The 111,546-nt window shown below is 38.7% G+C and overlaps 2 protein-coding genes across 2 annotated transcripts; both read right to left on the reverse strand.

Moving 5' to 3' along the window:
• Positions 1-1,465: 1,465 nt before the first annotated feature.
• On the reverse strand, positions 1,466-58,931 carry LOC124164153 (twist-related protein 2-like). Its single transcript, XM_046541346.1, has 2 exons — positions 56,747-58,931; positions 1,466-2,151 (listed from the first exon to the last, which is right to left on the reverse strand). The coding sequence occupies exon 1, from the start codon at positions 57,488-57,490 to the stop codon at positions 56,777-56,779; it is 714 nt and encodes a 237-aa protein (XP_046397302.1). The 5' UTR covers positions 57,491-58,931; the 3' UTR covers positions 1,466-2,151; positions 56,747-56,776.
• Positions 58,932-90,635: 31,704 nt separating this feature from the next.
• On the reverse strand, positions 90,636-107,396 carry LOC124164169 (pancreatic lipase-related protein 2-like). The gene is made up of 10 exons (XM_046541369.1): positions 107,192-107,396; positions 105,452-105,683; positions 102,863-103,028; positions 101,923-102,017; positions 101,277-101,404; positions 100,212-100,352; positions 100,008-100,094; positions 99,153-99,261; positions 98,950-99,074; positions 90,636-90,861 (listed from the first exon to the last, which is right to left on the reverse strand). Exons 1-10 carry the CDS (start codon positions 107,265-107,267, stop codon positions 90,776-90,778), a joined length of 1,245 nt encoding a protein of 414 aa, XP_046397325.1. The 5' UTR covers positions 107,268-107,396; the 3' UTR covers positions 90,636-90,775.
• Between the last annotated feature and the right edge of the window lie 4,150 nt (positions 107,397-111,546).

A 111,546-nucleotide genomic window follows, 5' to 3' on the forward strand; every position in this document is an offset into this window, starting at 1 on the left:
AACGGAATCCTTTGACCCATTCGCTCGACTGTCAACCGCAGAAAGAGGCGTCCAAGTTCGAAATCCTAGAGTCTCATTACCTCCTTTGGATCTATTTTCGGTGTCATTTCCTATTTTCGACCGATACAAACTCGAATGAATGAACGAAGTGTTCATTCGTGTTCCCGGCCTGGATTTAACTTTAAGGGAAGCGAGAAGATTTTCTCGTGAAAAGCAGGTAAAGTATCTCGACCGGGATTACGCTCAGCAAAGTGAAGATCCTTCGCGGGGTGCAGGAATTTCTTGAACCCTGGGGGATCTATAGTTGATTCATAGAACTACCCACTTGGATAGCGGATGACGCAACACCCAAACACCCAGCTAGGCAAAACCGATGCTAGGTGGAGAAGAATAGCCGAGAAGCGTTGACCCTCTTATCACGAGCTCGTGACGTCACCAACTTATATGCGAAAGGATTAATGTCCGCTGACTTTACGTCGCGCCTAGCTCGAGTAGTTGACGGAGGATCGAAAAACGGAAAAATACGTGTCTCTTGACAATTCAATCTCTACCACAATGCACAAAAGAAATTGAAGAACGCACCTGGGCTTTGCTAATTTTTTTTCATTCCCAAAGCAATGAACTAGTGCTGGGAGAATAGTTCAACTATTTGGGCAACACATTATAGGAAACAGAAGACAGCAGTAAAGACATCAGGTAGAGAATTGCGTTAGCGAAGAAGGCATTCATGGGCAGGAAGGAACTTATAAGAGAACGGTTATGTAAGAGTTTAAAGTAAGATAAAAGGCTAGTGAAGGGTCTGATGTGGAGCGTAGTTCTTTACGGTGCGGAAACGTAGACACTTAGGGAAGAGGACGAGAGAACACTGGAGGCATTCGAGATGTAGGTGTGGCGAAAAATGCATACGGTGAAGTGGACGGAGAGGAAGAGGAACGACGAAGTGCTGCACATGGTGGGTGAGGAGAGGCAGCTTCTAGATGTTATTCGGAGGAGAAAGAAAGTATGTTTGGAGGAAGTACTTAGCGGGAAGCGGATATTGAAAACAATGTTAGAGGGTAGAATATTAGGCAAAGAAGGGAGAGGAAGGGAAAGAATGGGATTTTTAGATAAAATGATAGGGAGTAGGCCTTATTATGAATGGAAGAGGTAAGTTGCTTGAAGGAAAGAGATTCTCCCATAATGCTTTCTTAGTACTCCATGGAAACCTACCTTAATCGGTATAATACTTTAATAATCCCCTTGCAGGAAACCACAATATATGCATATAATTTATCACCACATGCTGACTTACCGTGTTTCTTCTTACCATTATTAGGATATCATTTTTCCTTGGACCATTCAGTGAACTAAGGTGTAATAGTTTCTTCAATACTCTTTTCGTTGGACAGCTAGGGATTCAGTAAGAAGTAAGTCATAGAAATGGCGATGATACGTCAAAGGAAAAAATGACGATTCTCAAAACCAATAGGCTTCGGCAAAGTCCTTTTATTAAATAAATATTCACATAATTCATAGATATCGCAAAATCATGCTCAAAAATACATGTGAGGTAATCGTTTACAATAAAAAATAGTTTCGTATAGCACCACAGTTCATTTCAGCATCTACAATGGACATTCAATTGTATCACTCACTATAGGCAACCTCGGAAGGAATAGTGTATCACCCATGGCCATACGAAAATATGCAATCTCTAAGTTTCCATTGGGCAATATTATGGATTTATGCTCCGTGGAGGAGGCAGAAGGTTGGAGAGAAAGTTGATGGGCAAAAATAATGACTGTTTTCGCTGGTGTTTTCGACCTTAGAGTCACATCCAACAAGGTGCATGGAAATGGGAAAAGAATTGACGGAGTTCTTCAACACTTGCAAGAATAATCAACAATCTATGCTGATTCGACAGTACACAGAAACTGTATTTGTCAAGTCTTGATGAGTTCCTTTCACATTTTACTCATAATTGTGGAATACACATGAGCTGGTATAAGGATGAGTTTGCTGTCCCTTGTATCACTCAGATTTTTGACCTGTAAAACTTATCCTCCGCGACGCAGTTGTGGCCAAAGAATTCCTTGCAGAGAGAATATCATGATTAACCACAATCCAGGAACACAGAGGCACTGATGAGTGGGAAGATACTCTAGCGCCAACCTATAAAAAACAGAGAAGAAACAAGGGGATAAGTACCAAAAATAGAGACATTAATAGCATATCACCTTTAATCAAATATATTATTAACATGATTTCTTAATAGGATAACACCCCCTGCCACACGCCTGTTTAAGTGGCTTGCGGGGTAGTAAGTACATGTAGATGAAATTAAAAAAGTTATAAAAGGATTAAGTGTATTATATGTCATGCACGATTGCGTCTCATTTGAAATTAAAAGTTAGGTATGCCGAGAAATTATCAATTATTACTGCAAATTATAGATATTATAAAAGTGCAGGATTATGACAAGGATTTATTGAACTAATTACAGTGGAAATACTACGAAATGAGTTTTTTCTTTTCCTGACCACTATATTTAATACTAATTTTGAATCTTGGAGTGTATTTCTTTCAATTGAAATGCAATTTTTTCCCGATGTTTCGGTTAATTTATAAATCATCATCATGGCTCGTGCTCATATCATCAATTATACACGTGTTACCATTGCCTTGCAATCATTATAATTACGTGGACGGTACGATATCTTTTTTATCATTTAATATGCTGTTCCACGATGTGTCTCCGGTAAAAGTTGACTTCACAACCTTTGAGTTCTTGAAAATAAGTAAAAGCGATCAATACGATTGTCGATTTGTACAATATTCATGTGGTTCCTTACGAAGTTTAATATTAATTCGTATTCAGCATGTCAACTTTTATTCCATCACCGATGACTGGACTTCGAAACTTCCTCCCTTCGTGGATCCGGAAGGGAACTCTGAAGAAAAGACTCACGAATATTACATTAGAGGAGGAAAAAATCTGGGGATCGGGTTGGTGTGGTGGCTCGAGTGTTGGCTTCCGACCCGGCGGGCTCGGGCTCAAATCCCGGCAGTGGCAGAGAATTTTCAGAGACTGCCCGATCTCTGCTTGAATGTTGTGTGGAGGACATTACAAGCGCAACACTCTGTCCGTCGGATGGGACGTTAAGCCGTGGTCCCCTTGGCGCCTTTCGTTAAGAGCAGGCTAACGCCGACGCCGGGTTTCTCTCCACCCTTCCTTCCACACCCTTCCCTCATGGCGCAAATGACCTCAGCGGTCGGTTGCCTCCTCCAAATACCATACCATACGAGGAGAAAAATCCCGCCTCTAGAATCGTTATCGAAAAATCAGATTTCAAAATCGCCACTCGCGGCGCTACCAGTCATCTATATCCACTTTTCACGAAGAAATACACGGAATCAATAGGGAACTGAGCCAATAAATCATACAAAACACAAATTTAACGCATTAGAGACAGTTGTCAATTAAAAATTTCCACTTCCACTGCGGTTAGTAGCGAATGTCACACTTAACGAGATGCAGCTGCCTGGTGGCGCCGCCGAATAAAATGCGCGCGAAACGGCCACACATATAACGCTTAACCGCCATGTTTTTGGGCGTACTATAATGTATTCCTCTCGAACATTACAAAACAGGATCCTTAACTCCGCCTCTAAATGTGTAGTCAACCTCCGCATATTTAAATGCATTTACAAAAGTCTCCACACGCGTCGCTGACGAACAAATTCATTCAAGTGTCACTGGGAAATAAGCTATAGTCAGCTGTTTTTAGCGAAGTTTACATTCATGATGATGTGATATATCAAATGCATACAAGCTCAATGCTATTCCTCGCAATTACCAGCACTGTACTGCAAAATGTTGAAAAAAAAGTGGATCGCATTGCACTCATCACCGCGCCGAGGACATTTTTGGAAACCGATTACAATGTGACCGAAGGAGCAACATATACTACCCTTCTATGGGATGATATTGAGCTTCCTCTACGCAGTCCCTTTGGGAGTCCTCTTGAAAAGGATTAAAAAAAGACACTTCACCAGTGGCGGATACATATGGGGGTGCAGGCCCCCCTCTTGGGGGTCCACCTTCATTGCCGAACATTGCAGAACCACAATTGTAACATTTTAATATCATAACATAGCATGGTCTTGTATAATTGTAAAATCAGCTTAAATGAAACTTTCTCAAACTTTCCATGCGCCTTATTTTTTATTCCGATAAAATTATAGTTAGCTCGAGAAATACTTTGCGCCCCCCCCCCCCCCCCCGCTAGTGCACTTCACGTGCGTTTTGATGCGAGTGCACCTCCGGCGGGTCCAATTATGGCGACTGATAAGACGCTGTCACTACTCGGCAAGGCCCTTCGCTTTCCCACTCTTGGCATCCGCGGAGGGATCTAGCGTTACAACCGAAGGCGACTGCCTGACTGCCTATCTTTCCCCAACCACGGGAAGTTTCCAAACCCCTCTGTCGACTACAGATCCTCCGCCCTTTCCCATCAACGATGCGGGAACGGGAGGAGGATGTGTGACAAAAAAATAAAGGGTTGAATGTTACGAGCCACAGTTCCGAGCCAAAAAAAACGCGATTCCTGGGAACTTGACTGGGAGAGAGAGAAAGAGAGGATCGCGGCTGCAAGGAGTGGGTTACACGCACGATCTGCAGCTGCCGCCTTCAATAACGAAAACACGTAATGCCGCTCTCCCTTACGGAGTAAGTACGCTGAGGATAAATGAATCATTCCCAGGGTTGGTTCGGATGCTATACTGGGTGGGTTAAGCCCTCGTCTGCCAAACCGGAGGCCTCGGGTTCGATTCATGACTGGATAGGTCGCCTATAGGTTGCTTATAAATCGTTAGTTGTTGAGTATCCCAATGTAAGGACTTATTCCAAGTACACTGAAAACAACATGTTTAACCCTTAGTTACACGCTAAACGGGGATTTTGCCGCATTTTTCGAAAATTCGAAATAGCGCACTTACTGCGTATAGATCACTGGTGGCACTCTTTGGTATTCTATTTCTGTACTTTTTCCTCGACCATGAACATTATCGTCTGCAATTCCTTTAGAAAAATTATTCAAAGTATTTATACAGAAATTTGAATATTAATGTGCTTAATTTTTGTTTATAAATGAAAGAGAAAAGTATTTTAAGTGCTTTTAATATTAGAAGTAATCTAAATGCGTTAAAATACCCAAACATTTTAATGCATATTTAGGATAACCAAAAAAGTGCGGCAAAAAAAGCCGCAAGCGTGCACTGGCGCTAACCTCGCGGGCGCGTGATCACAAGGGTTTATGATGCTATCGGGGTATTTGAAAAAAAATTAATAACTTGCTCTAGGTTGCTCAGAGAATAAGAGAGACAACTGCGTGGCAGTGACGGCAAGCCTTGTTTGTCCATTGAGTTTTATTTATGTTGAAAAGAACTTATAACGAGAACAAATGAGAACCTAGTAAACCCAAATTTTTGGAAAGATAAGTACTTCAAAGAGTGGATAACTAGCATTGGATGTAGCTGCCGCTTCAATAAAGTATATACGTATTGAAGCCCCCTTAAAGCGGGCTTACTATGTCAGGATAATGGATGGCGTTTGAGAAATAACGACTGATTTCCCATTTTTATACCCAAAAATCCATGTAAAATGGTACTGATGACATGAAAATATCATTTAGAATATAAAAATTTATGTTTTGAGTTCAATATCTGATAACATTGTTGAAACATCAGTATAAAATGAATTAAATAAAATTTTTCGTACTGTCGACTTTTCTAATAGCAAAAATTTGTTTATGACAACGCGTTTTGACGTATTATGTCGTATTTTGTATTCTGTCATTTACGGGAGTACAGAAAGCGTTTCACAGAAGTTAAACGAATTAAGCTGGGAGCCACTAGAGATTCGGAGGCTACGTGCTAGGCTAAAATTGCTTGAACAATTGAGAATATATATCTTTAAGAGCGACTCGGAGAACATTCCACAATATTTCCAGGCCCGACAGAAGCGACATCTGAAGAGAATTATTTTTCCGAGCGGATAGGCGTGGGAATTCGTTTTCCCCCGAACAATAAAGGACTTTATTAAAGATAGGACTTTATTTTGCAACACAACTTCCAAAATTCAGTAACTCTTAATTAACTTTGTGGTAGTCCATTATATGTTGTCCTGAATATCACACAATTACTTATACCACTTCTTTTTACCCGGGTTTACCCTAGAAATTTCAACATACTGCAAAATTATTAAGCGAGGGATAGGTCACCAAGCGTAAGGAAGGTTTGGATCCTCTTTAGGTACAAGAGTGAATCACCCCTTACTCCCTGGGTATTGTTGGGAAGCTATTTTCTCACTTCCTCTCGGGCAGTTCACTGAGAAAAAGAATGGACGAGTGTGTGAAAACGATCCCTTGCCCTTTTCAACGACACTCATTGAGCAAAGTTGCTTCCTTTATCTCTTGGTGGGAATATTTTCGTCGAAATCGCCGTGATTCACAAATCCACTCCCGGATGTGTCAACTGCTACGTCATTCAGTCGTACGCAGTCCTCGCGAAAGCCTGCAGTCTACATCTACAATGCACGTATGTTATTTTTTTCTTTTTTCTGGTGTCGATTTTGTGGTTCGTATTTCCCTTTTCTACCACTTAATAGTTTTATGCGTTTTATGGAGCGGCATGGATATCTATCCACTTAATTTTTTAGCTTCATAGGCAGATTGTCATTATAAGTAGTGGGGAAGATTCGCCTTTGCATAAATGTTGAAGTATTATTTGCTAGTATGCGTAACATCCTCTTGCATGCTGGTGATTGTTCACCCTCTGCCAAATACCCTAGAGATGGCTCGCAGGATATCAGGTAAATGTAAATGTTAATAAATTGTATTTTTTGCATGGTTGGTGTCAACTTACATGGAGTAATGCGTGATCGGCGAGAGCTCATGCTTGCTGGCATGTGCATGTGTCACGCTTCTTTTCGAAGACTACGAAAACGTAGCGTATTGTATGCTGGTGTCAACTCATCGCGTGCCAAGCTTCCCTTAAGGTGGCTTGCAGGGTATTATATAGATGTGGATAAATTCTAAATGCACAGAAAATGAAAGATGAATAAAATGTGTGGGAAGGATATGCGCGCAGTTCAGGAAATCAATCGCTGATAGCAATAGGGTGGTTTCCTATTTTTTTATTGCCTAGGTACCCATGGGAATCTACTGTACAGATTTAGATCGAGGGGAATGTAAGTGAGTGGTACTCGCTTCATGGATAATAGTTTGTGTATCTAACGTGAGATAATTAACCAGAAGCTACAAACTAGGTTTAATTAAAATCGCAAGCGTATTAAGATCCCCTTTTCGGAGGAGTACGGTACCCCTCTCTAAAGTGACTATCATAAGCAACTCTAAAAATTTGTTTGTACCCAATGCAGAGCATAACCTCAATGATGAGAAGTCATCGAGCCATGGCACTTCGAGAGTATTCGTGAAATTCAGTTAGACGATTTCGGCCCATCAGATTTGGCCTCTTCAAATCTCTCGTTTAGAATAGTGCTTAAATTTCGGATCGATAATAGCAGATGGGAAAAGATCGATGTAAGATCAGTTTAAATCATTTTATATAAGGAAATTCCACAATATTATACATTTAAATATTTACGAATAAATATAAAAGAGCGCGGAGTATCACAACATCCCTGCCTTCGCCATGTCTTCGTGTATGATTCGTTTAACTATTTCAGGCAACAGTTCTTAATTTTTCCTCATATTCTCATTACGGTGGAAGGGGTTAGGTGGCTTCATGACCCTCCGTGTACACCCCCTAAATTGTATTATGTTGGTCAAACACTATTTTTTACTTCCTAATGACGACTGGAAGTATTCAAAATGTGGTTCTACCGAAAAATGATAGAGAATAAATAGATCGACCGAGTAAGCAAATAGGAACTGCTAAGAAGAGTGGGAGAAAAGGAGAATTCTAAGAACCTTAAGGAAAAGACGAGACAACATAGTTGGCCACATTATGAGGCACGACGGCCTCATAATAGCAATCGTAGACGGACAATTGGAAGGGAAGAAGGCAAGGGAAGGCCCCTAATGAGTTACATTAGAAATGTTATAAAGGTAGTAAAAGAGATGAAATACACCGGTATGGAAAGGCTAGCGGATAGGAGAGAGGAATGGAGAGCTGCGCCAAACCAAACTTCGGATTTTAAAATATATACTTGCAATTTTCCACGATTACAACAATTATAATGACATAGGTTTTTAATGTCATTACATCATCTTTAAGGTGATATAGTAACCTTGATGATGATGTGGTAAAATTGCAACTTTGGTCGTAATAAATCTTATAATCGTTGAAAATTGCAAATATTTACTAGAGTATGGAAAAAATTCTACTCCATCAAGTATAAATATTCAGATTTTATTCATTCTTAGGATTGTTGACTAATGATAATGATGAATCAAGGTTACTCTAAGAACCTTGATGATGAATTAAGACTATGACCTCAACAACTCCGAGCGAAATAGTAGCTTCGAGGAACCGTAATTTACGGATTAGCGACTAGTTCCCGCAACTCCACCCACGCACATTCATTTTTAAAATAGAAACGATCAACTCCCGCGCACTTACAAAGCGAACATCCTCAAAAATACAGGAAGGCACAACGGAACGCGTATTTGAACACCTGCAGTCGAGATTTCGGTTGAACGAAACCGTTTTTCGGGATCAACGAAGAAGCGAGGTGGTCTTGAAATGGGAATAAAAAGCGCCCATTAACTCTCGAGGAGATTTTATTTACTCTACCCATAAAAAAAAGAGAGGATATTAGAGAGACGTTTGACGAGAGGGGAGAATGGCAAACTTCAACTCAACGGCTGCGTGGGTTGGAACGCGTCAAAGGAACAACCTCACGACTTGCCGGATGGCGGAAGCTGTATGAGAATCATGTATGCCACACGCTTCCTGTGACTACTCAGCTGTAGGAAAAGCAGAGTAAATATTTAAAAGAGCGCTCAAGGTCGTTGTGCTGTTGAATGGGATGAAAAAAATTCTAAATTATACTTCAAAGCTGCCAGAGAACGAGTGGTAAGTTACTAGTAAAATTTGCGATTCGAAAATACAATATCGTCAACTGGGGTAACTTTGGCCCAAATTTTCATGATTTCTTAGAGACAAAAAAAATTATCTAACTTTAAAATTAATAAAATATGCTTGTATTGTGGTTAAAATTATTAAGAGATTATGAACCTTCAAGTTTAGGCTGCTTTTGAACATCTTACTATTTAAACAGCAAGGATTTTTTAATGGGGCCATAATTACCTTCAATTGTGGTAACTTTGGCCCAATATAGTAAAAAAAAACGTATCTAGTTCTAAACCATGAGTTGGAGCAAAGAAACCCCACACAAAATATCTCTCAGCACACTGTTTCGTTTGATTATAACCTACAAATTTCATTTATTCGTGTCCCTTTATTGGTTTTGAAGTCAGTAATGACACCTGTTTACTGATAAAAGAATTAAGGCGATAACTCAATGCAAATATTAAAATACAGAATTATGAACCTTTTTACACTTCTGGGCCAAATTTACCAGGAAAGCCAACCAAAGCTACACCAGTTGACGGTATTTATTAGTTTATTTCCAATTTCCCCGGGATTCCAACATTAACAAAGGACAACAGAAACATGCAAGCCCAGAAAGGGATATCACCTACGCAGGCGGGTTAAGAACCCACGACCTACGGTTTGGCAGGCAAGGACTTTACCCCACCTCCACCGAGGCCGGCGAAAAATTAATACAGAGAAAAGATTTGTCAAATCGAATAATGTCTCCCGATTGCAATAAGTGTTCGAAAATTCAGATTATATCGTATTTCACGGATTTTTCGGCAATTTTTATAAGTTTTTACCACGCAATTTTTTCCGGGGCTTTATTTTTTTTAAATCGTCTCATTCTGATCAGTAAAATCAAAATAATACCACTCTAATTCAAGTGTGTCCTCCGATGGTGCTAATCCCCCGAAATTTGCGAAAAAGGCAACATTTCAAAATGTTCGTGCATTTATAAAAACAAGTACCATAGTAGAGCATCATACGCCACAGAAGGCCTGCTGAATAGGCCATTTCAGGATACCAGTAATTGTATTTTCAGGCACAATATGAGCCAATAATCTGCAACGAAAAAAGTCTCAACGCTCAAGACGCAAACGAAAATCGAGTTATGAGGACAGGATATGAAATACGTGTGGGCGAGAATGGTGAGCAAAAATTATTTCACGGAGTGACTTGGAGGCATGCTAAATTTTTTACTCTTAAACGTCAACGCTCGGGCTTAGCGTCATTCCATGACGTAATATTCTCAAAAACAGTGATTCAGGCACAAAATACCGCGCATTTATTCCCAATCTCCCTCCAGGCGCTTCTATGATATCACTTCTGGGATACGCGTGCGTTACCCTGGAGGTTGCAGGGCTAACATCGGGGGTGGTAAACGCGATAAGAAATACTAAAAATTGAATAACAAATAAAATAGCGCAATATGTGTGTAAAATGGTTTAAAATCGCTATTGTTGAGCACGTCTTGAGGTGATATCGATTGAGAGCAATTTTTATTCATAATGGCGAACATGTACGACGGAATAACTTGAGTGTTACAGCTTTTTTTCACCGATTGAGTAGTCAAGATTGATTCCACTGATTGAGTAGATCTAGTAAAAATAGGTGATGACATGTGAGGCAATATCCTCACTCTTCCTTCATGTACAATAGTTGGATCTCTAACTGCATAAAAATATCAATTTTTCAGGGCCATTAAAAATATTACGGTGTGAAAGTAAGATGACTTTTTAAGATTCACGTTCTAACTAAAGACTTGAAAGCTTACGTCATAACCGGGAGAAATTGCTTGCCTGCAAAACGTTTAATACGTCCTTATCCTTATTTTAAACCTTTTAATAAATATGAAAATGTATGGACTAAGAAAATTGATGTCTTCTGCCATAACCTAATTGCATATCCCTAATGGCGATGCAGGTTATTATTCGACCTCTTGATTGAAAATGATAAATTTGCACTGCACTTCGGAGCGAGAGATACGATATAATGAAAACGAAGAATCGTAACTTCTACGTTAGTAAAATGCATCATCAAATTGTCGAATCGAGTCTTCTTAAAATCATAGGAATTTGATTGTTTGAGGCGTAACTTTGTGATTCATTATTAAAATTAAAAAGAATTATTCATGTGAAAGCACAAAGTTATTCTTTTTAATTTTAATCATAGGAATTTTTTCTGCTTTTTCCGGAAAAGAGAACACTATTGTATAATAAGTTATCTTATTTAATATTGGCTCCAAAATAACTCTCCCCGCAGGGGCAAAAAGAGAAAGACCTTTACAGGAGTGTGCGAAACTCGCGGACCCGCTAAGGCAGCGAAATCTGCCCAAAATGGTCATTTCTATTCGGCTGACAAATTCCCGGGTAACAAGCGTATTTATCGTGTAAACGATATGAATCCCTCGTATTTTAAGCGGCGTCTCCTTCAACGGCCAGCGGTCCTGTGTTTTATGCCAACTCGACCACTCTTAAAGCAGCCAGCCCCCGAACATTAACTTCCTCAAAATATTTTAAAATATTGTTTGGGAACCGATCTCTTCTAATCCAGAAACTTGAAAATTACGAAGAGGTAGTGGTACACCCGTAACTTTTTCTGTTTCCTTGAGAGCTTGACGGAAAAAAGACATCCCCTACATGACATACCGACAGTATTATTTCATTTAATAATTATTTTCGACGATAACTTTTGGCAGTAAAGTTTTTATAGGGATATGTAGTGGGGTTAAAGCCTGGAATATTTTTTCGAATTTCAATTTGAAAACAAATATAATTTCTTTTACCTAGACCAAAATCCACTTGACTTCTCACCTGAGATAATTTTAGTTTGCAATTAGAATCCTCAGGGAAGTATCTTCTCTTAATATAACTTTTCTCGTGTCCTTAAAAGCTTGAATAGAAAAAAAGACCTCCTTTATACGACCTGCCGCCAGTATTATTTCATTCATACACCTGGAAATGTTATTTACGCAATATATTAAAATTTTGGCACTCTATGTAGATATTCATGCCAGTTTTCGGTAGGAAAGTAATAAGTTGTATTATTTATTTTTACTCACTTTTGAAAACCCGTTCGGTAGCGGCACAAGACAGGTTTCGGAGCTTGAGTTTAATTTTTTTATTCCCATTTCACCGAAAACAGCACATAATGGCCTTTTAAATTGTGGTTTTCGATAACTTAACAATTCGGCGCGGCGATTAATTCGGCATGGCATTAATTAAATTTTCATTTATCATAACCAAATTTTCGTATCAAAATCTCAAGTGCGTATAATTAAATAGCAAAATAAAGCATCATTTACATCTGATGCAACAATTCTATTTTTGTATTTCAAAGCAATAATAATCATCGGTTCGAAGTCTCAAGACTTTACGAGCGAAGTGCCAAGGAAAATAAACGACCGGTTTCACTTTGACAGACCCATTTGCAGGGGCTGAAACGTACTCAGTTTTCAGTCACGGCGAAGGTGCTTCTCGCTCCTCGCACTCGACATAGGCAGTTACTAATAGCCACGAACTATCGCGCGAAAGAGTGCTCGACCGTTCAGTCAAGAAGACAAGATGCACGGTGAGGCCGGGACTGAAAAATATTTCCGCCTCGCGCGGGATGATGCATTAGTGCTTTTCGAGTGACTAAACCACGTCCCGATTCTGGGTACGCGGGCGCGAGACCGGAAAAGGCTGACTTACAGAATCTTCGAGGAACGACGTGGTAGTTGGGGGGAGAAAACAAAAATAGTGTTGGAAAAATGTTGGTCGAAATCGATTTTTCTAGCAATATATTTTTAATCGAGAAGATGAATATCAAAGCGAGGGATAGAAAATCCCTCGTTATGCCCATGAAGATAGGAAGTAGACAAGTTGTAAATAAAAAACAACACTACGCTTTATACTCTATCTCAGTGGCGTAACTAGGAATATGCCTTGGGGGGGGGGGGGGAGGAAGGGATGGACTGGGGTGGCGACCTCCCTCCCAAGCAACGGGAAAATTTTTTATAAATGACGTGCCTGGAAATATATTCTGCTACATTTCAGCAAAAAAAAATTAACTTTAAGCAGATGCAGTTATTAAATGTCAAAACTAAACAATAATTTTAAATACTTTTTTTTTAATTTCTTCGAGGCTTTGGGGGGACCTATCCCTTCATCCCCCAGAGTTACGCCACTGCTCTTTCCTATGCCCTGTTTCTCCAAAATTAACAGCCTTAGGATCGATCATATTATAATTTGAATCGCGTAGTAGAATGAAAACTTCGAACGTAATTTATTTAGGGAATTAATTTATGAAGGGCATATATTAGATAGATTTCAAAACTATAACATTTTGCCCCCTAGACACTCAAATACCTATGACAGGAAGGATAGTTTCCTAAGGAAACAAATATTATTTTTTTGTGAAGAGCTTCTTATCTGTACGATAAAATAACGGAGCTATAAAATTTTGCTGAGAGGCCCCATAGACACTCAAATACCCTGGGATACGAACGATAGTTTCCTAAGGAAACTATAATAATACTATCCTTCCGCGAAAAGCTTCTTAGCCGGCAAAAAGACTAAAAAGTGGCATAAATACATCGAAAAAAATAAGCCAAAAGGGACAAAAAAATGAGATGGAAAAATATTTATAACTCTGACATCGACAGATTTACCCCCACCTACCACCGTGACCTTAGTCTCCACTTTTATTGCATTGCGGTCCGAACGGACACTTTAGTGAGGAAGCGGGTGCCACTCTAACATTAAGTCAACAAAAACACGTAAAGGAAGAGAGGCATAGAGTCACATCTACAAAAAAATGACTCCAGCGGAGACAAAAAATAATGAGGCTAGAAACGAAAAAAAAAACATTGAAATCTGAGAGGCATTTTTAAAATCGACACTCATTTGGCAACACCGCTTTAGTTTCAGGGGGAAGGCTAGTAGCGGTCCATTTTTTTTAATCTGGGGAATCCTCCTGGGTTCGCCACTTCTTTCCCACGGGAGGGAGGCGGTCTCATCTCCACACGGGGGAACAGTCAAAGCGGTGAAGGAGGGGGAGAATCGAAGGAGGGAACTCCGTGGAAGGAACGTTAAGGAGGCGTGACGGATGTTCCCTCTCTCTCCGCGCCGTGGCGCAACTATCGCTTCCCACCGTACAACGCTTTCCGACGGGTCACTCCTCTTCCTCCGTGGGAGTGACGAGTCAGTCCTCATTGGCGCCACTCTCAGGAGACATCAATTCACTTCCCACCCTATCTCAGACACCGTGGCTTGTGAGTTGTGATGGGATGATAGGGAGGGCTACGACTGTGAGAAAAGATGATAAGGATGCTGTGGGCTGGATAAACGATTTCACGGTGCTCCTAGATGACGCGCAGTTTCGCGGTAATTTGCAGAGGCGGTGATTGGAAGTTACCGGTTTTCTCCGAAAATAATCTACTCGGAGATAATAACAATATTAGTTACATTGTATATTTTCCTGTTTCAAAGGGCTTCAAAATTGGGGTGCGGCTTAAATTTTAGAATTTAGGTCTAGGAACTTAGGGTTAAGAAATCGTAAAAATGACGGACTCTCGCGGACGCCGGCTACACTCTTGTAATTCGCGAAAAAGGTAAAAAAAATAACGCCGATAAAATAACGCCAAATTGGTACATAGTTTAATGATATATTTAAAGGATAATACAGAAACTCCCTGTCAAATTTGCATGCATAATATGTAAACAGGTATAAAACTTTAATGCTTACTATTTCAGGAAGTTATGTTCACAATGAAAATTTAGATGTTATCTTTTAAACTATAATAGGTTACACTGAAAAGGGAAGCGGTCTCATTACCGCACAGGGGAACAGCCTAAGTGGTCAAGGAGGTGGAGAATTGGAGGATACTCCGTGGAGCGAACGTTAAGGCGGCGTGACGGAAGTTCCCTCTCCCTCCGCGCCGTGTCACAACTATCGCTTCCCTACGTACAAAGCTTTCGGATGGGTCACTCCTCTTCCTCTGTGGAAGAGACTGTGTCCTCCTCATTGGCGCCACTCTTAGGAGACATCAATTCAATTCCCACGCCATTCCCACCCTATCTCAGACACCGTGGCTTGTGAGTTGTGATGGGATGATAGGGAGGGCTACGACTGTGAGAAAGGATGATAAGGATGCTGTGTGCGGGATAAATGATTTCACGGCAAGGGCGTACCCAGGATCAAAATTAGAGGGGGGCAAGCCGAGGTCGTTCTAGTTGTAACACAGAAAAGGTCATGGAAACCAAAAGTTCAAGAAAATTATAACAACGCTTTATCATTTTTTGAAATTATTTGCTAGGAAAAAATATTTCCATTTTAATCACATGTTTTATACGAATATCACTTTTCTTGTATTTAAAGAAAATTCGTTGTAAACTTTCGTTTTTAACTAAATTTACTTTCGCTTTAAGGGGGTGGGGGTTTCTGCCCCCTCCTTCCCCTCGCTGGTTACGCCCATGTTTCCCGGTGCTCCTAGATGACGCGCAGTTTCCCGGTAATTTGCAGAGGCGGTGTTGGAGAGTTACCATTTTTCTCCGAATATAATCTACTTGAAGATAATAATATAAGCTAAACTGTATATTTTCCTGATTAAATGGCTTCTTAATCGGGTGCGGCTTAAATTTTAGAACTTAGGTTAAGAAGTCGTTAAAATAACGGATTTTCGTGGACGTCAGCTACACTCGTTAAATCCACGAAAATAGGAAAAAATAACTCTGATAAAGGTAAAATTTGTACAGAGTTTAAGGATAACATAGAAACAGTTAGTCAACTTTGCATGCGTAATATGAAAACAGGTATAAAACTGTAATGCTAACTATTGCAGGAAGTAATGTTTACAACGAAAATTTAGTTGTTGTCTTTTAAACTATAATAGGTTGCACTGAAAAGGGAGGTGGTCTCATTACCGCACAGAGGAACAGCCAAAGCGGTTAAGAAGGAGGAGAAGTGGAGGATACTCCGTGGAGCGAACGTTAAGGCGGCGCGGCGTGAGAGAAGTTCTCTCTCTCTCTCTCCGCGCCGTGTCACACCTATCGCTTCCCTACGTACAACGCTTTCGGATGGGTCACTCCTCTTCCTCTATGGAAGAGACTGTCCTCCACATTGGCGCCACTCTTAGGAGACATCAATTCACTTTCCACGCTATTCCCACCCTATCTCAGACACCGTGGCTTGTGAGTTGTGATGAGGTGATAGGAAGGACTGTGTGAAAGGATGATAAGGAGGCTGTGGGCGGTATTAACGATGTCACGGTGCTCCTAGATAACGCGCAGTGTCGCGGTAATTTGCGGAGGCGGTGATTGGGAGTTACCCTTTTCCCTCCGTATATAAGCTACACTGTAATTTTTTCCCTCATTTTTGGGCCTCAAAATTGGAGTGCGACTTAAATTTGAGAACTTTAGATTTGAAAATCGTAAAAATGATGGATTTTCGCAAGCCAGCCATTCGGATTCTTGAGGATGCCAGATAAGTCATGCGATGCACGAAAAAGTAAAAAAAAATGACGCCTGGGTTAGAGCCCTTAAATTAGAGCACGTAGGGTGAAAAGTCGGAAATTTCCATGAAGTGAATACCAAATGAGGTGAAGTGAGTGGGTTTCCTGACCTATCCCTCATATCTGAAATGTATTTTCTATAAAATAAAAGTCTATGAAATAGATTTGGGGAAAATACTAGCGTAAATGGTAAAAACAAGGGAGGTAAACGGAAAAAGAGGATAAAAGAAGGGAGAATACCTCGGGATACGTTAAACCTTATGGCGCCACCGGCGCTTAATTAGTAACTAAATTCATTAGAACGTTGCTGTATTTTTTACCGCTAAAGTTATACGGGGGTATGCCAAGGGTAGCCGCATGACGAGGGGTAGAACGTCCTCGTTGTCGTCACTTAAGGGATACATCAATTTTTCCTCTTCCCGCGCAGGATGGCAGTAGTAACAACGCCCCCCCGACACGGGAAATGGCAGCGGCGATGCCGAGGTGACGGCTAATGGCTGGAGGGAAGACTCCGCGGGAGGTGGGCTATAAGCAACCCGAGTCATTTCCTGTACTATTTTTTTCGAGGTTTCGCCAATGGTTGCGTAGTAATGAGGTGGCATCAGATACCTTCGATGGGAAAAGGGAACCATAATGGGAAACACCTCCTGGACCGAAAGCCTTACGGCCTAAAAGTAATAGAATACATTGGTCCTCCATTTTGGTATGAAAACTCAATACAATACTGCATTTATAATGTATCGTTTATCGTTTTATGCATAATTTATATCGTATTCAGATTATAATAATGAATAATTTGAGTTTTTCTGCTACGCTCTGCATGCATCAGTGAAAAATGCATGTATCTTGAAATGACCATTTTTACGCCATTTCCTAAAGCAACATAATCATTTTGGTGTATTCCTAATTCTTCCGGAAACTTCCTTCGGTTATATTCAAGTCTTTCTTAGCCTTCAAAATGTTTTCATCTATTTCAATATTGTAGCTTTAAATTCATAACAGAATCAATGCATTCTGTTCATATTCGACTATAAAGTATCAGTAGTTGCAGCTATTAGGATGTATTTACTTTTAATGCGGAAATTTCACGAATTTATTTTGGGAAACTTGGGAAAATGTTACATTTTAGTCTATTGTCTATTTTAACCCAATTCTAACACAAAAATGAACATTGTCACGCAATGCTACACAAACTCATCCTTGCCTTTGATTGAAAAGAAACATTTAAATGCAAAGTGGCCAAGATTAAGTGATGAAATTAATCCTGATTATCAACAGCAAAGCTTTTCTCTGAAGTAGTGAGCCCCCTTAATGAGGCTGGATTTCCAACCAATTACATGTTATTTTCATGAAAATTACTTTAAAAAACTCTTATAATAGACCGACGGGGACAACAAATAGCTTTTCCGACCATATTTTTAGGAAATCACACTAGAAAATCCTAATTGTTACATAGTCTTCGAAGGTGATACTGGTTATAGGCAATACTTGTAATGGTAACGGAACACACTGATTAATGCTTACCCCCTGCTTTGTTACGATTTACCAATTTTCAAAAGCATTTCCGTTGACGGCGAGAAAAAAAGCAATCGGGAAAGATAGCGAGTAATTAACGTCCTATTAGAGTCATTTTTCTTCATGAATGTATTTCACATGTGGAAAGATGAAACTCGTCTTATGTTTTCGTTAATCCCTCCATTCACTAATGGAAACCTTTTTTTTTCACCGTCTCAAAGTCGAGACGATTTTTTTCATTGGTTTGTAGGAGAGGGGGCGCCACTCTTCCAGGCCTCCCCTGAGAGCCGACGCGCTCCACTGCTGTCCTAGGGGCGGTGACAAAGTCGTATCCGCACTGAGCAAATGTTACTACAGGTTCCTGATGAACGAATAGATGAAAGTCAAGGGAACGCATCACTTCTGATCGACCAGTCTTTTTTTCCTGACGTACTTCTAGCTTAAAATGATAAGGATGGGAATTTTATGCATCTCAAACATGAAAATTTTACATCTATATTTCTCGGGATTTAATGTTTATTTTTTTAATTTTTTTCTTTATTTTATTCTCAAACCACCGGATACAGCTCTAATTGGCCATTTTACACCGGGGTGTTCAACAAATGTAACAAGTAAACGTACACAAACGACCATGCCCTGGACCGGGGAAACCTACCCAGGCGGGACTCGAACCCGCGACCTCTTGTTTGGCAGGCGGGAACGTTACCCCGCCGCCACCGAGGCCGACATATTACATGCTTTGAAGCAGAAATGGCAAGTGAAACAAAACGAAAGTCAAAACCAGTAAAATTTCAATAGTTTCGTTCCCGGGAGTGAAATGTGGAAACAAAACGGATTTAAACCCGGGGAGGTAAACTCAGGGTCGAAACAAAATCGGAGTCAAAACTACTTCGGGTTGAAACTAAACTAAAACTCTCAGACGAAACGAAACACAGATAATGTTTCGCACCGGAGGGACCACGTGCTTCACCTACAAACACTTCAGTTTCGACCCAGACACCGAGTTCGAAGTATGGTTGAATGAAGTAGAGGTTCGGCCTACCGCCATTAGACACCTGGGGCACTCATATTTTTACTAAGTACTTACATGAGAAAGGTGAACGTAAACTGGCCATTAGATTTTTAAGCTCGATATTTTAACCTCTATACACGCATGTCAAACGCAATGGGTCGAAACTATTCCCTCTTATCCCCCTCCACTCAACTTCCGGTATCGAAACTTAACTATGAGCAGCGGAGTTTCGATAAATTTAGTTTCGTTCCCGGGAATAAAGTTTCGTCCCAAGTCGAAACTAAACTAAACTCCTTGGTGTTTTAATTTCGTGCGGGAACGAAACTAAACCCAGGCCTCGTATTTTCGTTTCGCTCCGGGTCGAAAAGAAACATTTTGGTTTCGTTTCACTTGCCATTCCTGCTTTGAATTCCGAGGTATTTTCATGTTCGGATTGCGCGAAACCCAGTGATTTAGTTTTTCTATGAAATAAATTCCTAATCCGAAAAAGTACATTAAGGAGTCGCTAAATGACAGTCCCTTCCATACGAGTAGACCAGATAGCAAAAGAAAGAGCCCTTAATGGGGTTGGGATTACAACCAACTACTTGTCATTTTCATGAAAATTTCACACATTCTCTTGCAATGTACTGACGGCCACAACAAACAGCTTTACATGCCTTAGATTAAAAAACACATTAGAAAATTTCAAATTTTACTCAGTGTCCGAAGGCGGCACTGGTTAAAGTATACGGAAAATATTATCAGCGCTCTCTCTTTGCTTTGTCACAATTTTCTCGGGCTCGAAAAAAGTTCGCGGTATATTTTTCCATAGATTGGAGTACGACTTCCCGAGCTCTACTCGGGCTTGGCCCCCTGCAAGGAAATATTCATCCTGAGGTATATTCAGGCGTGGGCACCAAAGTGTTAATAAGCAGGTAAACTTACAGAAGAAAAATTCCAAATTAACGGACAAATGTTTTAAATGAGTAACCACCATCATCCCAGAAAACCCATAGATAGTGGGAAGCCGAAGCATTAGCCACTACACCGACTCGATACCCCTGAGAAGTTAAATATACCAAATTTCAGTAACAGTATCTGCTGACGTGAAGTAACCACTTCATTTTCCTCAGAGAAAAGAAGCATATTGTAACAATACCTATATATGACATGCAATGCTAGCTTCAAGAGTTTCTCCTTTGCTACCAGTAATTTGGAGTTTCAACTTTATTTATGAATTTGAGATGAATCCAAAAACAGCCGAGAAAACCTTAACCTAGGATTTTTGAAACAATGAAAATATTTTGAAAAAATAAAAAACTTTGAAATTTTTTTTTTTATTTCGGAAGCCCATTTCACGCTAGATACGTGTTTTAGAATTTGATATCACTATTTACGGGGATAAGGGGGCTGTATATCAGTAAACATCCGATTTGGAAGTTAATTTTACGGTACATCACTTGCAGAGGCGATACCAAAAGAGAGGACTTCAAACCCTTAATGGCTGATCAAGTGATAAAGAATAGACTAATTGTAAGTCTAAAGATTTTATCTAGTATGAAGTAAAAATAGCATTACATTTTAGAGCTGCCAACCTTAAAAATAACTTTATCATGCAATCTCACGATTAACGCAATGGAAGCAGGAAACTCCAAAATGGAATTCTTCCCTTAATTAAGATTACCACCATATCGTCATTCCGTTATTACGCGGGTAAAAATGGATGTAATGGTTCAGTCAGCCGTTTGGAGGTAATATTTAACCTTTGATCTTTGTATATACTCAAAGTTAAAAGAACAAATCCTAATTAAAAAGTCCATTTTAATTATTCTTCTGTACTAGTTCTTATTTTTGTGAATTTTATTGCCATCCTATAGCTCCTATGGCTACTAGCAGGTGTTTAATTTATAATTAATGAAACAGATGGAGACAAGAAGATGTACTTTCCATAGGTATTTAAACAGTTATTTCGCTACACAGCGCCGGATTTATCAAAACAATTGGAACACGGAACGGTCACAAGAAATATGGGGATATATACGTAATTCCCACCTCTCTACATTCTCCACCTTCATTGAACTAATCCTGAGAATATGTCATCTTTCTTTATCTTACCGTTCCTTAAGCGATGAGCATTCATTCCCATTCGTGGAGGCTGAGGGAACTGTCTTTAATGTTTAATCTGCTCTCAGGATTTCAGAAAGTGTTTTACGTTTCAGAATTTTTTCATAACTATTGTGTCACTCAAAGATAACATACCAATAATGCATTTTAATTCTAAAATTGTCTTCTTTGTTTCATTTCAACTCCCGTGGATGCATTTTTACGATTAAGTTTTGGAAAATTGGTGCAGCCCCTTAGTTGTGGCAAAGTACCGGTCACGAAGTTTTCCAAAATGCACTGCTTGAACACACACATTTTACAAATATTCCATTAAAATTATTAATGAGAAGTCGAAACATAGTATTTAAGTACGGAAAATGGTAAATTAAATTTTAGCCATTTTTGGGAGACGTGGTAAAGCATTCAGTTCGAGGAGTGGACTGTATCCCAGAAACTGCCTGTAATCCGCAGAAAGGACTTTTTAAAACGGTCCTAAGAAACAAAAGGGCAATAATTCAAGAGAGGAAGGGAAGCCTTTTCTGTCAAGGATCGAGGACCGGCTGAGGAAACAGCAGCGGGGTATGTTTCGGATGACAATATTAACGATAGCTTTCTCCCCGTATAGTAAGGGGTCTTCCGACACCCCAGGCCGTGTGTGCCGAAAAGCCCTTTGGGATCCCGTGCGAAGGTTTTGACGGTGACCCACCACGTGGGGGAGCTGGGCACGGAGGGAAGCACACGAGATAGTCCTCTTCCGTTCATGGAATGCTCGGGATGAGGGACATCTTCGAGGGACGGACCCTTTCCTCAAGAACCATCTGTCAACTGGGGTTCTGAAAAGGGAATGGGGAGAGACAAGGCCTGAGCCACTTAATGAGGATCTTGAGAATGTAGGTAAGGGAAAACCTAGTCGTCAGAAGGGATATTCTCGCCTAGTTCGGCTGTGTTGGAGAAAAATATCCTGGAGAAGGAGGAATATTTCATGAAAATATTCGTTTGAGGAGGCTGATCCGAGAAATAAAATACATTTCATTTATATAAAAATTGCGCATTATGTTCTCCTAATTGTATTTTATTAATCACTTACGGCCAAAGAATTGCTTTCATAACTACATTATCTATGAATTCCATTTAAAAGTATGGATTTTTATTCAGGTTCTAATGACAAAACTTCTCTAAAAATGCGCAAAATGTTCACTTTACGTAAAATAACGAGATTTTTCAGGAGGAATCTGGAATACTTAAGAAGAAGGTGGGGGATGCAATTTTCAGCATTGTTGTCCTTAGAAATGGGGTCGAAATTCCTTGGTTACTGAGCTATGGCAACGCAAACATTTATTTGGATGCACTTTGCAGGGATACCTAAGAAAAACCGTTTTCATACAAACTCCAAAGTGCATCCAAAAAATGTACATCTAACTAGCAAATATTCAACCAAATTACCATGTTTATGCCTCGATTAGAAGCGGTGGGGAAGAAATTGTGTAAGTTGGGTTGCATATCCACAGGAGAGGGTTAGTCACCCGTTGAAGTCTCCGACAAGCATCATGAATGTACCGAGTCTCAAATTCGCTAAATGTTTGCTGAGGCGTCACAAGACTCAGCGAAAAATCACACCTTATTTGAAGTATATTATTTGAAATTTTTAATAATTAATCAAATGTTCAAAATCCTAGATAGTCTTTGAGCTGTCGCCCAGCAAGTGTCGGTATTTACCCAAATAAAGCATCGAAACTCTTGAGCATAGAATCGAAATCAACGATTTTTGCGACCACGTCGTGGGACGGAGAGGAATTACAAACCCGGTGATAAATATTCCATCTATTGATAATCTAAACACATAATATAATTTACCCCTACCGCAATGCTCTACGAGGAATTAGTCACTTAGCGTTGGCGTGTAAGGAAAACTTGCAAAATTCATCCCAACTTTCAAATGTGGCGGGTTTTTGAGGAGGCATCATGGGAGGCCCGAAAATATAAACACACCCAATTCATAAAATAGTTTTTGGCTATTAACATAATTCAAAACTAGTACTGACTGAATCGAATACTTCTCATAAGCTAAGCGACTGTATCATACAGCAGTAATAATTTAGTCCAGCCTTAATACCATGACTTAGTCTCAACATCGGGTCATCCCTCCCTCCCAATCCTCTCTACGCCAAACTCCTTCGATTCTCAGCAAATCACATTCCATTTTTATTCTCCTTCATCTTATCTCCTCACATTCCTCCGAAGTTCATTGGCGCCTGAGGAATCCCAATCCCGGAGAAGATGAAACGGGAGTGTGTGGCGAAAGAAAGGAATGTATGGGGCCATTCTTCCGTCCTGGATAGAAGCGAGATAATAACCGAAATAAAGGCACGCACTGATAGTGTGGCGAAAGAGAGGCACAGATCTGCTTATTTTCAAAACAAAGGGGTGAATTATATAAAGGTAGAACGTAAAAACAGCCGAACAGAAGGGTACGTCACTCAACAATTGACGGGAATAAGGAACATACTTTGATACCTTAAATGTTATCAAAGTTGGGCATAAATTTCAAATGAAGTGGTAGAATATTGAACGTCATTTCCATAGACAACCGGTGGACAACCAGTTGGGAAAAGATATGTAACGCTTGAAAATTATATGGAACATATCGTAATGCCATATTTTTTCCTGAGCCCACAAGTTTCAGAAAAGGAACCTGATCTAGATCTGTTTTCCAATCTGTGTATATCTGTTTCAGATCTGACCTAACTACTTTCACATCTGATTTAATCGGAATATTGTATGAAATTTTTGATAACGTTAGGAACGTGTTCAGGCAAATTAAAGAAATCTCTGAGACTTGCATGTAGCGTCGATCATTAAAAAGTTATTAACTATTTCATCTCTATGCATCTCTATCTCAACTATTTCAGCAATGGTGCTTTATCGTCCTTGTGGAAAACAATTGTAGCCTCAGACAAATCGTAAAATTTTCGCAATGAAAAACTAACAACACGCATGATAAGGACATGGAAAAGAACTGTTGGCCACTGAAAATCAGCTATCTTATGAAATTAATTAACAAATAGGTTCCAATGGTATCAACGAGATCATTTTAGTTTGATAACATCAAGAGGTTATAGCTCTTTGATAAATCCCTCCGATTTTTGACATTAGGTCTCGGTTAACAAAATAAAAATGCGATTTTATTCTTTAATCGAACATCAGCTGAGAGCTAAGTATCCATCGCACAGGATTTCAAGCTTGAAACTACTGCAGTTGCCGTTCAGCTGACATCCGAATTATGTCTTCTCTCCCAGCCACTCCTTGTTTTTATTAGCCCTAGGCCTTAAAACCTCGAATGACCACAGCTGTTGTACTCCTTCCGGCAGTTACTCTGATTTGATTACCACAGTTTAAAAACTCTGGTATAGCGAGAACTAACTTGAATTCCTAACAAAATGGGTGCCTACAGCTCCAAAATATCGCCAAAATGGGTGCACAGCCTGCACAGTGGCTCGATGGTAGAGCTATGGGGAGGTTATATTGTAGCTTTTTTGCAATTTAGGGTACAAGGTGCCTATTAGTAATCGCAATTTAAGTTCCCAATTTAATTTAAGTTTAAACTCTCTTGGTCCAAACTTCTCGTAGCTAACTTGTTTACCAACACATTTCCAGGAGATAAAAACCGCCCAATACTTTCATATTTCTTTTTAACACTAGCCACTAGGTGCAAAACACAAATGTTACCTTAAAATCTAAAAATATCTCTTCATTCATATTCATACGCTTCATGAGACAGCTCACAGATATTTAAATTAGGAGCTAATCAATAAATGTGGATGGAATATAGCCTCGATATTTAGATTCTTCTACGGTCACACGATCGAAATACATCGCTAATGAACGCTCAATGAAAGAGAGGAAAGTATTTAATTAGCATTAATGAGAAGTGTGGGTGTGGGATGAGAAATATTTAATATAATTCCTTCAAACTCCCTTCATCCAAACTTCTCTCAGCTTATTTATAAACACATTTCCAGAAGATAAAAATCACAAATTAATTTCATATTTCTTTTCCATAAAAACCACTAAAAATACGTAACATTAAAAGCTATATATCTCTTTTCTATTATTATTACTATCTTTCATGAGACAGCTAACAGATATTAAAAAAAGAGACTAATAACTGATGTCGTGCTGACCTAAGTGCTGTACCCCAGTACTGGCTATTTTTAACTCTTTGGTATTTCTCAACCAACCTTAGATGCAAGGAATAGGTGTTTGGTATCATTTTGAAGAATTAATTTTGCTTTTGTTTTTTGTTTTCATGTGTTTATTTAGAGCTTAGTACCTTAGAACTTAGAGTTAAAAAATAAAAAACTACGAATTTTCAAAAATCGAACGCCCGTATAAAAAATCGAAGAATTGCACGTAGCGAAATCATATTACGCCCATAGCACGCCAAGTGATAATTGAGGATAGAATATAACTTTACTTCGATTTATAGATTCTTCTACGGAAATGTCACTCGATCGAAAGCCATCGCCAACATATTTACACTATTCACTGACGTTCATTAATTACGTGAGGTGATTTTGGCGATTTTTGAGCCCCCTTCCCTCCTTTGTGAGATATCGTGAGATTTGGCTCGGCCCTCTAATTTCACGTGATATTGTTCAAATGCGTATTTTCAGTGTAAATACGTTAATATATGCTTCATTGCATTGTATTCATAAAAATAATTTGCTTAATTAATTTTATTTCAGATTAGTTAAGACTAGTATTTAAAATTACTAAGATAGTGTAAAGTGTGATTCTAGGCAACTGTTTCTTGAGGAAAAATATTACGCGATACTTGCCAGGACTTGCCCCAGCCCCCCGTTCCCCGCTAGAGATTTGGCGAGAATCGGCTTGACCCCATCACCCTCCCCTAAACGCCTCACGTAATTAATGGATGCCCCCTATATATTTTCACTTCAATTTCTAGATTCATTCTTCTACGTAAAGATCACACGGTCGAAAGACATCGCTAATGAACGTTCGATGAGAGAGAGAGAGAGAGAAGCATTTACGGCAAGACTTCAAGGAAAGTGTGGGAGGGGAGAGGAGTGAACGGTACGACGGAGGAAGAAGAAGGAGATGAGAAGGAAATGCTGGGAATGGGCGTTGGAGCCCAAGTAGGTGGGAAATGGGATGAGATGGCTTTCCAGGCGGAGAGTGGGAACTGCCGGCACCGCTGAGCCCATTCCCGCCGCGGAGCAAAAACAAGTGACGCAAGATAATTTACGCATTCGGAAAGGGATGGGGAGGACTAGTAAGGGGGGGAGGTAGGAAGAAGGGTCTACGTCCTGTGGGGGAAAAAATAAAAGGGAGGGGGATAGAGGGAAAATAATGTCCCGTTCACACTACGCGTTGACGCGGCGTGTGCTAAACGTGTATATATGTCAATTGAACGTCCACCCTTAGCCCTTGCAATTTCAATAAGCACTATATATTGTGTTAAAAAATGCATCAAAAGTTAAGCTTTTTGATTACTATCCCGTCATTGCCTTTTGAGGCCGTAATGCGCTCTTCTAGGTAATGCATGAGATAAAGTGCAGTTGAAAAAATAGAAGCATACTAAATACACCGCCACTCAGTGCTCTCGTCATTTTTCACGCATCTCATCTCTTCCACCTGCGTACTTTTTTTCATTTCACATTTATCGTAAACATAACACATCATTGCAAATTTAAAAGCACTTTACTTAAGGTAATATTAAGCTTGCTGTCCCCTCTCCGTCGAAATAATCCACTTGAATGCGTCAGGTCATGCTTAGGAACATAAAAATAAAAGCGAAACTTTTCCTAAGTCTACATTTCTTGAAAAAACTTGTTTCTCATGTCATGCGAAAGAACTTTATCGCTTATAGTCTGAAAATACGTACGTTGTGCATGTAATAGGATGAAGGGATGGAGACATTTTTTTAGCGTTTAAGCTTACTAACGACCGCCGCTAGAAACTGACGCCTCGCATCCATCTACTACTACTCACGCACTATTGTCAATTTACATTTATCAAAAACAAAATTCGCAATTCCTTATTTAAGAAAACTTAAATTAATCCTTAATTAAACTTACTCTCCCCCCTCCAAAAATAAAATTCATAAAACCAACTGTTTTAGATATTAATTACGTCTTCATGACTTTTTTTTTCTTATTCCCCCGAGAACTCATTGGCATTTTACCCCTTGTCGCTCATTAACTTTTTTTAAGATATTCCTCGGTTTTAATTCATGGTTTCAGAATTATTTTAAATATTTTCTCGCTCTTCACGTGGCTATATTGCTAACTCACTCGTTCAATGTATCCTGATTCAATGACCTTATAATGGATCCAAATCCAGCCAAATCACGATATAAAAGCCCATTAATGACGCTCAAACATGAAAAGACATTGGGAATAACAATTACGGTAATATCCCAATAAGAATTTATAAGGCATTAAGCCGATCAGAAATAAAAATAAAATAGGAAATGAAATAAAAATAACATAAATAGTTAAAGAAAGAAACAATGAAGTTTTGTATGAATTTTAAACAGCCCATACGTAAATTAAATATGAATAAAGCAATTAAATTAACACTAAATCAGTGCAGATATAGTTTTGTCTGAAGAAGGCGCATCATTTTCGCTCATTCGGTATTTTTAATCAACGAATTTATCATTTAAAATTCACCCCATCATCTTTTGATCTTCAGCGTGCATAATATAGACACTTTTCAACATTTACTTCTTCCTCCAATGAAATTTCCCCTCAGTATTATATCAGATGCGCATCCTCAATTTTTTCATTTATAATATACAAGACAATATTCACGTTCATGCTTTTTCTACCTTTCAAATTTCAAAACGATAAAGAAAGTCTTTAACGAGTAATTTGTCGCCAGATGAGATTTAATATACCCGTTTGAGATTGCATGACACGCCCTCTTTGAGAAGAAGGTGAAAAAATAGTGGTTGTATTAAGTTATGTTAAATGCTGCGTTAAGGGTTGTCGCACGTTGTATTAAGAGACCAGTATTGCTGTTATTCAGCATCGATGACTCCAGGCCACAAAAGGAGATTTATGACTTAAATGTTTTCATAAAATAAATGACCAGGTGATTTATCACTATGTATCCTCATTATAACTGGAACAAAGAACCTGGATTCAATATAGAATTATTATTATTGAAGCAAACAAGTTGACCATTCTGTCGGGTTATTGGACGGGTTGTGGGACTGAGGGTTTTTGAGAAAACGTTGGTATATGTGATTCGAATACATAAAGAACAGGTTGAATGGATGGATGAGGCAGATACTTTGTGGAGATCCATTATGAGATATGAAGTGAAACACTTTGCACTTTCCACATAAACATTTATTACACCAGAGTCGCCATGTTTCGCTGCACTGCAGCTGAGTCTTGATAATGCTGCAGTGCAGCGAAACATGTAAACTCTAGTGTAATAAATTTTTATGTGGAAAGTGCAAAGTGTTTCACCTCATATCTCAACAGGTTGAATGGTTTCTTCGCATTTCTGGTCATCCGGAAAATTGAGTATAACACAGCGTAGCCATTAAAAGAGGCGAAAATATAAAACATAGGAAAATAAATTGAAACAGTTAAAGGAGGGAATAATTAGGTTCTCATTTATACGAAGTAGTCCATACAGAATAAAATATAAACTAATTAAAGTAATTAAAAAGAACTTAATTAATTAAAGCAAAGGTAAAGTAATTAAAATAACACTAAATTAGCGCTGATATTCATTCAAACATCAGCCCAACGCTCTACCCAGCAACTATAAGTCGACCCATGAAGGGAAAATAAAGGAGAGAGGACTTGTAGGAGAAATTGAGTTGGGTAGGGGATCGTGGTGAAATATGCGAGAGATGCCGTCGTTATAGCTTCCCTTCCCCCTTCTCCAAACTCCTCATCCCCCGCACGTCTAACTACGAGAAGGAGGAGGAGGAGATGGGCCCGTTGCAAAAATAATGCCGCAGTCGTCTCTCTTTCCTCCTGCTCCTATCTCTCCCGAGATAATGGTCGCGCGACGGACGGAAAAGCGATCATGAGCGGTTGAGTGAAAAAATTGGTGCCTTGCCGAACTTCTTTCGGTCACCCGCTGAGATGGAACGGGCCGTGAGACAGCCGAGGTTGATGCACACATTTTCCCACTGTGCTCTCACAAACATTGGTTTGCAAACAAAGGAAGAGACATTTCGTGTTATATACTATGAAATTCCCAATTTCACTTTGAAGCGCAGTTTTTTCCCATGTCTTAAAGCGCCAGCAGTGGTCATTTTGACCGGTAAATATTTTCTCTCGTTGTGACGTGTGTCAATAATTTCTTTCGCATATTATATCGATGGCTGAGTTTTGACAACACGTGTCTCAAAAATAGCAATTTTTCAGGAGAGCAAAAAAACGACCTATTTTTTGAATTGTAGATATTTAATTTTAATTTAAATTGAAAAACCAAAAATACATTATACTGAAAAAGAAGCATAGGTACATTTGCAAACAAAGAGTTGTTATTTTTCTTGAATTTCATTGCTTATTAACGGTATTAGCAGTATTAACTCAGACCGGCCAAATTTCGAGATACGCATTGTTAGAACTTACCCATCGATATTGTGAAGTACGATTATTTTCTTAATCTCTAATTTACAATAATTTCAAATAATAAATAGCAATTTTAAACAATTAATTTTTCAACTTGAACACAAACTTTGAAAGGTAAGCTCCGAGGTAGTTTATGCAATAAGTCTGTAATATAACTGCATAGCGTAAACAAACAAATAGAATGGAAACATGCAGACAATTAGTTGGGTATTAAATCTGCTAACGCGAGTGCTGCTCATGATACTAGAAGAAATTTGATTTTAAAGGACTCATGTAATAAGTAGAGCTTTAATTATTCCGGTCAAAATGACCACTCTGGCGCTTTAAGGTATATCAATAAATATCGAAAATTTGAAACTAACGTGTGAGTTCTCTTTTATTTGTGTCTATGTTTTTGTGGCCTATCATGGCATTTATTTATATAAATATGCCATAGTTCATGCAATCGATTATACACATTTTTGGCGTGTCGAAGGACAAAACATCATTAAAAGTCACGAGATATCAACAATTTTTTAAAATCGTAAAAGAAAAGAAGACTAATGGGAGGAATGGGTCCATAAGTTGTCACGCATTTTAATCGTTGGATTTATGAACATGAATTGTTTGACTCGATCATCGAACCTGATCGTGCATATTTTTTCCTCCACGAAGTTTCTTGAATTAACACGGCAGCTGCTTGTGAAGATAACCCCCACGACGGGGTTGCTAAAAGATATTTATATTGCGCGGATGTCCGCGTCCATCAATTCAGCATGACAAAACATGTCAGAAGAAAAGTAAAACATGCAATAAATGAGAAAAACAGGTCGAGCGTCACTGTACCGGAAGACAAGCGAGGAAAAAAATTCGGACGAGTAGAGACATGTGCAAATTTTTCTATCTACATCATGTTGGTACCGCTATTATGGGGGTGATAATTGTCGAAGGACAGTTAAAGAATAAAAAAGCAAGAAACGTGAGATTTATTATCAGAAACTCAGTTTCTGAAGACTAGGATAAAGTTACCAGGAAAGCAACTGCTGATGGATTACCGATAACGATTGGTACTTTTCTGGATGCACTTAAATTGTGCTTATTCAAAAAATGCAAATATTGCTTGTTTTTTAGTAGAAGCAATTTTTAAATTTATTTCTTGCCTGATAAATGCATACTCAACGATGGATAATACTCTTCCACCTCTTCTGTGAGTTGCATATATCCCTCTGGGGATATCAATCGGTAGACGATGGTTAAGCTTGAGAAGCTTAAATGAAGTTAACTTTCTTTTGACAATATAATGGTCACTCTGAAGTTATTTAATATACTGGGAAAACCGGGAAAACCAAAGTATGGGAACATCGTTGGAAAACTGAAGTATGTTGACCAAATAAACCTAACAGTTATTGCTTAAAAATAAAGCCATAATTTGGAGAGACTTCACCATACCATTGGCCTTAGGACATTGGTGACCAATGTGAAGATATGGAATTATTTTTTTTTTAATTCATTGTAACAAAAAGAAGATTGCCAATAATTCCTTTTACGTACTCGCATCGATTTCTTTCCATAGATCACAAAAGAGTAATTTTTACCTGGTACCTGGCAATATATGGAATAATAATTTTGCATAAGTTATAGTTTATTTTTTTTGCTCACATACAAATATCGCCGCCGTTATTCGTTAACGTAAAAATGCTGACTTAATATGAAATTGAGATAATATAGAAATAGAAAGGTGGCATAATTTTTACCATGATCAAGAAAGGATAATGACAAGGACATACAGCTAAAGTACACATTGATTAAAATGAGAGAAAATTCCCCTCGATCGGGAATCGAACCACGGCCTTTCTGGACCTAGTGTAGTAGCCTGCGCGGCGGCCCGAAAAAATAAATGTCCCTGGTTCCATGCTAGCATGTCCTGGCTAGAGGTAAGAGAAACTATAAGTAAATCGTGCATGATATATATTCTTTAAAACCGGATTGCTTTTGGCATGTGAATAAATCGAAATTAGCAAAAGTGGATCCGTTTCGTGGTAAAAAGTACATTTAATTTTAGTGCAAAGTGAATTACATCTATAAATAAAATATATAGGTACCTTTTATTCTGGCGTCTCCCCTGACGATATTCAAATTTATATTAGTTTAAAGATTTTCTCCGCTTAGTATAATACCTTATTTAGTCATTATGTAATGATTATACTTGAAAAGAAAGTGTTACTATCTGGTTTCAAACCAAATACTGAATTTAGCTCTTAAATAAATTTCGCCAGTTGCATGAGAGCAAAATACAAAGATCAACTATTTTCGGCTTTGATATTTTATCATATTATGTATAGATATCATTCCAACCTTTGAGTGCTAACATTAGTGTGTAGTGATATTCTCATAGACATACGGCATTCTCACCTTTCAGAATGGCATAGTGTCGAAACCTGAGTGAGACAATTAAAAATTTTTGGAATATCAATGTATCTGTGCCTATGTTTCCTACTACACAAATATCGCCATCCATCTATAAGTTGATCAGTAAGGTGCAGTTCACATAACTTACTCCTGATCCGCCAATACGAAGGAAACGATTTGGATAAGAGAAAGCAACCGCTCAGCCCTGAAGTAGAGGGATGAGTTTTAGGGAGGCAATAGCTTTTGGGGGGCGACAAAAACGGGAGTCTATACTTCTCCTAAACGCGAAAACATCTGTGCCGAGTCCAAACAGTCACTCAACCCCCACCGACGCCCATCCATGCCATGAGATACTGAGTTTTTTCCCCTCACACATCCCCCCCGTATGCCAAGGCTTTTTCGGGATTTATTTTGATGTTTATGGTGTAATAAGCGAGCGGAGAGGCTTCGGGACCTTATATCTCAGCGATGCATGGCACTGCGACGCGGCAAGCGACAGAAAACACCGCCCCCGAAGAGAGGGAAGGAGAAGACCTTTCCTCATCGCGTCCAACACAGAAACTCCGTCTCAGAGAGTGGCTTTAACTCGGTGTAGGGATTGGAAGGGCTTCATTTTGGCTTCAGTGTATTTGGTTTAATTTAAAAACTGAATGAAAAATTTTATCTACCGTAAGTATATACGTATAAAAGAACGATTTTCGCCCTTAGAGCATGGGACCAAGATTGAAATGGCAACATCCATGATCACGTGATAGATATGATTAAATGATTACGACGATAGAATTTGTTTTCATACTGTTTACTTCGATTTGACATTTTATTTCCATTAAAGTTAGTAGTTATTCAATAAGAGGGAAAATATTCAGGATCTTAATTGAATAAGGGTGTAGCCGGTTAAGATGGTGAAGAGTGCCCCCAGATGTTTTGAAAAATAAAAAAAAACACTTAAAGTGTATAAAAAATTATGTTTGCCCAAAGTTTCAGGCCCTAACAATGGAAATTAACCCCCAAAATAATTGAAACACGATTTTTTCGTTATTTAACCATATCTCCAGTTTTTATTTTTGTAAAATCTTTTTCTTAATTTTAATATGTATAAATTATTGCGTTCTACCATCCTGATTTTTTCCAAAAAAATTTTGACTGGAAACTAAACTTTTGCATAATTTTGAAATTTTCAAAATTAAATTAAAAATTTTATGAAACAATAGACACGCCGAAAAAAAATAAGTTGTAACCTCTACATCAAAGTATAATCCTATTTTTTCAGATTTTTAAAATAGGTGGAACACTGTCAAAAACACGAATAACTGCTTTGCGCCATTTGCATCTATGTATTCGAGGAGGATATTTCATTTGATTGTTGAGAGCAACGATTTTTGATCAGTTTGTAATAGTATTGATAAAGAATAAATATTAACATAAACAATGCGTATCACACTTAGATTAATCGTAATTATTGGTTAAAACCGTACTGTAAAGCTTTAAGTTCGTCTTCAAGCTTAGAGAAATATGTCTGCCGAAAATGATTTTCATCATTTCTCAGATTAGCATTGAAAACATTTGTTGAAATTGCGAGAATCCGAGCCTGCAATTAGAGCAGGGGCTATTTTTCCATCTCACAATAGTGCATTTTTTCGTGCGTTCTAGCAATTCATCGCTTTACAAGACGCAATGTTGACTGCGCATTCGTACATACGTAAGATTGCGCAATGATGCGACCCGAGTAAAACGGCCTTAAGTTACACTAGTACAGTAATTTTTAACGAATGTGCCTCTGGGCCACTAATTTAATATTATCGCTTATAGATTATTTTTAGGTTTAATGAATTCAATTATTTACTTCTTTGCCAAATTTTCGACTTTGATTGCTTTATTGTAATCGTCACCTCTTATATGGATTTATTTAGATTGCTTAAATATTTTTGATTTATAACCACCCTAAGGATATCGAATATATTGGTCGGAACGGTGAAAAACTACTAGATGCTTTCATTAACCAAATCTCATGATGATCTGAAAATAATTCTAAAGCACTAATGTTCGTCATTACTTCGCGTCTAAGGAGTGAAGTTACAGTCTAAAACTTTGAACTGAGGAAGATGACGAAGAAAGGGCCTGAAGATTACTTCGTTGAGTATTTTATAAAAGCTTCGAAAGATTTTGTGTAGCCAATAACTTGAGACTTTTAGCAGTCTCTGACATATTTTAAATGAAAACGCGCGAGTGAGTGCACCAACTCAATAGTTCAGGGGCCGACTTCTAAAACGATTTTTTTACTCCCAAAGTCGTAGCGGTTATTAGCGGTTGCGCGCATTACTCCTGCATAGCTCACTTCTTGAAATACTCCGATAATTTGGCCCAAGATAGCCCATCACCGTCGTCCACGGGCGACCAACCGCAATTTGATGGGCTTAATTTCGCCTACGCGCTCACGAAGCTGCGAAAAGAGTTTTTTTCGAAGTAACTTACGTGACTCCAATTTATAAATAATTGACGGCAAAAGAGTTTTTCTGGGAAAACATGCAGCAAGCTAAAAGTAACCAAAGATACGCTGAGCACACATAATTCAAACCAATTGCCAACTTTTACGAGGTACTCTTTTGGATTAATTTTTATTGATTAATTTCACATTCCGTACTTGTTTTTCTGATTTCAGCTTTTTTGCCTGGTAAAAAAATTCCAACTTGAAAAAATAATGTGATTTTTACACAGTTTTATATTTAAAAGTACGCTTTCAATTCAACTTTATAAATAAATTTCTTAATAATTAGTGAAATTCATGTTAAATCAATTCAAAATGAAGAAATTTTCAACGTTTTCATGTGAGTGTTAGGAGAGGCAGCTTCTAGATGAGATACGGAGGAGACAGACGGTATGGATGGGGCGAGCACTGAGCGGGGAGGGGATGTTGAAACAGTTTTAAGTCCTGGTTACACGGTACATTAACACGTAAAAGTTTGCGTGAATGATTTTGGTGGACCGGAACGGAACATTTACGAATGCGTGAACCAAATTAGAAAAGGTTCTTTTTTCTGTGCATGCATTCGCACAAGTTGGGTGGTTACACGGTGCATTTTGGCGTTCATTCTCGCGTTCATACACTGAGACATTAACCCGTACGTGTTAATCTATCGTGTAACCAGACCTATAGAGGTAAGAATTTTAGGCAAGCGATGGAGCGGAAATAGAAGAATAGGATTTTTAGAGGAAAAGGAGTGGGCCTTACTGTGAACTGAAGACGGAAGTACATAAAGTAAGGGGAGGCGGCCAGAATGCTTCTAAACTACTCCATGAAAACCTACCTTAATCCGTAGAATACTTTAATAATACTAATTATAGCTCTATATCCAAAATAGATACTACCATTCCATTTGTTTGAGTGCAGTGACTTCGAGAGAAACCCCCTTCCTCACTCATGACCCTCAGTAATGAGAAGAATGAGATAAGACGAGTGTAATAGGGTTGTTAACGACTGGTGAATAGCTCACGCAGAGTCACCACTAAACAAGTAACCATGCGGTGACTGTTAGCTAAAGATGAACAAATGTAGATAATGTCCACCGAACGTAACTCAGAACAAATATCTGAAAATATTTACAATCAATGAAGCCCTGTTTAGAGATATTAACTACAACCGTCAATCGTCTACGAAAAGGAAAAAGCCTACTACTGAAATAATTACCAAAAAGCGTCCTTATATGACGGCTTAGCCATGATGAAGTGGTGATAAAAAGGATCTAAAATCTGTGCGGAAAGCTTGTGGATGTAACACGTAGAACATAAAGTAGCCGAGCAAGGAGATGACTAAACGTTAACAGCCGTTACCCTTGAACCACCGCCTGAGAAAATAAAGAGTTGCATACATTTCAAATCTACCGAAAGTCAGTCTAAGATTTCATGGTACGTGGTTCGTCAAAATTTCGATATTAAAAAGGCAATATTCAAACATGACGTGCGTGACTTCACTGAATTCCTCTACGCTGTGGGATTAGTTGCCGAGGAGTCGAGAAACAAGTTCGTCGAAATCCAAGACATATTAGACAAATCCTTGAAATACTGACGTTACCAGAAGTATGGGTGTCCCCCACAAATTAAATTTTAGTCCAGCGTTTAGGACAAATTACAATGAAGTTCTAAGCGCCTTCTATTTCCGAAACTCAAAGCATTTGATGATATTTAGATGCTGAAATAACATTTTAAACCTTAAATTGCCTAGTGTTCGATACAGCATGGCTCAATATCAAGAGAATGGCATAACACCTTTGATTTATTTGTGCAATTCCAATATTTTTGTATGGTGTTAGGCGAAAAAATAAATGCCCACAGCTATTCATGCGTATGTTTAGGGCTTTAATCTTTTATTCCGCGTTTAAAAACTTTTTTCAAATTCCTTCAGCTTAGAACACCATACTACATTTTGTGGAGAGCATCTGAATGCAGCCATCGGATATATTGATTTCTTCTTCGAAAATAGAAATTTTTGACAAAATATTCCTATCAAAGTAGTAATGTCACCATAGAAGACAAGATGCAAGTGAAAAGTTACGATCTGCAGGGCTATTCTACTAAACGGGGCCATACGTATGGCCGGCCGTAACTTTCTTATGGTCTGACCCGAAATTACGGCCTAAACCGATTCCACTCTCGAGGGGCCATATCGTATGGCCCGGCCAAAAGTCTTAACGCCCTTTCTGCAGGCGAGTATGAGAATTATAATTGGTACTATAAGTTTGGTTCACTTTTTTATATACTAGTCATTTTTTTGAGAAGGAAGTTTGTTCCAACGTGAATAAAATATTAATTATATGTTACTTAACCGAAATGGACTCTTATTAAAGGATAAATTTGGATTTTCTTTAAACACTAATCTAGTGGCAGACGCTGAAGATCTTTAAAACAAGTGAAGAACGCAAATCACGGGCGAGAAGAAGCACAAGAAATTTGTACCGTGCAGTATTATAATATTCGTGAATTGTGCATGTAATGGATATAGTTAGAACATGACATCCTATTGTAGTTCTAACCCCCTTCCTCTCCTTCCAATGGTGTAACTATTGTCTCATGGCTGCAATCATTTGCCCCCAAAAGCCTTATAAATCCAGCCAATGCACGAAATCTAAAGATGAAATTGAAACTTTAAGTTTCATTACTTTTATTATCAGAGGCTTATGTTTCGGTAGCTATATAAAGTTAAAACATCAATATGAGACTGTCATTCTTTCCTTGATTTGTGGACGACATTTGTCCTTTACGCATCGACTTACTGAAGATTGCCTTACAGCCAAAAAACATTTCTTGCCCTATGTTTCTTAGATATCCTCCCTCATGAACCGTTATGCTACGAGAATCTTAAAATAGCGGATATTTCAAACTACCTACAGCTTTTCGAAACAAGTAAGGAATCTGCTAGCAAATGTAGCACAGAAAGCAAATAAAAGCCGGCTCCGGGAAGAGGAACGGGCCCGTTCCTCTGTTCACTTTAGCAGAGCATCCGTTAAAAGTATTCCTAACTTTTTAACTACAAGCGAACTTTTAGCTCATCCGCTATATCTCTTAAAAATTAAGTAACAACTTTTGACGCACGGAAATAGTTAATGAAAATATCGTCATCGTATGCGAACGGATTACCTACACGTATCCCGTATCCTCCTTATGAAATCGACGTCTTTTTTAAATATATCTAGCCAATGCCCGTTGAATCCGTATGTGCTCACCCACAATATTAATATATTTCTTGAAACAATCGCTATGTAATCGATGACACTTCGTAAGTTTCTTTTATAACACCTTAGGCGAGCAATGTTATTTCGTATGGCCCGTGTTATGACCGCCTCCTAGGCAGGCCATAATATTACGGCCTTTAGGCCATAGCTACCGCCCGACTTATGGCCTTTCGCTCAGAGTAGAATCGCTCGAAGCCATACGTATGTCTCGAGGCCGTAGTTATGGTCGATTTCGACTTATGGCCCGGCCATACGATTAGTGGAATAACCCTGCTGGAGTACTAAAGGAAGAGTATAATTTTTAAGATTTTTGAGACATAATTTTTCACACTTGATGAAAATCATATCCACAAACGGTGGTCACTTCTTCAAGGGAATGATGGTGGTCTTTGGTGTTGTTGACTTAAAATTTCAAGTCAACTCTGATTGTGATGTTTAAGAGTGAGAGTGATGTTTAAGTACATTTAATTTAATTACAATTAATAATAGAAGTACAATTTAAGTACATTTAATAATAGAAGGCAAAGAAATGGAATATATTCGAGAGTACTTCATGGAAATAATATAAAGTTAGATAATTGCCGAACTGTTACTCTATGATTGCAACGAATTATTTTTCATTGTGATTGTTTTCATTCATCTGTATAAAAAAGGCAACACTACACTGCAACTCACTAGCTGCTAACTCGCACTCACTGGAAATTTGAAATAAAAAGTCAGCAGTGCCAAACAACACCACCATTCCTTTGAAGAAATGACCAGTAGTCAGTCACGAAAAGTCGAGGAAAAATCCGATTTACCACACTGTATACACCCATGTATCTAGCGATTTGATCATTGTATTATTCTTCCTCATAGAATAATCCTCTAAAATCGCTGGCACAGTAATGGTTTTCCTAGTTTCGCTAGTGATAGGACCCACCCGCCTTTGTGGCGGTGCAGGATTCCTCGTTCCATCCATTCCTTCCCTATTCCCTATCCCCAGGAGGCGTCGTCGGGCTCCTATCGCGACGGCGCCTCCTTCCTTTTTCCTTTCTGTCCTCCCCCTTCTGTGGTGCAGAGGTGATAAGCTTATAGCTTCAGACTTCAGCCCAGGAGAGTATCCCCGCGAGCCCGCCCTAGGGTTTCGAATCCACTGTATACACCCAGGCGTCATTTTTATAATCGTCACGAGCCGCGAAAGCTTTGATGAAGAAATTTCCAACAGAATTCCACTGCAAGGCATTTTGTTTACATGCCTCAGCGATATCGTGTGTGGTATGCGGAAGCCTGATTTATCTGCATACATGGCGTAACCAGAATCAAAACTAAGGATGGCGGGGGGGGGGGGGGGGCAAAACTAGTCGTGGTCGTTCAAGTTTTAACTTTTTTGCAAAAAAAGGCTAATGAAGCCAAAATTTTAAAGAGATTATGACAGCAATTTATTAGTTGTTATAATTATTTGCTTAAAAAAATAATGATTTTTATTTTAGTTCCATATCTTATACTAATATCATTTTTCTTCAAAAGGAAAATTTGTTCATAACTTTCGTTTTAAACTAAATTTATTTTCGCTTCTAGGCACTGGGGGGGGGGGGGACAGTTGCCCTCCCTAACCCCCGCTGGGTACGCCCGTGTCTGTGGTGGATAAAAATTTGGCTTACTTTAAACCTACCCAAAATGTACATATCGCCATTAATTTGTATTATGTTTTTGGGTTTTCACGAAAATATTGCTAGAGTCTATGGCACCGCTTTTATGTTTCCACTTATTCAAAACGAAAAAACCGCCAAACACCGCCGCCATTCCCTTAAAGGGGTAATCAGTAATCGGTCAAACGTCGTGGCCAAATCCGATATACCACGCGGCATACATTCTCATGTCACTTTTTTAATCGTGTTAGCAATTCTTCCTCAAATTGTCAGATTTTCGAAGTAGCATATCGGAGAGAACGGAACTTTCAAAATACCGCAGGGGACTGGTTGCGTCGAGAGATTTCGTATTGGCACGGCCACCGCGTCCGTAGGAGTAACCGGAGGGGGTTCCTTAGTTTCGGAAGTAGTGGGGGAAGATAAAGGGGAAAAGTGAATGGGAATAGGGAAGAGGAAGGAGAGGAGGAACTACAGGGGAAGGGGAGAATTATGACTCGAGAGAGGTCTTTTTTTTTACTAATAGGACGGGAGCGGGGACAGAAATGGTGGAAGAAGGGTCTGATTGAGAGCCCCGGGAAAAGAGCGGAAATCAGATTCGGAATAGTATGAGGAGTTGAAAACAGCGTTGCCACACAAAACCGAAAATAACCGAAGAGTAGAAAATCCCAATGCCAATTTAAGTTAGAAAAATAACTTTCTTTAAAGGATGACGTCAACATTTTCGGACGGCGCGCGCTTATATTATTAAATAATCGACTAAGGGGCGGTCAGGTCGGCAGGTCGGCAATTGCTGAGGGCCTTGAGCTAAGGGGCCCCTGGCGTACCCGGGGCCATCTTTCATGGAGCGTGCATAAAAGTTGGCGAAAGTCGATCGATCATATCTAGTGTAACAGAAATGTGGCGTAGTCGGTAGAGCATTTGGCTTGCTAATGGAAAGGGGTTTGCGTTCAAATCTGGGTGAAGCTTTTGTAAAACTCAAAGAATCCCAAAATGTGTGGAATCTAAACGCCTGGGGATTTTTTCAAGGCAGGGTATCCGCATCGTCCGGCTATCTAGCCAAAAATACTAAGACTGCAGCATAAAATAAAAAAGATTAGAATAAAAAATACTGCAATCATTTACTCTAAAGCTACCCCTGAAATAAATACAATAGTCTTCGAGCATTTTTAGCTATTTAATAACGATAATTTAAGTCTGATTAAATAGTTTTAGCCAAAAAAAGTGGAGAATTTCATTTTATTCACAAGTAGCGAATGCAACAGTTTCATTACATCGGCTTAAGAACGTTCACTTAAATCTGTTCAAAATTTTATTTTGGATTTAGAATTTTGCGGGAAATTATTTCAGTAACTGTTCTATTGCATGGAACGAAGAAGTGACTAAGAGTTTCATCATGATGTCCACGTTGATGACTGACCAAATATCATGGAAAGTCTAAATGTGAAGTATATTTTAATTTTCTCGACATCCATCACTCTTTTTGAAACGGGGTTTGACAGTTTTCACGAAAAGAAAGTCTAGTTACTTACTGTCAGCACCTGACAACCAAATTCCTCCGGGGAAAAAAATAAATTCCACCATCGTAAATATTAATGCGTTTGATGACCTTCTTAGTACTTCCTCATAGCTTTATGGAGACGCTCAATCGTAATTCATGCATGTTTTGACATGCAGTGAAAGGTTTACCGCTTTCTCCTAAAATATTGCCTTACTTAGGCCGTCCTATGGTATCCACTACCGTTTCTCCCTTGGGGGAAAACTCTTCAGCCTACAATAGACTGTAAATGCGCAATTAGAATAGGGTGGTTTCCTATTATTTTTTTATTGCCTAAATCGAAAGATTATTACTCCTGGAGAACGTATTTCACGCTTTTAGATTTTTAAATGACAATATCTATTTTTCGCGATTAAATGAAAAGTGAAAATTTTCAAGCGCGCGAAAACGCGACGCTCAAGTATGAATGCCGGGAAATATCTCCGTACGTCGTATTTCTGGTTCCCCCTCCCGCCCGGTGAGCTGACCTTGAGGCGAGGCTTAGCGCTGATACGTCGCAGGCTGCCAGCGGGTAGCTGAGTACCTTGCTGAAAGGTAGCGCTTGGCTTAAAAAAGGTTTATTAATACCTTATCAAACGAAGAAAACTTTCCGACCTTAGCCAGTTTTAGTAGGTGATTATTAAGACATTTTTCCCTGAGCTCTGTGCCTCATGCATGCATTGGTAACCTCAGACGATTTATAACTCCTATCTTCTCCTATAGAAACTAGGTCCTGTGACGTCACGTGGAGTGGCATCGCATGGGCGCCAATCTGGCCCTTTTTCAAATGAGGATAAAATTTGACCCTTGCCATTCGTCTAAACCGGTATTTCAAAAACCAAATAATTTGTGTATTATGAATACACTAATGGTGGGTAACGAATCGCAATCAATGACTTTCGTTTTCTTTGATGAAGGAAACTACCCTATTGAATCTAGTTCAGGATATGTAATTTATGCTCGTCCATCAGTCACTGGGCTAGTTAATTGACAAACCTCGTCGTCGTATGCCTTATAAGTGAAGGTTAATTAGTGAAGGCAGACGTAAGGTAGATGTTCCTATTAACGATTCTAGTTCCCTAGTGTTTCTATTCCTAGTGTTTCATTACTCCAGTTACTAAATAGTTGTAGCTATTTTTGCTTTCTGAAATTATTGTATTGCTTTCATAGTAATAAAAAACTTTGTAGTTCAGAAAATTAAGCGCATAGGTATACTAAACCATATTGTTGCATTGGGTTTTCTACTTGGATTTAAGTTTTAAATAATTAGTTTAATTTGGATAATTTTGTTCATATTTAGTGCTTTACTTTATTTAAAAATGATAAAACTAGTTGCTAGTTCAGTTATCTACTGATTCAAAGAGTGATGTTTAAGAAAGTTATAATTAGCGTTGATGAATAGGAGGCGTAGAAATGAAACTTCTTCGAGAGTACTTCTTGGAAATAATACAAAATAGATTTCTTAGAAGTATTACAAAACAGTTTATTGCCGGATTTTCTCTATGTTGTAACGAACAATTTTACAACAGTAATTGTTTTCATTTAACTGTACAAAAAAGGGCAACTATACTCTGCTTTCATTATTTTACTTTCCTATTTTTCTCGACCACTTTCGTACTAAACTGCAAATACATAGTTGCTTTGATTTTTGAAACTGAGATTAATAGAAATTGTGGTAGTAGATTTATGAGAAGGTTCAAGAACAGCGTATCATGGACTTGCTAAAAAAAACGCAAGAAATAATTGTGTAGAAAAGTTTCTCGGGTTTTCCACCGGTTGATGTCGTCCATGTCTCCCGACGTTTCGATCTGCGACTTGCTGATCATCCTCAGGGGATCTTCCACTGATTTCGGAAGATCCCCTGAGGATGATCAGCGAGTCGCGGATCGAAACGTCGGGAGACATGGACGACATCAACCGGTGGAAAACCCGAGAAACCTTTCTGCAACTGATACGCCGGGAAAACCTAAGATCATAAATAATTGTGTACTTAAAAACTTGGGTTGTTTTCCTTATGAATTGAAAAATTGAAACCCTTCAGTAGGTTCATCGTATAATAAAGGGATACGTAAAAGTTTTCTTGTACTGGATAGCAATTAATGTAAGAAATATAATAGTATTCTGGTAGTGGAATCTAACTAATGGACTATATAAATGTAATCAGTGGATTACTACCCTAAAGAGTTATATTTTCTCTATAATGAAGTGTTAATTTGGCGAAAATTTTAATTGTAAAACGGCTCCAAAAATTGATTCCTATGGGAAATCATCGCGTCGTATTTCACTATCAGTTGTTTTTCTCTTGACCTTTTCTGCCGTGATGGCATAGATCATTAGAATTTTCTTTTTTTCAAAGTATGATTGAAACGCAACTGACCCTCGACTTTTAAAAGCTGGGATCGAATAGCTGTCAAGACTGAGAACTGACACTCGCCATGATAGAGTTCACCAAGATTCCATTTTTTATAGCACTTCTATGTTAAAAATAGACGCTTAGCAACCTTCATATCTTTGGAACAAGCTTTCACTCATTCCGTTACAAATTGCGACAAAAAATCTATTATTATTAGTCACAGTTTCTCTTTTCACATATCCTTGTTTTTCATTTAATTTTATCAATATGTTTTCAATCAATGTAACTAATGTTCCAAAAGTGCTATTAAGTAATTTTATATTAAATGTGTCTGGATGACTAGCTACTAATGATCTCAATAGCATTTCAGATTTTGTTTTGCAGAATCGGTGGACAGAAATGAATAGATAATCCTTGCTTTGATAGTAATAAATAAGATGCAATTTGGAAAAGTTAAACACTTAGACATACTCCATCAAATTGTTGAATTGACTTTTCCAAACTACAACGATATTTATTACTTTTAAAGCAGTACAATAATTTAAGAAAGCAAAAATAGATAGAAATATTTAGTAACTAGAGTAATAAAACACTGGGAATATAAACACTCGGGAACTAGAATCGTAAATAGGAAAATTTATTAGTTATTTAAATTTACGTTTTGAAAAATGGCGGTTAAAAATAAAAACTTTTCTTAAAATTTTATGATAGACTACTAGTCAGAACTGATGGCCTCCTGCTATTCAAACTAATAAAATTCTTGATTTTCGATCTATATTCTTTGGAGCTTAGAAAATCCAACTCTGAATTATGACAAATTCTACTTAGGAAAAGTCAGCCGACCTGTTTGGTTAAATGGATGACTTTTACTGAGGAGAAGGTGCAAAGGTAAACCTACGAATATTTTTCCTACAACTTGCAAATGCTTCAATTTTATCATAAATATATGCTGAGTAATTAAAACCAACGCAAAAAACGAAAACGTATCGCCAAGATTATTGACGAAATTTTCATGATTAAAATTTTCGTAAATTAATTTACTAATGGTATTCCAAAACAAATTAAACGGCAAGAGAAGCGAGAAACGTGCAGATAAGGTTTAGCGAAAGTCTCAGGACTGACTCACACGCCCCTCGTAAATGTGTTCTCGTATGGTTGCGCCACCTTATTTAATAAGGAGATAAATGCGTCACCGATGAAATAAACTCTCGCAAACTCGCGTCATAATTAAGGATAAAGACGTTATTTCAACAAGACGGAGCCAGACTTGACGCTCAAGGGGGGAAGGACAATTAATTTTAACGGCTCTGGGGATTCAATTTTAAATGAAAAACGACTGAATTCTCTGAGCTAGCATTTGGACGAGTGCCCGGGACACCTCCCATAAAGTGCATAGGCAAGAACTCTCTCACAAGCACATCCTTATCCAAGGTGGGAAAGCATGATGAAGATAAATAGTGAACAGTGGCAGCTCGCCATCCGAAAAAGAGGGGCTGAATAATATTTTAAAGAAGCGGAGGGGGGAGTCTCTGGATTATCCCATAAGTGATACCGAAATGAATTGCTTCATACGAATAAAACCAACACGCTGCATGTGATTTTGCAAATATACAGGGTGAAGAAAAAATGTGTAACGAAACTTTAACCTTGGATAGCTAATGCCAGCAGGAAACTAAATTACTATTATTTTTAGGTCGAAAACGCACCATTTAAAAACTACTGAAACTGTGAGCCAAGCGCTCCGATTGGCCGCGAGTTTTCCCTCTTGCCAAATGCTCTGAACAACTCGCAAATTCGAATCCTTTGCCTGCCAAGAATCGCGATGTATCCAAGGTATTCGGCAACAGGGCCAACGCGCTGCCAATCGGAGCGCTTGGCTCTAAGTTTCTGTCGTTTAAAAATCGTGCGTTTTCCATCTAAAAATCTTCAGTAATTTTACTCCCAACTGGTATCAGATCATCGATCTACGGAAAATCGTAGTATATTTCTTCTCCATGGGAAAATATTCCCGTTGAAATATTAAATTATGGTTCCGCTAGCAGTGGCCCACGCCGCTCCAATGACGGCGTTGGGATTTCCCTATCCTGCTCCTTCCATCCCTATCCTTTCCCTGGAGGCGTTGTCGGGGCCCGACGGTCGGGCTCTCATCGGCTGCGCCTCCTAACCTTTTCCGCTCCACTGTCCTTGGTGCGCGGGAGAAAAGTCTCGGATTTACAGACTCGGCCCTCAGGAGTGCAAACTCCCGGGAGCCAGCCCTGGGTCCTCATCTCCGTTTGCATCAGCTATCCAGGATTAAAATTTCGTCACATAAATGTTCTCCACCCTGCTATGTACTAGGATTTTCCAAGCTTCATGGCACAGCTAGTTAGCATACCTAACCGGTAGACGGGAGATCCATATTCGAATCCCTGCTAAGCCGAAATTATTTCGTGGCAAATTTCACCCTCTCTGAAAGGAAAACATGTTTCTTGCATGAGGGTGAGAGAACTAAGAGGACAACATCAGCCTCAAATGAGGTAGATTACAGCAAGTAGAACCATTGACAAAAGGGCCGCTTCTCTAACTCAAGAGTGTAACACTGGAGTCGAGGTCATTTCATATGAATTGAACCAAGAATACTATGCTCCTCGACTCAGATTTCACCATATCAATCACTTTTTTGCTTTTTCTACTCAAATAATGACAGCACACGACATTAAAGATTGAAAATCGAAGGTTTTTGAGTTACAGCCTTTCGAAAGAACGGTAGGAAAGGTACCATGCTCCATTTTAGCTTACCCAAATTGCGCATTACCTTGTGTTTCCATATTAGGCAGACAATATCTTGAAGAAGAAAAACGTTTATGGCGGAATTTAGCAAACCCCAGCAATATGTACTCAGACTTTAATAACATATCCACTGATTAACCCTGTTAGTTTTAGTTTTCCAGTTCAATTTTGAGTGAGAGGCATCAAAATTGTGGATCTTTTCGAAGGCAAGGAAAATACAAGCATCGTTTACCGGCGTGTGATGAAGATCGAATTTACGAATAGGATGAGAAACTAGGAGGTGTACCGATTAATGCACCATACGCCAGAGAAACAGCGGTTACATGAGAAACATAATGAGGGGAAAAATGGAAGGATTGGTCTTCCGATAAAGGTTAAGAAATAACCTCTTATGGCAAAAAGAGGAACACCAAGAAAATGAACATTAGGGAAATGAAGGAACTAGCTTGGGAAAGGTAAAAATTAAGATTGCTTGCATAGGAATCTTATAAATTGTTACACTATGACTCAATCGATGAATAAACTCTTTTTATATCTTATACTTTCTCGGCGTATCAGGTGCAGAAAGCATTCTTGGGTTCTCCTCCGGGTAATTGGCTGCATGTCACCCGACGTTTTGAAGAGCGACTTGTTCTTCGAAACTCCGGATTCCATATCATCAACAGGCTAGTTTCCTTCATCAAAGAAACCGAAAGGCATTGGTTGCGATTTGTTACCCACAATTACTGTATTCATAATATACAAATTATTTCGTTTTAGAAATACCGGTTTAGACGAATCGCAATGGTCCATTTTTATCCTCATTTGAAAAGGGCCAGATTGGCGCCCATGCGATGCCACTCCACGTGACGTCACAGGGACCTAGTTTCTATAGAAGAAGATAGGAGTTATACATCGTCTGAGATTACCAATGCATGCATGAGGCGCAGAGCTCAGGGAAACATGTCTTAATAATCACCTATTAAAACTGGCTAAGGTCGGAAAGTTTTCTTCGTTTGATAAGGTATTAATAAACCTTTTTTAAGCCAAGTGCTACCAGACAGCAAGGTACTCAGCTACCCTCTAGCATCCTGCGTCCTATCAGCGCTCAGAGCCTCGATCAAGACCACCTCACAAGGCGGGAGGGGGGAACCAGAAATACGTCACACGGAGAGATTTCCTTACCCGTTGCGTTTTCGCGCGCTTGAAAATTTTCACTTTTCATTTAATCGCGAAAAATAGATATCGTCATTTAAAAATCTAAAAGCGTGAAATACGTACTCCAGGAGTAATTATCTTCCGATATAGGCAATAAAAAAATTATAGGAAACCACCCTATTCTTGTAGACCCATCATGTCCTCCATTATATATAAATATAACAAAAAAGGCGGGAAATCATAACACGCCATAGCCAATCTGATTACACCTGACAAGTGGACGCGGTTTATATATACCGGACCCCCTTAACTGATGGCATTCAGAAGAACACCTGAGGATGAAGAACAAGTCGTTTTTCGAAACTTCGGAGATATGCAGCCAATTACTCGGAGGAGAACCCAATAATCCTGTCTGCATATGACTTAATCGTTCTGAAATCTGGGTAAATAGCAAGCCATTGATGATTTACCTCGTGACTCCCAGCCTCCTAGACCTATGTATCTAGGCAATTTGTTACGATGTCTTCTGCAGTATCGACCTTTGATCATTTTCACCGTAGATGCGTCGCTAGGACAACATATCGGTCCCAAGCTAGCAACCAGCAGTGAAAGTACAACTGGTAAGTAAAGTAAGCTCAATAAGTCCAAAGATTATTGTGAGGAAAATATTCGGCTGCATTCACAAGGATGAATTCTGGGTAAACGTATCTTCCAGGATAGGATACGGAGCAAGTAACAGAAAGCGAGAGATGAAGCCGATCCACCTCAATGAATGATGCCTTCGATCCACGCTACTAATATTTTGACGGTCGGGGACGGAGTAAATAATGGCGGCGCCTTGTGTAGCTTCGCCGGCGGCGAATGAATAAAGAGCCCATTGTGGTCCTCTCAAAGGAGATTAACTCCCAAAGTGCAGTGGCCTGCGGCACAGGCAAACGCCGAAGACACATCAATACATTACCGAAATAAAACGAGGCATTAGCGTACAAATCTACATGACTATTACCGCAATAGGTGTGTGGCGGGGGGTGCTAGGTTACCAGCCGTTAAAGGAAAAAAGGGGATGCATGTAATGAGTCTAACCTAGCATTTATTGGATTCCTTAATTGTTTGGGCAGCCACCATCTATCCGAAGCATTCCGTAAATATAAATTTAGCCGTAAACTCCGTTATGTATCATGGACTTTGAATGTATCAAATATTATTGTATCAGAGTTAAAATACATTATTATTCTCTTTTATTTAGGATAAGTAAGACTATAGTTTTGAAAAATTAAAATGCATTTTACTGAAATGCTAAGAGAGGATTCGAAAATAGGTATACATTTTTCCCTCAGCCTTCACCTAAGGCAGCATGTGTTCATTACTGTGGCCGATGAAAGAGGAAAGATGAAAGAGGATATTTTCTAATTAAAAAGCGAGTGCCGATTCCTTTGTCACGATTATAGAGACTTGTATACATCTCTATCCCAACTATCCGGCGGGTCAATTAACTGAAATGTTATTTTACATGAAAACACAATGCTACAATGGTATTTTTTACATAAAAACGTGGAGTAATTACAGGGGATAAATCTTTAAATATATTATAAACTTCAAAATGAGTTTGCCATCAAAATTCTTTAATATTCTTCTTGGATAATGACAACCACGAAATGTATAGAACTAATACAGTAGAAATAAAACTGGACTGTACTTATGCTGTTCAATTCCGATATCTTTACGAACAGGGAAATTCGATGGGTTTTACATCAGCTGGTAATTCACATTTACGTAAGCTATTTCAGAAGGGCTTCGACCGGAACGAAGAGGACCGCTCCATAAAAATTTTATATCAACATTAGTTTCGGTGCAGCCGAGGTCATTTTTTTCAAAAAGGAAATAGACCTCCTACGCATCCAATTTCGAGAGTATTCTGAGATCTGAAGTTCGGAAGCGAAACTCGGCTCGGGCTTCATTGAGTAGACGAATATGGTTTTATCTTGAATGTCAATGCTTTCTTCATAATATCGTACTCTTGCGATCCACGGATATGGTGTACTGGTGATGACGAGACAAATGAAAATTCACTTCGTGCATTTTGCACTGATATTTTCTTCCTGAGATTGAATTCAGTGGCGCCGACTCCATGGGGCTTGAGGGGGCCCGAGCCCCCCCAATAATTCGTTATGGGTGTGAGGAAAAAAGTGTCAGGCTTGTCGATTTTCCCTGGAGTGTCCAGATATCGAGATTAGAGTTATCAGGGTTCTAACTTTGATCATATGACTCTTATAAAATGCATAAAAGACTTACAATTCACTACTTATAAAATTTCCCGGGAAAAGATCCCCGGTTTGGGCCCCCCCAATATTTTTTGTAAGTCGGCGTGCCTGATTGAATTTGACGATGATATTTAGATCTACATATTTTGGAGCATACCCGACCATTGTCTCGACTATTGCATAGTAGAATCCATTGTTGGGAATGAAATATTTGCGTCAAATGTACAAAGTTTGTTTTCAATAAAATGTTCACTTTCCCGTTTCCTCATTATGCAAAGAAAAGCCTCAAACCACAAAAAGGTAAAATGGCATGCTTTAAGCCATGGGAAGAAATTATGTATTACCACGGATACTCTATCGTCTGACGCAGATTAAATGGCAGCATGGCAACCCAGACGGCACAGAATCCTCCGTATCTAATTCGTATGCAGATAGTATCCGTTGACTACCGCTCCGTCGCTTTTCGTCAATGGATACTATCTGCATACGAATAAGATATGGAGGATTCTGTGCCATCTGGGAAGTAGTCACTACCATCATTGGTGCTCAAATTTTGAATTTTTTGCCTCATACTTGTTATAAATACGATATGAATGCGGGAAAACCGATTTACCACAGGAAAAAGTCATCTAACTATTTTTCTTATTACTGTTAACTGTTTTTTAAACGTCAAACTAACCGCATTAAACTATACCTCATGGACTGATGGCCACAAAAAATACGATTTCCTTGCTATATCATCTAGAAATATCATTTGAAAATCTGCATTTTTATACACGCGCTGATGGAAATTCTAGTCTACTTTAACAATTAAGTTTATTAGTGTCCGAATAAAATGCAGTTTGTGCATAAAACTGACATTATAGCAGTTATAACTTAATAATGGTTTAAAAGGGAGAGTGTGAAATTGGGTTAATTGGGTCAATGTTCATTTTTTAGTTGTATTATATTAGAATTAATGTATTTAATGGATTGTTTGAAATTGGTTTATTGGAACTATGTTAAATTCTTAGTAGTATGAGATTAGAATTAGTGTATTATTTTTACCATGGGTGTCTATTCTGTTTCTAAACTCTGTATTAGATAGTTAGACACTTTTTATGTACACATTTGTTATTCCTGTACATCTACTACTGCCACCAGCAATAGTCTACTTGCAGCAATGTGCAATAATAATGATATGAATAAAAGCTAGGCTCGTTACCGGGCCCCTTTTATTAGATAATAGCCCATTAAGGCCTTAAGTCAAAACACGAAACTTGATAAAATAAATTGGCACGTTTGACGTGCATGTTCCCGGAAAACGGTTAGTTAAAAATATGAGATTAAAATTAACTGAACATGCGGTACACTTGCTTTGCTTTTTAAACTCGATGGTCGTCTTCCACGATGTTCTAAGATTTTTTTCATTACATTTGCGAAAATTATTTTATTTGAATCTTACAGACTACAACCTACTCAGCCTTTAGGCACTTCCACATTCTTCTGAAACAGAACAAAACAAAGAAGCGAAAACATTTAGGTGCCTTTTATATTTCAGACTCTTTCCGTGCCAAAAATTTTAAACAAGAGATTGATGAAAACAACACCATTTAAACCTGCCCATCGACCGATTAAAAATATTAACATGGAGCGAAGTCAATTTTTATATCCAATTATTTGGTTGTGCTCCATGTTTTCAGGGAGGACAGTATTTGTAGAGTTCCACACTTACATTCAAGTGACAGTTTCAGATAACAGTGTTTTTAATGTGACACCATCAAATGGGCTGGCATTCGTTTGGTTCCTACCATTCGATCAATCTGACATGGATGGCCCTCCTGGGAGTAATTGAGAATTAATCCTGCCAGCGCAGCTCAAGGGACACCACGAATTGAGATTATTACTTAGTTGTTTGCGGAATCATTTAAAACTCTTAAAACCAAAACTTTTTAGAGTGCAAAGTGACCAAGGGAGTGGGACTGGCCTCCCTAAGATGAGAGTACGACAACCATGCACCTGAGGCTAAGTCTGAGATGAGCTCTACCATCACCTATCCAAACCAATCTTCGGGTTGAAACACTACGAATAATTTCCTGATATTTTGTTACTAATAAATTCGCTTCTTGCCATGTGGATTTAGTACCATTTTTGAGTTGTAGGTTCGAAGATTTTCGCGGCGTTGATTAGATGATCTTTGCATTCTATTCGGGTTTTCACCGCGTCCGTTGGCTTTTGGCGACAACAGTTTCGACCTGAAGACGCTGACTGCAATTTCAGGGAAACTGATGTCGCTAAAACACAACGGACGCGGTGAAAACCCGAATAGAATTCAGAGATCATTTTTGAGTTCTTTGAACACAAAATCCCAGAATTCTTTCCACAGCAAAATCAGCATAATGCTATTTATTAGTTATAGTGAGCACAGAGTAAATAAGTGCTGGTATCAAGATTTAGGCAGTTATATGTCACGTAAACAGTATTTTTTGGGATTTCTCACTCCATAAATAGCGGCTAGGAGGCAGCGAAAGATCAGAGCAATATCATAGGAACGCGCAAGCCTTTCCACTATGGCAATTATATCCAATTTAAGTAGGGGCCTTTGATCTTTTATACAGATCCAATAGGAAGGGCAGGGGCGGTCTGGCCAGGTCGGCTGGTCGGCCATCGCCGAGGGCCCCGAGGTTAGGAGGCCCCCACAACGCTCGCGTCTATCGTGAAGCATATATGAAATGTGTAATAAAAAAAGGCTCAGATTACTTGAACCAAAGTTTTTTTGCAATCATAAAACTCTGCTTTGTCATCAGTTGCTTTAATTAAAACAGTCAGAGTAAAATACTGTATTTTTAAAAAAGCAGTAAAGTTTTCAGAATAGAACCTGATTCTTTTTTGAAAAGATTATTCAAAAAGATTATTTTAGAGTTTTTGTTCAGGTTCCAGTGCATTTTCAAGGAACATTCACAATGGAGTTTATGGAACCATAATTCATTTTTAAATTCCATAAGCAGTGAAATTATCGCTTTTCATAGTACTTTTTATTACGACATTGCTATTTTTTATCACTTTTAACTCTAGTTTTTGAGAGTCAAAAAGCGTCAAACTATATTTCTGGGCACGCGATTTCCTATAATTTTCCGGGGGGATGGAACCGAATCACCCGGGAAGGGTCCCGTCATGAGCCCTAGTCTATGACCCCCAATTATCCCAGACCGCCCTGAATGGTAAGTAAAATATCCGTCTTACATACCCACGAATTCGCCAACAATATAGTGGGCGAATTGCTGGGGAAAACCCTAGCGGGAATCGGAGGAAAGGCACGTGTGCCTGAACGGGTTCTGACCCGAACGGCATACGGGGATTAGGAAGGTTGTCTGAGGATTAGTCGCCTTCTCGGGGAAACACGGCCCGCTTCAACGCGTGAGAGGCCGGGTGTCCACACCCGAAGTCTTCGTGCTGACTGATCTTCTCCATATATTATTCATATCCTCGGGGAACAGGTCTTAGTATGATGCTTGTCGTGTAAACAGTATTTTTCGGGATTTCCCCGTCATAAACAGGCAGATAAGCGGCAAACTTATGGTCAGAGCCGCAGGCCACGATACTCGCATATTTCCAAAAAAAGTGAAAAATACGTGTTAGGTTAAGCGTGGTAGCCATGCGGGTAGAGGTTTCCAACCGTAAGGTCATGGGCTCAATCACAAGAGATACCTTCGTACACCACGAAACCAGAAATCTTTAGATGCGATGTGACTTATAATGGAATGGAATTGGCCCCCATAAGATGGAAATACGAAATACACACGCCTGAGCCTAAGTCTGGGATGAGCTCTATCCTCGCCTATACAAAATAACCTTCGGGTTGAGACACTGACTGAATGTGAGTAATTGTCTAAAAATTTGGGACTTATAAATTCGCTTCTTTTGATATGGATCTACCATGATTTTAGAGTAATTTTAACACAAAAGCCTATAATTCTTCCTGCATCCAAGCTAGCGTAATGCCACCTATATTTTAAGGTAAACACAGCAACTGAGCGCCGGGATGAAGATTTAGGAATATATATACGTCATGTGAACACTATTTTTTAGTGATTTCTACCTCTATAATTAGCGGCTTAGAGGTATCTAACGGTCAGAGCCGGACGTGATGTCCAGAGGGTCGCAAAGAAACATGATTTGAGATTACATCTACATCTAAATAATACCCTCATAGCCACCTCTAGGGTGTTTGGTAGCGGGTAATCAATCACCAGCATGCAATTGGGCACACCACACGGTCCCAAAAACGTTAGGCATACTAACAAATTGTACTACCACATGCAGTTATAAATAATAATAAAATTCAGAAACATGCATTAAGGTATGCATAAGATAGTAGGCTACACTACAAGTCATCTAATCTATTTGTGAGTTCTAACGCTGCCGTTTTGATTGTGGAAAAAAATACCTTCTGAATCCGTCTATACTACAGTCTATCTCTTTTATTTTATTTATATGATCTGATCTTCCGTAGTATGTTGGCGTTCGTAAGTTATGGTTAACTTCTTAAGAAAAGACACTGCTCTTTAGTTTGTTACTTCTTTGTTGTATGCGGAACCATTTAAAACTCTGATCCGTCGCATCCAATAACCTGACAAAAATACCACTTATGGCATTATAGACGACCAATTGAAATAAGTGAGTATGCCGAGGCAACAGGAATTAATACCGACCCAATAGTTGATGTAAATGGGATTCTGATGAAAAGGAAACGAAATTTTAGCCATTGACGAAAGGATGTGCAGTTACTTCTACAAATCACATGAAATTTAATACAAGTCACCAACCAAGTGTCGGTGCTCATGGTCATCTTCCAAATGAAGGTGATTTTAAAATAAAACTTTGTAAAACTTAACTCCGTTAAACCATTACATACTGATTACCACAAAATAAAATGTAAAATGAGGTAGTGTTTCATTCAAGCAGATCAAAAATACAAAGTTCCGCTAAAACTAAATGGGAGATTCAAAAGTTCATTAAAACTTACTTGCAATTTTTCATAAATATCATTTGTGGAAAATTGCCAGAAGTATAAATTTATAATGTGTTGGACTTGCACCAGGTTATGCCTGAATCAACCCTTGAGATACAAAAGAACTTCAATAAATATTTCGTGCATTAAACAAATTGCAAATTCTAAAAATTAAGGAAAAAAGAATAGAATTAATTTTGTTCCACTGCAATATGTATTTGTAATCAGTATGGTATAGGACAGAGGTTTACCTAAACAAGTATTTCATTTTTACCGCAACCGTTGAAAATGGTGTGATGGTAAAACGCAAACTTCGACAAGGCAAACTTTCCGTGAAACTATTTCTAAGACAGTGGCGTAGCCAGGGGGGAGGTCCAGGGGGTCCGGACTCCCCCGAACCCCCCGAAATATAAAAACACAATTATTTTCCTTCACAAAAGAAAACAACCTCGGTGGCGGCGGGGTAACGTCCTCGCCTGCCAAACACAAGGTCGCGGGTTCGAGTCCCGCCTGGGTAGGTTTCCCCTGTCCAGGGTATGGTTGTTCGTGTTCGTTTACTTGTTAAAGATGTTGAATACCCCGATGTAAAATGGCCAATATGTGCTGTATTCGGTGCTTTGAGAATAAATAAATAAATAAAATATTGAAAAATCATGAATTTACAAATTATTTATTTATTTTATATATTTATTTATATATTTATATATATTTTATTTATATATTTTAAATAAGGACGTTTTTTCGATTATGAAAAGTGCTATAATTATTTTTAAACTTAGTACCCTGTTTTTCAAAATTTTTCTCCCCTGGTTTTGGACACCACCCCCCCGAACGAAATTCCTGGCTACGCCACTGTTCTAAGGGATTAGTTTAAAATATTGAAATCAAAAATTTTTTTAATTTTGATCATACAAAAAGGGCTCACAAAATAAAGGATGGGGACCCTTTCGAAGAGCCCTGAAGGCACAAGAGAGCAAGCGCATTGTGTAAAACTGAAATGGAGGATTGAATTAAGGGATGGATTTTACAATCCACAGTAGGCGTAAGTGGGTTAGTGGCCAACTTAAACGTCCATGCAAGTAACACTCAATGATAACAAGGCGTGTCTACTATAGTAAAAAAAATTAAAGACAAACATTTAAACGAATCCAACAAAATCTAATGCTTAAGCAAACAATTCCAATATGCCACCTGAAGTAAATTTATCAATAATATACCATGGTAATATACCCAAAAAAACTATTCACTCGCAAGAAAACGAATAAACTGCATTTTAAGTATACAAAGATGGCATTCATCGCAAAATAATTGCGAATTAAGAAAATATGAAGCCATAAATGGAGAGAATTCTCTGATCAACCCAACAGCGTTAACGTTGTTTTACAGAGTGTCGCGTTCCGTTTTGTCTGCCTTTCACGAGAGTATTTTATGCAAACTGCTGTATGGGCTTTCAGAAGTTTTTGAATAATAAATCAGAATATTCAGCTCAGTGTTAGTCAATTTTAATTGGACCGGCACGCCGGAAGTAAACTTTGATGGGGTTGGCGTCAGGAGGGAGAATTTTCGGAGTGCAGCTGCGCGTCGGCGTTCACGCCGATGGTCTCTTACAATTTGATGCACCGTAGCCTACGTAGGCTACGGATGCACATTGGTCACTGTCGATTAAAAACTGAGTTCTATAAATTAAGAAGCGCAAAACTAATATTAACTATAGAAAGATAATGAGGATCAAAAGAATCGGCCTAGTAAAGAGGAAGTACTAAGAAGAGTAGAAGTGAAGAGAAGCCTCATGAAAACCTTGCTAAGAAGACGGATCAATCTTAAAGGCCACATCTTGGTACATGGTGGCCTGATGAAGACAATCGTCGAGGGACAGGTAGATGGCAAGAACGGGAAAAAGAAACTTTGAAAAAAATATATGGGACAGGTAAAGGATGTGAAAGAGAAGAAATACGTATGTGAGAAAAGATTATCATCGAATAGGAGAAATGAGAAATGAGTGGAGAACTGCGTTAAACCAATCTTAGGATTGCTGACAAGTGATGAGGATCAGCAGACGATAAAAGATGAAAATATATCAAACTTAAGTATTCGATAAGGAAGAATAGTATATGCCCAACTCACCACTGTATTCCTTCAAGAGTCCTTCATTGGTCACGGCCTGCCGCTCCAATCCCCTTCCACGCGCCAAACTCCGAACGCGTAGCTCAGCCTCTCGTGGACCACGTACGAGCAGGGCGGCGCCGCTGCACCACCTCCTGCACCATTCCCTGCACCACTGCTCCCCGCACCACAATCATCGCCCCCCTCCTCCTCCAGAACCCTGCACAGAAAGTCAATGTACCTCGCGGCCAACTTGAGCGTCTGGATCTTTGACAGCTTGTCCGAGGGAAGTGTCGGGATGATCTTCCGGAGTGACGCGAACGCTTCGTTGAGCGACTGGGTCCTCTGTCGCTCCCTCACGTTCGCCATGGCTCGCTGCGCGTGGGCTTCCTCCGGAGACTGCAACGCCCGGCGGCGGTGCCGGTCTGCAGAACTGCTTCCCCCGCGATCCCCCCGGCGCTTTCCGCGACTCGAGGCCGGAGAAGCCGGGCCCAGGGAGCAGGGTGATGCCGACTCGGATCCGCTGGGAAGCGAGACGTCCAGCGGTAAATGGGGTTTCGTCTCCCCGGTCTGCACTCCGCGGTGATCCGGTTCCGCCAATGCCGCGCCCTCTTCCTCGGCTTCCGCCTCCTCTTTGGGATGGCGCGGGAGGTAGAGCGGGTGCGGTGGCTGCTGGTACTGGTTGTGTCGGTGGAGGTAGAGTGGTGGGGGACAGTCTAGTAGCAGGGCCTCGTGGGCCTGGGGGTGGACGGCCCTCAGGAGCATCGAGGCTGGGGCAGTAGTCGGGACTAGTGGAGTGAAGTGATACTCTCCACAAGACGAGGTAAAAATATTGGCAGATCTTGGATAGTCTTCGCCAGAAGACACAGTAACACGAGCCAGCTTTCGGATTGAGTGCTAATCTTCTTCAGTTCCCTGCGGTGGCAGGAGGCAGAACTCGGGTAAGGTGTAGCAGACCTCTGATTTCCTTAGAAATTATTCAGCTTCCACTAACTCCAATAAGAGATTTCAAAATCACCCAGCAACAGGGAAAAGAATGAAGGTAGACAGCTGAGAAGGTGTGCCTATGGTAGTAAGGAGTCCTCTGTTTAAGTCGTCACAAATACTGTCTCACCGATTAAGCGAGAAATCCCTCAAACATACTCTGCCGAACACAAAATAATGCAAATAGACGACTAAGAATATGTTTTTATGGCGATATGGAGGCCTGTTTATTGGTCGTCACAGATATTCTCTCAAAAATTAAGACGGGGTTCTTCAAAAATGCTCAGTTCAGAAAAACAGAAGACAAGTGTTTGGATGACAATAAGGAGATGCTTGTATTCCCCTATTTCAACTCCAAATGTGCACACCCTCGATTGAGAATTCGTAGGATTCACAACAGAACATATTTCCCGTTCAGTGCGTCAGAAAATTATCCAATAGCCCCTCTCCAACATTTTAGGGTTTTTCCTTTCGCATACGGGATGAAATCCTGCTGACCGGCTTTCAGATTGCAGGAACACGACGAAAAGAGACAGAATTAGCCGCACGATTTTCGGGTAACTTCCCACGTACAACTTCAGAGAGTTATACCTATTTTCTCCAGAGAAAGAAACACGCGAGGCAGACACGTGAGACGCTTAGGAAACTCCTATTTTTTCCGAGAAGAAATTTTTTCACAATAGGGTTTCAAGAGACCCTTCGACCCCTATGACCGTAGAATGCTCGACAATGACCACTTCTGGCAGATCACACAGAATGTAAAAATATCTCTTCTTCACGAGAGAGGCACACGTAAAATACCTTCGAATTTCGGAAATACAGGAGTATGGCAGGATGTAATACTCCCTTCCATCCGCTCCAGAAGATTACATAGGAGTTGCAGCATCCAGGAATAAGTTCATCGGATGACAACTCGTCAGACCATCCGTGTTGAGTATGTTTAGAATCCTTCAGTAATCAAATGTCACCAATAGAAAAACGCAAGGCCTTTGGTGAAGTAAACCTTTACCTCAGTACCTCTCGCCAAAATAGTTCTGTATGGCTGATCCCGAAAGGGCTGAAAAATTCAGCACGTTTATGCAAACTACGGATAAAACACACGAGGCAGACTCGCTATGAAGTCAACACTACCACAGTGCTTCTCGACTCAACTTCGCCAGCTCCGATCTCTCCCGCAAGCGACGTATCCTATGAGAGGGGGGCGTGATCTCCGAATCATTGAGTAAAGGAAAGAGGGAGGATGGAAAAAGCCCCCCCCCCCCCCAACCTTTGGGAACGCCCGGCGCATGCGCAAAGAGGATTCTCAGAGGGAAGGAGAGTAAGGGGAGTAAGGATAGTTTGGTTGGTTGCCTGAGAGACGGGGGGCGGGGAAAGGCTCAGCTACTGGCGGTGCTCCCTTACCAGAGCCGCGAAAAACTCCACCCAACTGTTCTTCGGAGTCCCCCGCCTCCTTGGGACCTCGGCGGAGTCCCTCAAAGGGATTTGCCGCGCCGTTATTTCACGGAGAGAATTCGACGATGATAGGCTATGTAAGATTGATTGAATGCAGCTCTGAAGGGGCGTAACTCCAATTCGCAAGCCTCTTTCTCGAGGGCAAAAGGCAGTAAGTTCGCTACCACGCTTTTTCAAGACAAATGCTTTTCTCATGCGTTATTAAAATGTGTAGTAATGACAGACGACATTCTATCGAGGTGAAAAAGTAAAACTAGGGTTCCACGAATGAGAAGAATTCAATACAAATATTTTTAATTCAGCACTTCTTCCACGAATCACAACCGACGCGCCATTTTCATTTAACTAATGTGATTTCACTTCCATTACCTGCATCAGTAATTTGCTAATAACTCAGTGATCCGGTGAGGGGTGTATTTTTTTTTTAGTGATACTGAAGGTATGAATAACATTACATAAGTTATTTCATAAAATCACATACATATTCTAGCATTAATCAGAATTTTTCGTATCGTTAGATCAGTATCATCATGACAAACAGCGTGAAATGCGGTTTTTTATTTCAAGTACCATTAATGCATACTATTGCATTTCTAATTAAAACGCGCACCTAGTAACATCTCTATCAGCACAATTTCTGTTTTGAGAAGGAGAAGGCAAGTGGGCACTAGAGCATCAGATTAAATCATAAATGTGCATGGTTTAGATCAAATACATGGATGTACCTAGCGAGGTGCAGGAGAAGCAAAAATTGCTAGAGTCTTTAAGGAAATTCAGACTGGATTGAATCGAAAGTTTTAAATAATTTTTCTTTAATATTAGTTTAAGACATGTAACTAAAATGTTTTTAAGCAAAAATTTTAAAAACTAATAAAGCGCTGTTATAATTGTCCTAAAATGTTGGTTTCATTCACATTTTCCATGCTATAATGTTAAATATTACAGCTTGAACAACAATGGCTTGCCCCCCCCCCCTAGTTTTCCTCTTGATCAAATATAATAATATCGAAAAACATTTATTGAAACCCAATTTATAACTGAATAAAATCCTCAAATGGGAAATTTTACAAAAACTCAAGCTGGTGACTTACAGGTTCGGTGAAATAAAAATTCATCGACAGGCAAATAAATGCATCCTTCAAATTTCAAGTGAAGAGCAACAGTTTATACAAGCATATTCTTTTTAAATGTGTTTCCTAAAAATAATTTCCACTTCCTTATAAATACAGGCGATTAGGTAATACCCATAAAGATTCAAAATCTTAAAGTTTTTTGGAACCAAATTCATTCCATTCCATGCTTTATCGGTACATGTCGGTATATTTTTTGGAAAATGCATGTCGGTTTTTTGCAGGGTTCGTCCATTTTTAACCATGTTTATGCCGTGGATGGAATTAACATAAAGACAACAGACGAAGTGAAGTACCTAGGAGTTACGATAACCTCGAACCTAACGTGGGGAACACACATAAGAAATATTGGTGGCATAGCCTTGAAGAAATTAGGATTCGTCAAGGGTATTGTGGGAAGATTTTCGGATGATGAAGTAAAAGAAAGATGCTATTTCGCTCTCGTCCGATCGCACCTTGAATATGCAGCGAGCGTATGGGATCCCGTGCAGAAAGACTTAATCCGCGAACTTAATAAAATACAAAGGAAGGCTGCGCGTTTCGTCAAAAACTGCTACGGGCGTAGAGACAGTGTTACCCAGATGTTAAGCGAAGTATGCTGGGAGCCGCTGGAGACTCGGAGGCTGTGCGCTAGGCTTACATTGCTTGAACAATTGGGAATGGATATCTTTGAGAGCGACACGGAAAACATAATATTGCAGCCGCATTATATTTCCAGGTCCGACAGAAACGATAAATTGAGAGAGATTTTTGCCGAACGGATAAATATGGGAATACGTTTTTCCCCCGAACCATAAAGAATTTTAATAAATGCCTGTCGTAATTTCCTTAGAGCACTTCCTTTTTGTTTGTGAGCGGCTGGTGTCCTAACACCCCCTGCCACACGCCTTTCAGGCAGCTTGCGGGGTATTATGTAGATGTATATGCACATTTAAATAGCTCATACCTTAGTATTAAAAACTACATTTTTTCGCCCTACTCAAGCAGAGACTAAAGTCAATTTGAAAGTTCATCAGAAAAAAAGATGATCCTAACCGTAGGTGGACGCATACCTCACTTCCGACCGTATTTTTTGCGATGCATTACTTAAGTAAAACTTATGTTATCATCTTTAAATATTCAGTCTACATGTTCCTGTACCTCAAATTGTAGAAAATTTCATCTAAAAAAATAATTAAATGGTAAAATTATAACATTTGAGATACAAGCAAATGTTGACAAATCCCATTCAATTGCGAGAATTCTTGCAAGAGGAAACCGGTACCTCCGATTAAAACATAATTGTGAATGGATTTTATCGAATACGTGAATGTTGAGTAAATTTTTCGTATAGTATCTTCAAGAAGTACCATCACATGGGGTGGAATAAGCACTTTGGACATCAATGATAGCCCTTCATGATGTAAAGACAACTGATGTGCTCAAAGAAGATTGGAAAGCGGACAAACAAAACAGTTGATATATTACCCTGAAATTTTCAAAATAATAGCGCACGCCTTCATTAAGTAATCCGTCACAAAAAAGACAAGTTGAGCATGTGTTATGCGTCTATATATACCTTCTTGATGAGTAAAATTAAAATCTAGATGCTGCAAACTACTCAGAAAATTCCGAATATCTTGCTTTTAGCCCAGCTAAAGGAAGCCGAGGCAGAATCCAAAACTTAATCAACAGTAAAATGCTTATTATTATTATTATTATTATGTTTTTTCTTAAATTTTCTTCAGTTTTCACTGAGTAGCTTTAGTGTTAAGAGCACGGGTTTTCACCAAGGTAACTCTTCACTATTGAATTGCGTTGAGAAATTTTCTCGTGATATGACAGGTTGAAATTATTACAGCCTTTTGCAGTTTGATGTAAGTATTTGGATGGAGGTTGAGTATTTTGAAACTATTTTGTATGTGTTTTGGGATGATACCGGTAGCTGAGATGACAATTGGAGCTATATAAACCTGTTCCATATTCCATATTCTTTTTATTTCTATTGCCAGATCTTGGTACTTGTTAATTTTTCCTGTAATTGTCTTTTCGATGTTATGCGACAGTGGCACGGCAATATCAACTATGTAGCAAGTTCTATATTTCTTGTCAATCAACACTATATCTGGTCTATTATTAACTATAGTTTTATCTGTTTGAATAGGCAGATCGTAATAGATTTTAAATTCGCCGTTTTCAAGCACTGTTTCAGGGTGGTACACATAATATGGGGTCTTAGTATCTATTAACTTGTGTTGGTAGGCCAGTTTTTGGTGGATAATTTTTGCAACTTGATTATGTCTACTTAAATATTCTGTATTAGCTAGCATCTTACAGCCAGATATAATGTGCTGGATTGTTTCAGGTACTTGAAAACACCTTCTACATTTGTCATCTGTTATGCTTTTATCACCAAGGATGTACTTTGCATAATTTTTAGTGCGGATGACCTGGTCTTGTATTGCAAGCATGAACCCTTCGGTTTCTCCATAAAGTTCACCCAATGACAACCATTTGTTTGATGAGATTTTATCAACATATGGTTGATTGAGGTCATTGATGTGTCGTCCATGTAATTCCTTCTGGGCCCATACTTCTACCTTTCTATTTAATAGAACAGCTCCTGTGTTGGTTGCTTCATCGGTCGTGCCATTTTTTAGATTTAATGGTGTTAATTTGTTGTCGGCATATACTATTGATTTGTGAAGCTTCGAACTGTTTGATTTATCGTAGAAGAAATGTTTTAGTCCATGAATTTGGTTTTTGAGGAGCTGTTGTAAATCTATTAACCCTCTACCTCCCATATAGCGGGGTAGTGTTAGCCTTTCTATTGCAGCCTTTGGGTGATGTAAATTAAATTTTGTGAATGTTGTACGTATTGATCTTTCTATGCCTGCTATTTCGGTTTTGGTCCAGTCAATCACTCCAAATGTATATGTCAACACAGGTACCGCAAACGTATTGATGGCTTTGATTACATTTCGTGCATTTAATTCTGTTTTAAGGATGGATGTTAGTCTTTTATGGAATTCAGTGGTTAATTCCTTCTTGATCTGTTTATGTTGTATTGATTTTGCTTGCAGGAATCCAAGGTATTTGTAGTTCTCATTTGCTTCCATAGATATTATTGACTCGTCTTCTGTAACATTGAAGTTACCATACATGATTTTCCCTTTTTCTATGTGAAGCAATCTGCATTTATCCAATCCGAATTGCATTTTTATATCCGCGGAGAACCTACTTGTGACATCCAAAAGGTACTTGAGCTGTATTTCATTTGAGGCATAGATTTTAATATCGTCCATATATAGAAGGTGAGACAAAGTAAAACTGGTGTTTGTACTATTTTTTATTTTGTATCCATATTTAGTGCTATTGAGGGCATTTGATAATGGGTTCAACGCCAGGCAAAACCAAAGTGGACTCAATGAGTCTCCTTGGAATAAACCCCGTTGTATATCAATTGTTGGTGTTATAAAGCCTTTACCCGATATATTGACCATTAGGGCTGTTTTCCACTTTGCCATAGTTGCTTCTAAAAACTTAATGATGGTGCCGTGGATTTTGTATGTAGTCAGAACTTTTAAGAGCCAATTATGTGGGACACTGTCAAACGCCTTACGGTAGTCAATATAAGCAACATGAAGGTTTCTGTTATTTTTGCGTGATTGTTGTAATACTACAGAATCAATTGTCAATTGCTCCTTGCATCCCATATGGAACTTTCGGCATCCTTTTTGCTCTTCTGCAAGTATATCATTCTGGTCAATATGGCTATATATTTTATTTGTAATACAAGACGTGAGTATTTTGTATATAGTAGGGAGACATGTTATGTGTCGATATTGTGTTGGATCTTCCGTATTCATTGTTTTGGGCTTCATGTATGTTATCCCTGTTGTGAAGAAATCAGGGAGGATTGTTGGGTTATTAATAATATCATTAAAACATTTGGCTATGGCTCCATGTAGAGACGTAAACTGTTTATACCAGAAGTTTTGAATTCCATCAGGACCTGGTGATTTCCAATTATGTGCCTTTCTTAAAACTATTTTGATGTCCTCGGTTGAGATTTTAGTAAACTGCATTTCAGCTAAATTGAGGTGTAAGTTTTCTTCGTTTCCAATCCAGCTTGCACTCGAATTGCTTTCTGTTGGGGTCGACCATATTGAGGACCAGAAGTTGTACACTCCATCCTGATCTGGCAATTTACCTTCGATGTCAGTTGTTGCAGATGATCTCAGCTTCTTGTAAAATGATTTTTCGGAAGTTTTAAATTCCCGGTTTTGTTCCTTTCTATTGAAAGACTTATTGTATCTTTTAAGGCGCCCAACTTTAACTGCTAGTTTTTGTTTATTAAGTTCGAGCAACTCTTTGACATACCTGCTGTGGTTTTCATTAGCTACATCTATGTTGAAATTTTTGTTAATTTTATTATTATTTTTGTTATTATTATTATTATTATTATTATTATTATGTTTTTTCTTAAAATTTCTTCAGTTTTCACTGAGTAGCTTAAGTGTTAAGAGCACGGGTTTTCACCAAGGTAACTCTTCACTATTGAATTGCGTTGAGAAATTTTCTCGTGATATGACAGGTTGAAATTATTACAGCCTTTTGCAGTTTGATGTAAGTATTTGGATGGAGGTTGAGTATTTTGAAACTATTTTGTATGTGTTTTGGGATGATACCGGTAGCTGAGATGACAATTGGAGCTATATAAACCTGTTCCATATTCCATATTCTTTTTATTTCTATTGCCAGATCTTGGTACTTGTTAATTTTTCCTGTAATTGTCTTTTCGATGTTATGCGACAGTGGCACGGCAATATCAACTATGTAGCAAGTTCTATATTTCTTGTCAATCAACACTATATCTGGTCTATTATTAACTATAGTTTTATCTGTTTGAATAGGCAGATCGTAATAGATTTTAAATTCGCCGTTTTCAAGCACTGTTTCAGGGTGGTACACATAATATGGGGTCTTAGTATCTATTAACTTGTGTTGGTAGGCCAGTTTTTGGTGGATAATTTTTGCAACTTGATTATGTCTACTTAAATATTCTGTATTAGCTAGCATCTTACAGCCAGATATAATGTGCTGGATTGTTTCAGGTACTTGAAAACACCTTCTACATTTGTCATCTGTTATGCTTTTATCACCAAGGATGTACTTTGCATAATTTTTAGTGCGGATGACCTGGTCTTGTATTGCAAGCATGAACCCTTCGGTTTCTCCATAAAGTTCACCCAATGACAACCATTTGTTTGATGAGATTTTATCAACATATGGTTGATTGAGGTCATTGATGTGTCGTCCATGTAATTCCTTCTGGGCCCATACTTCTACCTTTCTATTTAATAGAACAGCTCCTGTGTTGGTTGCTTCATCGGTCGTGCCATTTTTTAGATTTAATGGTGTTAATTTGTTGTCGGCATATACTATTGATTTGTGAAGCTTCGAACTGTTTGATTTATCGTAGAAGAAATGTTTTAGTCCATGAATTTGGTTTTTGAGGAGCTGTTGTAAATCTATTAACCCTCTACCTCCCATATAGCGGGGTAGTGTTAGCCTTTCTATTGCAGCCTTTGGGTGATGTAAATTAAATTTTGTGAATGTTGTACGTATTGATCTTTCTATGCCTGCTATTTCGGTTTTGGTCCAGTCAATCACTCCAAATGTATATGTCAACACAGGTACCGCAAACGTATTGATGGCTTTGATTACATTTCGTGCATTTAATTCTGTTTTAAGGATGGATGTTAGTCTTTTATGGAATTCAGTGGTTAATTCCTTCTTGATCTGTTTATGTTGTATTGATTTTGCTTGCAGGAATCCAAGGTATTTGTAGTTCTCATTTGCTTCCATAGATATTATTGACTCGTCTTCTGTAACATTGAAGTTACCATACATGATTTTCCCTTTTTCTATGTGAAGCAATCTGCATTTATCCAATCCGAATTGCATTTTTATATCCGCGGAGAACCTACTTGTGACATCCAAAAGGTACTTGAGCTGTATTTCATTTGAGGCATAGATTTTAATATCGTCCATATATAGAAGGTGAGACAAAGTAAAACTGGTGTTTGTACTATTTTTTATTTTGTATCCATATTTAGTGCTATTGAGGGCATTTGATAATGGGTTCAACGCCAGGCAAAACCAAAGTGGACTCAATGAGTCTCCTTGGAATAAACCCCGTTGTATATCAATTGTTGGTGTTATAAAGCCTTTACCCGATATATTGACCATTAGGGCTGTTTTCCACTTTGCCATAGTTGCTTCTAAAAACTTAATGATGGTGCCGTGGATTTTGTATGTAGTCAGAACTTTTAAGAGCCAATTATGTGGGACACTGTCAAACGCCTTACGGTAGTCAATATAAGCAACATGAAGGTTTCTGTTATTTTTGCGTGATTGTTGTAATACTACAGAATCAATTGTCAATTGCTCCTTGCATCCCATATGGAACTTTCGGCATCCTTTTTGCTCTTCTGCAAGTATATCATTCTGGTCAATATGGCTATATATTTTATTTGTAATACAAGACGTGAGTATTTTGTATATAGTAGGGAGACATGTTATGTGTCGATATTGTGTTGGATCTTCCGTATTCATTGTTTTGGGCTTCATGTATGTTATCCCTGTTGTGAAGAAATCAGGGAGGATTGTTGGGTTATTAATAATATCATTAAAACTTTTGGCTATGGCTCCATGTAGAGACGTAAACTGTTTATACCAGAAGTTTTGAATTCCATCAGGACCTGGTGATTTCCAATTATGTGCCTTTCTTAAAACTATTTTGATGTCCTCGGTTGAGATTTTAGTAAACTGCATTTCAGCTAAATTGAGGTGTAAGTTTTCTTCGTTTCCAATCCAGCTTGCACTCGAATTGCTTTCTGTTGGGGTCGACCATATTGAGGACCAGAAGTTGTACACTCCATCCTGATCTGGCAATTTACCTTCGATGTCAGTTGTTGCAGATGATCTCAGCTTCTTGTAAAATGATTTTTCGGAAGTTTTAAATTCCCGGTTTTGTTCCTTTCTATTGAAAGACTTATTGTATCTTTTAAGGCGCCCAACTTTAACTGCTAGTTTTTGTTTATTAAGTTCGAGCAACTCTTTGACATACCTGCTGTGGTTTTCATTGGCTACATCTATGTTGAAATTTTTGAAAGCACATTTAAGTGATGATACTAACTTTCTTGATCTATTTCCATTTTGATATTGGGTCAATTTACCAATTTGCTGCCTTAGATGTTTTATATCGCTCTCTAAGCGTTTTCTCCATGGTGGAATTGTTTCTTTTCTTACTGGCACTGTTTCAGATCGGGAATTCGGTTTGATTTTGAAGCCTAAGTGTTTACTAATGGTGATAGAAGCAGCATAAATCAATGTATGGATGTCGGAAATATTGCTTAAATACTGGGTTAGCTGTGGTAGGATATTATTGACCATAGCGACGGTTTGCATAAACTTCGTTGATGTATTTATTTTTGGAATTTTCGGTCGCTGGCTGGGATCTGAACCGTAATATTCTATTACCGTTTTGGTTCGCAATTCTGATATTTCAGTCTCTTCAAGATTTGTCGTTTTGGACTGATTGGTGTCAATATGTTCTTCTTGGCATTGGCTATTGATGATTCCTGAGTTTCCTGTTTTAAAAGTTTCGTTCCTAGATTCCTCTGCGGGACTTTATTCCTTATTATTATTATTATTATGTTTTTTCTTAAATTTTCTTCAGTTTTCACTGAGTAGCTTAAGTGTTAAGAGCACGGGTTTTCACCAAGGTAACTCTTCACTATTGAATTGCGTTGAGAAATTTTCTCGTGATATGACAGGTTGAAATTATTACAGCCTTTTGCAGTTTGATGTAAGTATTTGGATGGAGGTTGAGTATTTTGAAACTATTTTGTATGTGTTTTGGGATGATACCGGTAGCTGAGATGACAATTGGAGCTATATAAACCTGTTCCATATTCCATATTCTTTTTATTTCTATTGCCAGATCTTGGTACTTGTTAATTTTTCCTGTAATTGTCTTTTCGATGTTATGCGACAGTGGCACGGCAATATCAACTATGTAGCAAGTTCTATATTTCTTGTCAATCAACACTATATCTGGTCTATTATTAACTATAGTTTTATCTGTTTGAATAGGCAGATCGTAATAGATTTTAAATTCGCCGTTTTCAAGCACTGTTTCAGGGTGGTACACATAATATGGGGTCTTAGTATCTATTAACTTGTGTTGGTAGGCCAGTTTTTGGTGGATAATTTTTGCAACTTGATTATGTCTACTTAAATATTCTGTATTAGCTAGCATCTTACAGCCAGATATAATGTGCTGGATTGTTTCAGGTACTTGAAAACACCTTCTACATTTGTCATCTGTTATGCTTTTATCACCAAGGATGTACTTTGCATAATTTTTAGTGCGGATGACCTGGTCTTGTATTGCAAGCATGAACCCTTCGGTTTCTCCATAAAGTTCACCCAATGACAACCATTTGTTTGATGAGATTTTATCAACATATGGTTGATTGAGGTCATTGATGTGTCGTCCATGTAGTTCCTTCTGGGCCCATACTTCTACCTTTCTATTTAATAGAACCGCTCCTGTGTTGGTTGCTTCATCGGTCGTGCCATTTTTTAGATTTAATGGTGTTAATTTGTTGTCGGCATATACTATTGATTTGTGAAGCTTCGAACTGTTTGATTTATCGTAGAAGAAATGTTTTAGTCCATGAATTTGGTTTTTGAGGAGCTGTTGTAAATCTATTAACCCTCTACCTCCCATATAGCGGGGTAGCGTTAGCCTTTCTATTGCAGCCTTTGGGTGGTGTAAATTAAATTTTGTGAATGTTGTACGTATTGATCTTTCTATGCCTGCTATTTCGGTTTTGGTCCAGTCAATCACTCCAAATGTATATGTCAACACGGGTACCGCAAACGTATTGATGGCTTTGATTACATTTCGTGCATTTAATTCTGTTTTAAGGATGGATGTTAGTCTTTTATGGAATTCAGTTGTTAATTCCTTCTTGATCTGTTTATGTTGTATTGATTTTGCTTGCAGGAATCCAAGGTATTTGTAGTTCTCATTTGCTTCCATGGATATTATTGACTCGTCATCTGTAACATTGAAGTTACCATGCTTGATTTTCCCTTTTTCTATGTGAAGCAATCTGCATTTATCCAATCCGAATTGCATTTTTATATCCGCGGAGAACCTACTTGTGACATCCAAAAGGTACTTGAGCTGTATTTCATTTGAGGCATAGATTTTAATATCGTCCATATATAGAAGGTGAGACAAAGTAAAACTGGTGTTTGTACTATTTATTATTTTGTATCCATATTTAGTGCTATTGAGGGCATTTGATAATGGGTTCAACGCCAGGCAAAACCAAAGTGGACTCAATGAGTCTCCTTGGAATAAACCCCGTTGTATATCAATTGTTGGTGTTATAAAGCCTTTACCCGATATATTGACCATTAGGGCTGTTTTCCACTTTGCCATAGTTGCTTCTAAAAACTTAATGATGGTGCCGTGGATTTTGTATGTAGTCAGAACTTTTAAGAGCCAATTATGTGGGACACTGTCAAACGCCTTACGGTAGTCAATATAAGCAACATGAAGGTTTCTGTTATTTTTGCGTGATTGTTGTAATACTACAGAATCAATTGTCAATTGCTCCTTGCATCCCATATGGAACTTTCGGCATCCTTTTTGCTCTTCTGCAAGTATATCATTCTGGTCAATATGGCTATATATTTTATTTGTAATACAAGACGTGAGTATTTTGTATATAGTAGGTAGACATGTTATGGGTCGATATCGTGTTGGATCTTCCGTATTCATTGTTTTGGGCTTCATGTATGTTATCCCTGTTGTGAAGAAATCAGGGAGGATTGTTGGGTTATTAATAATATCATTAAAACATTTGGCTATGGCTCCATGTAGAGACGTAAACTGTTTATACCAGAAGTTTTGAATTCCATCAGGACCTGGTGATTTCCAATTATGTGCCTTTCTTAAAACTATTTTGATGTCCTCGGTTGAGATTTTAGTAAACTGCATTTCAGCTAAATTGAGGTGTAAGTTTTCTTCGTTTCCAATCCAGCTTGCACTCGAATTGCTTTCTGTTGGGGTCGACCATATTGAGGACCAGAAGTTGTACACTCCATCCTGATCTGGCAATTTACCTTCGATGTCAGTTGTTGCAGATGATCTCAGCTTCTTGTAAAATGATTTTTCGGAAGTTTTAAATTCCCGGTTTTGTTCCTTTCTATTGAAAGACTTATTGTATCTTTTAAGGCGCCCAACTTTAACTGCTAGTTTTTGTTTATTAAGTTCGAGCAACTCTTTGACATACCTGCTGTGGTTTTCATTAGCTACATCTATGTTGAAATTTTTGTTAATTTTATTATTATTTTTGTTATTATTATTATTATTATTATTATTATTATGTTTTTTCTTAAAATTTCTTCAGTTTTCACTGAGTAGCTTAAGTGTTAAGAGCACGGGTTTTCACCAAGGTAACTCTTCACTATTGAATTGCGTTGAGAAATTTTCTCGTGATATGACAGGTTGAAATTATTACAGCCTTTTGCAGTTTGATGTAAGTATTTGGATGGAGGTTGAGTATTTTGAAACTATTTTGTATGTGTTTTGGGATGATACCGGTAGCTGAGATGACAATTGGAGCTATATAAACCTGTTCCATATTCCATATTCTTTTTATTTCTATTGCCAGATCTTGGTACTTGTTAATTTTTCCTGTAATTGTCTTTTCGATGTTATGCGACAGTGGCACGGCAATATCAACTATGTAGCAAGTTCTATATTTCTTGTCAATCAACACTATATCTGGTCTATTATTAACTATAGTTTTATCTGTTTGAATAGGCAGATCGTAATAGATTTTAAATTCGCCGTTTTCAAGCACTGTTTCAGGGTGGTACACATAATATGGGGTCTTAGTATCTATTAACTTGTGTTGGTAGGCCAGTTTTTGGTGGATAATTTTTGCAACTTGATTATGTCTACTTAAATATTCTGTATTAGCTAGCATCTTACAGCCAGATATAATGTGCTGGATTGTTTCAGGTACTTGAAAACACCTTCTACATTTGTCATCTGTTATGCTTTTATCACCAAGGATGTACTTTGCATAATTTTTAGTGCGGATGACCTGGTCTTGTATTGCAAGCATGAACCCTTCGGTTTCTCCATAAAGTTCACCCAATGACAACCATTTGTTTGATGAGATTTTATCAACATATGGTTGATTGAGGTCATTGATGTGTCGTCCATGTAATTCCTTCTGGGCCCATACTTCTACCTTTCTATTTAATAGAACAGCTCCTGTGTTGGTTGCTTCATCGGTCGTGCCATTTTTTAGATTTAATGGTGTTAATTTGTTGTCGGCATATACTATTGATTTGTGAAGCTTCGAACTGTTTGATTTATCGTAGAAGAAATGTTTTAGTCCATGAATTTGGTTTTTGAGGAGCTGTTGTAAATCTATTAACCCTCTACCTCCCATATAGCGGGGTAGTGTTAGCCTTTCTATTGCAGCCTTTGGGTGATGTAAATTAAATTTTGTGAATGTTGTACGTATTGATCTTTCTATGCCTGCTATTTCGGTTTTGGTCCAGTCAATCACTCCAAATGTATATGTCAACACAGGTACCGCAAACGTATTGATGGCTTTGATTACATTTCGTGCATTTAATTCTGTTTTAAGGATGGATGTTAGTCTTTTATGGAATTCAGTTGTTAATTCCTTCTTGATCTGTTTATGTTGTATTGATTTTGCTTGCAGGAATCCAAGGTATTTGTAGGTAGTTCTCATTTGCTTCCATAGATATTATTGACTCGTCATCTGTAACATTGAAGTTACCATGCTTGATTTTCCCTTTTTCTATGTGAAGCAATCTGCATTTATCCAATCCGAATTGCATTTTTATATCCGCGGAGAACCTACTTGTGACATCCAAAAGGTACTTGAGCTGTATTTCATTTGAGGCATAGATTTTAATATCGTCCATATATAGAAGGTGAGACAAAGTAAAACTGGTGTTTGTACTATTTATTATTTTGTATCCATATTTAGTGCTATTGAGGGCATTTGATAATGGGTTCAACGCCAGGCAAAACCGAAGTGGACTCAATGAGTCTCCTTGGAATAAACCCCGTTGTATATCAATTGTTGGTGTTATAAAGCCTTTACCCGATATATTGACCATTAGGGCTGTTTTCCACTTTGCCATAGTTGCTTCTAAAAACTTAATGATGGTGCCGTGGATTTTGTATGTAGTCAGAACTTTTAAGAGCCAATTATGTGGGACACTGTCAAACGCCTTACGGTAGTCAATATAAGCAACATGAAGGTTTCTGTTATTGCAATTTCTATTTCTATTTTCTATTATTTTATTATTATTATTATTATTATTATTATTATTATTATTTATTATTATTATTAGTATTCTACCGATTAAGGCAGGTTTTCATGGAGTATTCAAGAAGTGAGCCGGGAGCCTCCCTTTCATTCCAGCACTACCTTCTTTAATTCACTGTAAGGCCTTCTCTCTTTCAATCTATCTAAAAATCCTATTCTTTTCCTTCCCCTCCCTCGTTTCCCTAACATTCTACCCTCTAACACCATTTTCAACATCCCCTCACCGCTAAGCACTAACTCCATCCATACCTTCTGTCTCCTCCGTATCTCATCTAAGGGTGCGATTCATAGACGGCACTTTAGGCTAAAGTATACTTTAGCCGGGCTAAAGTCTGCTTTTTCCGTTTCATAAACGCCACTTTAGAGGAAAAATGGCCGAATCGTCACTTTACCGTAAAGTGCCCAACCGGAGCTCACTTTAGGGCTAAAGTGTCCTTTACGGATGAATAAATATGGCTGCACCGGCTGTTATTGAAGTTGAAATATGAAGATATTTGGGTTACGGAAATGAATATGAACTAATTTTTTGGTGAGAACACAGCAGCAAACTGGCGCGTTTCAAGAAATAACCATACAAGTAATATATGTCTTTTCCCTGAATATATATCGAGTCGGTATTGATGGAGATGACCCAATTCTTATATTTTGAAGTTTAACTCTATCGGTCGTGTGATAATTACAACACAGTAATTGGTTGAACAGGTTGGCATAATTTATGTTGATTTTATATACAAGTTAATTGTTAAGTTCTTAGGTTATTTATACGTTCATATTCTAGAATTTTCCTTAAAGATACTTGAATATGATAGCAAAATTCTGTTTACATTGGCGTCAATAGCCTTCGTAAACAAAGACTTGATTTTCATATCGTTTGGCCAGCCAAATACTAGTTTCTACACCTTGCATTGCATTTTAAGCGTTTTCATTCAATATTTGCTTAATGTACTCTTTCCGTATGCCTCCATATCACGCTTAACATGTTTCTGTGATTGTGAAACTAGAGTCGAGTTTCTGTTTCGTTTTTCGACTATACATTTGCATGTTTACAATGATGATATAAGATCTCGTCATGAAAGGCAGCAATAAAAAGTAAAACGTACTTTCCTTCATAGCCATATTATCAGCAGCAAAGCAATGTTTTCTCGAGGATGTAGGATTGTTATGAAATGTTATTTACGCAGCATCACAGACATTTTTTACTGCAAAATTCGTGAATGGATACTCGGGTTAGGTATTCACATATGTCGAGGCATCTTTTAAAGTAGACAAAGAGATATTTATTGATATAAGTCCATTCTCACATTCAACATGTTTCATTGCGTGGCCATTCATTCATTGGTTTTGATGATATAGATATTCTTGACTGCACATTCTCGTCGATTTCTCTAGAATATATAACCCCTTAGGTCAACATTCCAAGAATTAAAATATTGGTAAGCACAAAAGAATTCAACAAACACCCATACCTCATTCAAAATATGCGTCCAACTGAGACAACCACTGATCGGTAAATCTTCAAATTAATTGGCAGTTTCAAGTTAACGCGAGAGAATTTCACTATTTCACCCACCTTCAATGAACGTACACCATCAAACTTCGACTAACATGTAGTCCAAACAACCGTATGCAGTTAATCATAGAAAATGATCATAAAATGACGTGAAAACATCAGCATTTGAATATTTACTTCGCTGGGAACATCGAAGGGCATTACCAATGCACGAAGCTAATTAAAAGTGATCTTTTATTCAGCCAACTCAGTCGTTAACGTACAAAAAAGCTAGTGGGGAAAAGCTTTCAATGACGCAGTATTCATTTACATTTGCACATAATATGAGAAAACGAGAAAATACAGCTTAATAAGTCTTAGCAAAATACAACACGAAAACCCAGTCGCCAGAAACATGTAAACAAGTACGCATTTAATATCGTGTGTCATCTTTTTCTTCACTTTTTCGCAGCGTTCATTGCCAACACTCAAAAATTTCAATGCATGATCGAGACTTTAGGAGCTAAAGTTCCACTTTATAAAGTGAGATCCTTGGAACGACTCTGAAACGAACTTTAGCTTAAGTCTCACTTTACAGTAAAGAGAGACTTTGTAAAGTGAGCAATTTCAGTGTCGTCTATGAATCGCACCCTAAAAGCTGCCTCTCCTCGCCAACCATATCCAGCACTTCGTCATTCCTTTTCCCCTCCGTCCATTTCACCCTCTCCATTCTTCTCCATACCCACATCTCGAATGCCTCTAATCTTCTCTCGTCTTCTTTCCTCAGTGTCCACGTTTCCACACCGTAGAGAGCTACACTCCAGATCAAACTCTTCACTAACCTTTTCTTTAAACTCTCACACAACGATCCTCTCAGAAGCTCCTTCCTGTTCATGAACGCCTCCTTCGCTAATGCGATTCTCTTCCTTATGTCCTTACTACTGTATCCGTTTTCCTCTAACGTACTGCCTAAATAGTTGAATTGCTCAACCTGCTCAAGTTTTTCCCCATCCACTTTTATCTTGAGTCTCACATTCCTCGCTCGTGATGCTTTACAAAACCGCATAGCCTTAGTTTTCTTATGATTAATATAAACCGAAAAAAATTCTAGATCATTACTTGGTGGAGGGAAAACACTCATAACCATACCAATTAAACAGGTAAATATGTATGTAAACACTTGTCGGCAGGAAACAGTCAACTTATCGCGCGAATACTTTGAACATGACCCAATTGGCAAGACATGTGGACTTTATCCTCACTTAATTACGAGCTCTTTTTGAAATAAAAGTGGAACTTTTCAATATACACAGCAACTGTCGCAAACAAAAGTCGCGACGAGGGTTGTTAACGAGCACGGTTAGAAATACCACGGTTGGAACCGAATTTATAGCTCGTGTGATGCCATTCGGCTTCCTGATTTAGTGGCGGCAATGAACTCTCGATGATGTATGGGCAAACCTAAGTTTTCCCTCTCGCAAGAAACACGAAACTCTTCCGATCCTGTTCCAAACATCAACCTCAGTGCAGTCGTAAAGCACAACGAACGCTTCCCGTTTAACGGTCTTCCTTCCATCAAGCATGCCAAACACGACCGGTGGTCCTGCGGTATCCTTTAAGAAATCCAAGAGGAAAAACAATAGACAGATACCTCGCTAAGAGACGAGAGATGCGTTGTTGAAAGCTGCCAAAAATATACATCCACGCAATAAATGCCAATACACTCATTACAGAAAACCTTACGAGACTGAATTCACCACTTTCACTATAAACAAAATATTTTTGTTTGAAGATGTTCGCAGCTTCTTCTGTCTATTTTACACTTTCCTTTCGGGAAATGCAGCTCGGAAATCATTCTTAACTCAACGTTAAATTACCTTCTAAGCTTTATACGCGAAGCCGTCGAAATAGCAAAAAGGCCTAATAAAATCAATAGAGATGGTGGTTATTACCTGAGCTGGGTATGGAAAGGGTTTTCGGTCCATTCAAATACCCAACGGCTATAGTCTTTCGCACAAAATTCAAATCGGGCTAACAATGAGACTACGGATACTGTATATGATCGAGACGAGAACGTTGCTCCCATTCTTTTGCTTGCGCTCCCAGTAAGAGGAGTGAAACGTTGAGTTAAAATGATTTCCAGGCAGCATTTCCGAAAGTAACATATTAAAAAAATATATATATGCCTTCATGCGGGGTATGAAATGAAATTCGTGAAATAGATAGCATAAAGAGCTAATTAGGAATAATTTGCACTAACTACTAGCCAAATTGGGGAACATTTTTTGCAATTACCCTGCTTCGTTGGAAGCGTTTCATATGAGATTTTTTTAGATGGCTGGTGAGCGAGAGAGCTGTCACGAAGAAGTTGTGGATGACGACGGAGATAGTAGAACAAAAAGAAGAAAATACTAGAACCCCAGAAATGAGGATGACGTAGATGACAAGGGCGTCCCCTGGATCATAACTAGGTGGGGGGGGCAAGCCAAGATGCGACATTTGAAAAAATAGTTTTATTTTAGTTACAAACCTTATAATAATCCATATCATTTTTTGTGGGTTTAAAGAAAATTTGTTGAATACTTTTATTTCAATTCAGCACTGATTTTGCTTAAAGACTTTTGCGATTTTTGCTTCTAGGGGGGGCAGCTGCCAAGAAACTTAGGAATGAAGTCAATCGATAATGCTCGGAATTATTGGGTAGTAAACTGCTGCGAAGAAATCAACGGAAACATGGATGAAGGGAACACCAAAATAGCCTACAAACTGGTTAACACTCTTATTCCCCACTACTTGAAGTGACACTAGCGAGAAATTCAAAGGGATTTTAAATAATTGTTAACATATTCGAGAAAATTTTCCGTTATGTCATTTGATGGTTCAATAACAGGCGGTTACTAAAATTTTACTCTAATAATATTAATTTCTAACTGTATAATATAATGTTAATCCTGATTACTCATTTAAGAGTTTAGTTGCAATATCTCCCCTAAATTTATTTTAGCGCGACATGTTTCGTTGTTCCAACAACATTCTCAAGCTAACTGAACGCCAACGAATCGTGTCGTGCTTGAGTTTTTTCAGTGGAAATACTGCAATGTCTCATGTAAATAGTCTTTTTCCATGCTTAATATGATGAAAACGGTCTTTTTCAATCGGTCTGGGATGCGATTTTACCATATTATTCTGGTTGGCCGCTATACTGATCGATAACCAATAGATTTTACGCTGAAAGACGACGCTGGATGACGACGACTACCTCTTCATTGTCGATGGCAATAACCCCGCGAGTTTACACCTACTACATAGGTCTAATTCAGTGGTACCTTGAATTCATTTCAATTACCAATATGACGTCTGATAATTTTAAAATTACTGCTTGCGTTGTGTTTTAATTTTAACTTGCTGTATTTTTTAACGTTGTAAATCTGTTTTAGCATTACAATATCGCCAGTATTAAAGGAGTATTTGATAAGGAGATTGATGGCTGGATTTGGGGAATGAAAGAGAGTATGAAGCTACAAAACTTGAGATGCTCTAAAGGATATATTAATATTAACCACTGTAAATTCTGCACTAAGACTTTACAATAGATTTACCTTTCATAAGTTATTTATACGTTCAGAATACAATAAAAATAGATAAATCATATAATAACATTTCTGTCCTATCATTGGTCCCACTATCCTCTCGTAGGACTTTTCATGATCTTTCCTTCATTTACAATGCCTTAAATGGCAAGTTCCGATCCTCAGAAATACTCCCTTTGTTTTCACTCCACGTTCCCACCCGCTCCTTTCGCAACCTACTACGCCAACCTAAATTCCGTCTTTCTCTCTCCCAGAGATCGCTTTTTTACAGACTCCCTACCTTTTTCAATACCATTTCGAATATTCACCATTCGCTGAATCTTTCAATGACCATCAGATCATTCAAGAGGCAGCTTCGAAAAGCCATCTCCTGAATTTTTTTAATATCCTTTTTATAGTTTTTTATAGTATATATTTGTTAAAGCTGCAGATTTTAAGTTATCTATTCAATGTAAAGGCCGTTTTGGCTGTTTTTGAATGATTCAATTAATAAATAAATAAAAACACAGTAAAAGGGGACGCTAGAGCACAAGTTGTTCATAACTCCCACATTGGCATTGAAAGCGAACTTTTTTGTTCTCGCTCTCATACAGGCCCCTCCTCCGAACGCACCACTTGTAAAGGCAAGACAATGATGTCTCCGGCGCAAAGCAGCAAAGTCCACACGTGCACTCCACGGTCCCTTCACAGGACAATCCCAGGCGTCCTTCTCACGACCATTCCATAACATTTCTTTCCCATTCGCCTTCCATAAACTTCGAGGGACCTACCATCTCCCACGCGGTCATCCTCATGTCTCCATCAACTTCACCCCTGGGCTAAAGAGAAAAAGGGCCGTATTCCAGTGGCGTAATAATGGGGGGGATGACGGGATAGATCCCCCCCAAAACCTCATAAATAAGAAAATATTTAAAGCTATTGTCTAGTTTTTGACATGCATTAACTGCATCTGCTTAAAGTTAAATTTTTATTGCCAAAATTATGTAAAATAAGTGTTTCCATGCATGTCATTTTTCGAAAATTTTCCGTTGACCCCTCCCCCCTTCGTCACCCCAGGCCATCCCATCTTCCCCCCCCCCCCCCCCCCAAAGAATATTCCTAGTTTTTCACTGCCGTATTCCATTACGTTACTCTTGTCTTCATTGCAAAAAATGGAGACTATTTTTAATAGTTTTAAATCATTTGTAGCATGGTAACAGTGGTAGTCTGGGAGTAGTTTTTTGCCAAAAGATTTATAGCTGAATTTGGGGAATAAGAAAGATTCTGAAGCCAAAAATTATGAGATGAAATTATATATAGTGTTTATATAGTTTTATATACATCAAGACGGGAGCTGGAACGCGCCCGAAAATGTCGTCCGCCAAAAATGAGTCGATGCGAAACCAAACCGAAAAATAATCATCAATATCTTTAAGTAATTAATTTAAATTTATTTTTAATTTTTCCCACAAACTGTCAGCGTCGCGATGGGGTCTTTTGTGAACCCTTTTAATTGCGGTGGGTAAGAGGAATAAGGTGACCGACTGGAGAATCCTCTTATGTAATATTCGTGGTTTCAGGATTCGAAACCGGGTCTGCGGCGCGGTACGGGCTCAGTCCACAATACCAAAGCAGTAAGCACGAACTTGACGTTTGATGAGAAACATAAACATCCTCGCAAGTGCCAGAGGCTATTGTTGAGCTTTGAAGCCTTCGCTGTGAGAAAAAGAACGGGCCCTGAAGGAGAGACCATTTCGCTCGAAGCTTTTTAAAAGCAATACCGACGCGCCCACCCCACTGCGCCAGAGTCAGGGTCCCTCTGCTGACTTTCCGTACCCTTCCCGAGGCTAGTCATTATTATTTCCACTACTCCTTGCTCTCCCCTTCCCATCTTTCCCCTCGGGTTCACACGTGCTGCGAACACGTGGGGACCATGTGCGTCTCTCCGGAGGCTAAGGGTCCCGCCCACCATGGGTGACCCCTCAGCGCCCCGACCACCCTCCCTCAAGCGAGCGGCGAGGCGCCGAAGTTCCAAGGCGGCACCTGCGTAGCCCCCGGAAGATGAGAGTAGTTTAGTCTCGGAGGCGCCATTGCCAACAGTAGTCCATATTATACTTCCTTAGAACTAATGATTAGTAAACAAAAATTGAATACATCATTAATATTAGTCTATAATATACTTCTTTAGACGTAATAATTGTACAGAAAAATGGAATACATCAGTAATAGTGGTCAATATTTTTCTTATTTAGAACTAATAATTGGTGTACAAATATTGAATACATCATTAATATTAGTTTATATTATACTTCTTTAGACGTAATAATTATATAAAAAATTGAATACACCAGTAATATTAGTCTATTTTATACTTCTTTAGGCGTAATAATTGTATACAAAAGTTGAATACGTCAGTAATAGTAGTCTATATTTTACTTAGAGCGAATGATTAGTGTACAAAATTGAATGTATACCTAAGCAATAGTAGTTTATATTATACTACTGTGGAAGTAATAATTAGTATACAAATATTGAATGTATAAGTAAAAAATACGTATTTACAACTTATCAAATAATAATTATAACAACATATGATCACATTTCACTCAAAATTTGGTGCAAAGCAAAATGAGAGAATAGAGGGAAAAACTGTCATCACTGGCCATACAAAATCACCCAAAAGGACCGCCTTCGCTTCAATGTAAAAATATCCATCTAATACCTACCTAATCCAAAATAAAACTTTATTAAAGACATGCTATACTTTTGTCAGAAAATTAGAGCCGCAGTAAAAAAAATCGGATATGACTTGACACCTGCCTGAATTATTGGATTATGCCAGAAAACTTTTATTCTGAGGTCAAAATAAAATAAAAATAATGATAACGTTTAACAAGAAGAGTAGAACTTATTTTCTGGATGGAATTTTATTACCACACTCCCATAACATCGAATAAAAATTAAGCGGAAAAATTAACCAGTATCAATATTTGAAAATAGAAAGTAAATGAATATGAAACATGGCACAGGTTTTTGCTGCACCTATCGTCATCTCTGCTAACAGTATCGTTCTTAAACATATACAAAATAGTTTTTAAGTACTCATCCTTAAATAAAATACATATATTAAATTGCGAAAGGCCATAATAAATTCAACACGCCCTATCAAGAGAAAATTTCTCAAGAGGAAGAGCTACTTTGTTGCGAAACCGTACTCTTTACGAGAAACTTAGCATAAACTGAAGAAAACTGACTGAAACTATGATAATAATCCTGACAAATGAAGCCAAACATATCCTCAAAATAATCGTGAAACATATTGAACGTAAAATACTTATGCGTTACGCTCCCTCAGCGGATAGATAATAAAATTTTCATATCATAAAAGGACATTTTCATCGCGTGTCGCTTCGTTTTACTCCAGGCATCAAGGCTTTAACTCAGTGTGAACTCGTGATATTGATGATCCGGTGTTTCCTAAAGTCGCTTTGTAAATCTACCTAAACCTGTTGAATACGTTTACAATGGACTCCCGCTTTATGATGGGCTCGAGTTTCGATGGATTCGGCCTACGATCTGGGGCTGATTTTGCCCCCATTTCTTCCAATTTAAAATTTCGCCGATTTTGTTTCCACTCGCACAATGTGTCATTAATTATTTCAAGCACGCTTTATTTATTGAATTAACATGTTTTTCATCAAAGCATAATGTACATGCACTGATATTTAAACTGATTCCTCGTCCGTAAAAATCTGATTTAACATACGATGGAATTCGCCTTACTCCGGTCCTCTGGAACGGATTTATTTCGTGAAGTGAGGGCCTACTAAATCAACAATTCTTCGTCCGACACTCTTTATATTTGATAATATTCCTTGAGGCCAGCCATTTTTATCATTTTTGTGGGGTATATGTATAATTATAATAAGCATACAATTAAACTCACGCAACTCGAGTGCAAATGCATGTTTTTAAATACACATTTTTACTATAAACTTATATTTTTTATTGAATTTTTTTGCAAGAACAAGAACTTGGTCTAATTAGTAGAAACTAATTCCATAGAGGAGTGTCACTAATCATAATGCAAAAACACGTAAAAATACGATACCGGACCACTACCGCTGGATGCGTAAACACGTACCTTTGTGAACGTATATGTGTGAATACATTGATATATAATGTATTAACGCATAGGTATTATAATGTGTTATATAATGGATATAATATACAATATATTTTAATGCATTATATAATTTTTATACACTATTACAGAATGTATTAACACGTAATTATTATGGTATTACATAATATGTTGATAATGTCAGTTCCAGGGTTCCCGAATGTGTAGCCAAACTGATACCCTTCACCTCTACTCAAGGGCGTACCCAGGATCATAACTAGGACGGGGCAAGCCATGGTCTAGGGAGGGGAAAGCCATGGTCTAGGGGGGGGGGGGGCAAACCAAGTTGTGACATTAGTTTATGAGATTATTTCCTTGAAAAAATAGTTTTATTTTAGTTACATATCTTATACTAATACATATCATTTTTCGTGGGTTTAAAGAAAATTTGTTGAATGCTTTCGTTTCAATTCAGTACTGATTTTACTTAAAGACTTTTGCGATTTTTGCTTCTAGGGGGGGCAGCTCCCCCCCACCTGCCCCTCGCTAGGGTACGCCCATGCCTCTGCTCTCTCCTATAAACCACGAAAGAGGAGACGCCCGTGAATGCTTTGATGTGCATGGAGAACACGGCATGAACCGGGGCGTCATAGAAAAGCTCCTCCCCTTACTTCTCGCTCCCTTTGAGAGATTCCGACTCTCCGCAGGAGCAACGGAGGCAGCTCCAAGTGTTTGGGATTTCGGAAGCCGTCTCCCCTTTCGCGTCGCTCCTTTAAAATCTCATTTGGGGGAGAGCCGAGGAGACTTCGTGGGTACCTCATTAATGGGGTCGGCCCGAGAGACGACTTAGTGGCATTTTCAGGAAAATTACCAAATACCGACGACCAAGCATTCCAGTGACCAGTTTAAGTTTCATTTTATCATCCTTTTGGTATATTTGACATACTTTTTGTAACAATATTTATGATCCTTTAGGTATGTTTAACATTATATCAGTTATAAGAAAAAAATAATTATGCGGGTTGGAGAAAAATTGAGTCACAAAATTTTAACTCCGCATAGCTGATGCTTGCAGGAACTTAAATTACTGTAGATATTTAGGTCGAAAAAATGCACTATTTTTAAATGGTGCGTTTGGAAAAATCTTGGATAAATCGCGATCTACGGCAGCCAAGGCATTCGAAGTCGTCGAAGTTGTCCAGAGCATCTGGCAAAAGGGAAAACTCGCGGCCAATTGGAGCGCTTGGCTCAAAGTTTCTGTAGTTTAAAATTGATACGTTTTCAATAAAACATAATTGGTATGTAATTTTGGTTTTTCCAGGCATCATCTATGCAGGGTTAAAATGTTGTGGCACTAATAATCTCCACCCTGTGCATATCCTAGCATTAAATACCATTTTTCGTATGGATGAACCAGTGGAAACACAGTGAAAGCTCGGATCTTCTTGTGAGGTTTCCAAAAAATATATCATGAAAAGCTATTTTTATAGCCGTTGTTATTTGGTTATTTAGTTGATTATTTGGTTGTTTAGTTATTTAGAAGTTAGTTATAACCGTTGGTTATTAGTCGATGAGGTACATGCAATAACAAGAGTACATATGAAATGTTCATGAAAATTACTTGAACTTTGTTTTTCAGTTAAACCTCCTCTACACTAGGGGGTCACTACACAGGCGAAAAGGGTCCATCATCATTTTCCATTTCCTTACTTAACATTGGCCAAGGTGTACTTAATTTTTTTCAGTATATTCTTACGTAAAAATGAATGTGTGCAGTTTAAGCAGTATATTTCTCGTTTTAGGTCTGACATTGAAAAAAAATAGACTTAAAACTAACGTTCCTCTTCAGTTTCAGAACTTGTAACTGTGTAGTTTTGACCCCAAGATAAGATATATGACGTAACCGCTGCAAACATACGTCCTTTATCTTCGAATATAAACAGCATTTATTACTTTATTTATACCTAAAAAGCTACATTATTTAAAACGCCGATGGATATTTCGATATTTTTCGGCGATGCTTACGATTCTTCACCAAAAAAACTCAAAATATGCGTTGGTATGTTCAATATTGTACACTTACGTTATAAATGCAGTGCTGCGATGAGATTTTATTAAAAAAAGAGGATCAATCGCTGATAAAACGCTAGCGCTAACCTTTTTCTCAAGGTTGTCTGCCCCATTAAGGAGGTCGGTACGGGAAACGCAGTAAACGCCCTTTTCATAAAATTTTCTAAATGTGTTCTTTTAATTGTACCCTATCGAGAGACGATCACGAAATATACACTTCCGCGCTATATTTTGGGATTGGGACTGACATTGCCGAGGGGAGCTGAATTGTTGATCTCCGATGTCGTCGCTTTTCAGACATGGAAAATTGAAGGACTGATATCCACCAGGCGTGTGAGTCACACGTAGGAGCTAGAATCACCCCTTCGAAACTAAAACACATTTTCCCTACCATTGCCTTCCATCGCAAAACAATTCTATTTCATTTTTTGCAACCCTAAAACTGATAAAGCTTTTTAAACTATTACAGACTTTTAAAATCCGAATATAGTCATTAATTCCATAGTGTACACCTACGAACGGCGGCGGAATCAAATTTTCTGCCATCATTCAGCTCAACCCTTCGATTACTAACTAAGAAGACATCCAGAGTTCGATAGCGTCCACGCTAATTCCCTTTTCCCCTTGCAGCGGCCTCGAGGACAGCGTCATTTCTCTGACACAAATACGTTGCTTCGATATTCCTATTTTAACAAAGTGAATCTAGTGAGAGAGTAAAATTAGAGTGGATAAATGTCGTGATGCGAAATATGAATGCTGAAAAACAGCCGAATATGGCCATAATGGCTATTATCGTGTACACGAAATGTTCGCAGTCAACTTACTTAGTAGGGGAAGTAATCTACGTAGAAACATGTTTCATGGGTCTCACACTTCATTCTATAAAAATCCGAAAATTCTACCAAAATGTTGTATTAATTGTATTTTTCTTAAAGAAAAGAATATATATTTTAACGACTGTCATTAGTCAATGCTCAGGTTTTTTTTACATATCAAATCGGATCCTATCATATGTGCATATTTTATGAAAATTTTGGAAGGGTGTTCTTCAAATTAAGAGAGAGAAATTCTTGTTTTTAACGGAGAGTAAAACAATATTCTCAATTGTGCGAAAAATACACAGAGGAAAAATCATTCGCCTTGACCGGTAAAGACGAATGATTTTTCCTCTGTGGATTTTTCTCACAATTTGCCCATTCCGGGTGACTCCGTAAAAGTTATCACCGTATTAGTCCCGGTATACTTAAATAATATTCTCAATACTATTTATTTTCGCCTTCTCTATTTTTTACTGTTTACTTCCACGAGAAACTTCTACGGCAATACGATTCGGCTTCAAATATTTTTTCCAAAACTTGAGGCATTCTAAAATTTATCTCATTATTTTGTGGCATCTGAATCATCTTACTTGAGTACGGCCATGCCTTCACTAGTATGACCTAGTTAAAATAACGATAAGAGTATGCTGATAATCGTAGATCGAAGAATAGGCTAAATACTCTTAGTAAATTCGGAGATGTTTTCTCAGACGACGTGAAACATATCCTTCGTTTACCGTCGTACTGCGGCAGATGTGATCACGAGAAGAAAATAAAAGAAATAGACTGCAAAACAGGGAGATTTAAAAATTTCATTCTATCCTCGCACTATTAAGTACAGGAACGGTGTCTCGATAAAATTAATCACGTCACTAATTTTTGTCTTTATATGAATATGCTCGTATATTTTGCTATTATGCGTAATATTTTTATGCCGTACGGAGTGCATGTGGCGGTCCTCTTGCATGGTACATGTTGGCGATTGATCACTCCCTGCCAAACACCCCATAGGTGGCTCGCAGGGTATTATGTAGATGTATAAGTTTTGTTGTTGTTGCATATCTTCAATAAGGATCGCGCAGATGGCTGGGCGCAATAAAAATCTGTGGGTATACCGCTTGTACGAAGCACACAATGTCCAGAGGTTTTCAGAAAATCTTAACCGAGGGAAAACCCCACTCTGAGGACTTTCTCAGGACAAAAGGAGTCAGACCATCACGTCTGGGCCCTCGAGTTGCACGTGTCAGCCGCAAGTGCTTTCCCACATCCAAGCGAGGGCCCTTACTGACGAATGGCATCCGTCACAAGTGTCGGCGGTTCGCGATATGACCCCATGCGAGTGACTCTTCTTTCCTTCCATAAATTGGGCAGCAACAGTCCTAGAAATTCGATTCTATCGCCTTAATTAAGGCTCCAAAACTACTAAGGGGCCCAAACACACTCATACGATGCTTCAATCCGAAGATTGGCTTGAGAACAGATTGGCCTCTCAGAGCGTCTACGATCCACTAAATAAAAAATAGGAAAACTGCGTTACTCGACAAAACTGCGAATACAGAGCTTTACACAGCTTTTACACGAACTGTAGGTAGAAAGCAGCAATATACTCAGAAGAAAAATATATATTCTACCTTAGCTTCGGAGACTTGGAGAATTGGAGGTGAGCGTTTATGCTCCGGCTACTGCCAGCTCAGCGTATTCGTAATAGGGTGGTTTCCTATTATTTTTTTATTGCCTAAATCGAAAGATAATTACTCCTGGAGTCCGTATTTCACGCTTTTAGATTTTTTAATGACGATATGTATTTTTCGCGATTAAATGGAAAGTGAAAATTTTCAAGCGCGGGAAAACGCGACGGCTAAGTATGAATACTGGGAAAACTCCGTGTGACGTCGTTCTGGTTCCCGCTGCCGCAAGTGAGGTGACCTTGGGGCGAGGCTTTGAGCGCTGATACGACGCAGGATTCTAGCAGGTAGCAGAGTACCCAGCGGGAACCAGAATGACGTCACACGGGCTTTTCCCAGCATTCATGCTTAGCCGTCGCGTTTTCGCGCGCATGAAATTTTTCACTTTTGATTTAATCGCGAAAAATAGATCGTCATTTAAAAATCTATAAGCGTGAAATACGTACTCCAGGAGTAATAATCTTACGATTTAGGAAATTAAAAAATTAAAGGAAACCACCCTATAGTTAGTTGCCCCTTAAGCCCCCCCTAGCCTTAATTCTTAGCTGCGCCCCTGGCTGGAGCTATCACTGGAGCTGGAGTTTGCGATCTCCAAAAAATGATGGTGTGATTCAGGCTTTACACGGGAATTACGCGAGGTTCTAGGGAAAAAATGACTGCTTATAGAAGTGGGCAATGAATCATATGGTCGCATGGACAGGTTTCACTGTAGTCACTCTGTGGAGCATGATAGGGTGGGAAACTTTTTCAATTTTCACCAAAAGGGCAAACACTACGTTTCCGTTCCTAAATTAAGGTTTCGAGATGATCATTTCTCAAAATCGTGAGACGGGAGAGTCGGACATGGGGATAAGGTCAGAGGTTACCAGCCTCAGCCAAAGAGTCAATTTTTGAGACTCCATTTTTCCTTCGGTTCAAATGCCGACTCCTCTCGTTTCATTCCCGGGCAGGGTTTGGGTCCAAGGCAGAGCTGTTGTCAGGGGGGTCGGCCGCCGCCCGACCTGGCAGAATTTTCGCCCGACATGAACAACTTGAACTGCAAACATTTTACGATTGTATCCCAGTGGCGCCGACTCCATGGGACTTGAGGGGTCCCCCAAAAATCCGTTATGGGGGGAGGAATAGATATGTCAGGCTTAACAATTTTCCCCGGAGTACCGAGGTATCGAGAGTCGAGTTTTCATGGTTTTGATGTTGATCATATGACTCAAAAATGCTTATAAAAACTTTAAAACTCACTATTTATAAAATTTCCCGGGGACCCCAGTATGGGCTCCCCAATATTTTTTTATAAGTCGGCAGCCATGTTGTATCCATTATACTCCCTAGGACCCCATCTTAGATACAGATACTTTTTGTCCGATCTGACTACCTGCCTGCCCCCCCTGACTACCTGTCTGTCCACCCAGTGTCCCTAGCTATGGCCATGGACACTGGGCCTCAATGTGTACATCATTTTCGGAAACAAAAAATATCCACCGTCGCTCGAACCTGGGGATTTTTTGTTATCGGATCATTTTTTAAATATTAGCGCCGGCCTACCCACCCCCCGCATTAGTAACGTATGTATACTTGTTTCCCTACCTGACGATCTGTCTGCCCCCCCTGGCCTATAATCCTGGCTACGACCCTGGCTTAGGGACACAGAGCCTCAATGAACACATTTTCGGAGACAAAAAAAAACAATGCATATGTACCTACTCCGTATGCTTTCTCAACTGATTGTTTTGAAGAATTAATTGGCCAACGTTCGTCGATGAAAAATTATTTGTTTTATTCTAACCTTAAATGGATAAACTTATTTTCTTTACTAACCGATAGCAAAGATTTGCTTTCAATAGGGCTTATCTAGGATCATCCCAAGCATGGAAAGGGTGAGGGGATCAGGTGATCAATCATTCCTCCATTTCAATCTTAGTCGCATACGGAGAGGCAATAAATCTCGCATTTACTCCGAGTAAGCACTCTGATGCTCCTCACTATGGCAGCGAAAAACTTTGCCGACTTTCAGAGGGGAGCGCCCTCTCTCCAATAAGTTTGTCATGAAGCCAAAGCAGGGATCCGATTAGCAAATTTAAAACTACTGAAACATACAGCGGCCCAAGCAAGAATCAATTTTATCCAGTTTGATGCTTTTTTGAAATTGGTAATAACATTTGATACCAACAGTTGTTTAGAGTTGAGGTCCTCCATTTTATGATTTGAGCAATACACCAGGACAAATGGAGAGAATAGGAAAATAATAATTATTAACCACACTCAAAGATTTGTACTAGTCATCATTATTCAAGGTAATGACCAATCCCATCTACCCACCGTAACCCAGATATGTGAGGGAATAAATAATATCTATTTAGGAAAGTTATAGGAGTACTAAAGCAAATACCGTATTCCACCGAATATAGTCCCCCCCTAATTTTGAGGCTTGAGTTTCGCAAAAAAATTTAAAAAATGGGTTTGAATATAGTTCCCCCTTACCTTTTATCACATTTTGGGAGATAAAGAGGGGATTATACATATTCAGACAAATAGGGTAATTTTTAATCCGTGGAATGGCTGCATCCCTTTTGTGCGGCATTATAATTATGTCTCTTAATTGTAACAAAATCATCTCCCTCTCGATTTTCAGATTACTCATACGTATTTCCTTTCCTCTGGGCTACAACCTTGTTGCAGTGGAAAGATTTGTGTGTTCCAATTGCCACTAGCACTGCACTGGCGGGATTAACTTGCAATTAATTCTGGTAGGGCCACCATTGCCAAATAGGTCGAAGGGTGGGAGCCAGACTAAAAGTAGTCCACTGATGGTTCATGTAAAAAACACTAGGAATGGAGGTGGGAAACCTTACCACCTATCTCTTCTCAGAAAAAATCTTAATCAAACAAGCCTCAAGGCTGTCGATCAACAGGAATTGCAAAATGTGGCTCTTAGAGGTGGCTGTGGTAGGTGGCAGTGAGGTCAGCAAGGTGCAGTACAATGCAAAATCTTTGCAAAGAGCAGCAGCAGAATTCAAAGAAAGAAGAAAATAAGACCAAGAAGATGGAGAAGAAGAAGAAGGCATCAATGAATGTATGGATGTGGAGTACCAGGACAATGATGAGGGTGGGTAAGCTAAAAAATATCACAACAGGAATGGAGAAAGGGAGGATATCTTGGGACTATCCGAAGGGAGGTGGAAGAATAGCTGGGACTACTGGAGTGATAGGTACAGGGTTGCATGTAGTGGTGGGGAGGAAAGTCATAGAGAGGTAGCTATGCTATTAAATGGAAAGCTCGGTAGAGAGTTGTGGGTATAGATCAGGTTAGCAATAGGATTCTGGTGGTAGAAATTGAGATGAGACCTATTGACCTCATGGTGGTTCAAGTTTACATGCCCAACAGCAACATAGGGAGGAAGAATTGGATGAAGTGTATGAACAGCTTGAGGATAAAATTAGGGGAACTCCGAACCAGAAAAATCTATTACTAATGAGAAGAAGGGATGCATGAATTAACGATGCAAATTTAACTTTTGAGGTCAAACATCAACAGATACTACTGCAATATGTTGCATATAATTTCTTATTTCTTGCAAAATAACTTACTTGGTAACATTTCTCCTATTGTAATTGAGAGAAAAAAAATTATTTCACAAACTCTAGAGGCATTACAAAGCTTGAATAAAATATGAATATTGCCATGACTGGGAACTTTCCCAGGAAAAGATGGATCACTCTTTCTGTTTCATTATTTGCAGTTATACACTGCCACACCATAATTCTTCAGAGTCTCTTCCTGCACAAATAGCTGTTAAAAAGATTGGTTGTGAACTCCACCAATTAATATGTCACCATTGTTGTAGATCTTTAATCTGTGTGAATCTTCAGGGTTGGCCACCATGTAACTTGGTGTGGAAACTTAGAGGGTTGGCCACTAGGTTTAGATATATATCTGTAGATCACTGTGGATTGAAGTTAGTTTTGTATTGCAATAAGTTTTTACACCACAAAAAAAAGATTAAAACAACCAGTGTTGGAGCATCTCAATAACCCTTGTCCCCATGGCACAACTTAGGCCCCAATGGCATTACATGTATCTAAGGTTTACATAATCGAAGACTGAGACTAAGTTACATCAACAAATCAATAATATTACTTGCTGTTTTCTGCTACTTTAGTTGCTACTTTATTAGTTACAATAATCATGAGGTGCACATAAGCTTTGAATACCTTAATAAGTTCACATAGCTGAAATGATAATAAGGTCCAAAGCCACATTTTCATGATTTGCTGTAACTATGGTCATGTAATGAGCCCCGCTTCAAAGTTCATCCTTTGCCTTGCTCCCAGAAGTCTTGCCATTCTTTGGTCAATCATGTTTAATGGCCCTGCAGATTGAGAGACCCACACTTTAATTGGGCAGTTTCAACAAAAAAACACTTTCCTATATTTTTATGAGACAACATGTGATACAAAGACAATTTTACTCATATTTATAGATAATACAGCAACATAATTTTTTTAAGCAATAAATAAGATTTTTTGCTTAAAAATAGTAACTGTTACCCTGGCTTAAAGGAAGGTATTGACAGATAGTCTATAGACAGAGGAAAATTTTTGTCAAGACCCAGAAATGTAAATTCATGGTTTCCACACATACTGAAGCAGTGACACAATAACAATAGATGATCAGAGTACATATGAACCCCAAATGGGTATGCATCTTCAAATTCTGTCGTTGTTCTTAAAGCAGTCATTGGACTACACTTTTTCATGGTAGATTATAACAATAATTACAGCAAAATATATTCTATCAGTTCAGCTGAAATTAGTGCAGAGGGAGCCGGGTGTCCCTCGCAACACCATAAATACACATATGTATCAGATGCACGCACTGTCTAAAGGCCGTTTTATACGGCACACGGAATTGCGCAGGTTAGAGCTGCATTAATTTCTAGAATGGCGTGGAATTGCGCGAATGCATGAACGAAATTAGAACAGGGGCTATTTTGCCGTCTCGCATCCACGCATTCTCGCATGTGTTCTAGCAATTTGCCGCTTTACACGACGCAATTTTGATTGCGCCTTCACACGTACGTCAGACTGCGCAATTCCGTGTACCGTGTAAAACGGCCTTAAGCAATGTTGCCTTTCCCTGATTTTTGATGCATTTGCTGAGCTCATGGAAAGGCTGCAGCATCTGAACATTACATGCATCTATGGTGTTGTGAAACACATCAGAATCACCAACCAACTTAAAGAGTACCTAGATGGTGATATTTAGTAGAACCAGGGGCGCAGCTAGGAATTAAGGCTAGGGGGGTTTTAGGCGCAACTATCCCCAAGGTGTGTGGTATACCCGTCAGGATAAGCGGGAGGTGGGGCGGCACTCCCCCAGAAAATCTTTAAGATAAATAGTTCAAAATGGTGAGTTTTATGGCTTTATGAGGGATATTTTATTAACCCATACATTCTTCTAAAAGTAAATTAATCAAATTAAGTAAAATGGATTGAACTTAAAAGTTTCTCTCAGCTCTGGGGGGGTTTTATCCACCAAACCCCCCCCCCCCTCACTCGTTGCACCACTGAGTAGAACTGTGAAACTGGTAACATGATCACTGACAAACATTCACTTGGTCCATAGATTTTTATTTCTTAGACCCAGTTTTCAATAAATTATGTCATTTTCAAAAACAAAATTGCATAAATTAGTTCATATTTTGTGCGAAAAATCCACAGAGAAAAAATCATTCGCCTTGACCGGAATTCGAACCCGGATCCCTCGATTTCCGGCCGAGTGCTTTAGCCAGTTAAGCTACCGAGGCGTCATTCATCCCTGTGGAAATTTGTTGACTATACCGGACAAGGTGGTATGGACTGCTGAGCATATTATGCAACGAGCAGTCCAAATCGTGCGCACGGCGCCACAGCCGGAGAGTAAAGTCCGAACTTTGAACACATAGAGGTGTTCTCTCTTTGACGAATTTAAGTATACCGGGACTAGCCACGGTGATAACTTTACGGGAGTCACCCGCAATGCACAATTGTGCGAAAAGTTCGGACTTTACTCTCCGGCTGTGGCGCCGTGCGCACGATTTGGACTGCTCGTCGCATAATATGCTCAGCAGTCCATACCACCTTGTCCGGTATAGTCCACAAATTTCCACAGGGAAGAATGACGCCTCGGTAGCTCGGACGGAGTGGACGTGTTTCGGAGCTATCTGTGAGTCAGCGACCGAGGTTTTTTTTCCCGGCGATCGAGCCCTTGATCGCCGGGAACGTGGTTTTTGCGTTCCCGGTGGAGTGCTTTGCCTTTCGGTTGAAGGCAAAAGCTTTGTTTTTTGTGGGTTCGCACCCCTGTACCAGGGGTGTGCGGACAGTGTTTCGTGTCGGTGTACGCAGAGCGAGCCGTCACAATGCCAGTTGAGAAGAAGAACACTCTCCGTGTCAACATAGAGAGTGTGAGTGAGGCGCCATCAGTCCTTGAGGTCCACCAACTGCTCGGTGGAGACCTCGGGCTGAAGACAGAGGAAATATACGGAATCAGGCTGGGTCCGGCAAGGAAGTCGATCTTCGTCAAAGTCAAGCAAGAGACTACCTTCGAAAGGATTATGGTGAAAGCGGGTGAAAAATTCCAGTTCCCGACCAAGGGCCCCCAAAGGTTCTCTTGGTGGTGCGAGTCTATTTCCGAGAGATATACGTACGTTAAAGTGTGTCAACTACCCTTCGAGGTGTCACGTGAGCAAGTGGAAGCTGCATTGTCCAAATATGGAAAAATATTCGCGTATGTGGAAAATAGGTGGGCCGGCGATGGGTTACACCAGGGCACTTTGACGGGCACTAGGACCGTTAAGATGTCCCTCACTGAAAATATACCAAGTGTCATTAGTATTGAAGGTGAACGCGCTGTCATTCATTACGACGGGCAAAAGTTAACGTGCTCAAGATGCGGGAGTGAAGATCATTTGAGGCTACAGTGCCCCAAAACGAAGGCGGGACCGTCATACGCTAATGCACTTAAAAATTCTGGCGGGGGGGGAGAAGATGAGAACGACGAGGAGAGGATGGACATCCCAGTAGAAGACGGGGGGGTAGTACAAGTGGCGGAGGAGACGCCCAAATCGGTTGAAAGTGGGGGCAATGTTTCGCAAAATAACGGCGAAAGTGCTGTGAGTGCAACAGAGGGGGTGGAAGTGAAGAAAAAGGAGAAAAAGAGAAATAGGCAACGTAAGAAAAATATATCCAACGGCATAAACAACGACAGCAATGTGCTTGTTTCCTCAACCGAGACGGACACGGAAGAAGCAGTAGTGTTGGAGAGAAATGTTGTAGTGAAGGGGGGAAAACCCGATAGTAAAATTGTGGAAATCATAAGTGAAGGGGAGGGAGGAAATGTTTTAATGAATGCCTCAGGCACTGTGGTTTCGACCGAAATCATGGATTTGAGGGAGGGAGGTTGTGATGACAATATGAAAGTGCTGGAAGAAGAAAAAACGTCCTCGGCCGTTGGGGGGGTGGGAGGGGAGGGAGTGTTTTCTTCCTTTCTTACACAACCAGGTCCAAGCAGGCTGTGGTCGCAGCGAGACGACGAGGAGATGGGCTCTAGTGATAACGCGGCCCTCACCCCCTCAGAGGATGACGAAACGAATAGAACTGCAGCCGCAGTCGCGAAAAAACTATTTGGGAAGGACCTCACACAGAAAAAGAAAAAGAAGTGGAATGACAGGCTTAGAAAACGAGGCATCAGAATCCAGGGTGGTGAGCACAAAAAGGAATAAAAAAAATCGTCCAATTAAAAAAAAATAAAAAATTATGGATAATAATTCCTCCAAAGTCTTTGTAAATCTAACGTTAATTAATTTAAATAGCTCTTGCTTTGCTTTGATTATAACTATGCATTTAAATTGTCAAATAACCCTTGCTTTGATAATCAGAGTTGTTTTATATGAACCATGCCGAGGGCCAGACTTTACTTTCATTCCTTACTTTATAAATTTGAACATTTTTTCTCTTGAATATTTTTCTTTAAATACCGAAGCTGTCATGCAAACGGTTTCTATTTGTTTCCCCAACATTAGAAAGAACTTTTTTCAAATACAACAATGAGTACCTCTCCAAGTAAACGAGAGATAACGGTGGCGTCACTGAATGTGGCCAGTATTACGAATAACTTAAAAATCAATGTTGTTAAGAATTTTATGTACAATGATCTAAAAGCAGACGTCATCTTCATCCAAGAATACAAAGAATCGACTGCTTGGCAGAGCAAACATTATTGTATATTTGGCAATACTGATGGCTCCTCTCTAGGTACAGCAATTTTAACTAAAAAGTCTTTAGAGGTAACGAATGTGCGTCGTCATGCCTCCGGGAGGATAACTGCACTGCAAATCGGGGACACGCACTTTATTAACGTATATGCCCCTGCAGGAGGTGGGATGTGGAAGGACATGCGAGAGTTCCTGGCAAGCGAAATTCTGCCTTACGCATGCCTTTTCAAGGACAAGGCTATAATGGGGGGGGATTTCAACGCTATATATAGGAGGGAGGACAGCTCGGCAAACAATACGCAAATACGATACCCAATAAACAAGACATTTAAAACTCTAGTCAGCAATATGGACGCAATAGACACCGGTAAAAATACAGCTCAAAACAGATTACAATTTACCAGAATAGGTACACACTCGAAAACCAGAATCGACTACATATTTATATCACAGAAACTAAAAAATGATTTAATTCAATATAGTACGACCCCTATTGCCATTTCAGATCACCACGCAATTCACATTAAAATTAAACTGGACCTTGTTACACAGAGGACATATAATAAGAAGGAACAAATTTGGCGCGTAAATACCAACTTACTAAAAGATGTAACATTCTGTAAAAAGGTTGAATATGAAATATTAAGGCTCTCAAACCACGCTCTTAGCGAAAAAGACATTTTAACCTGGTGGGAACAGATATTTAAAGCAGGTATTATAAAAAAACTTAAAAAACTAACTAGTGATTATTATAGAGAGAAAAATGAAGGAATAGCATTTTATAGAGAGGTGCTTCAACAGCTGATAGATTCAAATTGCAGGACACCCAGTGTAAATTTCGAAATTAAAGAACTAAAAAAAGAAATTTACAGACGGGAGGTGGAAAAGCTTGCCCCGAGGGAATGGGAGAGAGGGTACGATACGAGTGAATCAGAAGCTCTGACTTTGGAACAAATACGGATATTAATCAAAAATGCGAGTGGAGGTGAAGTGGGAGGGCTAGTTGACTCCGAAAAGCGGCTCGAGGAGGCGACGAGCTTTTACAGTCGACTTTATAATCAGTACGGGGTATGGGAAGACGGAGATGGGCCGCCTATCCCCCCCCTCCCCAAGCTCAACCCCGAAAACACGAAGAGCTTCGAGGCAACGATCACAGTAAACGAAATAGACGATGTGAAGCTAAAGCTGAAAAAGGGAAAGGCTCCAGGGGAGGACGGTCTGCCTAATGAGTTCTATCTCACATTTTGGGAACAAATGAAACCTATTCTATGTGCAGTCTTTAACGCCATCTTAAAAAATGGGGAAATGTGTGAGCGGATGAAAAATGCATTAATCACACTGGTTCCCAAAAAGAGAAACGCGAAGCACCTTACTGAATTTCGGCCAATCTCTCTGTTAAATACAGACTATAAGATATTAGCCCATATTGTCGTCCAAAAAATGACCATGATAATGAATGGCGCAGGCCTAGAGAATCAGTTTGGAGTGGGAGAAGGGAAATCCTCAATTGACGCTTGTATTTTAATCCGGGACATTATTCTAAGTAGCATGCCAGAAGAGGAAAACTCACTATATATTTTAACTATTGACCTAGAAAAGGCTTTTGACAACATCAGAACAGAATGGATTTTTAAGATTATGAGAGAAAAACATTTTCCAGAAGGAATTATAAGCATGATTAAAACGCTTTATCATGAGATTACATCTCAAATTAAAATAGGGAACAAATTATCTGATCATTTTATGATTAAAAACTCAGTCCGACAGGGGTGTCCGTTGTCTATGTTGCTGTTTTCTTTGGCAATGGAGCCACTTATAATAGACTTGAAACACAGCATCGGAATCAGGAGGTGTGGAAAAAGTTACGCATCCTGTATATATGCCGATGATATCACTGTCTTTGTAAAAAATAATTTAGAACTAGACAGAATAAGTGGAATAATGGAAAAATACACCTCAATAGGCATGAGAATTAACATGTCCAAATCTGCTCTCATCCATGTTAAAGGGATAGAGTTTTCTGATACAAAAGGTTGGAACAAAGTCGATGGCCAAAATATATTAGGGCTATGGTGGGAGAAAGACCTTGCCGCCACCATTAATAAAAATTGGGACATGGCAACCGCAAAAATTCGGAAAACCATATTTGGCTATGCGGAATACAACACGCAGATTACATCAAAAATAAAACTACTCAACGAAGTTCTATTCCCAAACCTATGGTATGTGGCTCACGTCTGGCCAATGCCTGAAAGAGTAAACGCTAGCGTTATAAAGATGACGAACAAATTTATTTGGAGCGGCTTCCTTCAAAAAGTTGCAAGGAAAAGGCTATACGCGCCCCCAAAACTGGGTGGTCTAAACCTAATCAACACAGCAATAAAGGCACGGATAATAGCTATTAAAAATATCGCTAAGATCTTACACGCAGATGATAACGAAAGAAAACGTTTATTGGTTAACTCCATGGAAAAAACAAGGGGGCTGAGGTACTTTAAGAAAATCGTGCACGAAGCAAATAATTTCGGGGACAAATATGCATTTAACAATACTCTGCAGTCCACTAAACAAATATACGAGCGCGTGCTAAAGGAGGAGCTGGAAGCGACTCCTTACACAAGGTCAAGCAGAACCTGGGAAAATTACTCCAGGCTGGGAAGTGGTGCGAGGGAGGCGGGCATAATGTTCAGCATATGTTCGGACTGCCTGGTGACTAATGCCATGAGAAAGAGACTAGGTCTACGAGCAGAGGACGAGTGTCCGGATTGTGGGAGGCATGACGACATACCGCACACTGTTCTTGGTTGTCAAGAAAAGCACGATGTATTTTGGCAAACGTTGAAAAACATATATAAAGAATTCGATGCTTTCGGCACGGGAAGAATTAACGATGAGGATCTATTAAAATTGAATTTCCAACTCTTCCCATGCACGAAGAAAAAGATTTTAACTGAACTTGTGGCTGCTTATGTTTTTAGCAAACACTATAGAGGAGACATCAGGTATAGTTTAATTGAAAAAGTGAGATTTCTAAACAAAACTGTAAATATTACAAAGGAACAGAAGGAGTGGTTGCAAAATGTTTTTTAATTAAAAAAAAAGTAAGTGATCTCTGCTTTGGCTCATTTCTCTCTTTCTTTTTCTTATTATATAGTGCTGCCTATGTATATCTTCACTCTCTTTTTTATATAAATATTTATAAAAATGCATGTATAAAGGTGTGCCATATATCTATTCTAAATATTTGTATAACTGTAAGTGATTTTAAAGCATATTTAAAAAATATGTAAATATGTAAATTTTTATATATTGTACTGTGCCAAAGTAAGCAATAAATGCTTTTTAAACGTAGCTTAACTGGCTAAAGCACTCGGCCGGAAATCGAGGGATCCGGGTTCGAATCCCGGTCAAGGCGAATGATTTTTTCTCTGTGGATTTTTCGCACAATTGTGCATTGCGGGTGACTCCCGTAAAGTTATCACCGTGGCTAGTCCCGGTATACTTAAATTCTTCATATTTTGTGTTTTTTTACCTTGAATATAACATAGTTTTTCGAAAGCAGGACAAGTAAAAAAATGTGGACAATGCAAACAATGATTATGCTACCAGAATCACTCCAAACAGAAGTCAATTGGACTGGTTATGCCCTGATTCTTATAGAATATGTTTCACTTTGATAACAAAATTTGTTGATAACGTTGCTCACTCGGCAGCAGAAGGTCCCATGTAAAAAAAAATTATTTGTGGGCCAGTAAATCTGGGAACTTACAAAATTTGCAAGAACTGGCCAGAACTTGCCTGTTCTGGTGAGAGCCAGAACAGGCTAGTAATGGCCAGTTCTGTCGGAGTAATCGCCAGAGCCTGGTCCAGAATATTTTTTCCATATGGGATCTGCACCGGGAAATCCAATGGAGCTGTGAGCAGGGCAAAGCTAACAAGAGTTGGTGTTCTTGCCAATAGTATTGGGCCCTTTCATTCATATGCTTGAGGAGAATTTATATTGATGATATATTTATGTAATTATAATGATATTGTATGTGATAGGTTTAGAGCAAAGGTCACCTTTCCCAACTTGCTTCAGACCAGCCCCCTCTCCAGCAAACATATTTTGAGCACAGTATGAGGATAAGCCACCACTTAATGAATTTAATGAGAGGCTGCTAGAACGACTTATTTTAGTATATTACACCTCACAAATATACTCACTGCAGAATGGTATCCTTTCCTTGGTCGTCACATAAAAGACACCTCTAGCAGGAAATTCTTCAGAAAGCATTCCCATCTCTGTGCAGTCTTCCAAGGTACATGATGAGTAGTCCACGTTAGCATACCTGAAACCGGTAAAAATTATGATAAGGTAGAGAAAACAGATGCTGCCTAAAATACCATGACAGAAACAATTTACAAACCCTTTTTCATTCTGTTTCCAGCGATGACCCCAAAATGTGCAGTTGTTTCTAATAGCTTCAATGAAGAATTGGTGTGAACGTCCGTGACTACAAATTGATCGCTGAAATTCTATCAATTGAGTAGTTTAAAGAAAACAAGACATGAGAAAACATGCAAAAATACATACAAACAAAATGTGAAAAAAATTAACATTTGTTGTTTAGAACTAGCAATTCTAAGTTTTCTTTGAAATAGGTACTCAAAGATTTATCTAATTCGTTTAAATATTCTAGGAGTAAAGGAAAATTCTTTTTGAAAAATTCTTTAAAATGGAGGAAAGTATTTCTTCATAGAAAATTCCAGCCAAGCCTGGATGGGACAGTTTTTATCCATCCTTTCTAGTGCATATACCTATTTCTACCCTGGATAAAGTCTTTGAAAGTGTGCCAATCAACCAAGTGTTGAAAGGAACATGGATGATTGCTGTTTGAAGGTGTTTGAAAATGATTGTTATACTCCATCATTGCATTTACATTGTTGTAAGGATCATTTCAACTAAAATTCAGCATAATTACCCATCATTTAAGTTGTGTCTAAGTTTACAACATTATGGAAAGAACCAATGGCTGGGCATTCAGGCATCAATGTCAATGATGCAAAAACAATGCAATCTAAAAATTAAAATAAACTAGACTAAAAGTGATCTGGATATATTCGTGGAGACCTTTAGAAACCACATACCACTCATTGCTACAAATTTTAAGGAAATATGTACCACATGTATGCAAATGCCTTAAGGAACGTGCAATACAAAATTTTCCTTTTCCGAAATGCAAACAAAAAGGGGATATAGATTAGTGATAAATATGACTCACTGTCAAGCTTCAATATGTTCAATATAGACTTTTTGTCTTTGCAGCCAGGTTGAATCATTCCACCATTGGGATAAAAGTCAACATGACCTAGAAATCAAATGAACAAATTATTCATTAAACACTTGGGAAGGTACACAAAAGTTGGTCAATCATCAATCTCATGATCCTAAACCAGAGAGAAAGGTGCCAATGCTTAATAGTTACCAACAGGATCTGGTTGCCCCAGTCCCAGTTTCTTGAATAATCGGCCATTAGTATGAATCACATCAACAAATGAAGCATCTGATGAATCCAATTTGCTCTCAGGGTCGTCAGAGCCAAAGCATGGACTAGCTGGATCCAAGCCTCCATAGATGGAAAATAAAAGATAAAAATTCTTAATGTTTACTTATAGCCCCAATGAAGAAATTTGCCATGAAAAATCATTTGGCGTAGCCAAAATTCTAACCCAATTCTTCAGACTACAAAGTAACACCAAAGAGCCATCTTCTTCCAAGGAGAATGGCAATCTGGATTTACCAAACTAGGTGCTGATGTCTCAAGTCCACATTGTAGCATAGGACAGGGGCGCAGCTAGGAAGTAAGGTTAGGGGGGGTTTTAGGCGCAACTAATACTTACGGGTGTAGGGGTATTGCATACCCACCAGGATAAGCAGGAGTTGCGGGGGCCCTCCTCCCAAAAAAAATTGAAGAATAATGGTTCAAAATGGCAAGTTTTACGTCTTTCTGAGGGATATTTATAAATCCTAACACTCTTCTATAAGTAATACTGATCCAGATAAGTTAAATGGATTAAACTTAAAAATTTCTCTGACTTTTGGGGGGGTTTTTATCCCCCAAAACTCCCCCCTCACTGCCCCATTGACAAAGGAGACTGAGGCTGTACTTAATAACCACCATTAGAATGCCACTTTCAAAGAGAAAACCCCATTTTTAGTTGCTATTCCATGACGAACAATTTTCAAACCACTAAATATGTATAGCAAGTAGCTTTGTTTGCAGGCATGCATGTGCAAATTTATACCAAGGACGAAATTTACCATGTAAAAATTGTTATATACAACGCTTAGATTAAGTCATTACTCATGTACCAGGGAATGAAGAGGATAGAGAGCCCAGCTGGTCAGTACTAGCCAGTCTGGTGTTCCAAAAACAGGTACAGAAGGTAATAAATTAGGTAAATTCTCTCTGCAGGATCCTACCAAATAAAGCAAAATGCATAAAAAAGTATTGATTATTTTCATGTTACTAGCAAATACAGCTACCAACCTGTAATCCTTGCCACCCCACCAATGCAGGTGGCCATGTAGGAAACAATATGAGCGCCCAGGCTATGTCCAATCAAATGAAATGACATGGGATCAGCCCCCTTGACTCCCATCAGATACATTCCAAGTCTGAAAAAGAAGAATTATTAGCCTGAGATATCCCATTTCTTGGCACAATTATAGTTTGATCCAATGGAAAATGAGGTAACATGCTATTAAATATATGAATTAGGTCTCTTGAAAGCTCACATAGAAAAACCAGAATTTATGACATGATTTTCTTTATTAACTTGTTCACTACTCCATGCCTCCTCTGCACAAATGCTCAACAATCGCCCACCAAATCAAATCCACTCACCTTGGAGCCCAACAATATGAATCTGCTCAGTTGGCAGTAGCCAGAGCATAAACTGTCATCTCCAATTCTACAAGCTATGGAGGTTTGGTTACAAGGTTTGGAGGAGCTGTTTCGTTTTGTTGCGCTACTAGATGAGCAGATTTGATTCGGTGGGCAGTTGTTGAACGTTTTTGCAGTGGAGGTATCGAATTAATGACTTCAGTGTAGTTGACAGAGACTTTCCAACCTATTACACAATGAAATCCTTCACTTAAAAGAAAAAGTATTTGTGAATATTCTCACAACTCACTTGGTTAATTCAGCACCAACCACTTTTGTGTTTGCCACAGCTCGCCAGTATTGCCAACTTGATGTCCACTCTACCGCTATCACATTTACATCACTCTGGAACACATAACTTTCAATCAGAACAAAATGATACTTCAGAAAAGTGAGAACAACAGGGTGGTGTGAGCTTTTACATTGACTTTTTTAAAATAATTTTTTTCAGTTTCTTTAATCTATCTTGTAAGTTACTTCCGGGAAATGCTACATTGATAGCATTTCATGCTCAATGTCCCACTCCTCCAACTGGGAGCGTTTTCAAGAGAATGTGAGTAACGTTCTCACCCCAACTTATATAGGATCCATGGTCCCATTGTTGGCCCAATTTGAAATACATGCAGAAGGCATTAGCCATAGGGCATTAAAATGGGCCAGGAATCCTTTCCATGCCCTATCAGTTACCGGTGGGAAAAATGTTTTCAATGCAGTGTGTCCCGAAAGTAACTTAAAAGATAGATGACTTTTCTTACTGAATGAAGCAATAGATCTATACTTCAAAGACTCTCATAGGTGTCAAAATAACAATATGAAGTGGAAAATTCCCTCGTGGAGGGATCATTTTATGATCGGCATTCTGATTTATATAGGTATGCATAGCTTGAACAAAACAGGGTCAATTATACTTCCTTACGGGACACCGGATGTCACTCAAACATCATCAGTGCCTGTATCAAACATGACGTAAAGTTTTTAAGGAAGCACCACATCAACTGTTTTCTAAATATCAAAAAATAATAGGTATCAATTAGTTTTTTAAATTCACCTCATTTGAGAATGTTATCCAGAAATGGCACCAACTGAGTTTAATGAGATCCACTCTTCAAAAAGTTATCCTGACTACCATTTATGAATTTTCAACAGTCAAGGAAATTAAAATCAATTGCTGTAGTTTTAAAGTAACTTACCCAGTCTAAAAGAGCCTCAGCCATGTCATCTACCCAGCCTGAACTTAAAGCGCTGCTAAGAAAGCCATGAACAATGAAAATTGTCCGGTAGCGATCAGGATTAAAGTCAAGTCCTTTCATTGATATACCAGGACTCGTGGGTATTTCCATCCATTTTCGCACCTTCCTAAGAATTGACGAGAAGAGTAATGTTTTTTCTGGAACCAGTTTTGGAGATGAGATTATTTTGTTTTGGGTGTCCTTAGAGGGCACACTCATCCTTAATAGAACTAGAAATAGTGTGGAGTCATTTGAACCCCAATGACTATTCAGGAATTTTTGATTGATTGATGAAATTGGGTTTACTATTGGTACCAATATATGAGCTCCAATAATAAAATATTGTAAAATGCTAATTTGTAATATTTAATACCAAAGAGAGAGAAATTTTGGCTAATCATTACTTTAATTACGTATGTAAGCTAATATTAGTCTTTGAATGATATCATGTCATTTATTTAACCAGGAGCATAGCCAGGACGAAGTGTTGGGGGGCACGACCCAGTCAGTCATTGGGTCGAACCCCTCTCCAGGGAAAATCTTAACATTTTCATATCCAGAAATCACATTTTATGCTATTTTAGCACTAAAAATAACACAATTGATGGGGAAATGGGAAGCTGTTTTGCTAAAACATAATGGTGGAGTAGAATAAGTTTGTTTTATAGATTAATGTTTTTCTGCAACAATTAATTGGCTTGGGGGCACATGTCCCTCTGCCCCCTTCTGGCTATCCCACTGAATCTAACATTAACCCGTCAACGCCCACGGGTGCCATATGGCACTCAGTGCAGTGCTGAGCCAATACTCCTGCAATTCATTTAATATGTGAATTTTAGCGTACATTTTGGTGCACATACTTAGTAGAAGGTTTCCTCTATTATTATTTCAGTTAGAATTGTGTTCATTGTGTTAAGCTCATATGTATCATATTTAAAAAAAGTGAAATATGTGTGTATTTAAAAAAACTTTGGGCACTGACGGGTTAAGAGGATTTAGTATGCAGCCAGGGGTGGATCCAGGATTTTTTCTGGGAGGGGCACATCTGGGAGGGGATGGGAGCACATTAAAAGTGCTACCATCAGGGCCAGCCTTAGGGCGGAGCGACCGGGGCGACCGCCCCGGGCCCCGCGCCTTGGGGGGCCCCGCGTTCGTGAAAAAAAAATTAAAATATACGATAGTTTTGAAAACGGAATTTCAACTATTACTGTATTGCTAAGTCCGTGCTAGACAAAAAATAATATTATGAAAAAGGAATAATAATGCAGTAATTTTTATTGTGCAATTGCGTTTGTCAGTACAGTACTGTGTCGTGTGAGTGATAACAACGAGTGAGAGAACTTGACATGAGTGAGAGCGGGCGCTAGCTAGGTAGTTGAAGGCGTAGTGTGGCGAGGGGAGGAGTGATGATTAATTAACTTTTATAATCTAACTTATAAAAATACGTACCAATTGAAAAAGCGCGCTTTTTATGTTAATTTTACGTTATAATTTTATGAATAAATATAATTATAAATTTTATTTGTATTACACTATTTTGAACTCAACTGCGTGATGGTATCATAATGGCGTAATTACGAAGCCTGAATTTGGGAGGGGAACACATACTTAGCCAGAGAGTGGTAGGGATTCAAAATGCTCGAGTTTGTAGATGGGGTATAGAGTTTAATATTTTAAGTGAAGGACCCTGCACTGAAGGTTCGCCCCTAGCCCCGCACCTGCTAGGGCCGGTCATGGCTACCATCACCATGGGAGCATAGTGGTATATGAATTCAAACCTTAAGGTAAATGAGCAAAAAATCAACATGATCTTGAAGGTATCGACAGATACCTATATAGCCCGGTCAAAATAGACATTGACCCTTGCATAAATTGCCAACAAGCTGAAAATTTCCAGGAGCGTTAGGGATACCACTCTAAAGAAATTCTGAAAAGTCCCCATCGATCCCGTGTGTGCAAAAATTTTTATTCAAGGTCAAAGGTCACAAAAATGGGTTTTTTGGATTTTTCGGCCAAACGGTTGGTTTTACGATAACAATTGCTTTGTTCAAAATTGTAGAGCAGTTAATTTTCTACAAAATTGTCATTATAATTTTTTCTCTAAGATTTATCATTTCTGAGATAGAGCCATTCGAGCAATACGCGTGTTACGTGTCCAATAATGTTCAAAGAGCGCAATAATATAGTTATGCATATTATTAAGAATACAGTTACGGGTAATTTCGAATGGCTCTATCTCAGAAATGATAAATCTTATAGAAAAAAAGTATGGTGACAATTTTGTTGAAAATTAACTGCTCTACAATTTTGAACTGAGCAATTTTTATCGTAAAACTAACCGTTTGGCCGAAAAATCCAAAAAACACATTTTTGTGACCTTTGACCTTGAATAAAAATTTTTGCCCACACGGGATCGATGGGGACTTTTCAGGATTTCATTAGAGTGGTATTCCTAACGTTCCTGGAAATTTTCAGCTTGTTGGCAATTTATGCAAGCGTACCCCCTTTTTTTGGGCTAATTTGACCGGGCTAATATGTGATGTACTTTACCTTGTCTTCAAGTAAAATTTCACATTAACTTCTTCTTTGGAGTGCGGTTTAAACATCCAACGGAAAAGTTTGAAAAATTTCTTCGGAAGGCCAAGGCAATTGACTTGACCATTCAAAAAAGTAGCCGTATGTTCCATCGCATATGCCTCGATATCATCATCATTCATTGAATTCACTCGATCCATTATATCATCATAAGTCATGTTTTGGATTCTTGGAGTGAGATCAATTTCTGAAAAAATAAATTCATTAAATAATTCCTAATAAATACGTTACACTCGTCATGTACAATTTGCGGCCAGAGCGAAAAAAGCACGAACCTCACTGCGTTGATTTGAAAATTACGCATTCTCAAAATTACGCGGGTGGATTACACAAATGGATAGATGTTAGTCAATTTGGTATCGCACCAAAGAAATCATAAGGTGTTTAATTTATCCGGAGAGAATTATTCTAGTCAGTCTAGTCAGGGAATGAAATTATCCCAAGTCACTAGCAACGCGCAACTAAATATTTACTCAATAACAAAATTGGGCATTGCTTTGACCAATTAAAACCCATGCTTAGCTTTGATTAAGAAAGGAAAGTGGTTGAACCATACTTTTTGAGGTGATATTTTTACTCCCCGATTACGGTTAGTTCCCAAGCAACACCTTAGCTCTCCAATAGGATTTCTCTGTGCTAGTGAATGCAAGGGCAAAATTCTTGATCTTTGAGAGCTGGCAACATATATACGGTACGTTCTCAAGAATGTATTAAGAATTCTAAATTCTTTTATCATTTCTCAAAAAATTTATTTGGCTCTCCATTTTTTTTGATAAACTAAATAAATTTTTGGTTTTCTATAGCATTCAATCCGTAAGGCGTAATGATTAATTTGAATCAGTGGCGAAACTATGGGGGTGGATTAGGGGATAGATCCCCCCCCCCCAAAGCCTCAGAGAAATAAAAAATATATTAGAACTGTTTTCTAGTTTTTATATTTAATAACTGCATCTGCTTAATGTTCAAATTTTATTGCCAAAATGATGTAAAATACATTTTCAGACATGTCACTTTTCAAAATTTTTCCCGGATCCCCCGAAAAGGGGGATTAGGGGTCGCCACCCCAGGTCATGCCATCCCCACCTTTAGCATATTCCTTGTTACGTCACTGATTTGAAGGGAGAATACATGACCGTTTCGGGGGAGGGGAGGTTGAACCCCCAGAACCCTGCCCTTCGCAATGGCCATGAGACAAATGAATGAGCACTTAAAGGTAATATCTATATCTACCAGTGTTTAGTGTCTAAAATGTTATTAGTTACTGGAACGCATTCCAACTTATCCGCACGATTTTCAAACATAAGACCCCTCCGAAAGCTTTCAATTTGTTCAAACTTGTACCTAATGAAAGTTACAATGAGGAATCGTGTTATACCAAATATAAAAAAAGATTAAATTTTTTGACACGGCCCTCTTTCCCCGTAGAGGTGCCGGAACGTCGTCCCGGCACCTCCCAGAGAAAATTTAATATTAACTCTTAGAATATTTAACAATTAAAGAGACACCCCGCTGTATTATAGAGCAAGGCGGTAATGGCTGCTGCGGGATAAACTATATAATTAAGGGTGTCTCGCTCATGGAATTTTTTGGCCGCAGTTGAACATAAATGCACTACCAATGTTAATGTAAAGACTATCAAAATTTCAAATATAAAATACAGAAAAAAATTGCAGTAAAAAACTAGAGATTTCATACCTTCAAACCGGCATAGCGAAGGCTGAAGATGAAAGCAAAAAATCGCCAGCAGGAGAAACTTCTTCAAGTAATCCATTGCTCTCGTAAAACACTCGCTAATTTCCACGTGAGGTTAACGAAAGAATGTAAGGACTTCTTGGGACAACGTTCATTCTTACACAAGGAAATGCAGACAGTCCACCTTGCGGTGAAGAAGTTGACAATGCTGAACTCCATCGACGAGTTCCGCTTGCTCACCGCGAGAGCGGAAACCACCCGACAGGAAGGAAGAGCTAACGACGGTATTTACGTCAGGTGTGATGTAAAAATTTTTAAGAACACATATTTTTACGCAGGCCTTCCTCAACTCGTGGTTCCTCCAATCAGAGCCGGCCTTAGGGCGGGGCGACCGCCCCGGGCCCCGCGCTTTGGGGGGCCCCGCGTTCGTGAAAAAAATTTAAAATATACGATAGCTTTGAAAACGAAATTTCAACTATTACTGTATTGTTAAGTCCGTGCTAGACAAAAAATAATATTATGAAAAAGGAATAATAATGCAGTAATGTTTATTGTGCAATGTTTTTATGTGAACGACGGCGTGATTACGAAGTCTGAATTTGGGAGGGGAACACATACTTAGCCAGAGAGTGGTAGGGATTCAAAATGCTCGAGTTTGTAGATGGGGTATAGAGTTTAATATTTTAAGTGAAGGGCCCCGCACTGAAGGTTCGCCCCTAGCCCCGCACCTGCTAGGGCCGGCCCTGCCTCCAATGTTCTCTTTTTGCGGGAAGGATGATTTGAAGTAAATGACGGTAATTATTCTCATACAAAACGTTAAGGGAAAAAAGCTAAATTTTGCACGGGGCACGTAATTGCGTAGGTTAGAACTGCATTAATTCCTCATTATGGCGTGTTATTGCGCGAATGCACTAACGGAATTAGGACGGGATATTTTGCCATCTCACGTCCATGCATTCTCGCGTGCGTTCTGGCCATTCACCGCTTATCACGAAGCAATTTTGACTGCGTTTTTATACACAGGTCAGATTTTGCAAATACGTTCCCCGTGTAAAACGGCTTAAACGTTGTAGTGGTCTATTCTGGGGTGTCCATTAGGGCGGGCCGAAAAAAGTTTTTTTTCCTGATCAAATTTGCCGTATGCGAGAAAGTTGCGAAATGATATAAGGATCTTGCACACAAAACTTTTTTCAAATCGGATTATATTAACCACTGCCGCCCGAGCTCTAAAGTTTAATATTTTGCGAAAAACAGGCTGATTTCAGAATCAAACGGCTATGAAGACGAATTTTATGAAAATATGGGATAATGGATAATATCAAAGAGTATATACATGTTTACAGTTTATAAAAATGAAATTTGAAGTTTATTTGACAAAATCTATGGTTCAAACAATGCCTATGAATTAACAACAAAATTTGCGTATAGACCACCCGCACAACACAACTCATTTTTGCCTACGTTTCTAAAATTCCATTTTGGAGGATAAATTGCAGGTAAAATAATATTTATTTCGATTGAATTTCATTTTTCAGCAAATAAGTCAATATATGGTAGTAAATAATCCCACAAAAAGTAATAATAAGGTAAATTATTTTAAATTAACATCAATCATAATGACGAATAACGTACCTGTGGAGCTTTTTTCAACAAGAAATTCAGCCAAGGCTGAGAAAGAACAGAAACTGAACATCAAGCATTTCTCTAAGTAGCTCTCTGCTAGTTTCGTGGAGAAACTACCCAGAACTCACCACGAGGAAGAGGCTACCATCGAGTTCCACCAAAGCCACCTGCTTTTTGATGTTGCGGCATGTAAATTGCTTTAGTGGGACTGATTGTGTTTGTGATAATCCTTCGGAAGTGCTTAGTTTAGAATGGGAATTCCCTAAGGAGCAGAGGCAGGAAAATAGGCCCCATAATAAAGATAATTTCAACATTTTAAATTATTTATTTCCTTTTTTCATCCCTCTTTCCCATATTGCGTTCTAAAAGTGGAATTAATTTTACTCATTTTTCTGATGATGGCATGTGAATCTTTCTTTAATTTTGACCTGGCATAGAAATACTCTTTGCAACTGTTTCAGGGAATTTATCTTGTAAGAAATTACTGAGCTGTATTTATTTGTCTTCCCTCTTATAAAGGTTTTAAATTATGAAATTATCTATACAATAATTTTTCTGTCTCCTCTAACTTATTTTTCGTTGAAATTCCCAAAAAAAATATGTTTCACAGTGTAACACTCCTTCATAGCCATTTTAGTCATAGCTCATGGTGTTTGAAACTCATTAAGTCCTAAAATTTCGCATTTTCGCTTTCTTTTATTTTCATTAGGTGTTCTTCTCTTTTAATGTATCAAACAATTTGAATGAATTTCACTAATTTTATGATTCTTTCTTTTCTTTTCTATGCAGGAGCTCATGAAGAACATTGAAGAAATATTTCATACTGCACTGACTTGTTTGCTAATTTATATTATTCTAATAAAAGACTGTACTAGTTCCCAATAAATTTTATTGTAGCCTTTTTACATTTGCTTTAATTTATATGCATCTTCCTGGGGTAACCCTACTGTTTACTGTCCTAAGGCCTTAGTGGGTCATCCATCCAAATAATAAACCAATAAAACTACCCTATTATGTGTAAAGCTGAAGAGGGGACTTTTTACTCTAAACCTCGCCTGAATAAAGGCATTTATTTATCCTCAGAATAAGTTATTTGGTGCTTACCAGTTCCCAAAAGGTTCCCAGAGTTAAGGTATGTTTATATCGTACTATTACTGTAAAAGGCCGAAAATTATAGACTTAAAAAATAATAGAATCTAAAGAGAGCCTGTTGTAGTGATTTGAATTTGGCGGAAATTGCTGATCAGGCGACTAACGGTGGGATGAAATCGAAAAAAGCTGGCCAAAAATGATATTTTTTACTTTTAATTTTGGAAAAAAACTATTATATTTTCTAATAATAGAATAATCAGTGAACACATAACTGAAATGCTTTTTTTCTAAGTAATTTTTTTAGAGCAGGGGATGTCTGTAAAGTTAATATAAAATATCTCAGATTATTTCCTACTTCTTGAGAAAATTGACGGGAGTATTTTTCTACAGTTGCGTTTTGTTCCAAAATGCCTAAATTAAAATCATGCGATACTAAAAATGAACATTTTTAGAATCCGTTATCGTGCAAATGTTTATTATATTCATAGTTTTAATCACATTTTATTAAACAACATGCCCTATTTTTATTATGACGTATTTTTCTCGCATTTTTAACATAATGTAGAGGAAAACTTTGTTCTTCTCTTTGCTACACAAAATGTTTTACACATCAGTATTAAAGCAACTGTTAACTTCAATTCTCGAAAGAAAAATCTTTCCCCAATCTGCCACCCCACCTCTCACATTAAGGCATGTACGTGAGCGTCCAACAACCCGACGCGAAATATTTCAATTTTTGTTCCCCAGGCAATTCAATATAATTTATAAATCGGAATTTGTAAGGAAATTTATTGATATTACTATTTTTTTTAGCTAATTATGAGCGAATTTTGTTAAAGTCAACCATTTTTATTAACTTCATTATTTGTTTAAAATATCACAGTTTTACGCTATTGTTTTACCTTAGGCTAGGATGAAAGTAGTTACCAACGCATGCCGCTTCTGAGATATTTGAACCAGGACTTAGGCTGAAGTCTATATTATTATTAGATGGAAAAGAAAATCTTATTCCGACTGACACCCCTCCACGTTTTTCGTGGTAAATCAAAATGATGTCGAGTGTCCTCGCGCCCCATGACCCGAATTACACGCGGTAAGCACTCGGGAAATAGGCGTGACATGCGTAGTAGTCCGTTTGAGAGACTGGATTTTCCCTAAATTTTGAGTGCATTGGATTCAGTTACTCAGGGCCGGCCTTAGGGTGGGGCGACTGCCCTAAGGCCGTGAAAAGGTGAAAAAAAATAAAATATACGATAGTTTTGAAAACGCAATTTCAACTATTACTGTATTGTTAAGTCCGTGCTAGACAAAAAATAATATTGCCTGCATGTGAAATTAAAACTATCTTTTTTCATTTTACAGTAATTGCTTTAGGCTTACAACTAATTAACTTTCATAATCTAACTCATAAAAATACGTAGGGGAAGGTAGGGTAAGATGACGAACTTAAGCTTCAGATTTTTTCCCTTAATTTATTAAGAGGTTTAAAATCCTAAAATTCGAAAGGACAATTCTTTCAACCTTTATGTTTAATAAAAAAATTTGGTACCACGTATTCCTCTCTTGAATTATGAAAAATATTTCACCAAAGTAAAAGTGTAATTTTCGTCATCTTACCCCACGCGTGGGGTAAGATGACGAAT

This window comes from Ischnura elegans, chromosome 8 (genome assembly GCF_921293095.1).
Source record: "Ischnura elegans chromosome 8, ioIscEleg1.1, whole genome shotgun sequence".
Lineage (NCBI taxonomy): Eukaryota > Metazoa > Arthropoda > Insecta > Odonata > Coenagrionidae > Ischnura > Ischnura elegans.

Excerpts from the sequence above, each read along its gene's own strand:
- LOC124164169 (XM_046541369.1), bottom strand. The coding sequence starts at position 107,267 with ATGGATTACTTGAAGAAGTTTCTCCTGCTGGCGATTTTTTGCTTTCAT. Across the intron at positions 101,405-101,922 it reads GTTGGTGCTGAATTAACCAA|ACTTGGAATGTATCTGATGG; the intron begins GTGAGTTGTGAG and ends CTTCTTTTTCAG. Across the intron at positions 90,862-98,949 it reads GGAAAGGATACCATTCTGCA|GGCCATTAAACATGATTGAC; the intron begins GTGAGTATATTT and ends CTCAATCTGCAG.
- LOC124164153 (XM_046541346.1), bottom strand. The coding sequence starts at position 57,490 with ATGCTCCTGAGGGCCGTCCACCCCCAGGCCCACGAGGCCCTGCTACTA.